This window comes from Prinia subflava, chromosome 12, assembly GCF_021018805.1.
Source record: "Prinia subflava isolate CZ2003 ecotype Zambia chromosome 12, Cam_Psub_1.2, whole genome shotgun sequence".
NCBI lineage: Eukaryota > Metazoa > Chordata > Aves > Passeriformes > Cisticolidae > Prinia > Prinia subflava.
The window spans coordinates 12,458,132-12,567,546 of NC_086258.1; the positions used below are offsets into that span (position 1 = coordinate 12,458,132).

General features: G+C 62.8%; 7 protein-coding genes across 10 annotated transcripts; 4 read left to right on the forward strand and 3 right to left on the reverse strand.

The window, feature by feature from the left end:
• Positions 1-15,456: 15,456 nt before the first annotated feature.
• On the forward strand, positions 15,457-60,459 carry SDK2 (sidekick cell adhesion molecule 2). Its single transcript, XM_063409557.1, has 45 exons — positions 15,457-16,165; positions 34,227-34,386; positions 42,065-42,171; positions 43,081-43,228; positions 43,954-44,087; positions 44,976-45,087; positions 45,323-45,513; positions 45,792-45,875; positions 45,945-46,139; positions 46,266-46,382; positions 46,485-46,652; positions 46,823-46,925; positions 47,138-47,314; positions 47,394-47,530; positions 47,703-47,850; positions 47,919-48,059; positions 48,142-48,323; positions 48,540-48,655; positions 49,302-49,497; positions 49,627-49,725; positions 49,932-50,123; positions 50,215-50,336; positions 50,414-50,523; positions 50,661-50,811; positions 50,919-51,156; positions 51,232-51,347; positions 51,462-51,651; positions 51,829-51,927; positions 52,207-52,401; positions 52,479-52,680; positions 52,839-52,942; positions 53,058-53,128; positions 53,244-53,370; positions 54,031-54,087; positions 54,294-54,395; positions 54,530-54,645; positions 55,316-55,502; positions 55,857-55,994; positions 56,061-56,222; positions 56,334-56,459; positions 57,140-57,304; positions 57,572-57,712; positions 58,234-58,372; positions 58,594-58,720; positions 59,904-60,459. Exons 1-45 carry the CDS (start codon positions 16,087-16,089, stop codon positions 60,258-60,260), a joined length of 6,528 nt encoding a protein of 2,175 aa, XP_063265627.1. The 5' UTR covers positions 15,457-16,086; the 3' UTR covers positions 60,261-60,459.
• Positions 60,460-65,553: 5,094 nt separating this feature from the next.
• Positions 65,554-72,446, forward strand: CDC42EP4 (CDC42 effector protein 4). Its single transcript, XM_063409636.1, has 2 exons — positions 65,554-65,668; positions 70,614-72,446. The coding sequence occupies exon 2, from the start codon at positions 70,709-70,711 to the stop codon at positions 71,642-71,644; it is 936 nt and encodes a 311-aa protein (XP_063265706.1). The 5' UTR covers positions 65,554-65,668; positions 70,614-70,708; the 3' UTR covers positions 71,645-72,446.
• Positions 72,447-72,578: 132 nt separating this feature from the next.
• Positions 72,579-77,216, forward strand: CPSF4L (cleavage and polyadenylation specific factor 4 like). Its single transcript, XM_063409639.1, has 5 exons — positions 72,579-75,757; positions 75,877-75,970; positions 76,241-76,283; positions 76,384-76,557; positions 76,920-77,216. Exons 2-5 carry the CDS (start codon positions 75,912-75,914, stop codon positions 76,986-76,988), a joined length of 345 nt encoding a protein of 114 aa, XP_063265709.1. The 5' UTR covers positions 72,579-75,757; positions 75,877-75,911; the 3' UTR covers positions 76,989-77,216.
• Positions 77,217-77,349: 133 nt separating this feature from the next.
• Positions 77,350-80,674, reverse strand: MTNAP1 (mitochondrial nucleoid associated protein 1). Its single transcript, XM_063409635.1, has 4 exons — positions 79,580-80,674; positions 79,164-79,271; positions 78,634-78,750; positions 77,350-78,188 (listed from the first exon to the last, which is right to left on the reverse strand). The coding sequence occupies exons 1-4, from the start codon at positions 80,664-80,666 to the stop codon at positions 78,160-78,162; spliced, it is 1,341 nt and encodes a 446-aa protein (XP_063265705.1). The 5' UTR covers positions 80,667-80,674; the 3' UTR covers positions 77,350-78,159.
• Positions 80,675-80,835: 161 nt separating this feature from the next.
• VCF1 (VCP nuclear cofactor family member 1) lies at positions 80,836-88,540 on the forward strand. Of its 2 annotated transcripts, XM_063409637.1 has the most exons (4): positions 80,836-80,967; positions 82,592-82,688; positions 86,285-86,347; positions 87,893-88,540. In XM_063409637.1, exons 1-4 carry the CDS (start codon positions 80,921-80,923, stop codon positions 88,127-88,129), a joined length of 444 nt encoding a protein of 147 aa, XP_063265707.1. In that variant the 5' UTR covers positions 80,836-80,920; the 3' UTR covers positions 88,130-88,540. The 2 variants fall into 2 exon arrangements, with proteins under 2 accessions (XP_063265707.1, XP_063265708.1); XM_063409638.1 differs by lacking the exon at positions 86,285-86,347.
• A 473-nt stretch (positions 88,541-89,013) lies between these two features.
• On the reverse strand, positions 89,014-97,607 carry COG1 (component of oligomeric golgi complex 1). Of its 2 annotated transcripts, none has more exons than XM_063409634.1 (14): positions 97,306-97,607; positions 96,867-97,111; positions 95,841-96,022; positions 95,404-95,574; positions 95,177-95,330; positions 94,784-94,994; positions 93,888-94,658; positions 93,249-93,395; positions 92,273-92,434; positions 92,008-92,135; positions 91,468-91,576; positions 90,634-90,743; positions 90,466-90,541; positions 89,014-89,192 (listed from the first exon to the last, which is right to left on the reverse strand). In XM_063409634.1, the coding sequence occupies exons 1-14, from the start codon at positions 97,570-97,572 to the stop codon at positions 89,052-89,054; spliced, it is 2,874 nt and encodes a 957-aa protein (XP_063265704.1). In that variant the 5' UTR covers positions 97,573-97,607; the 3' UTR covers positions 89,014-89,051. The 2 variants fall into 2 exon arrangements, with proteins under 2 accessions (XP_063265704.1, XP_063265703.1); XM_063409633.1 differs by having other exon boundaries at positions 95,404-95,568; positions 97,306-97,563.
• Positions 97,608-101,981: 4,374 nt separating this feature from the next.
• On the reverse strand, positions 101,982-105,134 carry SSTR2 (somatostatin receptor 2). Of its 2 annotated transcripts, none has more exons than XM_063409591.1 (2): positions 104,933-105,134; positions 101,982-104,477 (listed from the first exon to the last, which is right to left on the reverse strand). In XM_063409591.1, exon 2 carries the CDS (start codon positions 104,414-104,416, stop codon positions 103,301-103,303), a length of 1,116 nt encoding a protein of 371 aa, XP_063265661.1. In that variant the 5' UTR covers positions 104,417-104,477; positions 104,933-105,134; the 3' UTR covers positions 101,982-103,300. The 2 variants fall into 2 exon arrangements, with proteins under 2 accessions (XP_063265661.1, XP_063265662.1); XM_063409592.1 differs by lacking the exon at positions 104,933-105,134 and adding an exon at positions 104,610-104,925.
• Positions 105,135-109,415: the final 4,281 nt, after the last annotated feature.

The window sequence follows — 109,415 nt, forward strand, 5'->3', positions numbered from 1 at the left end:
TGCCAAAAATCCAATAAAGAGCTCAGGCCTCCTCCATAGGCAGATAAAGCCCAGATTAACGGGGCTGCCGAGATTAAAAAAAAAAAAAAAGAAAAAAGAAAGAAACAAGGAGGAAACTCTGGGAAAATGAGCGCGGGATGGAGAGGAGACTCCTGCCACCTTCTCCTTTTCCAAGGCTGCTGCAGCTCAGGGTTTTATTACAAAAAGCCACCTAAGTATTACAGACTAATCCCTAAATCCCAGCCTAGTAAAATATGGAATGGATTTTGTAAATTGTGCCCTTTACAAAGCTGATTGAACTTTTTTTTTCCCCTTTTCTTCTCCTTCCCCCTCCTCTCCCAGGGGATCTTTTTTCTTCTTGGGGACCATGATGGCTTTAGGTGTCCATGTCCTGGCTCTGCTCCTTCTGCAGCCTGAGCCACCTGGTCCCAGTTTGGAGCTGCTGGGTGGTGGCAGCAATGTGGCAGTGAGCCTGGATTGTGGTGAGGGTGATCCCATGGGATGGGGTGGGATGGGGTGGGAAAAGAGGAATGGGAAGGGATGGGGAAGGGAAAAGGGAAGGGGAAAGGGGATAGGGAATGGGCACAAGGGAAAAAATGGGGATAGGAATGGGAAAGGAGAAGGGAAATGGGATGGAGATGGGGATGGGAATGAAGATAAGGATGGGAAAGGGAAAAGGGGTGGGGATTTGGAATGTGCCAATGGCCCTGTGGCCAGAGCTGATTGTCTGTATTGTAACTTCCTCCTTTCTTCATTCAGTTCCCTCTGCTTGCTGGAACCCGGCTGCACCGAGGCAGGAATGCAGCCTGGGGGAACACCAAGCCCTGTGGAAAAGCCCCTCCTCCTCCCTTGGTCTGATTTTGGGGCTTTCTGCCCTCCCTGGAGTTCCCTGAGGTGATGTGGGGCTGGTGGGGGACACAGAGGTCCCCGTGGGGATTGGTGTTCCCTGGGGGCTGCCGAGTGCTGCATGGGACAAGGACACCCCTGTTTTGGGGCTGAGCCAGGGCCCGGGGGAGGCTCTGTGGTCACACAGGGACCGTGTTGTCCTTGGCTCCCCTTCGGAGGCTGCGCAGGGCCTTGGCTGCCTGTCCGGGCCATCAATCCGAGTGTCAGCCGTGGTGGGTCAGTCTGTCACCCCTGCGTGGCTGTGGCTGCAGTGTCACCAGCCCACACAGCGCCTGGCCAAGCACCCTCGGGCTCCTCAGGATGCTGGGATGGTCCTTGGAACTGGGATTCCCTCTGGGATGAGCCCAGCATCACAGACCCTGTTTGTGCATGGGACGGGGATAAACTTGGGCACCGTTTTCCTCCCTCCAACATTATTTCCGTTCATTTGGGGTTTTTTTTTGGTTTTAATATTAAACCAAGATGTTGCTGGAAGAACGTTCTCCCTTCCCTGTTTTCCCATCAAATTATTTTGCAGAGGAACATCTGGCAGCAGCTCACGAACGGGCTGCTCCCGCCTGTCGTGGCAGCGGTGCCGGCTCCCCGCAGCAGCCGGGGCAGCTGGCAAATGCCACCTGCCACCACGGTGCCCACTGTCCCCTGCCACCGGGCAACACAGGGGGCAGCAGGGACAGGGACCCGTCAGCATCACATCCCACGTAGCAAACGGGGAGCTGGGGAGAGGAGAAACATCTGCCACGTCTTTGGTTTGACTCCGCTCCACCCCGAGCTGCTGCTTCCTTTGGTTTAGGGTAACGCGGAGGCTGACGGAGACCCGGGATCAGATCCCAGCTCTGAGCCGAGTCCAGCCCCCGCAGCTGGAGCCAAGGCCGGATCCCTGCGTGGGCTCGGAGCCTGAGCAGGATTTGGGAGCGTTTGGGGAGTGATTGTGCATCAAAGCTCCCCCCAGCCGAGCCTGGGCTGAGCTCTCGCTGCCTCTTGCTTAGGGGCAGCCTCAGTTTTCCCCAAAATGGAATGGCACCACCGGGAGCCATCCATCCCTTCCTTCCCTGCCACAACCCATCCCAGCGATGCAACACCGGAATTACTGCTCGGAGCCCGTGCTGGAGGATGTTAGGTGGTAACCATGGCAACGGCCAGGTTTCTCTTTCCTTGCCCTTGCCAATCACCTTGAGATGCCACCACGTCCTGGCCACCAGCTGGGCACTTTTTGTCCCCCCACACAGAGGTCCCCAAGCTGTCCTGGTGGATGTGGCAGCAGGACAGCGCTGGGGATCCCTGCTGTGGCCCAAGGGCTGCATCCAGGCATCCAGCAGCACCCAGGGACCCCCTCACTGCGGGGGTGGCAGGAGGAGGGACCCCTACCCCGTCCCGCCGCCGTGTCCCCGCGCTGGCAGCGTCCCTTCCCCGCAGCCCCGGCGGAAGGAGCGCTCCAAGCAACATCTGCAAGTGCTTATCCCTGCAGCCGGCCTGGCCCTTCCCGAAATAGCTCTCCGGGATGGCTGCCCATGCCAGCACTGATGTAATTTGCTTTTATTTCCCTCCCGTCTGCTCCTTCCCCGCCGAGCCGCGGTTCCTGTCAGGCACGCTCCGCTCCCGGGGCTGCAAGCCCGGCACAGCCGGGGCACTCCTGGAGGACACTCCCGATGCCTCGGAGGGGCTGGAGGGGTCCCGGTTCTCTGGTGGGTGTGATGCCATTGAGGGCTCCTCATTCCCTCACCAGAGCTGGGACGAGCCTGATTTCTCCAGTGTGTGGGTGAAAATAGGGAAATCCAGGTTGTCAGGAGGGGTTGGTGTAAGTGGGGATGGGTTGGGGGACCCCAAGGAGAATCCTGATGTTCCCACACCTCCAGCTGTGCCTGCACGGCTCCAGGAGCCCCGCAGAGGGGCGATTCCCTGGTTCATGTCTTTGGGACTGCAGGGTGTCACTGGGATGGGCACCCCGGCCGTGGGTGGCATCCCAGGGCTGGAGATGCCTTTGCTCCTCAGCTCCCGGCCCCTCTCCATGCGCAGGGGGTTAACTTGGCCACTTCCATGCAGGCAGAGACAGGCGGGCGCTGCTCCAGCGTGGGGCTGGCCAGCTGGAGCCTCCCCTCGCCTGGCTCCGGCACTCCCTGGCTGCGGCTCCGGCACAGACCTCGGCAACGACGTGTCCGTGCAGCTCCCGCCAGCGCAGCTCTGTCCACCCCATCCCTCCCCGCCGCCACTGCGGGGTCCCACCCTGGGGTCCTGCCTCTCCCTTTCATGGAGGAACAGGAAAATCCATGGACAAAATGCTGTGCCCCCAATGTCCCCTCGGGCATGTGCGGTGTCCTTGTCCCCTCTGCTCACATGGCCTGTGCCCGCTGCCAACGCGCCGCTCCGAGACTGCGTCCCCCCGTGCTCCCCCCCTGCAGGAACACATGGAACCACGTCCTCAAATAATTGCTTCATTACGGGCTAATTACTGCAATTAGCTGAGCAGAGCTCCTGCAAGGCAAGGCCTGTCCCTCCAGCCCCCAGCCCGTGGCGGTGGCATCACCCACGGCACGGATGGACCTGTGGGTGCTCCACCTGCATCAGGGGGTGCCAGCTTGGCAGCCTCAGGGTGCTCGGTCCCTTGGGGACTCCGACAGGAGCCCAGGGCTGGGTGGATGGATCTGTGGCCATCCAGAGCTGCCTTGGTCACCCCTGTCCTGGCAGGAGCATCAGTTTGCCACGGGATGGGCACTGCTCATGTCCTGTGGCAACCCATGGTGCTGGGCCCTGGCTGCACGTGAGGTTGGTGACACCCAGCACCAAGGGATTGCTGTTCCCTCACGGCCTCCAATGGCTTTTCCCATCTGCCTGGCTCCTGGCGCTGGTGTAGGAGCGCATGGTGGCTCTGTGGCTCTGCCGAGCAGGAGCAAGGCCAGGTTCATTTTAATCCCTCCCTTGGACCTTCTGGACACACCAGAGATGCTGAGCAGAGGCAGCTCCAGCTCTGGGCACCCCTGGGGTGGTTCTTGCACCACTCAGCTCTGCCACCACCCAGTCACTGCAGCAGATGGGGTGCAGGGGGCACAGGGCTGATTGTCCCCATCTGTGCCCCAAAGTGTGGGAGCTGTGGCAAGCAGGATGCACAGAGCCCTCATCCTCCAGTGTGACCCTGGTGTTGTCACTGTTCTGGTGCCACTGTGAGACCTGGCAGTGCCAGGACAGCCGTGTCCCGTGCCAGCAGTTGTGCTCAGCTTCGCTGTCATTGTCACGGCTGCGCTCATGAATAAATGAAGTGCGAGCAAAGCGTCTGCCTAATGGCACGGTGACAAATGTGTACCAAAACCAGAGGGAAAAGGGAGCGATTTGAGGAATTCAATTATTTAACAGAAGCTTGTTACTGCCATTGCACCGGGGACCCTCCTCCAGCACGGCCCTGGCTCTGGCAGGGGTTGGCACGGAGGGTCCTGGGGTGCTGTGGGGGGTGTTGGGGGTCACAGCTCCCTGGGCTTGGGGACACACAGGATGGGGGGTCTGCAGGAGCTGGTGGCAGTGGGAGGGATTCATCGGCACCTCGGGAGATGCAGATGGACTCAGGCTCTTTTATGCTCAGCCTGATTCCTGAGGCTGGACATGGCACAGGGTTTCATCCTGCTGGATCCAGCCCTGGTGATGCCACAGTCTAATGTCACATGAGATGGGGACTCACAGAGAGGGACTGGCCCTTAAAATGGATTTAAATCAGTCCCACTCTCCCCAGTGCCCGGGATGTGTGTCCCCACAGCCTGGCCATGGTCACGTCAGCGTGGCACAGGGGACAAGGGGCACCAGCTGCCTGTCCCTGCTGCCTGGAGCTGGAGGCTGGGAAGGTCCATTCCTCCCTTTTGAGGTCATGGAGACCTCGAGCTCCATCCTGCACCACAGCCAGTGCTCCCTCCCCGGGGCTGTGGGGCTGTGCTGTGTCCTTGTCCAGGGGTGCCAGGAGCCGAGGCCAGCACGGATCAGTGCCCACGTCCCTCCCTGGGCAGCTGGCAGTGACAGATCCTGGCAGGGGACAGGAGCGTGTGGATGTGGGCAGGCTCTGGCAGGGGGCTCAGCGGGCAGCTCCCCGTGCACGCCCCGCCGCTGCCTGGGGACAGCTCGCTCCGAGCTCCATATGCTGGAGGAGATGAGCTTCATCCACCCCCAGCCTCCTCTGGCTGCAGCCCAGGCTCAGGCTGGAGCAGGGACACCGGCGTCTGGCACAGCATCCCTCCATCTCTGCTTTCCTCCCCGCAGCTCCGTGGGGCGGCAGCAGAGCCCCCCCGTGGGACACTGGCGTCCCCTCCTTGATCGCTCAATCACAAAACCCAACAGGAGCGTGGCACGGAGCACCATCCACCGCCAAATCCGCCAAATCCGCCAAATCCGCCAAATCCGTGCCCGGCCGCTGGCGGTGACAGCCACGGCCCAGCGCAGCTCCCGGGGGACACCGATGGATGCGAGTGAGCGTTTGGGGCCCTGCTGCCAGAGGAGCTCCCGGCGCCGCTGCCCAGCCCTGCCAGCAGCCCCGACGCTCTCTGGAATGCTCAGCCCTGCCAGCAGCCAGAAGGAAGCTGCTGCTTGCCAGGGAGGCAGAGCCTGGCAGCGGCCGGGCTGCAGGCTGTGCCAGGACGCGGAGCTGTGCCGGGGAACGAGCCCCGGCTCATCCGCAGGGCCGGGAGAGCCGCGGGTTTGGATGCCGACCCTGCTGAGCACCAACCCGCTGGGGGAGCAGGATTGGTGCTGGGATGCGAGTGCCTGGGCACCCCCTTTTCCAGCACGAAAATCCCTGTTTCTTCCATGGATTAGGGGCCAGCTCGGAGCCCCTCTGTCCCACCCGTCCCTCCCTGGGGTCCCTGCGGAGCCGCAGGCAGCGGGTGGCTGTTTGGAGAGGAGAAAAATCGCGGCATCAATCCCAGCGGGAGCGGGAGCGGGAGCAGGGGCGGTGATTTAGGGGACCGGTCACCGCCGGAGCTGATGATGAGCTGCGAATCGAGGGGAGAGAAATCAGGCTGTGACACAAAGTGGCATCTGCTCGCACGGAGTCGCCCGCCCCGGGGAGGGGATAAATCCCTGTCGGCACGTTCCTGCTCTCCGGAGAGATGGATTTGGAAGGGAGGCTTGGGTGTGAGTTATCGGCAGAGGAGAGCTCCTGCCGGCTGGCAGGGGACCTCGAGGATGATGGCACTCCAGTCTGGGACAGCAGGGACAGCAGGACCCTAGGGATGACAGGATTCCAGGACCCAGGGGATTCTCCAGCGTGGAACCCCAGAGATTCCAGGTGTCCAGTGTGGGATCTTTGTGCCACTCAGCCCCTCCCCTTCCTCCCAGCCCTTCCAGCTTCTTTAACTCTCATTTCTAAGCAGGCCAAGATGAGGAAGGAGGAGGAAAAGGAGACTCCGGAGCCTGTGGTTTCATTCCTGCACATCTCTTCTCCGCGTGCCAGATGGGCAGAAGGAAATTATCCATAATTCTTTATCTGGAAGTGCTACAGTGGGGCAGAGCCACCTCATCCCAGAGATTCCAGCTGCAGGGTTGGGGGCTGAGGATGGAGGGTACCCCCACTCCCAGGCCCCCCATGTCCAATCCTGTACCTCAGAAATGGGGTCCCAGCCAGGCACCCTCTTCCCTCCCCTCTCTCCCAAGCCACCCCCATCCCCGTGCCCTGTCGCTCACCTCCCTGAGCCCGACAAATGATTTACAGGGAGATGATGTACGGCTCGCTTGCTCATCTAAGTTTTCCTTTAAATGAGGTTTTTTTTGGAACAGCCTCACAAATCGATCCCCTGTCACCGTTCCTGTGCTCCTGCTGTGGGTAACGGCAGGGAAATGGATCCCTGGGTCCTTGGGAGGAGCAGGGGCTCTTCCAGGCGTGTGTCCAGAGCCTCTCCGTGCACGTGTGCCGGGGGCTGTGGCACACGTGGCTGCACATCAGGATTTCGGAGTGTGCACCCTGGCTCGGGCTGTATATCTGGGTGTGCAGAGCTTTATGACAACTGAAATGGAAAAGACAATTGGATGTCAAAACCTATCCCAGGAACCCATTTATACCCACTGACTTTTATGGGATTCCCACTGATTGATTCAAGCACCATAAAACTTCCCACAGCAGCTCCCAGCCCTCCCAGCCTCGGTTCTTAGGGGTGGGATTGACTCCTCTGCCTCTGTCCGGCATTCCTGGGGGTGCAGCTTCTTCCCAGCTCCTTGTGGGAGAAATTCCAGATCAGGGATGCAGCTGCCTTGCTGTCCATCCCTCTGCTGGAGCATCAGGCAGGATGGGGCTGGAGGCCATGGCTGAATCCTGCAAATTTTCCTTGGGAAAATCCCTCCTGAGTCTCAGTTTTCTATTCCCAGTTGATTTTTCTCCTCACAGAGGTGAACTTCACACTCCACTGACGATCTCCAAGTGACAGCCCTCAGTGTCACCAAGGCAGGAGCTGGGATGTCCCACACTGTCCCCAGCGGGGCAATCCATCACCCTGCTCCGGTGCCACGTGGCACTGGCACTGCCCTCGCATGCCATGGGCAGTTGGTGGCTCCAGGAAGACAAAATTCCATGTGTGGACACAATTCATCACCTCCAAAGCCCAGAGAGGCTCTGGAATCCTCCAGAGAATGGCACAGGGACAAGGGGGCTCTGCTCACCCAAATCCTAATCAGAATTCCCCAAACCCTGATTTTGCCCTTGATTTCCACAGATCCTAAGCAGACCTGCTGAACTCCCCATTTTTCCCTTTATTCCCCCAAATCCTAAGCAGGCTGCAGAAATGAAGCACTTCTGGATGGAAAGGAATGGAATATTTCCAGCTGGAAGGGACCTACACGGATCACCTCCCCACAGCCCCCAAAACCGGCCTGAGCAGAGGATGTCTAGGGAACCTGTGCCAAGCGAGGCCTTCCCTGAACTCCCAAAAATAAAATATTTCCATGTCAGAAAGCTTTAAAAAAGGAAATGGGAACCACAATGGAAAAGATGAGGAATAAGGAGAAGAAATTTGAATGTCAAATAGAGGAAAAGCAGTGAAAGGAAGGCTCTGGTGGGGGAAGGAATGGGAAGGGTGGGGGGATTCCTCAAGGAGGGCACGGCAGGGGGCCAGAGCAGGTCACCAGTGTCACCAGGAGCCACCAGTGAGCTCGGCAGGGCTCCAGCTGCCCCGCGTGTCCCAGAGGAAGGTGAGGGGAGCCCTTCCCCAGCACCCCCGGAGCTGCTGGCACGGGTGGGAGCGGCTCAGCCGCCCTCCAGCGCTCTCCTTCCCATGGCTGAGCACGCTGACCTTTCCCGGCGCTTCCCGGCTTTCCTGCCGGCTGCTGGATGCGCTGGGGGCTGGGGGGAGGCGGCAGCCCCGGCCCCTCCCCAGCCCCCCTCCCCAGCACTCATCCAGCACCTCCTCACATGGATACCCCCGGGTGTGCACGGAGAGCTTGGACACAATCAGGGCACGGCAATTGCAGCACAGGGACAGGCAGTGGGCGGCCGGCAGAGTGTCCCCAGTGTGTGCCCGTGACAGCACGGAGTGATGGTGGCAGCTGAGGGTGACAGGCAGAGTCTGGTCCCCCAAATCCCTGGGGAGGACAGGGGCACTGCCAAGACTTCCAAGGTTTGGGCTGGGAGGGTTCGGTGCAGGTTCCTGCCACAGTTCCGGGGAGGGGGTGAGGCAGCGCTGGGCGTGGGCGCAGCTCTGGCATTACCTGGGCACTGCCACTGTGACACTGCTGCGTTTTGTGTCACCGTTGCGTTTTGTGTCACCACTGCATCGTTGTGGTGTCACGGTTGCAGTCCTGTTTTGTCACCGTTGCACTGCTGTGTTGCCATCGTTGTGCCACTGTTGTGTCACCATCACACTGCCATTGTGCCACCGCTGTGCCACAGTGTCACCATTGCCACTGTGTCACCATGGCATTACCATGACATTGTCATTGTGTCACCACTGCACTGCCATTGTGTCACTGTTGTGTCACCATTTCATTGTCATTGTGTCACCATTGCATTGCCATTGTGTCACCATTCTGTCATTGTTGCATTTTTGTGACATTGTCCTTGTGTCACCATTTCACTGCCATTGTGTCACCGTTGTGTCACTGTTGTGTCACTGTTTTGTCACCACTGCACTGCTACACCATTCCTGGAGCACCATCACCCCCAATCCTTTCTCTCCCATCCCTCTCCCATCCCACCACCCTTCCCACATCCCGCCCTCCCCAGAGCACCCCAGTTTGCCCCAGTGTCCCCACTCCGCTGTCACCTCCTGCTGGCTTTTCCTGGCGCCCCAAATCCCGGTGCCTGTGGGGCTGCTCCCCCCGATCCCGAGCTCGGGAAGCCGAGGGCAGCCCGGAGCGTGGCTGAGCTCCCGGTACAGCGCGTCCCGGTGTCCCGGGAAGGGCAGGCACACACAGCCCTGCTCCCGCCCCTTCCCACCCCTCGGATAAAAGAGCTGCTCCTGGAAGAAAGGATTTCAGAACCCGCTGTGCCTGTGTGGATAGAAACTCATTTGTTTAATAGGCAGCAGTTTGGCTTTGTCATGTTCATTTAGTTTTTAATGACGCACAGTTGTGCCAATATTGATTTTAGCTTATAGGGACTCAAAAAATTTACTATCTGGAATTATCTGAAATGTAGCTCTTTCATCCAGCGGGCAGCAAGATGGATCTTTCCCAGCCTCACTCCCAGCGAGGTGGTGGCACGAACCAGCTGGGAAGGGCTCCGTGTCATCCCTGTCCCTGTCTCACCCATGGTATAGCCAGGCTGGACCTCACCCAGGGAAACTGAGGCACCAGCGTGGTCCCCCCAAGTCTTGCCTGGGGGCTGTGCTGGGGATGTGCTCCAGCAGTCGGGTTTTTCTCCCTGTCATCCCACAGGGATGTTTGCAGTGGGAAGGAATGTGCTGGGAGAGCGGTGCCAGGGCCCAGACCTGCCCCTGCGCCCCCCACCCAACAGCCTCGTCCTCCGCCAGTGGTTAACGAGTCAACAGCTCTCAGGGGTGACAAGAGACAGCAGATCCCATCCATGGCCCCTTGGAAGCAGAATTCCTCAGTGGGAGCCAGCCAGAATCCATTTCCTGAGCGTCCCTGCGCTCCCTGAGGTAACACAGGGCGATGTTTGGGGTGTGGGGACCCCTGGAACAGCTGGGCCCTGGGGGGAGCAGAGCTGAGCTGGCCAGGACAGCAAATCCTGCAGGATGGGTGGGCTCGGTGTGGGGAGGGGCTGGGACCCTCCCCTCCTGCCTGGATACCCCACAGCCCGGTCCCAACCCAATTATGGGATAATTCACTTCGAGGTTTGGCTGCTGCTGAAGGGATTGATTGAGGAGTTGGTAATTACATCTCCCTAAAAGGCCCCTGGGGCTTTGTGGGAACACAAGTGGGGAAGGGAAAGGCTGATTTTTATGAGGGGACAGGTTTGGGGAGCCTGCCAGAGCCACATGTCCTCACTCGTGCCCACTCCCCTGCCAGGCAGGGATCTCTCGCCGCAGCCTGAGCTCGGTGTCATCCATTATGCAGGTCTGTAAATATATTATTTACCATTTCCCCGATTTTCACTCATTATTTATCACCTGCAGGCAGGGCTGGAGCCCCCAGCCAGGATCCTCTCCTGCTTTCAGGGACAGGGCTCCCCCTTTCCCTCGGTGGCAGAGAAGGGAGCTGGGGACCCGTGGGCTGGGGGCTCCAGGGACCCCCAGAGCACACCTGGAGGAGTCTCAGCTGCAGGTGGGTCAAAGCTCCCTCCTCAATGCAGAGCAGAGTTGGGATGCTGGCTCTCCACAGCTGCTCTGGGGTGCCCACCCTGTGCCAGGCGAGGAAATGCTGGAGCTGGAGCTCACCCCAGCAGGGATGAGCCACGGGTGATGCCCTTTGGGACTGGTGAGGTGGGTTTTGGGGCCTTTAAAGCCTTTGTAGGGTTCTGCTGGCAAGAACGCCAAATGATCGAGTTTGAAAACTGCTGCTGTGGGCACCCAGAGATCTGTGGGTGCTTCAGGTGGTGATGGCAAGGTCAGGGGTGCAGGGAGAGTGACAGCGCACGTGACATCTCCTAAAAACTGATCTGGTGTCCCCCCCAAGCCTTTTTGGGCTGGATTGTCCAACAAAACCCCAATTTCTCTGAGCTTTGTGTGTGGGAATCAGGGCTGGGGTTACCACAGATGCTCTGGCTAAGAGTTAGCAGTTTTGGGGGGGCTCTGGCACCCCCAGCCTGGCCCTGGCTGCTGGGGGGAGTGAGTGCCTCGAAAACCTCAGTGTGTGATTAAGTGAGAGGCTTGGATGCAGCCCCCAGCAAACCTGGCTGGTCCCCAGCCGCTGTTCCCGAGGAACGCTTGGAAGGTGGCCTTTAAATGTTAAGAAATGATGTTAAAATGAGCCAGAGCCTTAGTTTAAATTTTTAATCTCCTGATTTAAAAACTCAGCCTTGAGGTCTGGGCTCTTGGTGGGGGCTGGTGCTGCTGGGTGGGTGTCTCTGTGCTGGTGGTCCCGGGGTGTGGGGTCAGCTCTGAGGGTGGGGGCTGCCCCTTTGCCCTCCTGCTGCTGAGCAGAGCCAGCTTCTCCCATGGCTCATCCTGGGGCTCCTCTCGACTCTTTCCAGCCTGTAGGAAAAGGGAAAACTTGGCTTTGCAGGGCAGTGGAGGAGCAGTTTGTGTGTCTGGGGCTGGGGGGTCCTGGTTCCAAGGTTCCAGCATTGGAAATGCTTTTTCTCCCCAAAGCCTGCAGCCTCAGAGATGCTCTGGAGGGGGATTCACCAATGTGAGCCCCCAGCTGAGGAAGGGAGGGTGTGGAGCAGCAGGAATGGCGTTTTCCCCCCCCTCAGCCCCTCTCACACGGGGATCCAGGTGGGAACCCCCACATCCTGCTTGGTATGGGGGCGAGAGGCCCCCCCTGTGTGTGGAGCTCACGCTGCCCTGAGCTCCTCGAGAGCTGCCCGCACTGTGGGGAGGAGGAGAAAAGGTCTGGATGGAGCGAAGGCTCCTGCTCTGCCCGCCTCCCTGGCTGCTGGCATCAGTGCTGGGGGAGGTGAGGAGCTGTCCCAGGGTGCTCAATTAGAGGGGCTTCAGAGCAGGAGGAGGAACTTTAATGCCAGCACCGGGGTGGGTTTGGGACCCACTGTGGTGCTGCGTGTGCCAAACCCTCATGTTTGAAGGGGAACCAGGGGTGGTTTGGCTGGGTAGGGGTCCCATGGTCCCCACACCCACCTTAACCCCCTGTTCTGATGCTTTGGGGATTACCTGGGCCCCTCTGCTGGGTGCAGAGGTGGAGCAGAGGGGTGGCAGCCATGGGCAGGTCTCCCTGCAGTCTCTGGCCCTTGGCTTGTTCCCAAAGTGAGAGGGACAGATCCTGCTCAGACATGGGAGTCCCACCCGCAGGGCTGCCGATGCTGCCCTGCTCTCTGCCAGCCCAGAGCCCCTCAGCACTGAGCAGGGGCTTGAAGGAAGGTCTTAATTGGGCTGAGATGCCCCAAACAGCGGATGCTGGGAGACAGCCCCAGGGCTGGGAAGAGGAGCAGCCCTGGCAGGAAGGAGAGGGCGCGCTCCTGGTGTTGTTCTTATCCTCGGTATTTTTTTAACTCATAAAAGATTTACGATGTTTCTGTTCCCAGCCAGTTTGGAGGCTCCTTGCACAGCACCCGAGGGCAGCATGGAGCCCTGTTTGATGCCCTTCAAGGAGAGGCAGCTTCAACCCTGCCAAAAATGGGGAGTTTGCTTTCCTGTGGCCTTCCAGGGCCCTCAGGGCCCTCAGGGAATGAGGTGGCTGTGACTCATCCCCAGCTGCAGCTCTGGGGAGAGGGGACCTGTCCTAAGCCCAGGTTTGAAGAGAGCAGTTAAATGATTGCAGAGGCTGCTCTGGCCTGCAGCGCTACCCCAGATTGACTCTTCCAGCAGAGCTGATGCTTCTGGAGAAAAAAGCCTCTTTCAATCTTAATTACAAAAAAAAAAAAAAAAAAAGAGAAAAGAAAAGGTGCTGGGGAGCCTTGCTGCAGCCAGAGGTATCCTCCCTGTTAGGAACGTGCAGGTTATTGCTGGTGTGGATCGTTCTGGCTTCTCCTCCTGCCTGTGGGAGCTTGTTACCCTGCTGTCCGTGAGGCTGCCGCGCCTCCCGGATCCAATTTCTCTTCCCTGCGCCGGTGCTGACAGCCTGTGGTTACATCCACCTCCTCTCCCCTTTGATAGCGGAGAAGGACTGAGCTCCTGGAGTCTCTCACTCACAGGCAGCGCTTTCAACCTCTCCTTGCACTTCCCAGCCCTTTCCCAGAGCAGGGAGCGTGGATGCTGCTGTCCTGCTCAAGGAACAGGGAGCTGCTGCGAGTCAGTGCCTCCTCTGGAAACCTGAGGGATGCTGAGGACAGCTGAAGCTCTTGGCTGTTGTCCTGCAGCCTCTGGATAATGCTGATGGTCCCCAAAGCTCCTGACAACCCAGCAAAGACTTTTACATTTCAAACAAAGCCTTGATCTTTTTTTGGAACTTGCCTTGGTTTCAGACAAGAGTTTTTAATTCAAGCCCAGCGCCGTATTTTGGGTTTGACTTTGATGCGCCCTCTTCAAGCAGGAGGCAAAATAACAGCGTTCACATCCGCAAATAGCCCCGGGGCGGGCTCCTGCTGCCCGCGGCTCCGCGGGGCCGGCCCCTCCTCGGCCGGGGCTCCGGCCACAGCTCGGGGATGCGTGGCTGCCGGGGGGGCTGGAGACCCTCGTACAGGGCTCAGCGATTGAGAGAGGAGCTCTCAAAACCCCCTTTTAGAGAAGCCTTGGGGAGGCGGGAGTCGTGGGATGTGGCTCACGGTGGTCTGTCACCACTCCTGGTGGAATTAGAAGCCCCAAATTGCAGGCCAAGTTGGGACTCTCAGTAATGTTGGTGGGGGAGGGAGACAAAACTCGTGGGAGATGGAGAAATGCCCTGTGTGGGGCGGGGGTGACCCAGCAGCATGGGGAGGGCACAGCCTCCTGCCCTGGCATCACCTGGAATGTCCTCAGGGACACGGGGTGAGTGACACTGCGGGGCCTCCGAGCCTCTCTGACCACTGGGATGTGCCAGCCTTGTACGGGCTCCTCCACGCGCTCTTGGAGAGAGGTGTGGTGCTACCTGCTGGAACTTGCTCCTGCTTGGAGGGGTTTGGGCAGAGGAGGGCTGGCACAGAGCGGGCAGGACTGCCAGGGGATGTGCTCTGGTGGGAACACTGATGTGACATCCGGACTCGATCAGTCTGGGTGACCGTGGGGAAGCAGGTACCTGTGCAAGTGGGTAATAAACTACTCACAGCTTGGCAAGATTAATGGTAATAACCATAAATCAGTGCCGGCACCAGGGTCAGACCTGGATTTATGGCCCTGGAGACAGGAATTCCTGTTCTTCATGGAACAAAGCCCTGATCCTGCAGGGGCCTGGAGCGTGCTGAGTGTTATTGTGGCTGCAGCGTGTGTGTAGGTGCCTGGGGAACAGGTCTGAACCCCTGATGGGGGCTGAGCTCACCCCTGGCAGGGCAGCCTCTCCCTTTGCTTGTTCCAGCCGGCAGCGGGAAACACCTCCCTGAGGGGTGAGCCAGGATTGCTGCCTCCCACAGCACATTGATCCCGTCATCTCGGTTGAGAATGCCAGCCACGGAGCTGATTAATGCCGGGGTGGGCAAGAGCTGGGTTATTGTTCAGTCTCTCTTCAAGAGGTCGATGGGAAATTTGGCAGTAGCTCTCCAAATACGCAATGTGAGCACAGGCGTTGTTCCTCCAAGGACTGTGCAGGATTTACACGTGAGTGTTACATTGCAGTGGAAATGCACACCGGGGCCCGGCCACCGCCACACGCTCTTGTATCAGTGCCTGTGGGAGAGTGTTCCCTCCATCCCTGCCCTGGTGTGACCCGGCAGTGCCGGGGCTGGCTCCAGGCTAATCTGCTCATGCTTTCGTTTCACCCTGATCCTTGCAGGTCCCTTGGCTCAGAGGTGCCGTGTGTGCTCAGGAGGCTGATCCAGAATTCCGGATGGCTTTTCCTCCTGTGCAGATGGTGCAGGTCCTTGGGTGTTAATGCTTGGTAGCAGCCGTGACTGAGCTGCTTTCCCCCACCTAATGCAAGGCACTGTGCTAGCAGAAAGCACAGACATCTTTGAAGGATGTGTGATCCTGTTGGGAGCTCTGGGCTTGAGGAATTGTGGGATCAGACCTGATGAGGTGGCGTGCTGCCAGGGAGGTGCTGCTGGGTCATCTCTGGGGTTAAAGGTTTTGTTGGGTTTCTTTTGGTTTGTTTTTGAGAACCATAAAACGTTTGCTTTGGTAATCCTGTGTCATTGAGCTCTGCCTTAGAGCTACCTGGGGGATGTGCTGTGTCCCCTCCGCAGGGGTCGAGTGCTGATGCTCTGAGTGCTGTCGGAGGGGCTGGGGCAGCGAGGGGTGGGTTAGGGTGGGATCTGCAGACAGGAGCCGCTGTTTCCCCAGCGGGGGCACCGGGAGCGGGGTGGGGGGACCCGCCCGCTCCGCACCAACCGGGGGCGGCCGGTGGGGACGCGCCCGCTCCCTCCGCGGCCGCTGGGTAGCGCTCGGGGCCGCGCCGTCTCCCCGCCTCCCCGGCTCGGGCTGCCCCCGGCTCCGCCGAGCCCCGCCGCCGCCGCTCACTCCGCCGCCGCACAGCGCAGGAGGAGCAGCAGCGGCCGGAGCGCCGAGAGGGGTCGGCGCGGCGCCGCCAGCCCGCCCGCCGTGCAGGGCCGGCGGCTCCGAGCGGGACCCCGCGCCGCCGCCCGCCGCTGCCGCACTTTCCCCCTTTCCCCGCTGGGGACGAACCCGGTCTCTGTCGCCCGGAGCCGCCTGGGAGGGGATGTCCCTAGGCAAGAGCTGAGCGCCGGGGAGGGGCCGCCCCCCGCCCCCAAACTTTTCGCTCGGCCCAGGAGCGGCGGGGACCCGGCCCCCATGGAACCCGGGCGGGCAGGAGGGGCCGGGGGCGCGGCGCCCTGCGCTTCCCGTCCCCTTCCCTGACGCGGGGCGCAGCGCTCGGGGAGGGGCTCGGCTGCCGGCTCCGCTCCGGATTTGGTGGTCCCGTCTCCGCACGTCCCTGGGGAAGCTGCCGATGGTGGGGAGCTGCCTGCGGACCGTCTCCAGCCCCACGAGGAGCCCTTCACCCCGGCGCCTTCGCCTCCCCTTGAGCAGCGCTGCTGCGGGGATCCCTGCGCCGGAGCCGCCCGGATTATAAAGTCGGGGAAGTTCTCCCCCCGCAACCCCCCCAGCTTGTCTCGGCAGAGCCATGGCCCGGCTCCGGAGCTGGGGGCTGCTCTGCTTCGCCGTGCTCGCCCTGCCCGGCCCCCCGGGAGCCGGCGCCCAAGGTAAGGGGATGCAGGGGGCGGCTGGAGATGGACCACGGAGAGATGGGGGGGTCCCCGCGCTGCGCTCCTCAACCGAGCCCATTGCTACCCCGGGCTGGGAGATCCGTGTGCCAGTCGGGGTGTGGGAGCGAGGAGGCTCCGGAGCTCCTACCGGGGGAAGAGCAGCATCCGTGATATTCGCAAAGCGTCTCCGGAGCCAGGAGTCGGGGCCCGCCGGCGCTGGGAGCAGCGCGGTGTCCGCGGTGGTTCAGCGGGAAGAGCAGCACGGCTCTGCTCTGCCTCCCCCTTCCCCATAACTGCCCTCAGGCTGGGGATGGGGAGAACGTGTTGCTCTGAGCATGAGGCAGAGTCTGTGCTGGACCACCTTCCGGAGGGCGAGCAACCCCGAGGGGTGAGGGTCGCCCATTCCCCCCTCCCCGCTCCTCCACGCGTACCCCGTTGTACCCCAAAACCCGGGGTGCAAGTTTAGGGGATTCCCAGGGAGCAGCCCATACCCTGATGTTGGTCCTGTTGACTTCCAGCCCCTGGTAGGAACGGGCGGGGGGCTGGGGGGGTCTGCACCCCCGAGCCCCTGTGGGTGCCTGGGGCTCCCACTGCACCCCAACAACCCTGGGGGGCTGCAGGGCTGCCGGGCAGGGGGAGCCCCTCTCTGCTCAGCCTCTGGGCTCGGGCACAGCACAGGCTGCTTTTTGCTGCTCCGCTACCCCACGGGGATATAAAAATTGTTTGTGGCCCTTTGGGGTGCAGCTGGGGTTCAGAGGGGCCGGGGGGATCCTCTGGTCCCCTTCCTGGCCGTGAGGGTCCCTGCGGGCCCAGAGAGGAGGCTCCCGGCTGGCAGGGCTGCAGCGTGTCTGCCTCTGTCCCTGTGCTTGGACTGAGCAGATCCAGACTGGAGAAGGGGGGGCACAGCTGAGCGCAGCGCCGGGGGTCCTCACCCACGACATTTCTTGCCCTTGTTTGTGGCAGCAAGCGGAGCCAGAAGTCCCTGTGCGCTCCCGTGCTCCCGCTCCCCCTGAGCCTCCCCCAGCACTGCTATAATTTCTCAGTAATTAAGTTCAGAACATAACATCTAAAGCGGCAGTATATTATCCGGGCAGGCCCTGTGTGGGGAGCTCTGAAGGTCTCTTTGATTGATTCACTCCCTTGCCGAGTTTCTCTTCTCCTGGCTGGCGTCTCCGGCTGGCGGGTCCCCTGTGATCCGCTCGTTCCCTGCCTGCGGGACGGGCTCCTGGGGTGACCCGATCTCCTTCCATTAATGTGTGGGGCTCCAGGGTCTTGCTGAGGGGTGGAAGATGTGTGTCTGCCTGTGCCCCGGCGCTCTGGAGCGGTGGGGATGGGGTTTTGCTCCGCTGTCCTGGCACTGGAGCCCAGCTTTGCAGCCCTGGCTCTCTGCGGCGCGTGTCACGTCCTCGCGGGCGCTGTGACATTGCTCGGTGCCCGGCCCCGGCGTGACAGCGGCCACAAGCGAGCTGGACGTGCTGGAGGGATCATTCCCAAAGCCCGGCACGTGCCCGCCTCCCCTGCCCGCGGGTGGCACTGGGGGCGTGCCAGCAGGGTCACCTCCCGGCTGCCATGCCCGAGGGGTGCCGGCGCTCTCCCTGCATCCCGCTGGGATGGACACGGAGCGGGTGATGGAGCTGGGGACGTTCCCAGCCTGGCACAGGGCTCCAGGCTCCGGTTGGTCCCACTGCGGTGGGGCAGGCAGAGCTGGCAGTGAGGGGCAGCAGCGCTTTGTGCCAGGGCTATTGATTCTGGCAGCAGAGGAAAATGGGATCAATCAGGAAGGGAAGGAAAGGAGGAGGCGATGGCGCGAGACCTCCCCGGCCGGGGCACAGGGGCTGCCTGGGGCATGGGGTGAGGCACTTTCATACCTGTGGTTGGTAAAAAAAAAGGCCCCTTGCTGCCCATGAGAGAGAGGATGGAAGTTTAATTACAACCCGTCTGTGCTGTGTAATTATTAATTACCCGTGGCAAAAAATAACTTATTGATTAGGGGCCTCGCGCTAATTACCCGGAGCCCAATGCGGAGCCGGGGGAAGGCTCAGCCGGCAGCGCTGCCCGGGCGGGAGCTGTCGCAGTGCGACCTGCGCCGGGCCCGGGGGCTGTGCCAGGGCTGGGGGCACGGGCAGCCCACCCCACAGCAAAGGCCCCTTCGGCTGATGAACAAGGCAATAAAGGGCTCCCCAGGAGCTGGGGGGAGTCTGAGGGTCCCCAGCCCCCTCCTGCTCACTCTTTGCAGATTTTCTGCCACCCAGAGATGTGATTTCCCCACATCCAGTGCTGGGGGTGCAGCCCGGGACCCCCCGTGCTGGCACAGCCCCTCTAATGGGATTGAGGAGGCTGCAGCCAGTCCCAGGAGGGATTTGGGCAGCTTAAGGTTCCAGACGGGATTTGGGGCAGGGGCCTGCCATGGGCAGCTTCCACCAAAGAGGCTTATTAGAGGTGGCAGCACGGGAGTTCCAGCATCTTCTGTGCCCGTGCGTGGGGCCTGGGCACGTCTGCACACACGGTGCCCTGTGGGGCTGGGCGGGAGGGGGACAAGAACGAGCCCTGCCCTTCCTGGGGACGTGATGCTGGTGCCAGGCTCACGCCAGGACTTTGGTGATGGGAGCTGCTGGTTCCTCTGTGCTGGTGGAATCAGGGCAGGAGGGGATGGCTGAGCACAAGGTCTCCTGCCCTGGCTCCCCTGCCCAGCGCTGTCACATTCGCTGGTGGCCTCGTGCAAGGCTTGGGCTCGGGAAGGAGAGTGGCTTTTAGGGGAGAGGAAGGGAAGATTAAAATTTGATGCTGCTTGGGAAGCCATTAGTGCCTGGGCACGGTGATGATGAAATTTTGATGACCTGATAACAGTAAGGGAGGGGGGTACGGTCTGGTCCCAGGCAGGCTGTGCCACTGTGCCTGTCACTGCTCTGGTCCCCAAAGGTTTGGGGTGCCAGCTGAGGAGGAGAACAGGCAGGAGCAGAGCTGCCAGTGGGATGGAAATGGGAGCTCGTACCCACCAGCTGCTGGCACTGGTGGGCAGGGAGAGCCGGTGGTGGCTGAGCAGCTCCTGCCCTGGTGCCATCCGGGGACCGGGGTGAGTGACAACGTCAAGCGCTGCTTGTCCCTTGGTGACGGTGATGGGGACGGGGCTGCGGTGGCATTTCCGCTCAGCGGGAGCACACGCAGGAGCTCCAGGAGAGCGGGAAGGAGGGAGCAGGCGGCTGCTCGGCTGCTTGAGAACCTGGGAAAACGCCGATAATTAAACCGGGAGGAGGGAGGCTGGCGGGCGCTGTGACGAGGAGTGACCCTGCCTCCGCCACTCCACCAGCCGTGTCCTTGTCCCCAGCCTGTGTCTGTGGCTGGTTCCTGCCTGGGGATGAGCTCCAGCCACACACACATTGCTGTAGGCCCTACACAAACTGGTTTGGGGCTGTGTTGGTTGCAGCAGCAGCAGCAGAGGCAGTGCCCGGGGTGAAATGGCCCCGTGGGGCAGCGCCGTGTGGGAGCAGAACCCGCTGGGTGCTGGGTGGGTGGGTGAGCGGAGGGTGCCCTCCCCTCTGAGCCCTCCTCACTGCCCCAAGCTCGTTAACGAGTGGCTGGCATGTGGCTGGGTGAGAAACGGCCGGGGAGAAATATGCTGCTGTCAGTGGTGATGTGATTGTGCTAACGAAGGGCGAGCTGAGCCCCCGCCGTGCCCACGGCTGTGCCAGGGCTGGTGGCTCTGGTGCTCCACCGGTGCCTCCTGGCACTGGGCCTTGGACTTCCAAAGCAGCCGAGGGGATCCAGCGGCCCTGGGGGGATCCAGCAGCCCTGGGGGGATCCAGCAGCCCCGGGGGGATCCAGCAGCCCTGGGGAGCTGCGATGGCTCAGGGTGGTGGGCACCGGGGCACTGGGGTGTCCTGGGAGCTTGTCTGCCAGTGCAGTGGAGCGTGGCATGGAGCTGCTGAAAGGGTCAGGATCCCTCAGATGTGTTGGTGATGCCCGGGACCACCCTCATCCCCACGGCTGCTGCTCTGAGCTGGGGTTCCCCCATCCATGGAGGTGGAGCCAGGACGTGTTCCTATAACTCTGCCCAGCCAGCAGGCAGGAATGCGCTGGCAGCAGGTCCCAGCCGTGCTGGCCATGCTTGGCATCTCTCACAGCCCCCTTGGCATCTCTCACAGCCCCCTTGGCATCCGGCACACCCCGAGCATGCTGGCGATGCCCCTGGCGTGGGCACTGCCCTCAGCACCCTCCGTGGGTTTGGGTACCAGCTCTTGGGGGAGCATTTCCCACCGCTGCTCCCAGCTTTGGGGTACGTCCTGCACCCCTCTCCCAGTGCTGCCTCACCTTCCAGCCCCTCTCCCCAGCACCTGCCTGTGCCCCGGGCAGGCTGTGGCCCCCTTGGCGGCCCCAGCCCCACCCTCCCCTCGCCCCCAGCCCCGGGGGTGCAGGAATGCCTGCCTGGAAAGCCATGCCGGGCTCGGGTTGCCTGGGAACTGGGAAATCTGATCCCTGGGAACGGGGGCCGAGGGCAGGGGACATTCCCGGGCTGCAGCTGGTCCCCGGCCCCCTTTGTCTCTCTTCTCTGATGGGGCCCCCAGGAATGGAGATTTGGGGAGTGGGGGCTTGAGCAGGGCCATCCCTGGGGACACTGACCGGATGCTCTGGGGTGTCACCTTCCCATGTGGATCAGTGTCACCACCAAGGGCCGGAGAAGGGGACCAAGGCCAGGTTGGATAGGCGTTGGAGGAACCTGGTCTAGTGGAAGGTGTCCCTGCCCATGGCAGGGGTGGGACAAGATGAACTTTAAGCCCCTTCCAACCCAACCCATTCCAGGACTCTCTGAAGGCCCTGGGATTAGCTGCTGCGTGCCAGCAGCTGGGCATCCCGGCTGGCCACGGGGATGGCACGGTGGCGATTCCAGGAATGCTGGGGTCCCCTGTGCTGAAGCCACTCTCCCTCCTGCCAGCCGGCATTGTCCCCACCACCCACCCTGACACATGGCAGCTCCCGAGCATGCCTGGAGCTTCCCTCCAGCCTGGGCAGCATGAGAAACTGAGGCACGGGGCAGGGGTGGTGGTGGGGATAGTGGGAAGGGGACTCAGGCACAGGGGAGCTGCTCCTTTGGCTCCCATCCCTCTCCCCTGTCCGTGCCGAAGCCCCGGGTGTAGGGAAGCCTTGATGAGTTTGACCATTAGCAGAAGAAGCTGCTGAGCTAATTTTAGCCCTGTTAGCTAATTGCTTTCTGCACTGCTGGGTGAGCCCACAACCTGTGAGTCCTCGGCTGTAACCTTGAGCCCTCCCGGCTCTGTGCACGGGGGTCCTGCCAGGGCAGGGAGCAGGATGGGGATTCTCCTGTGGGATCGCTGGGCCCTGCAGGGCTTTCTCTGGGACTTTGGGGTGTACAAAGCTGTGAGGGGTTGCAGTGCCTGGCAGGGTCCTGCTGCCCATAGCTTGGAGCAGTGTCCCTTGTGCCTTGTGTGGAATGGGGACATGTAATGTGGGAGGACTCTGGCTGTCAAGGGTGGCCGTGGGATGTGGACCCCCAGTGGTGGCTCTCCTTCAGCTTGATGAAGGGAAATGCTGGGTTTGGACCCCCTTAACTGGGAATTGCTGGATCCAGAGGGCATTTCCCCAGGGCAAGGGTGAGGCTGGGGACACTCGTGCTCTCTGTTCCTGGCTGCAGGGACAGAGCTCTTCCCAGGTGCCTGTCCCTCTGTCCCCATCCTGCAGGGCCACCCCGCAGCACATCCCAGCTCATTGACTGGAATCTGGGGCACGTGCTGTGGCTTTCTGGGGACATTTTTGTCCCCCTGCAGGAAGCAATGGAGCACTGGGTGCCTCGAGGGGCTGCCCCCATGGGTCTCTGCAGGGTGGGATATCGGTGTTTCCCCCCCTCCTCCTCCACGTCCTTGCCTGGGCTTATCAGGGGTCAGGAGGGAGGTGACGGGGTCCTGCATGGGCATTCCCAGCTCCTGGCAGTCCGTGAAGGGCTGGCTGGGGATGGAGCGGGATGCAGAGACGATGCCGGCTCCCGAGCCAGTGTGGGGCCAGGATGGATGGACGGACGGACGGACGGACGGACGGACGGATGGATGGATGGATGGATGGATGGATGGATGGATGGATGGATGGATGGATGGCGGGCTGGCTGGAGGGGGCTGGGACCGGTGGACACAATAGCTCTGGTTTCAGCACCCCGCCTCCTGCATGCCTGAAAAACAGCTGATGGCCGTGACGGGGGATGAAATGGGATTAGCTGCTGCTTCCAAAGGCAGCGCGTCCTGCCGAGCCGGACAATGCGCCCGCTGTGCCCCGCGTCCCCCCACAGCCCTGCCCAGAGGGGCTCGGCGCTGTCCCCTGCCCTGGCTGTCCCCGGGGAGACCTGCCACCCTCCTGAGCTCCAGCACTGGGTGCTGCACAGACTCCCGGCGGTGCTGGCGACCCCGGGGTGCCGTGGGCGCCTCTCGCTGCTGCTCCCAGCTCCCAGAGGAGCTGTGGGGGCGGCAGGAGCTCGGAGCTGTCCCACCCCCGCCAGCAGTGGGTGCCCAGCCTGGAGCCCCGCAGTGAAGGGGAGAATGAACCTCGTGGCACGAAGGGGCTCGGCAGGGTGGGCACCTCTGCCCCGGCCCCGCCGGTGGGTGCCGGGGCCCGGGGGGGACCCGCGGGGTGTCCCGGGGCGGGAGCAGAGCGGCCGCAGCTGCGGCGCTGCCGGGGCGTGCGGTGCCGTGCTCGGTGGAGTGAACTGATGTTTATTTTGATAATGAGTTCTCAATGCATTCGCGAACTAATAAAATCAACTCATTAGGGTGGGATGTCTCATTCCGAGCTCTGCCGCCGTTGGGAGAGCCCTCCCCAACGGGAAGCGCTCGGCACCGGCCCCGGCGGGGAGGGAGAGGATGGGTGCCTTGGTCGCCTCCTTGTGTCCCTTTTCCTGGCTGGCAGGGCGGGCAGAGGGGCTGTGCAGGGCGGTGGAAGCAGGACGCGTGCGGGGAGCGGGGCACGGAGCTGCCGGAGCCCTTCCCCTGGGGCGCCGGGAGAGTCTCGCTCGCTTGGCTTCTCCCCATAAGCTTCACGTCAGGCTGGAATCGCTGGCGCGGCGTTGGCTGGAAAAGCCCCTCTGGCTGGGAGAGCCACAAGTGTGTGAATAAATGCGGTGACCAGAGTTTGCTGCGCTGCCCTGGAAATTCAGGGCTGCCTGCGGGGGAATGCCAGGCTGCCTGTTCTTCCCCCACCCGCAAACAGGGGCTGTCTGGGAAGGAAAAGCTTTGGAAAAAAAAAAGCTTTTCCAAGGAAAACTCATGTTCGCTGTCATGCTACAGCTATTTCTGTTTCAAATGAGCAATGCGATGACTAATTAATACTTAGGGGAAAGGATTTCTGGGCAACACCCCAGCAGATGGGCGAGTGCCCGGTGCCCTCTGGCCCGGGGCCGTGCCGCGGGGAGGGGGACTCCGGCCACCAGCGCCTCCATCCCGCCTGGCACGGGCAGGGCGGGAGCTGGCAGAGCGCTTTCCACCCCGCGGAGCTGGCGACTCGATTGCGTCAGTGCCCTGGGAAGGGCTGAGTGGGGTTTTTCTTGTGGTTTCTCTCTTCTGTTTTCCTTTGCCAGCCTCGTTGGGATTCTCGGGGCGGGTCTGGGAAGCGGCTGCTGTGTGTTTGTCTGCTGTGTGTTTGTCTGTCCGTCTGCTGAGCATCCTGCGGGGCCGGGGGCGGTGGGACACGCGTGCCCCTGACAGGAGGGACACCTCAGGTGCCGTGGTGGCTCCGGCAGGGCAGGCCTGTGGTGGCTTTGCTTTCCCATCCCTTTACGGCCTCTGTGACCCCTGGAGTTTCCGCAGCGCAGGGCTGTGGTGTCCTTCCAGGAATTCCTCGAGGATGCACTCAGCGTGTTCCATGGGGCCAAACCCAGCCCTGAGCTGCGTGGCACTGCCCCACAGCAGCGTGTGTGTCACTCGGTGGGGTGGGTGGCAGGGGATGACCCCTGGGGACGGGGTCCGGCCTCTTGGGACCTCCACCTCTCCTGGCAGCTGGGTGTGAATCCTGCTCCTGCCAAATGCAGGTGGGGAAGCTCCGGGCTCGGCTGGGAAGGGCTGGGAAGGGCTGAAGTGCAGGACTGGGGATGCACTTTGATCCCCTCTCCTGCCCGGGGAGTGTCCGGCTGCCGGCCGGTGGGAGATCTGCAGGTGATGTCTGTCGATCCTTCCCTTCCTCAGTGTTTTGGAGCCTCTCCCGGGAAATTCAGCGGCGGGATCCAGCCCCTCTGATAGCGTTGAGTCACTCTCCGGGTGTCCGTGACTCACAGCAGTGACCCAGATACGGCGGAGCTGCGTAATCGCGGGCTTCAGAGGATTTCTGCCGTCGGAAGGAGTTTGCTGGGGAAGGAGTTTTGTCCAGAGCCTGGAGCTCGTTAAACATCCCCAGCCTGGGACGGGCTGTGTCCTGCGGGGGGACAGGCTCAGCAGGACAATGTCTGCCCATGCCACCCGCAGCAGGGCAGCTCCGGGGATGTCCCCTGGGCTGGGGGGCTCCTGTCCCTTGTCCCCCCAGGACCATCCCTTTGCTGCAGGTCCCTTCCAGCTCCTGGCAGCTCCACGCATTTGGGTTTGGAGCTCTGTGCCCTGGGGCCAGGACTGGGATCAGACCCATGGTCCTGTGCTCGGAGCAGGGTGTGGGGGTCTGTGGGGGCTGCTCCGTGCACAAAGCTCTTCTTGTGGGCCGCGGGCTCGGGGCTGGGCACACACAACGCGGCCGTGTGTGTGTGTGTGTGACTGTTTGGGGTTTCCCGGGGGGGAATGTTGGTTTTTCCAGCCACAGGGACGGGCAGGCACACAGCCCCGCTCTGTTCCCAGCCATGGGGCTGAATAAATCCCTGTTTCCCGGCCAGGGCTGATGTTTCTCCGTTGGCTCTGGGAGCGTTTCTAGCCTTACCTTACCCACGTTGTCCCCAGGGTGCACCTGGCTGTGTCCCCACTGCCACAGGGATGGGGACTGGGGGCTGTCCCGGGCTGTCATCCATGGGAATCCTGAGGGGATAATGCTGGCATGGCCCTGGCTCTGCTGCAGAGGGCAGAGGAGGGTCTGTCACCAGGTTTGGGACCCCTGGTGGCTGGGGGGAGCTGCTGGGGTGTTGGGGAAGGGATTGCCAGGGTGAGACTGTAGGGGAAGGTGGCTCCATCTCTAACGCTGCTGCTGGGAAAAGGGAGATCCTGAGCCTTTTTCCAGCCCCCCTTGTCCTGGGGGAGCCGTGCTCCCCCCTCCCCACATCCCCCATCCCTGGAGGGGGTCACCCAGGCATGGTGAGGCTGCCCATGGCCCGCTGAGCCCGCCAAGAGCCCCGGCTGTGGAAGAGGAGCTTGTTATGGAGCCATCCTGCTTTTAATTAACAAATTAAAATCCTAGTTAACAATCCAGCCCCAGGGCTGTTGGAGGCTGGGAGAAGCTGGAGCGTTTGTTATGGAAACAGCAGTTAATTAACAAATAAATAAATAAGTATGGGCCTGGAGACAGATGTGGGAGGAGGAAGGGGAGATGGAAGTGTGGTTGGGGTGTCCCACCGGCCTGGCCCGGTGGGATGCAGCGAGGGAGGAGAATATCCATCCATCCATCCATCCATCCATCCATCCATCCATCCATCCATCCATCCATCCATCCATCCATCCATCTGTCCGTCCGTCCATTTGTCCTGGAGGCTGCCATGGCCTGGGTGGGCATTGCCAGCTCCATTCAGAGCCACTGAGTGCAGGGGGCCCGTGCTGGCAGTGCCAGGACAGATCTGGCCACGTTCCATGCCAGGGCCACCTTGGCAGGGCTCGGGGCTCCCAGTCTCTGCCTGGGCTTTTCCTGAGAGCTGCTGGCTCCAGGAATCTCCCCCCACAGCCTCCACCCCCACCCTGGGACCAGGACACACCACGACACATCTCCAGCAGAGATGGATGAGGTGTGACACCGGCAAAACTGCTGTGCAGCCTTGCAGGTGACACCAGAGCCGTGTTGGGGACCGCAGGAGGAGGGGGCAGTGCTCGGGGGCATCGCTGGGGGGCTGCTCCTGCATCCCAGGGACTGCCATGGTCCCCACTGGTGTCACCTGTGCCCCGGGACAGGGCTGTGTGGAGGATCTGGGGAGTGCTGGGTGCTGCCAGGGAGGGGGCGCTGAGGCTGTGGCCTCCCTGGCCGTGCCCTGCAGTGGTCAGCTTGGATTAGCCACAGGGATGTCACCGAGAGCCCCGAGCGGTGTCTGCTGCCAGCAGGGATCATCACCGTGGGTGGCTGGTGGGTGCTGAAGGGGCCCTGCGGGGGTTTGGGGTCACTGTGCTGCTCCCCGAGGCGCTGTGGGGTCACCTGGAGGTGTCACTGCCAGTGCCACGGGCAGGGGTGGCTGTGGGGTGTGACCCAGTGCCACGGGCAGGGGTGGCAGTGGGGTGTGACACAGTGCCACAGGCAGGGGTGGCAGTGGGGTGTGACACAGTGCCACAGGCAGGGGTGGCAGTGGGGTGTGACCCAGTGCCACGGGCAGGGGTGGCAGTGGGGTGTGACCCAGTGCCTGTGTGAGGACGTGGGTGGCTCAGGGGGTCACTGTGGGGACACGACCCCTCTGCCAGCCCACACCCAGGCCCTGCAGGGTTTTTGTGGGGTGAGGAGGGGGCAGAGCCCACGCCCCTCCTGCAGCTTCACCTTTCCAAAGGCTTAAGGGAAGGGAATCAGTTTAAGCTGCAGCTCTGCAAATCCTGCCGTGTCACACGGGCGGGAGCCGTGCTCTGCTGAGCAGCTCCTCCAGGTTTGCATCTCCCTCAGCCTCCCCCCTAATCCTGTTACCACACCTCTGCAATCGGCTTAGGGCATGTAGGGAACCCCAAATCCCCTCCCAGGGAGGCGCAGGGAGCGGGCCAGCGGTGCCGGAGCCCTGGGCTCTGCCAGGGCCAGCCCTGCTCCTCACTGGGGTGGTAATTCCAGCTCCAGCCCCTCTCCTTTGCCAGCCCTCCTGGGGTCACAGGCACCTTGCACCCTTTAGGGGAGGTGTCCCCACATCCCGAGAGCTGCCCATGACCCCCAAATCCTTTTTTCCCGTGTCAGGGAGTTGCTAAAGCAGCTGCACAAATAATCAGGGGGTTGGATGGAGATGAGCTGCCCATCCATGTCCCTCCAGCTGGGCAGGAGCTGTGAGCTGAGCCCTGGGGACAGCAGGCCCATGGCCAGCAGCCGCCTCGTGCTGCCCGTGCCCCTTCCCCAGGGCACAGCAGCAGCTCCCAGTGCTGTGGGCAGCCCGGCAGCTCGGTGAGGCATCGGAGCAGGGACAGATGTGTTCCAGCAGCAAGGTCATGGCAGGGCCCGTGCTGGTGGCAGGCGGCTGGAGGGCACTGGGTGCCAGCCCTTGGAGCCTCCCAGCTCTTCCCTAGCCATGGGCAGGATGGGCACAGCACCTGGCACGGCTCCAGGAGGGCTGTGGCTGCTGTGAAAGGCTCCTGCATCCCCTGCAGTGCCTCCCCGCCCCACGAGTGGTTTTATTTTTATCCCTGTGATCCCAGTGGGATTGGAGCTGTGTGAGAGGGGCTGTCCAGGCTGCTCTGCCTCGGCTGCAAACCCCCTCTGGCTCCTTTTTGGTGGGGCTGCCCCACTGCAGGCCCCGGTGTCTCCCAGGTTGTGGTGCTGGGGGAGTCCCCCTGAGTCCCCCTGAGCCCCCTGAGCCCCCCTGAGCCCACCCGGGGGGCAGAGCCGCCTGTGCCAAGAAGGAAAATCGTGCCCAGCCCTGTTTTCCACACGGCAAAGGAGAGGGTTGGAAATAGCACCCTCAGAAGCTGCAGGGCACCATGTCCACATCTCCCTCTGTCGCTGCTGTCTGGAATTCTACGGGATTGGGGAACCTCAGTGGAGTGTGGGGAGAAGGCAAACCTGGCGGGGCAGGGATGGGGGCCGAGGCTGGGGGACTGCAGGGATGCTGTTCTCCGGCGTTCTGTGAAACTGCAGCACCCTGAGCTCACCGGTCCAGGAACTGACCCCCCAAAATCTGCGCCGTGGCCCCGCTGCCTTCCCACACCCCCAGCCCCGGCAGGAGCCCTTCCCAGCACGGCTCTCGCCGCCTCGGAGCACCGAACCCCTCCTAAATAATTCAGGAAGGCGAGTGCCGTCCGCAGGGGCTGCGGATAAACGCGGTAAATGGCTGAGAAATGGAGCGTGTCCTCCGGGAGCCACCTCCGCGCAGGGTGGCCGGGCCCCTCCGCTCCCTCCCGGCCCAGGTGGGGACTCCGGGCCCGCACAGGTACGGGCGCCGGGGAGGAGGGGACGGAGCTGAGCTGCCGGGGCCACTGGAGCATCGGGAATTGCATTTCACGGCTGGGCAGGCTGGGATACCAACCCGGCCCCATGCGCCGGGTGCTTGGAGAGGAGATAAGATTTGATTAAGAAGGCTGCTATTAATTTATTGCAAGTACACTCACGGCAGTGGAGAGGTTGCTTTTAATTAATAGCCAGAAGGAGAGTTTTAAAGCTCTTGGTCTCAGTGGGGGGGAGAAGGGAGGGAGGGAAAAGCGGGGAAGGAAGGGAACAAAGTAAGTTGGGAGGATTAATGGTCACATCTGCAATTATAAGTCTTTTTCTTAGTAAAAAGGGCAAAAAACCCCACATCAAAAGACCCGCCGTGGGTGAGGGTGTGCGGGGCAGCCGGGCTGATCCCTGGGGAGGAGATGGGTGGGACTGTGCCTCGTGCCTTTGGCACTGCTCCATGTGGCACCAGCCCAGGCTGGGGGGACAGCAAGGGACAGCTGGGTGTCCCTGTGGCTGCTCCAGGGCCAGCTCTGCTGGGATCAGGACCAAGGGCCAATGCTGGGATGGATTTCATGGCAGAAATTATTTATTGTGAGGGTGGGCAGGCCCTGGCACAGAGCAGCTGTGGCTGCCCCTGGATCCCTGGCAGTGCCCAAGGCCAGGCTGGACACTGGGGCTGGAGCAGCCTGGGACAGTGGCAGGTGTCCCTGCCGTGGCAGGGGTGGCACTGGATGGATCCTAAGGACTTCCCCAACCCAAACCACTCCGGCATTTGGTGACTCTGTGATTTTGGCTGTGGTGGTGATGGGATGAGGAGTTTGGAGCCCTCCTGCCCTGCTGCCAACCCCATGGGACCCCCTCAGAGGCTGCAGGGTGTGGCTCAGTCTGCTCTGCACCTGCCCAGGTGTAGGGAGGAGGGCGAGCAGGGCTCAGCCAAAACTCCCAAACCACACTGGCTCATTCCTGGCTTCATCCTTGGCACCCCCAGGCAGAGCCTTGTCCCCTGGGTCCCCGCCTGGCAGCACGGTCGCGCTCTGTGGCTCCCCAGGTGCCGGCAGCGCTCGGCATTTCAATTCCGTGTTTGCTTTTTATTAAGGGGATGGAGCCGTGTCTCAGGAATACTAATGGCCCTGGCAGTGGCAGAGAGAGCCCCTAATCCTGCACCTGCCACCTGCCACCGGGGACCCCAGGAGGGCCCCGCCTGGGGACACCGGGAGCACCGGGGCTGTGCCCGGCTGTGGCGGTGGCTCCGTGCCCTCGGGGACACGCGGGCCATCGGATCGACCTGGTGGCTTTAGCAGCACCCACTGATGCTTCCTGGCCCCACCTGGCATCCGACAGGCTGGGAATGGGGCTTAGCCAAGGGGTGGCTGCTTGGACAGGGATTCACTTGTCCCCAGGGCCACCGTGTCCCCATCACCCCTTGGATGGCCACGATGGATCCCCTGGGGCCACCTCTCCTTGCACCCAGCTGAGGCTGTGACCCCACTGGGGTGCTCGGGGACATTCAGCTCCCCCATGGGTGCTGTTTTTGGGGGCCATGGGTGACACTCCCCCTCCCCAGCCTCCCCCAGATGTGGCGCGGCTGCGGCGGCGCCGGGGAACCGCGCCGCGAATATGTTCCACAAATGAATAATAAAAACAAAGGAAAATTACCCTCTTATTGAAACTCGTTTTATGAATAAAACAATTATTCTGGTAATTGAAAAAATGTGTCGTTAAATTAAATGCAGTGGTTCCTATTAAAATTTTAGTGGATTTCTTCTTCTCCTCTGTTTCTTTTTCCCCCTTTTTCCTTGCCTCCCTCCCTCCTGCCTCCGCTGGCGGCTAAAGGCTGGTAATTATAGCGGAGGGTTTCGCTTTCTCTTTATTGTTTTTTAATCTCTTCGTGCTGCGGAGCCAGCGAGAGTCTGATGCCGAAGAGATTTAGCTCCATCTCCCCGTGCTGGGGGGGCCGGGGTGGGAGCTGCTCTGTGGCAGTGCCAGGTGGCCGTGCCACCGCTCCTGGAGGGGTGGCATCTTCCCTGCTGGGCTGGCATCCTCCTTTTTGGGCTGGCATCCTCCTTTCTGGGCTGGCATCCTCCTTTTTGGGCTGGCATCCTCCTTTTTGGGTGGTGATGCCCCAGGAAGGATGGGGGCGCCCTGGGAAGGTGTGGGGGGAGCAGGACACGGCTCTGTCCCCTCGCTGTGGTCCAGGTGGGGTGTGGGCAGTGCAGTGGGCACTTCCCAGGGCTGCACTGGCCACATCCCAGTGGGGCTGGAGAAGGGTTGTTGGCAAGGAGGGGGAGGATGGAGTTGTTTTCCCTGAGGCAGGTGCTGGTCCCTGGTGTTGTTTGGATTCTGTTGGATACCTGGAGCCTGCAGGTAAAGCTTGGCTGGGTTCAGGACATCCCCCAGGTGCCCGTGGGCATCAGCTCCGTTGGGATTCCTGGTGCATCCTGAATGGTGGCGACTAGCAGGACCATGCTGGGCACCTCCCAGTAGGTGAGTGGGCAGGGCATGGATGTCACTCCTGTCCCCAGGGGGCAGCGGGGGTCACTCTGTGCTGAACACAAGCAGAGGTGGGGACTGTGTTGTCCCCTGGATGGGGGTGCCAGGCAGGAGGGGACCCGGGTGTCCCACGAGCTGCCGGTCCTTCAGGCCGGGGGGCCCTGTGGATCTCCTGCCCCCATCCCCATCTCTGAGAGGGAAGGGAAAAGGAGGGGCTGCACCCTCCGTCCCCACCACCCCCCTGCCAGCAGCTGCCAGGCAGAGCCGTGCCCTTGGCAGCCATTCCGGGATTCCTCCAGGCTTAAAACTCGTGGTCCCTGCCCATCAGGAGGGATTTGAAGCCGGGGAGAGGGGAGCTTAGTTCCCAGCTCGCCCATTAGGGCCGGGAATTAGGATCCATTACGGCTCTTTGGGGAGCCCTGCCCTACATCCGCGCCGGCCCTGATGTAACTAAAGTGCAGGGGCCGAGATTGGGATCCCATTAGGGGGGATTAGTGCCGTGCCAGGGCCTGGCATTAGATTGTCATCAGCAGGGGAGGGACAGAGCTGGGACTGTCCCTGGCCCTGTCCCCCTTCCCTGTTGCCAGCCCTTGGAATCCCATCCGTCAGCCCTGGGGTCAGCCGTGAGGGCAGGATGGGGACAGAGGGGTTTGGTGGCACCTTTCTCTGTGGAGGGGACACTGCTGGCATGGCCTGGCGTGGCAGGGGGTGGCACAGAGCCCCGCAGTGTCCCGTGCCGCTGGCAGATGTGCAGATGTTCCCGGAGACGCCCCTCGCTGCCGCCTGTGTTTGGAAAGTGATGAATTTCTGCACCAACTAATTAGCCTCTAATTAGCAAGTGGAGTGTAAACAGTCACAACAGATGGGGGAGAGGCGGAATGAGCAGTAATGACCCTTCGTTTGGGGGGGACGTGGCTGTCACCCACCGGGAGCCCTCCCCCTGGGCCCAGGGTGGGGGAATGGCTGCTCCCATCCCTGCCGGCTCCGTGGTGCCAGGAGAGCTCCATGAACCCGGGTTTGGTGGTGCCAGAGCCTGTCAGGGATGGCGGGAGAGTGCAGCTGTCCCCAGGGAGCAGAGCTGGGATGGCTGGTGCAGCTGGAGAGGGAAACTGAGGCCAGGGGGCTGCAGAAGGGACTGGGGACCAGGGGGACAGCGCTGCTCAGCATTGGGGCCCCCCTCTCTTCTCCCCTCCAAGAGCTGGGGTGGGCATCCCCTGGGAACACCAGGAACGCCTGCTCCTGTCCCTGGAGGCCTCTCTGGAGATGTTGGAATTCATGAGGCACACTCCCCTCCCCGGATCCCTCCTCTCCTCCAGCCACCCCTGGCGCTGGGTTGGGCTCCTTGGAGGGGCACGGGGCTCCCACGAGGATGAGGAGGATTCCACTCGAGCTCAGTGCCACCTTCACCCTCCCAGGGGGCCCCCAGGACCCCCATCCCTGCCGCGTTTGGGGTGGGTTCGCCTTTCCGGGGGCAGGGGAGGCTCCGGGCGGGGGCGGCCGCCGTGACCTCCGCGGGCGGATCACCTCGGAACGATCCGTGCGGAATTAGGAGCCGCCTCTCCTCCTCTGCGCCGTTTTTCACCCCTTAATGCAGAACAGATGGCTCGGGCGCTTCAAAGCGTGATGAGCCTTAGCTGCTTAAAATCAAATTAGGATGGATGCAAACGGCGGGCGGGCCCAGGGGAAGGTGCGCCGGCAGCACCCCGCTTCCCAAACGCTTCCCAAACGCTTCCCAGACAATTCCCAAACGCTTCCCAAACACCTCCAGGGCACGTCCCAGGTGCTGCCCAGGCACTGGGCACTGGCTGGGTGCAGGGGATGCATTGGGCATGCCAGGTCTCAGTCCCACTGTGCCATGGAGTGCCAGGCTGGCCCCGGCAGTGCAGCCTGGTGCTCCTGAGGGATCAGCACTCCCTGGGATCAGCCCCTCGGGCAGTGCCTGCGTCCTCCCTGCAGCTGCATCGCGCCCAGTGGGCCCCAGGCAGGTTCATGGCTCATTTCCCGGTGTCATGCAGGAGGTGTTGGATCCAGAGCTGCCATCTGGCTGTGCCACGGCCCCATCTGGGCACTGCCGTAATCCCAGAGGCCCCGGCGTGGCGTGGGCGAAGTCCCGGCCTTGCGGGTCACGCTCTGCCACGCCGTGGTGGGGACACGTGGGGCCACCGCCGTGCACAGGTGACACAGGTCCTGCACTGGGATGTCCCTGCGAGCCCTGTGGCTCCTGTGTCCCCACTCCTGGGGCACCCTGAGGGCTGCAGGGCTGCCGTGAGCTCCCCAGGCCGTGGGTTGGGCTGGCAGCAGTGGTGCCAAACCCCACAGCCAGGGCACCGAGCTGCCGGTGGGCACCGCTGTGCCCCTGTGCCACCCGGGACACGCTGGGCTGCCCTGCCCTGATGCTCCAATGTCCGGATCCATCCCGGATCTGAGGCAGGGAGGAGTGAGGGCTGCCCCTTCCAGCCGGCGCTGCTGAAGGTCAGAGAGGAAGATTAAATTAACAAGCCACAAGCTGCTCCTTCCCTTCCTAATGACTCACCTGGCATCCAGCACCACCGTGCCCACCCCTGTGCCAGGCGGGAGGGTGTAAATCCACTGGGCATTTCCATGTGGGTGTGCAGGAGCCAGGACTGAGGAGAGGGACCCCCAGTGCAGCTCTGGGGGTGTCCTTGGGTGCCTCTGAGCTCCCACAAACTCCTGTCACAGCCCCAGGGTGGTGGGCACTGCCTCGGCGCCGCTCACGGCACGGGGATCCACGGCAGGAATGCAGCTCCAGCAGACAAGAAAGCAAAGCCCTACCCCAAAGAAAAAACCCAGAGCTGTGATTGAACGTGCACTTGAAAGCTGCTGGGGAATATGAATGTGCCTTTGAAGTAAAAGGGCTTCCATTTGTTAAGCAGAAAATGGAGCTGTGTGGTTCGATTTATAGTTTTACTTAGCAAATAAAACAGGAGAGGAGTAAGTGGTTCTGCCTCGCTCCGCTCGCAGCCCCTCCGCCCCTTCACCCCCCGAGTTAAAAGCTCGGAGATGCTACAAAGGGAGCCGGGAATAAAGCAAAGAAGCAGCTTAGATAAACCTGCAGCGGGCTGAGCCCTGGTGGATGGGCTGCTGGAATGGCTCAGGGAGGGACAAGGGACAGGGAAGGGGGCTGGGGGGCCCGGCTGGGGCACGGAGGGGGAGGTGGCTGCGGGGTGGTGGCGATGCCAAGGGAATCATGGAATGGTTTGTGTTGGAAGGGGGCCTTAAGGACTGTTTTGTTCCATGCCCTGCCGAGGGCAGGGCAGCAGTGCTGAGTGGTCCATGGGGCCGGCAGGATGTGGGGCCCTGATCCCTCTCCCCCCTCTCTCCACAGACGATGTCTCCCCGTACTTCAAGACGGAGCCGGTGCGGAGCCAGGTGCACCTGGAGGGGAACAGGCTGGTGCTCACCTGCATGGCCGAGGGCAGCTGGCCCCTGGAGTTCAAGTGGCTGCACAACAGCCGGGAGCTCACCAAGTTCTCCCTGGAGTACCGGTGAGTCTGGATCGGCAGGGGCTGCCCAGGGACAGCAGGGGCTGCCCAGGGATGGTTTGGAGTCCCCATCCCCGCAGGTGTCCAAGGAAAACCGGAGGTGGCACTCAGAGCTCAGGGCTAGGGACAATGTGGGGATTGGGCACGGCTCAGATGCGATGACCTTGGAGGTCTCTCTTCTCCAGCCTCAGTGACTCTGGGATTCTGAGCCTTCCTGAGCATCCGTGGCAAATCCCGCCCGTCCTGCTGGTCCCTGGCGGGTGCCCGTGCCAGGGCTGCCATCCTGGGAGGCGGCACGGAGGCAGCCCTTGGCAGCCCGGGAGCTGCCGGCTCTGTTTGCAGAGCAAACGGGAGCTTAAGCAGGTCAACACCGGGGACGAGGTGTTTGCACAAGCGGATTAACACCTCAACACCGGGCTGCGGATCACAGCCCGCCCGTGGCTCCCTGGGAGCAGCCAGGCCAGGAAGGGGCAGGGCAGGCTGGTGTGAGAGGGTGCCCAGGTCCCGCCCCATGTGCCAACCGAGCCTGGCACACAGCTACTGCAGCCCCTTGGGGACAGCCTGTAAATCAAGGCGGGCACCTCTTGCCATCTCCTCTGAGTGTGTGTGTGTCATCCTCTCTGTTTTAATCAATAATTCAGGTCGAGACAAGCCGTTCCCCTTTTCCAGGCATCGAATCCAAAGGCTTCGTGTTGCTGTAGCAACGCGGGGCTGCTCCGGGATGCCGGGAACGCAGAGAGAGCGGCTGGGGGACGTTGTGTGCCCTGCTGGGATCCTGGAGCCCCGGCCCTCCCTGGGGACCCTGGGGACTGTCCCCTCCTGAGCCGTGGTGGCTGCAGCTCTGCAATGCCCTGAGTCCCTGGCTGAGGGCTGGGGGCCCTGTGGGACACCCTTGTCCCTTGCCATGGTGTGGAAGTTCAGGGACCTGTTGAGCCCCACGATTCCCACAGGTCCCTCCTGTCAGGAGTGCAGCTCTTTCCCAGGCAGGAGAAAGGAGCCAGGACCCTGATCCCGGGTCCACCTCTGCTCTGAGAGTGGGCTGGAGTGCCTGGGGTCACCTCAAACCCAGAATAGGGATTCTGACTCCTTTTCCTGAATTTCTCCTGGGTTTGGTCCGTGCCTCAGTTGACCCTTGAGTAGGAAAGAACCCAGCAGTGGTGTCTGTGCTCTGGGATGACTGGCAGCTCCACACCCCTGCATCTCTGCATCCCTCCATCCCTGCATCCCTGCATCCCTGCATCCCTGCATCCCTGCATCCCTGCATCCTTGCATGCCTGCTCCAAGGTGACTCCCCTCCATTGGAGCCCTCAGCCCCCAGCTCCAGCACCCAGGCAGAAAGGATAAAAGGGAGGAAGTGAGAAACCAACCAAACCAACACGTGGGGAAAGCCCAAACAAACCCAGCGCAGCCAATGGAGCAGGGGAGCCACCGTGCAAATCCCTGCTGGGCTCCCCTGGAGCCTGCCAGCATCCCTTGGCTCTGCCCGCGGCTCCGTGGGGATTTAGAGAGTGGAGATGAGGCTTTGGCTGTCTTGCCTGGCACTGGAGGCTGCTGGTGAGAAGGCGAAGGACCAAAATTAGTTATGATGGGCAGAAATTGAATTTTAATAGAGCTGTCGGTGGCGCGGAGCCAGCCCGCTCAGGCAGTGGGAAGGTTGTAATTAAAAGTTAACGAGTTTAGAAACAGAGTAATCCTTGGAGAGAGGAGGGCTGGTGCTGATGGCCGGGGAGGCTCAGGGATGTTCTTGGCCATGTGGGGCCGGGGATGGCTCTGGGTGCATCGGTGCCGTGGGCGAGGGCTTTGGGGTGCACCAGTCCCTCCCAGCTCAGTGCTGCCGAGTGTCCCCCGGTGCAGGGACAGGAGGACACTCCCCAGAGCCTGGCTGTGCCCATGAGGAGGCTTTGGAGAGGACAATGTTCTGCCGGGGGCTGTGCCCAGGGACTGGCTGGGCTTGGTGGCATCTCCTCGTGATCCCAACAAGGCTTGGTGGCTTCACCTCGCGGTTCCCAGCCTGGCTGTGTCTCCGAGCATTCCATCCTCCTCATCCTCACCACTCTCCCGAGCAGGGCATCCCCCGGGCACTGCCGGCTGCGGTGAAATGCTCGTGAGCATTTCCCCCGTTTTGGGGGGCTGTGGGCAGGGGCTCGCTGTCCCCCGCCCCCTCGGTGCTCGCCGGTGGTCGGAGGAGCTCACGCCGCGTTTCCAGGGAAGGAGCCGCTCTCCCAGTTTGGCAGCGTTTCCATGGCGACCTCCCTTTCCTTTCCTTCCCGCAGCGGTTCCGCAGCCACCGGAGCGGCTCCGAGGGCCGGGCGGGCAGCGGGCTCGGCCCGAGGCGGGCAGGGCACGGCGGGGCCTCTGCTGGAGCTGATCCCCGGGAGCATCCCTGGGCAGCGCGGAGGGATCACTCGGCTCCAAGAGCACTCGGAGCCGACCTCCCCGAGGAGCGCCCCTGGGGATTGGGTGTGATGAGGGGCTCCAGGAGGAGCGGGGACCCGCCTGGGGCTGTGTGGTGGAGTCAGCCCCTCGGGAGCCATCCCTGGGGAATGTGAGAGATCGGGCAGCAGCAGCCTGGCTCGTGTGTGATCATGGAGCCATCCCCCGGAGCATCCCTGGGGAGGGGAGCAGCCCAGCTTGGTTCCACACGCATGCAGAGCTGTCTTCCCTCAGGAGGATCCCAGGGGATGGAGCAGGATGAGGGACCCCCGAGGGACTGAGCAGCAGCGTGGCTCTGTGTGTGTGTGTGTGTGTAGAGACATCCCTTGGGAGCATCCCTGGGGACTGTGGGGGTCCGGGATCAGCCTGGCTCTGGTGCCCACAGAGCTGTGACCCCAGGAACGTCCCTGGTGGCTGGAATGGGTCAGGGACCCCCTGCCTCCCCCTCCCCTTGCTCCTTCCATTCCCTGCTGCTGCCAGGGGGTGCAGGAGGCACCATGGGACCCCTGCTGCCTCCCGCTCTGGGGACATTGCAGTGGCACCCCTCCGATGCCACTGAGGTGACAGCAGGCTGGGTGGCAGAGCACACCTGGCTGCCCTGGCCCTGCTGGGCCCTGTTTTTCCCTGCAGGGTGTCTCCAGTGCCGGGCTCTGGGCGCGCTCTCCGGAGCTGCTCGTATGAGGAATCATAACATGCAAATCAGGCAGCTTGATGTCTTTAATGAAATCCTCGCAAGGAAAGCGCTTCTCTGGTGAATTGAGGATATTTATTTCTCATACAAGAAATTTAACATGCAGATTAGTTGGGTCTGGTAATTTATCACATGAGATTGTCCTATTAAAGGCTGCATCGAGTCCTGCTGCCTTCGGAAATTACCTTACACATAGATTACCTCTGGACAGACTCCCATCCGTACGGATGCATCTTCCTGCTCCTAAATCAGCCCTCGTGCCTCTCCTCATGGCCTCCACAGCTGGTGCAGCAGTCCAGCAGCTACTGAAGGATTCCCTGCCTCCTCTCAAGAGCCCAAATCCCCTTTGCTGGAGCTTGGAAAAGTCTAATTCCATCTCCGACTCCGGCTGGCTGTGCCCCAGCTCCTGCCAGCCAAGCAGGGCTGGCACAGCTGAGCCTCCCCGTGCCACCCCATGCCAGCCCTGGGGTGGTTTTCCAGCACGTGGTGTCTCTGATCCATCTCCATCTCCTTCCAGGAGCCTTTCTGCGTGGGCTCACTGAGATTTGGGGCAGATTTGGGGCAGATTTGGGGCTCTTTCAACCCCTGCTCCTTGCTGGGCTGTTTTGGGGTGCAGAGACACAACTGGCTGCAGACACAGGACTCTGCCGTGCCCTTATGGCCTGGTGAGGATCCCAAATGTTTGATGCCCAGAGTTTGTCCCCAAATTATGTAAAATATGGAGCCAGGAGCCTCTGAAAATCCCAGACCTGGGGCAAGCGGGGTGGATCATCCCCGGATTCCTGCTGGAATCTCAGCCTGGGCTGCTGCTCACATCCCTGCTCTGGTGGGCCCAACCCTTTGCCAGCCCAGGTGTGAAGCCCATCCCTCTGCCTTGGGGAGCTAATTACCATGCAATGAGTTAATTAGTGGGAGCTGCAGGGTTGCATCCAGGCTGGGTGGGAGCCCAGCAGGGCGTTCCTGGTTCTTGTGGCTCCAGCCTGGCCTGTTGGCACTTTTGGCATCACCACAAGTGGCAAAGCCCCAGAAGTGCTGGTGAGGAGGGTGGGCAGCATGGGGGGAGGTTTTCCTGGGAATGCTCCTGCTTGGAAGGCTCCTGCCTGTCTCTGTGCCTTGTTGGGAACTGGGGGGACCCTTGAATGTTGGCATGAGGAGCTGTGGGCACAGGGCAGCGGTGCCAGTGAATCACAGCAGGGTCGGGGCTGGCAGGAGGCACTGCTAGGCTGGCAGAGGAGAAATCTCCTTGCTGGGATCTTAGAGGGGCTCGGGAGCCGCGCTGGAGAGGACGGGGAAGTTTGGGAGCAGGAGATGCCAGCGGAGCTGGGAGGTGGCCAAGCTGGTGGTTTGCAATGCACCAAAGCCCTCCGGATGCCGCAGCACGGAGCGAGGCTCGCTCCGTCCCCGCTCTGCAGGAAGGAGGCTGATTAATACACGGGCATTAATTATTAAATGGCTCATTGTTCTGGCAGGGCCAATTGAGGCAGCGATTTACGGGGCTGCCGGCGCCCGCACAATTCCCGCGGCCGAGGGAAAAAACTCCGGGCAGGAGGAGAGGCAGCTGCCACGTGGATGCAGAGAGTCCCTTCCAACCGGGAGCTAATTGAGATCTCACCTCCCGTTAAGCGGGGCTGATGGAGCTCCAGGGGGGCGCTCACAGCCTCATCGAGCGCTGGCCCGGCGCAGGGGCCGGGACACCCGCTCGGATGCTTCGAGTCGTTAAACCTCTGCTAAGTGTGTTTTAATGCTCACTTGACATTCCATTATCCCACAGTAACTGTTCAAACACACGTCCCCTCCAGAATTAATTAGTCATTATACAGGATATTAATCAAAGGGGACTGTGCCAGTGTGTTTCCATCCCAAATCCGATCCAGCTGTTGCTGTTACTGGGGCGGCATTGGAAGAACCTCACAGATTCCTGCGCTCTTCTGGCTTTCAATTTGATGGATCAAATCCTTTGGCTGCTGCTTTTCCCGGCCCTTCTCCACCCCCTCAATCTAAGAATAATTCGGCAGCGTCAGCCCCACGCTCCTCAGCAACCCTACAATAACAGAGCGGCGGCAGCAGCCGGGGCTGGGGCACGGCGATGGGGACAGCCCTGCGGGACGCGGGGGCGGCACGGGGAGGGCTGGGCACGCTGCTGCGCCCTGCCCTGCCCTGCCCTGCCCTGCCGATGGGATCAGGGAGGGATGGACGGATGGACAGACAGGTTGTCATTCCCAACATCCCATCTGTCAGACAGATCCGGTGCCAAAGCTGCTGCTGCAAACCCGCGGTCCCCTGGCACGGGGCTCCTGCCCGCGGAGCCGCTCCTGACCCCGGGGCCGAGTGGGATGCAGCCGCTTCCTGCCGGAGCAGTGTGGGTCAGCGCTCGCTCTGGAAGGGCTTTTCCCCACGGACGATGCCCTGTCAACCTCTGTCTTCACGGAGAAGCCAAACAAACCCCTGGAACGGCAGAGTCAGCAGCGAGGGCTGTGCCAGGAGCTGGGCCAGCTTCACCTCTGTCCCGGCAGGAGTGGGGGTGGATGGACAGAGGCTCCCGGCCGGGGCACTGGGATCGGTCCCGGCTGCAGGCGCTGCTGCCTGGCACGGAACAACGGGCCTGGAACCCCTGGCCATGAAGCTGTGGCACAGACGGGGGGGATGAGTGGGGTGACATCCACCCCTCCTGCCTGCAGCACGTGTCCCGTGAGGGCGTGACAGGAGGGTGACATTGGGGTGAAATCAATTCCCCTTCCAGCCAGGTGCGGTGGGGGAAGGAAATCGAATCTGAGCGGTCTTGGATAAAAGCCTCGGTGGAAGGCGAGCGGGAGAGAACAAAGTCTGTGCTGGTTTGTTGATGACTGCGGGCTGGGCTGCGCCGGGAATTGATTTCCTTTCTCCGGGCTATTTTCAGCTGCTGAGGTGTGTGTGGAAGCGCTGCTGCTTCAATCACTCCTCCAGCTCCCGAGTGTGGGGCCCAGGCCCCCTTAGCTGGGTCTGCTGGAGCGTCCTGGGCTGGGGGACAAGGCCCCCTGTGCCACCGAGCTGTCCTGCTCGCGGGGACACGGCGCTGCCAGGACAAGGCTCCCTGTGCCACCCAGCTGTCCTGCCCGCGGGGACACGGCGCTGCCAGGACAAGGCTCCCTGTGCCACCGAGCTGTCCTGCCCGCGGGGACACGGCGCTGCCAGGGCTGTGCACGGAAGGTGCTCCCTGTGACCCGCTTTGGGTCCCTCGGGCTGTGCCAGCGCTGGTGGCTTTGCATTGTCCCCTGGAATGAGGGTCTGGAGGGGACACGGCAGCGAGGACACGGATCTGGTTGGGGACACACGTGTCTCCCTGGATGCTGTGTGTCCGTCCACCCGTCCATCCGTGGGCGTGCGTGTGTTCGGGAGTCACGGTGTGATTTATTAACGAGGACACCGCAAGGAGAGCGGGCCCATTATTCCTGGCGTCTGCAGCCGTTCCTGACAGCTCCGTGGAATTGAAATATCTTATTTAAAGCCTCTGGGGAGCATTTTTAAATATCAGCCGTGACACTCAAGGACTCGTTCCCAAAGGGCACCCTCCCTCCTCCCGCGGGGACGGGTGACCCCGGCACGCCGCCTGGGTGGGCGGCTGGGCGGGTGTCACCGCGGGTTTGGTGTCCCTCCCTGCCCGCCCCATCCCCGCCGGGCGAGGGGGGAGCTCTGTGTCCCCTGTCCCCTCTCCCGTGCGGGGAGGTGGGCGCGGGGCCCCACTGCACTCCCGGCACGGCGAACGCGCTCCTCAGGTCTTATGAAAGTTTAATTTACGCTCAGTTCTCAGAAGAACAAACAAAGCTCTGCTGAAAGAGCCCGCGGCGGGTTTTAACGCAAGATTAGATTTTGGGCTAGGAGGGCTGAGCTTGCTTTATTTATTCCCTCTCTGCGTTATCTCGCAGCGCTCCCCGTCGGGGACGGCGATGCTGCAGCCCCCGGAGGCTCCCCCGTCTGTTCTGAGGGGACAGAACAGGAGCTCCGGGGCTGGGGACTGCCCGGGGAGCTCTGGTGGCAGCAGGTCCGGCTTGGGGATCTTGGCGATGCTCGGGGGTGGCCGAGTGGAGATGTGGTGATTTCCTTTATCTCCTCACCGGCTGCTGGCGCTGGCTGCTGATAAGAGCAGGCGTGGGGGTGATAAGGGGGCTCAGCCGGGGTTCATGGGAGCAGTGCCGCTCTCAGCTCCGGGCCTGGTGACACCAGCAGCCCGCAGTGTCACTGTGGGGCTGGGACAGGGCTCAGGGTCCCCGGGCCCAGCTCGTGCACCGGGACGGTGACAGTCACTGGCCTGGGCACGGTGGAAGCACCTCCAGTGTGGGTGGCCACGGGTCCCAGTGTGGCAGTGAGGGACACTGGGGTGTCCCCCCAGCCTGCACACACGTCACGCCTGCGTGGCCACGCACATCCATGCAGTGCACGCACCTCCAGCAGCAGCTCCTCGGGGAGAAGGAGCTCCTGGCATGGGTGCAGTAAATCAGGAGAGTGTGCAGGGCCTGCAGCCTCTCTGGGGGCTGTGACAGGGACAGGGATGTCCCCTCACTGCTGATACCCCTCCCTCAGGTACATGATCACCTCGCTGGACCGCACCCACGCCGGCTTCTACCGCTGCATCGTCCGCAACCGCATGGGAGCCCTGCTGCAGCGCCAGACTGAGGTGCAGGTGGCCTGTAAGTGACGTCCTGCTCCGTGGGGACCGCACGGGGACACTCAGCTCCCGGTGCTGTGGGACAGCTCTGGTGCTGGTGCCACTCGTGGCCAGCACATGCAAGCCTGCAGCATCTCTGGGGTGACACTGGCAGGGACATTGGAGCATCCCTGGGGTGATGTTGGTGGGGAAATCCTGAGATTTAAGGAGGACATGAGAGTGCTGAGGCCTGAGATGGTGGCTCTGTCCCCCGAAGGGCCCTGTCCCTCTCTGTCACCCCTTGCCTCCGGGATACCCCCAATCCCATCCCCTTAAACACCTCCAGAGGAGCAGTGACAAATCAGAAGGATAATGAGAAATTAATAAGGCAGCTGCGCTAACAACTAATGATAATGGCGAAGTCGTTAAAAAAGGATTCTTTACATGTTTTTAATTACAGCAATTAAGGAAGTCAATAAAAATCCCCTGTCCCACTTCCCTCCTCCATGGCCCCCACTTCCCTCAGTCTCCCACAACTGCTGTGGGAATGGCAGGGGGGGATGGAGGCGGCTGTGCCTCGCTCTGTCCCTGGAGTCGGGGTCATGCTGGGATGCTCCTGGCACTGGGAAATGGGATGGGGAACGGAGAGAAGCTGGGGAGCCCCGGGCCTGGGCCCTTCCTGATGTGGCTGCAGCCTCTCTGTGGTGGGGGACAGCTGGACAGGGGTCCCTGACCCAGCACAAGGGTGATGAGGCAGGGATGGATCAGCAGGAGCAGCCGGTGGGATCTGAGCCACCCCCACACCCTGAGCCAGCCAAGCCACCACCGCCAAGGAGGGGACCAGGAGCAGCCCCCCTGCACCATCCCCGGGGGAGCCCACCCCTCAAACCCCACCCTGCTGGGCCCCGGGGCGCACCCCCAGCCCCGTCACGGTTCTCCCCCCGTTGTGCAGACATGGGGAGCTTCGAGGACAGCGAGGCGCAGCAGAGCGTGTCCCACGGGGAGGCGGCCGTCATCCGCGCGCCGCGCATCGCCAGCTTCCCGCAGCCCCAGGTCACCTGGTTCCGCGACGGGAGGAAGATCTCCCCCAGCAGCCGCATGTGAGCACCCCCGGGAGCCCCCTGGGATCCCCCTGGAGCCCCCCAGCATCCCGGGGGGTGCATTTCCCCCTTGTCCCCCACACTGAGGGTGTTTAACCAACATCCCGAGCGCATCGAGCTGAAAGCCAGGGACGCGCTCGGTGACTAATGGCTGTGTTTGTCACCAGAGAGAGGGATTTCTTAACAAAAAATGAAAACAGGAGGGAGGAGGGTGGGGGAGAGGGTGGGATAGAGCCAAGCACGGCACACACCCGTGTGCCAGGTGTCCCCACGGAGCTGTGGCAGGTCCAGGTGCTGCCGGAGCCCTGGCAGCCACAGCCTGCAGGAATTGAATTTGTAACCCCCATTATGCAGGAATTGAACTGGTCTCCTTTCGATTTGCAAAGCGGGATTGAGGAGATAAAACTCCTTTATCTCATATTTAATAGTAAAAAAACATACTCCCCACAGCATTTTATGTTTCCATCAGATTAGATTGTTCCATTAAGTAAAAAATGAAAAAAGAAAAAAAAAAAGGGAGAAATCCTAGGAATATGCATCTACCTGTGGGCTCTGCTTGGACAGAGGGGTGCAGGGCTTGGTCCCCCCATCATGGGCTTGGCGCCTGGGGCAGGTGTGGGGGAGCCTGGGGGTCCCATGGGGGTGCCCCCAGGCAGGTGAGGGTGCTGGGTGGGGGGCGAGGGTCCCAGCTCGATGTGTTCACTCCCACCACTCTCCTCCCGCAGAGCCATCACGCTGGAGAACACCCTGGTCATCCTGTCCACGGTGGCCCCGGACGCGGGGCGTTACTACGTGCAGGCGGTGAATGACAAGAATGGTGACAACAAGACCAGCCAGCCCATCACCCTGACCGTGGCCAGTGAGTGTGGGGGCCCTGCCTCTCCCCCAAATTTCATTTGCAGTAAATCTCTTCGGAGGCTCCGGCTTCTGCTGACTTAACAGTTCGGCTGCCTCAGGATTTATTTAGGTGCCCGTGGCGGTGCTGCAGGCGCTGGTGTGTCACAGGCAGAGCTCCTGCTCCAGCTGCACCCGGCTGTGCCCTGGGATGGGCAGTGTCACTCTGTGGACAGCCTCTTCCACCCTGTCCATGTCCCCCTGTCAGCTTCTGGTGCTCTGGAGCAGCCCCTGCCTGGGGCCTGTCCCTGTGGCTTCATCCCTCCAGTTCCTTTGGGTCCTCCAGGACTTTCAAAGGTCCTCAAACCGTTTGGGTGGTGACAGCCCATCCCGTGGGACATGCCCTGGAGTGACATCAGTCCTGTCACACTCTCCCCATCTCCCCTCGTGCTGCTGCACAGGGCTAGGATGGGCTATCCCTGCCTGTGGCGGGCTCTGTGTCCAATCCCCATTAATCTGTTTTCCCTCTCTGGTGTCCTGGAGCGCCATAAACATCCCGGAGCCCCTGTTTATGGATTCAGCTCTATCAGCAGCTTTCGAGCCGATCGCGTTTTTACAGCGCCTACATGAGGGTTTTTTATTGTTGCCATCATTTTGCTTTATGGACTCGCTGCTCCCTCCTCCCTGCTGCCACCAGCCTGGCAGCCCTGCCCGGGCGTGCCGGGGCTCCCACAGGAGGACACAGCATAGGGACACCTAGGAAGGCACCCTGATGCCACCAGCATGGCATCGGGTCCTTGTCACCTTTGTCTCCTCCTAGCTGAGCAACCGGGGATTTGGGTGCCCTCTCTGGGGACACCCCAGGGTGGGCAGGGGGTGCTCATGGCTGTCCCTCTGGCCTCCTTCTCCCCAGACGTGGGTGGCCCGGCTGATCCCATCGCACCCACCATCATTGTCCCACCCAGGAACACCAGCGTGGTGGCCGGGACCTCGGAGGTGACCATGGAGTGTGTGGCCAATGCCAGGTGAGCCGTGGGGTGAGGACTGGGATGGGGAATCTCCCTGTTGGCATTGCCCAGCCTCAGGGCTGGGTTTCCCTAGATCTGTTCCCACCACACTCCTGGAACCTGTGCAATGGAGTGAGTTCCTTTCCCACCTAAGTCCTGTGGGACGGAGGGAGCTGGGATCCTCCAGGGCAGCTGGAGCTGGGATCCTCCAGGGCAGCTGGAGCTGGCTCTTGACACAGCCCTGGCCCCCCAGGCCGCTGATCAAGCTGCACATCATCTGGAAGAAGGACGGGACGCCCGTGTCCAGCGGGATCAGCGACTACAGCCGCCGGCTGACCATCCTGCACCCCACTCTGAGCGACAGCGGCTTCTACGAGTGCGAGGCTGTGCTGCGCAGCAGCAGCGTCCCCGCCGTGACTGCCGGCGCCTACCTGTCTGTGCTGGGTGAGCTCCTGCCCGTGGACACTTCCCTGCCCGTGCTGGGTGAGCTCCTGGCCGTGCTGGGTGAGCTCCTGGCCGTGCTGGGTGAGCTCCTGGCCATGCTGGGTGAGCTCCTGGCCGTGCTGGGTGAGCTCCTGCCCGAGCCCAGACCACGCCTGCCATGAGCTGGGGCAGGCTCAGCCCCGGGGCTGGGATGGGAGGTGACAGGAGGGGCACTGGCCAGCCCAAGGACCCTGGGGAGAGGCTCTGTCCCTGTTCCTATTTCCCGGTTCCCTTGGCAGAGCCCCCACAGTTCGTCAGGGAGCCGGAGAGGCACATCACGGCCGAGATGGAGAAGGTGGTGGCCATCCCCTGCCAAGCCAAGGGTGAGCTGCTCCCCGGCACCCTCCTCGTGCCGCCGCCACGCCGTGCCTGACGTGGCTGTGTCCCTGCAGGTGTCCCCCCTCCCGAGATGGCCTGGTACAAGGATGCTGCCCTCCTGCACCTGGAGAAGCTGTCCCGCTTCCAGCTGCTGGAGGACGGCAGCCTGCAGATCAGCGCGCTGGCCCCCGATGACACCGGAATGTTCCAGTGCTTCGCCCGCAACGCGGCCGGCGAGGTGCAGACCACCACGTACCTGGCCGTGACCAGTAGGTGCCAGCCCCCCTCTGCCCTGGATGGGTCCCGCAGGGGGCTCAGGGACCCCAGGAAATCCTGGGTCAGGTCCAGGCTGGGCACAGGGAGGGAATTCACGGGGGGCTCTCTGTGCCCCACAGGCATCGCCCCCAACATCACGCGGGGTCCCCAGGACAGCACGGTGATCGATGGCATGTCCGTCATCCTCAACTGCGAGACCTCAGGGGCGCCGCGCCCGGCCATCACCTGGCAGAAAGGTGAAGGGCCGGGGACCAGCCTGCCCTCCGAGCCCTGCCGTGGGGCTCGGTGACCGCCACAGCGGTGGCCGTGGCACTGACGGGGCTGCGCTGTGTCCCCAGGGGAGCGGGTCCTGGCCAGCGGCTCGGTGCAGCTGCCGCGCTTCACCCTGCTGGAGTCGGGCAGTCTCCTGGTGAGCCCCGCGCACCTGCCCGACGCCGGCACCTACACCTGCCTGGCCACCAACTCCCGCGGCGTGGACGAGGCCTCCGCAGACCTGGTGGTGTGGGGTAAGGGACGCATGGCGGGCCCGTGTCACCCGCAGCTGGCAGGGAGGGACCCTGGGTGGTGGGGGATGGAGCTCTCCGGGGACGGGCGCTGGGTTTTGGGGGTGCAAACGGGGGCTGTCCCTGCCGGTGCCACCCCCGCAGTGCTGGTGGTTCATTGTGTCCCCCCACAGCAAGGACACGGATCACGGACCCCCCACAGGACCAGAGCGTCATCAAGGGCACCAAGGCTGTCATGAGCTGCGGGGTCACCCATGACCCCAGCGTGGACGTCAGGTGAGGGAGAGGGTTGGGGACCCCAGGCACACCTGAGCTGCCGACCTGGCTGCTGTCACCTCTGTCCTGGGGAGGGAGATGGGGGGTCCTCCTGCTCAGCCCCGCGCTGGTGGTCCTGCAGTGCCACCTGGTGCCCTGCGGCCGGGAGCCCCCGGTCCCCTCTGCTCACTGGGGCTGCAGAGCACCAGCACACCTGGGTCCCCCCGGCACAGGTACGTCTGGGAGAAGGACGGGGCACCGCTGGGCCCCGAGAGCGGCCCCCGCGTGCGCCTGGACGAGGTGGGCACCCTGCACATCTCCCAGACCTGGTCTGGTGACATCGGCACCTACACCTGCAAGGTGATCTCGGCTGGGGGCAACGACTCTCGCAGCGCCCACCTCCGTGTCCGGTGAGACCCCCCCTCATCCCGCCGGCAACCCCTGCCTGGGGCTGTGCCCCCCACTTCCCTCCCTAACCCCCCTGTCCAGGCAGCTCCCCCACGCCCCCGAGAGCCCCGTGGCCGCCCTGAGCCCGCAGGAGAAACGGGCCATCAACCTCACCTGGGCCAAGCCCTTCGACGGCAACAGCCCCCTGCTCCGCTACGTCGTGGAGGTCTCCGAGAACAGTAAGGGGCTGCCCCCACCCCCAGCACCGCTGGCACTGGGAGAAGTCCCCAGCGTCACCCTGGTGCAGGGAATGCCACAAGGAGCTTGGGGACCCCAGGACTCGTCAGCTGGGCAGGGGACCTCAGTGCCCTGCAGGTCAGGTCCCCACCCTGCTGTCCCCTCTTCCCCCAGACGCGCCCTGGACTGTGCTGCTGGCCAGCGTGGACCCTGAGGTGACATCGGTGACAGTGCGGGGCTTGGTCCCCGCTCGCTCCTACCAGTTCCGCCTGTGTGCTGTGAATGACGTGGGCAGGGGACAGTTCAGCAAGGACACGGAGAGGTGAGTCCCGGCTGGGGGTCCTGGGGGGGCTGCTGGCCCTGGGTGCTGACCCTGCCCTGTCCCTGCAGGGTGTCTCTGCCCGAGGAGCCGCCCTCTGCACCCCCCCAGAACGTCATCGCCAGCGGCCGCACCAACCAGTCCATCATGATCCAGTGGCAGCCGCCCCCTGAGAGCCACCAGAACGGGGTCCTCAAGGGCTACATCATCCGGTGGGTGCCAGGGGGGTGCCCAAGGGTCCCAAACCTGGTGTTGGAGGGGACAGTGGCAGCTCTGATGGCTCCCGGTCCCCAGGTACTGCCTGGCCGGGCTGCCCGTGGGCTACCAGTTCAAGAACATCACCAACGCCGAGGTCAACAACCTCCTCCTGGAGGACCTCATCATCTGGACCAACTACGAGATCGAGGTGGCCGCCTACAACAGCGCCGGCCTGGGGGTCTACAGCATGAAGGTGACAGAGTGGACCCTGCAGGGAGGTAGGCAGGGACAGGCAGGGGTGGGCAGGGGCTTGGTGGGCACCCCAACAGCAGCAGAAGGTGCCATTGGGGTGGTGGGGTGGGAGGCAGGAGGATGTGTGTGGAGGCTCCAGGGGAACCGGGATGTGCTGGGCAGGGGTGATCTGGGGTTGGCACCCAGCTGATGGAGGGGACCTCCTGGAGCTGTCCCTGTGAGCTGTCCCTTCATCCTGGCAGTGCCCACGGTGCCTCCAGGGAATGTGCAGGCTGAGGCCACCAACTCCACCACCATCCGCTTCACCTGGAACCCGCCCAGCCCGCAGTTCATCAACGGCATCAACCAGGGCTACAAGGTGAGGGTGGTCCCCAAAACCAGAACAGCTTGTGGGGAAAACTTGGTCAACCTTCACAAACTGTCTTGGCTCCTCCTCTCCGAGATCCTGGGTTTTAATTGGATCTCTCCTGACTGTTAAAATAATATTTACTGTTATTTAACACTTGCATGGGCTCGGAGTCTCACATGCTCTGTAATTAATTCCAAATTGCAATTAATTCAAATTTACATTAATGAAATTGAATTAAAACATTAAACTTGTGTCTTAATCCACTCGAAAGAAGTTCGGGAATTTAATTGCCGCTGGATGAGATAACCAGCGTGAGTAGGATATTTAACATTCTTATTAAATGCCACTTAGTATTTTTGATTAGTATTTTTAGGGCCTAATTAGTGTTTAATTAAGTTGCTGGAGGCTATCTTGCACAATACCAATTAAATGCCCAGCCATCCCTCCTGGATGCGGGCGAGGGGGATCCCGCGCGTTATTGATGGAGTTAATCACAGCTCCATAAACAGCGCTGGCACAGGCATCGGCTGCTCCCCTCGCCATTAATTGATCGTTAATCAACGCTGAATTAACAAGAGGAGGGCAGCGTTTGTGGCACGGGTGTGGCGTGGCCGCAGCGCCGGGAATCTTCATCCTGGTCCCCCTTTTCCCGCAGCTCATCGCGTGGGAGCCGGAGCACGAGGACGAGGCCACGGTGGTGACAGTGCGCCCCAACTTCCAGGACAGCGTCCACGTGGGCTATGTGGCGGGGCTGCGCAAGTTCGCCGAGTACTTCACGTCGGTGCTGTGCTTCACCACGCCCGGGGACGGCCCGCGCAGCCCCCCGCAGCTGGTGCGCACCCACGAGGACGGTACGGGGAGGCTCCGACCCCCGCGGGATGGGCCCTGCCCGAGCCCCCTCCCCGCCTGCTCCTCGCGGGGGTCCCGTGGGTGCTGAGAGCTCCTGGGCTGGGGCGCTGAGTCTGGGTGTCTTTGGGCAGTGCCTGGCCCCGTGGGACACCTCAGCTTCAGTGACATCCTGGACACATCCCTGAAGGTCAGCTGGCAGGAGCCGCTGGAGAAGAACGGAATCCTGACGGGTAAGGGAGCACCAGCAGGTACTGGCTCCATCATCGGTCCCTTTCCCACCCCACAGCATCTCCCCCTTTTCCTGTCCCATTCCCACCCCACAGCGTCTCCCCCTTTTCCTGTCCCATTCCCACCCCGCAGTGTCTCCCCCTGTCCTGTCCCCCACACATCCCCTGGGGTTGGGCCGTGCAGGGGTGACACGGGGGGTGCGTTCCAGGCTACCGGATCTCGTGGGAGGAGTACAACCGCACCAACACGCGGGTGACACATTACCTGCCCAACGTCACCCTGGAGTACCGCGTCACCGGCCTCACCGCCCTCACCACCTACACCATCGAGGTGGCCGCCATGACCTCCAAGGGACAGGGACAGCTCTCCTCCTCCACCATCTCCTCGGGGGTCCCCCCAGGTGAGCATGGTGGGGTTGGGGTGCTGGAGGGCTGTGCAGGGTGCTGGGGGGAAGCAGCGGGTGCCACCCACCCTGCCCTCTGTCCCCACAGAGCTCCCCGGTGCCCCCACCAACCTGGGCATCTCCAACATCGGCCCCCGCTCCGTCACCATCCAGTTCCGCCCGGGTTACGACGGCAAAACCTCCATCTCCCGCTGGCAGGTGGAGGCACAGGTACAGGGTGGCTCGGGAAGGGGGGTCAGGGGGCTTTTGGGGGCAGCTCACCCCGCTCACCCCCTGCCATCCCACAGGTGGGCCAGAACGGCGAGGCTGGGCAGTGGGGGCTCGTGCACCAGCTGGCCAACGAGCCCGACACCCGCTCCATGGAGGTGCCCAACCTGAAGCCCTACACCTACTACAGGCGAGTGCCAGGGCAGTGCCATGGTGCCATCCCCAGGGAATGGAGCCCTTTTGTCCCCCACTGTGACCCCCCTCATTGTCCTCCCCGAGAGACCGGAGCCCTCCTGCCCCACACCGTGACCCCCTCTCCTCTCCCAGTTTCCGCATGCGGCAGGTGAACATCGTGGGCACCAGCCCCCCCAGCCTGCCCTCCCGGAGGATCCAGACCCTCCAAGCCCCCCCGGACATGGCCCCTGCCAATGTCACCCTGAGGACGGCCAGCGAGACCAGCCTGTGGCTGCGCTGGATGGTGAGGGAGGGCCGGGGGTCAGGGGGGTCTGTGCCTGCACGGGCTGAAGGGGGATGGGGCTGGGGGGGCCGTGGGACATCAGGAGTGACAGTGCCCATCCCTGCCAGCCCCTCCTGGAGCAGGAGTACAACGGGAACCCCGACTCGGTGGGGTACAGGATCCGGTACGCGCGGGCGGACGGGCGGGGGCAGCCGGCGCTGCAGGTGATCCGTGACCGCGTGGAGCGGGAATTCACCATCGAGGACCTGGAGGAGTGGACCGAGTACCGGGTTCAGGTCCAGGCCTTCAACGCCATCGGCTCCGGGCCCTGGAGCCCTGCGGTGCTGGGACGCACCCGGGAGTCAGGTACCGCTGCCCACCTGGGCACTGGGCACCCCCTCGGCCAGGCCAGCCCCTGAGCCTCTCTGTTGTCCCCTCCAGTCCCCTCCTCTGGCCCCGGCAATGTGTCAGCAGTGGCCACCTCCTCCAGCAGCCTGATGGTCCGATGGAGTGACATTCCCGAGGCTGACTGCAACGGGCTCATCCTGGGCTACAAGGTGAGCTCCTGCCCACGGGCAGCACGACTTTCCCTGGTGGGATCACCCTGCGGGGTCCCCAGCTGTGCCACCCCCGGGAGCTGTGCCCTGTGTGTCACACGGGCCGTGTTGCAGGTGCTGTACAAGGAGAAGGGCTCGGAGGCCCGTGCCCAGTTCTGGCTGGCGGAGGGCAATGCCTCCCGCAGTGCCCAGCTCACCGGGCTGGCCAAGTACACCCTGTACGAGATCCGGGTGCTGGCCTTCACCAGGATCGGCGATGGTGTCCCCAGCCGGCCTCCTGTCCTCGAGAGGACGCTGGATGACGGTGGGTGACAGCACCTGGGTGGGCTGGGGTCCCCCCTGGGTGCCTAATCCCACCCTATCCCTGTTCTCTGGGGCGACCCCTCTCCCCCAGCCCAGGACACCCAGGGCTCCCATTCCCAGGGGTTGGGATCTGGCACTTTTCCCCACTCCCCAGCCACTCCAATCTCTCTCCCCGCAGTGCCCGGGCCCCCCGTGGGGCTCCTCTTTCCCGAAGTGAGGACCACCCTGGTGCGGCTCATCTGGCAGCCGCCGGCAGCTCCCAACGGCGTCATCCTGGGTATGTGGGGAGCATCCCGGGCGAGCCGCACTGGGATGCTCTGCAGAGGGATGCAGAGGTCCCACGGGAGCAGGGGCTGGCGTGAGGAGGCAGGGAGCAGCTCCCTGGGATGCCCAGAGCATCTCGGAGCTCTCAGGGGTGAAGTTCCCAGCTCGGATGCTGGTCCCGGGCTGGGTGTGAGCTCCCCCTTGAGCAGGTTTGGGACGGAGGGGGCGGCACGGGGAGGGGCCCAGGCTGGTGTCCCCTCCCCAGTGCCACCACCGCGCTCCCTCCCCGCAGCCTACCAGGTCAGCCACCGCCTCAACACCTCGGCCGTGACCGCGGCCGCCGTGGAGGTGCTGGAAGCCAGCGCCCGGCAGTTCACGGCCACCGGCCTCCAGCCCGAGGCCACCTACCTGTTCCGTGTCACCGCGCAGACCCGCAAGGGCTGGGGCGAGGCGGCCGAAGCCCTGGTGGTCACCACCGAGAAGAGAGGTAACGATGGGGGGCCCGGGCGGCGGCGGGGGGCTGGCGGTGCCCCCGCAGTGCTCGCAGCCCCTCGCCTTCCCCAGCCCGGCCGCAGCCCCCCGGGAAGCCGCTGGCGCAGCAGGAGGAGGTGCGGGCCCGGAGCGTGCTGCTGTCCTGGGAGCCGGGCAGCGACGGCCTCTCCCCCGTGCGCTACTACACCGTGCAGAGCCGGGAGCTGCCCGACGGCGAGTGGGCTCTGCACTCCGCCCCCGCCAGCCACAACGCCACCGCCTTCGTCGTGGACAGGTGAGGGGCTGGGGACGCGGCGGGTGATGATGCTTCGGGTGGTGCCTCAGTTTCCCCAGCTCATGGTACGAGGCTCGGAGCGATGCCTGGCAGGAGGGAGGGCGGCTCGGGGGCGGCCCGCTGGCTGCCCCGTCCCCATCCCGCTCTGCTCCCTGCAGGCTGAAACCCTTCACCTCCTACAAGTTCCGTGTGAAGGCGACAAATGACATCGGGGACAGCGAGTACAGCGAGGAGTCGGAGTCGCTCACCACCCTGCAGGCGGGTCAGCACCCCTGGGGCAGGGACAGCGGGCACCCAGCGGGCACCCCCGTGCCCAAGGGAGTCCCTCCTTTGCCCTGGGCACCCCCGGAGCCTCACCGCCCTCTTCTGCCCCACAGCCCCTGAGGAGGCTCCCACCATCCTCTCCATCACTCCCCACACCACCACGTCGGTGCTCATCCGCTGGCAGGTACCGCCCCCTCTGCCCCGCCTTGGGCACCGAGGAGCACCGGGTGGCACCTCAGGGTGCTGGGGAGCCCTGGATCAGAGCAGCCTCTGACTGCCTTCCCTCCCTGCCCTTGCAGCCCCCGGCTGAGGACAAGATCAACGGGATCCTGCTGGGGTTCCGGCTGCGGTACCGGGAGCTGGTGTACGACAGCCTGCGGGGCTTTGCCCTGCGCCACCCCGGCGCCAGCTGGGCCGAGCTCACCCGTGAGTGCCCACGGCCCCTCCGGCCCTGGGGACGGGGCTGGGGGGACCTGGGGGTGGAAGGTGGGGATCTGGGCACTGCAGCATCCTGTGCTCCCCAGCATCTGCCGGGTACCAGGGTCAGGCTGTGCCCCCTGGAGCTGTAACCAGCTCGCTTGTGCCACCAGCTCTGTGCCCCCTCCCATCCTTTTGTGTTGTCACTGCCTCTGTCCCACTGTGTCCCCGTGGCTGAGGTGTCCACAAACCTGAACTGAACACAGGTGTTTGCACCCAGCACAGGCTGTGTGACATCCTGCTGTGTGTCCAGGTGTGCTGCTGTCCTGTAGGGACAGGGTCACATCCACTCTGGGGGCAGCAGGGACACGAGTGACAAGGGCAGAGCACAAGACAGGACGTGGCCTTGTCCTCTGTGGAGACTCCAGTGTGCAAACCTGGCTCGTTTGAGCCCCAAACTCAGGGGATGGGGCTGGAGGATGGAAAGGCTTCTCCATGCTGTGGCAGCCCCGTTGGCACCTGGGGGTGCCAGGGCCCTTGCAGGGGGTGCCAGGGCCCTTGCAGGGGGTGCCAGGGTCCCTGCTGGGGTGGGGGCTGTGTCGGGGTGGGGACTCAGAGGCCGGAGCCCACCCCTGCCCTGCACTAACCCCCGCCTGCTCTCCTGCCCAGCCGTCTATGCCGTGCACAACCTCAGCGAGGTGTCCCTCACCCAGTACGAGCTGGACAGTAAGTGACCACCCCCTGTGTCCCCCACTGCCACCCCCGTGTGTCCCTGCACTGCAGGGTGAGCTGGGACCCCTCTGCCCATCCCCTCCAGCTGGTCCTTGGGGACCTCCCCTCCTTCCCAACAAAGGGGGGGCTCTGCCAGGCCCCCCGGGGGTAGCGGGGCTGCCCCATCACGGGGAGGGTCCCGCTCACCCTTTGCCCCCCAGACCTGAGCAAGCACCGGCGCTACGAGATCCGGATGAGCGTCTACAACGCCGTGGGCGAGGGGCCCCCCAGCCCCCCCCAGGAGGTGTTCGTGGGGGAAGCGGGTGAGTCCCGGCGGGGCTGCCTGTGCTGGGGGCTGCAGGAAGGGGGCTCGGCTGTCCTGGAGCCCCACACGGCCCAGCCAAGGCAGTGCAGCCCCGGGATCAGCGCGGTGACGCTGTCCCCTCCCTTGGCACAGTGCCCACCGGAGCGCCCCTGAACGTGGCCGTGCAGGCGGCCACCGCCACCCAGCTGGATGTCACCTGGGAGCCGCCCCCCGTCGAGAGCCAGAACGGGGACATTCAGGGCTACAAGGTACCTCCTGTCACCCGGGGCTGGGCGGGCTCCGGGAGGTGCTGAACCCGCGGGGGGCACAGGGTGGGTGGCACTGGGGGAGCTGTGAGAGCTTTCGGGGAAGGTGTTCTGGGAATGTTCTGGGAACGTGCTGGGAGGGGGCCCGAAAGATCCCTGATGTCCCATCCCGGTGCCGAGCGGCGCCGGGGCAGCAGATGGCGCCGTCGGCCCTGGAATGAGGGATGCAGCCGGGATGTGGCCGGGATGCACTGAGATAGAGCTGGGATGTGTCGGGATGCACCGGGATGTGGCCGGGATGTGGCCGGGGTACACTAAGATAAAGCTGGGATGCACCGGGATGTGTCCAGGGTGATGTTGGGATGCATTAGGTGCAGCTGGGGTACCCAGCTCCAGACACCTCCTGGTCCCCATCCACTGGGATTCCTCCCATCCCTCGGGAATCAGGCACGGTGATCTCGGCACACCCTGGGGATGTGAGCCGTGTCTGATGCCCAGCACAGCCCGGAGCCCTCCTGGAGGAGAGGCTGCTCCTCTGGCGTGCTTTGAGCCACCAGGCGGGGACAGGGGCTCAGGAGCCCGGGCAGGGACATTTGAGCACAGCCAGGGGCTCGGGGAAGGCGAGCTGGGCCGGATCCGTGCCTCCCCCAGCGCCCCACGCCCCCTCCCGCAGATCCACTTCTGGGAGGAGCAGCGGCAGAACGAGAGCGCGCGGGTCAAGACCCTTTTCCTGCCCGAGACCGGGGTGAAGCTGAAGAACCTGACGGGCTACACCTCGTACTGGGTCAGCGTGGCCGCCTTCAACGCGGCGGGGGACGGGCCCCGCAGCCCCCCGGTGCAGGCACGGACGCAGCAGGCAGGTGGGGCCCGTGGCACGGCTCCCCCAGAGCCCTCCTGCCCTGGGCTCCGTGGGGAGGTGTCTCCGTGGGTCCAGGGATTCCCCCTCATCCTGCAGTCCCGAGCAGAACACCCCTGGGTTCACCCCAGGTTTGTGGGGTGGGGGCACACGGGGATGAATGTTTAGGCTGAGGCTTGAGAAGGGTGAAGGTCTTGGGAGGAGAGACAAGGACTCATCCTGCCCTGGAGCCTTTGCCGCGGCAGGGACGGGGCGCAGGGGCTGTGAGCTGATGATCAGCGTTAGGGTGAGGCAGGGAGCGGGGCTGGCTCCTGCTGGGGTGTCCCCTGAGCGCTGAGCTGGCCCTGTCCCCTCGCAGCCCCCAGCGCCCCCGGCTCCATCCGCTTCAGCGAGCTGACCACCACGTCCGTGAACGTGTCCTGGGAGCCGCCGCCGCTGCCCAACGGGGTCCTGGAGGGCTACAGGCTGGTCTACGAGCCCTGCACGCCTGTGGATGGTGAGGGCACGGCCAGGGGCAGCGGGCACGGCCCGGGGGGACCCGGCTCAGCCTCTGTCCCCGCAGGCGTGAGCAAGATCGTTACGGTGGACGTGAAGGGGAGCAGCCCGCTGTGGATGAAGGTCAAGGACCTGGCCGAGGGCGTCACGTACCGCTTCAGGATCCGGGCCAAAACCTTCGCCTATGGGCCGGACGTTGAGGCCAACATCACCACGGGGCCCGGGGAAGGTACGGGGGACACATGGGGGGCACGAGGGGTGAGGGAGGGGATGCGAGATGGGGGCTGGCACAGCTCTGTGCCGGTTTGTGCCCCCTGCCCCAGCTGTGCTCTGTCCCCAGGTGCCCCCGGTCCCCCCGGAGAGCCCTTCATCTCCCGCTACGGCTCGGCCATCACCATCCACTGGTCCAGTGGGGACCCCGGCCAAGGGCCCATCACCAGATACGTCATCGAGGCGCGGCCCTCAGGTACCACAGCTGCCTCTGTGGGGGTCAGGAGAGGGGAAACTGAGGCAGGGAGTGCTGGCCTGGCTCAGCCCAGTGTCTGGGGGCTGTCCCTGTGTCTGGGGGGCTGTCCCTGTGTCTGGGGGGCTGTCCCTGTGCTGATCCATGAGGAAATCGCTGCTGAGTGTGATGCCTTGAGACACTACCCAGAAGAGAGGCTAGACAGAGTTAAAGGAATAAAATAGATATTTATTAAAAGGCCTTCAAAGGATGCACCTTGGGCAGTACAAGAGCCCAGCCATGGCTCCACACAAGATGGATGCTGGGTCAAGAGTTTTCACACTTTTGGTTCATTTACATAATGGGGTTAATTGTCCAATTACAGCTTCAGGTTGTGCAGTCCCATCCTCCCAGATTGCTCTCCTCAGTTCCCTGTTTTTTATACTTTTTGGGCCTGAAGCTGCAGTGTTGTCCTTGGTTCTGGGCTGGAAAAGGATGGGTTTGTGTGACTGAGCTGTGAGGAGAGCTTGCTCACACTCTGTATGAAGTTCAGAGTTATACACCAATGTGGGAAATATGAAAGCTGAAACTTAAGGCATCAAGTGGGGCTGATGGGAGGGACAGTGGATGGAGGGACATCACCCCTTGCCCTGGGGTGTCCTGCAGAGCCAGCCCTCCCCTCCCAGCCCCGTTGTCTCTTCCAGATGAGGGGCTCTGGGACATCCTCATCAAAGACATCCCCAAGGAGGTGACCTCCTACACCTTCAGCATGGACATCCTCAAGCAGGGGGTCAGCTATGACTTCCGTGTCATTGCCGTGAACGACTACGGCTACGGGACCCCCAGCACGCCCTCCCCCTCCGTGTCAGGTGTGTTCCCGGGGGATTCTGCCCCCTGTGCCAGAGGGAGGGTCCTGGTGTTGCTCTGTTCTCGTGGCCGTCACTGAACCCCACTCCTGGCTCCTACAGAGTCCCAAATCCCACTGCCAGCACCCCCTTTCCAAATCCAGTCCTCTCCCTTTCCTGTGGATCCAGGCCTCACAAAGCTCCCCAGGTGCCCCTGTGCTCTGCAGAGGGCTGTCCCCACCCAGACTGGCTGTCCCCTGTCCCTCTCTGATCCTCCCTGCTGTGCCCCAGCCCAGAAAACCAACCCGTTCTACGAGGAGTGGTGGTTCCTGGTGGTCATTGCCCTGGTGGGGCTCATCTTCATCCTCCTCCTCGTTTTCGTGCTCATCATCCGCGGGCAGAGCAAGAAGTACTCCAAGAAGTCAGACTCGGGTGAGTGAGGGGGTGTGGTGGGTGGGGACGGGACCCTCCTGCTCCCACGGGAACCTCCTGGGGGTCTCTCCCTGCCTTTGGGGTCTGGGGGGAGTGGTGGGAGCCTCCCTTCCTGCCCGCCTCGGGAACGGCTCCTCCAGAGCCCCGGTGCCACCCCATGGCGATGCTGTGGCTTCCCGGAGAGCGCCGGGAGCTCAGGATGAAATGAAGGACTTGTCCCACAGACAGCTGCGGAGGCAGGGCAGCCCCGGGGGCTCACAGGGGTCACCGGGATCAGCCAAACACGGCTCTGTTTTCTTAGCTCTGTCAAGGGCTCAAATTGTGGGGAAAATCCAGCCCTCCTCGTTAAGCAAACAGCCCCGAGTGGGGAGCTGGAGCAGGGCAGGGCTGGCGCCTCCTGGCTGTCCCCAGGGTCCCCAGGCCGTGGTGACTCTGGAAGCAGCACAATCCCCCCCAGCCCCCCTGGCTGGGCTGTGCTGCCCGCGGAGGGGCTGGGGGAGGCTGAGCATCCCATCCCCCAGGGAACAGCTCCAAGGCGGCTGGCCTGAGCCACGGGGAGATGGTGAGCCTGGATGAGGGCAGCTTCCCCGCCCTGGAGCTCAACAACCGCCGCCTCTCCGTCAAGAATTCCTTCTGCCGGAAGAATGGCATCTACACCCGGTAGGGACCCCCTGCCACAGCCCCCTCCCCGGGCAGGGGAGGGTTTTTGGTCACCCTGCTCTGTCACAGGGCAGGGAGGGCTTGGATCCCGAGGGGGTGACCCAGATCTGCCCAGTGTCCCCCCAAAAGTCCCTGGGGAGGGGTGGCACGGCTGGGGGGCGTTCCCTGAGCAGCCCGGAGCAGAGGGGACACACGCTGACACCCTGCTGCCTGTCCCCAAGGTCCCCACCGCGGCCCAGCCCCGGCAGCCTGCACTACTCGGACGAGGACGTGACCAAATACAACGACCTGATCCCCGCCGAGAGCAGCAGCCTGACCGAGAAACCCTCCGAGGTCTCCGACTCCCAGGTGAGGCCCTGGGGACAGGGGACAGGACCTGGGGAGGGCTGGAGGGTGCCGGGAGCCCTCCCTGGGCATCAGCCCTTCCTCTGCCCGCCGCGAGTGCCCTGGGGCAGCAGCATCCCCGAGGCTCGGTGGCACAGAGCCGCACGGAGCTGGCACAGCCCCTGGCCCGTGTGCCGGGGATGTGACACTGCGGGGGCTCCCGGGACACAAGGGACGGGAGGTCAGCGGGGCTGGGGGCTGTCCCGCTGCCCGGTCGCTGCTGGCAACGCCCGCGGCTCTGCCAACTCCACAAAATGCCACCTTTGTCTTGTCCCGGGGCCGCGGGCAGCTGTGGCCGGGCAGGAGCGTGGAGCCCCGGGGAGGCTGTGGCACCGTCACCCCCGGGATGGCTCCTGGGAGCTGACACCCAGGGAAAGGTCCCGTGTGTCCCCCGAGCAGGAGGGGGCCGTGCTCAGGGCCGCACCGGCTGTTTCCTTGGCAGATGCCGGCTCCTCTCGCTGCGGCCCGAGCGGGGCTCGAGTGGCTTTTGAGGAGCTGTGAAGAGCTGCGGGAGCTGGCGCTGGCGCGGGGCAGTTCCCACCGCCCTCAATGGGCCCTTTGTGCGCCGCCGGAGAGGCTGAATCCAATTACCGGCAGAGCCCAAAAACCCTCCCCGCCAGCGCGGGGCAGCGCGGCCCCGGCAGCGCTCGGGAACCTTTTGTATGAGGCTTTATTTTGTGTTAGCAAGAGGCAGAAAACCCCCAGCGATGCTGCAGCCGTCCCAGCCTTTAAATACTTTTGGGATGCGCTGGCCTGCATTCCCAAAAGAGCACTGGGAAAGGACCAGGAAAGCACCAGGAAAGCACTGGAAATCACAGAAACGTTTAGGCTGGAAAAGATCTCTGAGATCACCGAGTCCCTGCTGTGCCCCAGCCCCACTCTGTCCCCAGCCCAGAGCTCTGGGTGCCACATCCAGGCCTTCCCTGGACACCTCCGGGGATGGGGACCCCAAACCCCCCTGGGCAGCCCCTGCCGATGTCTGAGCCCCCTTCCCATGGGGAAATTCCTGCTGCTTTCTGAACTGCCCTGGTACAGCCCAGGGCCGTTCCCTCTCCTCCCACTGCTGGGAGCAGAGCCCGACCCTGTTGGATTTTGGGGTGTCGGGTGCTGTCCCCACCTCCCCACGTTTCCCCACGCTGTTTTTCAGGGCAGCGACAGCGAGTACGAGGTGGAGCCCGGGCACCAGAAGGCGCATTCCTTTGTCAACCACTACATCAGCGACCCCACCTACTACAACTCGTGGCGGCGGCAGCAGAAGGGCATCTCCCGGGCAGGAGCCTACAGCTACACCGAGAGCGACTCTGGCGAGCCCGACCACACCCCCCTGTCCAACAGCACCTCCACGCAGCAGGGCAGCCTGTTCCGCCCCAAAGCCAGCAGGACTCCCACCCCCCAGACCCCTGGCAACGCCCCCAGCAGCCAGCCCGGGACCCTGTACCGCCCGCCCAGCAGCCTGGCCCCCGGCTCCAGAGCCCCCATCGCTGGGTTTTCCTCTTTCGTTTGATATTTAAACAGAAGAGAAGCGACAGGAGAGGGGAGGGAAACGAATAGGAAATAAAAAAAAGAAAGAAAAAAAAAAAGAAGCAAAAGAAAAGCGTCAAGAAATTAAGAGAAGAGGAAAAAGCAGTGACGAGGAGAAGAGGAGGAGGAAGGGGAGCAGCCCCGGGCTCCAGGGGTTTTTCTGCTTTCTCGGCAGCACTGCAGCTGGATGCCAAGCACCGTCCCTGGGGCTGGGGAGCAAACCCAGGTCCTCTCCTCAGTCAAAGCTTCTGTGCCACGGACTCCTCGGGCCAGGTGGGGCGGGGGCTTGGGGTGCACCCACATCGCCCTTGGCACCCATCGGGGCTGCCCCGGACCTGCTGCTGGACTCCCGTGGGTGCTGGGGGCTGGGTGAGGGCTCCTGCCGTGCCAAACCCCGGCCCCGTGGCTCCCCCAGGACATGGGGACAAGCGGTGACACGGAGACCCCCAAGTGCAGAGGGCGAGAGAAGCTCTGCTGATCTTAAAATCCTCTGGACTTGAACCCCCCACTCTGGACCCCCCCAGCCTTTGGGAGAAGGGGGAAGGATCCCAGGGGACAATTCATTCCTCCCTCCTTTGTGCCTGGCCCAGCACAGCCCCCCAGGAGGACCCAGGACAGAAACCCCAGGAGAGCCCTGGTGGGGTGCACGTGGTGCTCAACCCCCCCTGATTTTGCACCTCGGGGGCTCTGGTGAGGACTCGGATGAGGCGATTGGAGCCTCCCCTTGGCATTTCTGGTGGTTTGGGGCTTTTTAATGGGGTTTTGTGCAGAGGCCTGAGGGCATTTGGGGGTGTTGATGCCCGGGGACTCCATGGCCGTGGCCGTTTCGGGGGTGCCTGCACAGCACAGCCCCCGCAGTGCCTATGGGTGAGCCAGCACCAGCCCGGCACGGCCGCGGCACCCGGGCTGAGCCAAGGGAGATGCCAATAAACAGCCTGAGGACAAACGTGTCCCCTCTCTGTCACCTTGCTCTGCCAGAGACAGCACCAGTGCCATGTGTCCGTGTGTCCTGCTGCCCCACCGGGCTTGTGGCAGCCCTTCCTCCAGGGAAGGACCTGGGCAAGGGGTGCCAGAGGTGCTGGATGGAGCCCAGGAGGGTGCAGGGAGCTCTGGTGGCCGTGTCCTGCATGTTCCCATCGCGGTGGGGTCTGGAGCTGCTGGGAAATGGGGTGATGGGACAGGAGACCCCAGTGCAGTGCCCCTGGCACTGGGGCTGTGTCCTGGGCTGGTTCACAGCCACCCTCTCTTGCTCTGCCCTTCAGGCCTGGCAGGAAAATCCAGGTGAGGCGTTCAGGTTTCATCACCTGTCACCGGCAGGGCTGGGGGTGGGGAGGGTTTGGCTACCAACGATGCTGGCAAAACTCCGGGTCCGTGCCAGGGGCTGCCAGGCCTGTGGGGTCTGCACAGTCCCTGTCACAGCACGTGGGGGCCCTGGAAGCCACATCCCAGGACCCTCACCCTGGCAAGGGGCTGTCAGGGGAGCGCTGTGCAGGTGCTGCATTTGGGGACCAGTGCTGCAGCTCCCCTTGGACTGGGAGAACTGGTGGGTGACTCCTCTGACCTGCCTGGAGCCAGTGCCCAAGGCAGCACCCAGGGGTGCCCGCCCCCACCCGGGGAGCCCTAAGCCCCACTTGTGGGGACAGTGACGTGGGACAGAGGGGATTCTGCGCTTGGCTGGACAAATCCTGCTCCTCATGTGCAGCCCAACTCCAGCCAGGAGTCCAGGCTTGTGCAAGAGGAACGTTCCTCCCACCGGGGCTGGGACACGGAGCCACCAGAGACAGGGCAGAGCAGGTCTGGGAGTGGAGCAGCACGGGTGAGTTCCAGTGCAAGGAAAGCCCCTTGTGCAAGGGCTGCCACCCGTCCAAGGGACATTCCCTGTGCCAGAGCTGCTCCTGGCATCGGGGCTGATCCCTGCTCCCCGCTGTGCCAGCCGTGCCAGGGCTGAGGGATGCAGTGCCTGAGGAAGCAGAGGAGATCCCACATCCCAGCCCGGCTCTGGTTGGGCTCCCAGGGATGCTGTGCAGGGCACAGGGCTCACTTCGGGCACAGCTGAGTGCCAGTGGCACTGGTGAGAGCTCTTGCCCAGCTGTGCTGCCTCAGTTTCCCTGCGGAACACAGGGAACCAGCCGGGCTCGCAGGGGAAGACACCGAGCCCGGCTGCCTCTCTCCCACCTCCGCTTTCAACCAGTTCTTTCTCAGATTCCCTCCCCACCATCCCGGCCCCCCCAGGCAGGTGCGGGCTGCCCGCCCCCGGCCCCGGTGCTCTCCAGGCTGCTCCGTGCCGCAGCCAGGCAGGGTGAGCTGTCAGCCCCAATCACTCCCCAGGGACCAAACCGGCCTTGACGTTTCTCCCGCGCTGCTCCCGCGGTTTTCCCAAGGGCAGAGCAGCGCTCGCTGTCGGGACTGGGAGAGCCAAAGGGGGCACAGGGCAGACGGGGCACCCCCAGATGGTGATGGGTGGATGGGGCAGCTGCAGGAGCTGCTCCCTGCTCCAGGTGTTGATGTGCCAAAAAATGAGGGTTGTGACTGATAAAGCTGGGCTGAAATCCATGATTTGTTTTAATTTATTTATTTGAGAAGCAGCCCTGCAGCCTGGGCTCTCCCTGTCCTCCAGATATCTCCGGTTCCCTGCCAGCTCCTGGGGCAGAGAGCCAAGTGTGTCATGTCCCCACCTTTCCCTTGCCTTGGGGACAGGGACAGCTCCTCCTGCCACGCCGGGGGCCAGACGGGACTCGGCGCATCCTCAGAGCCCCGGAGCCTGGGGCACTGCTGCGTGCTGGGGGTGGCAGGAGAGGAGAGCAGCACAGAGGACAGAGCCAGGTCTGTGTCCCCTGTCCCACGCTGTCCCCAGGGCACCCCCCAGAGGGGTCCCTGTGCCAGGGCAGGGGCTTTCCATGGGCGCTGCAGAAGCCACACTCCAGGTGGGACCACGGAATGGTTTGGTTTGGAAGGGGCTTTAAACAAGATCCAGTTCCAGGCTGGAGAGCCAGCTGTCCTGGGAGAGGCCAGGGAGGCTGCAGCCCGTCCAGGTGAGGGTTTTCTGGGGAGCTGTGGGTTGGGGGAGCCCATTCCTGCTGGCCAGGACAGGGTTCCAGCTGGGAAGGGTGAGAGGCTGCACGGAGAACCTGCCCGTGGCACCCAGCTTGTCCCAGTGCCCACCTGGCCCAGGTGCCAGCAGGGACAATCCTGCCAGGATCCTCTGGGTACCTGCTCACCCCTGCTGAGCGCTGTGGGGAGGGGGCTGAGCCCCCTGGCTGTGGGGGGTGTCTGTGGGGTCGCTGGGGGGGTTTCTGGCAGCAGCCAGCGCTGGGCCCTGGGGCTGGAGGGACTCGTGGGGGGGCTGTGAGGACAGTGCATTGTTCTGGCACCCTGGGGTGTCCGGACAGTGATCCCCAGCACCGGGGCTCGGGGAGAGCTCCCCGCTGGCTCGGCACAGTCGGCAGACAAAGCTGGCAGGAGCTGGCAGCAGGAGGAGGGGATGGGGCTGCCGGGAACTCGGCCGCTTCTCCCTGCCCTGTTTTACAAAGTGCTTTTCAAGCCTTTTCTTTTCTTCTCCTCTGCTTTCAAAAGCTGCTGAGGAGCGGCAAAAGGCGCCGGCGATGGCTGAGGAAGGGCGGGAGCGGTGGAGAGCCGGCCCAGCACCCCGAGCTCGCCCGCCCGGGGCCGGCTGCAGCCGCGGGGCTCTGCGAGGCAGGAGAGGGGAGGGGGGCCCGTCTCTCCCAGGCAGTTTTTCAAGTTGAGTGGGTGCCTGCTCTTCCCAGCCGGAGCCAGGCCAGCCCGCGGGAGCCTTCCCGGAGGCTCCCACCAGCCGGGTGATGTTAATCCCTCCCGACTGCGCTGTCTCAGCCATCTCCACGCTCCCGTGACGGCGTCAGGTGAGGCGAGCAGGCGATGTCCCACCAGCCTTCCAGGACATCTCCACGTGAGTGGGTCGAGATGCCGCTGGGGGCTGGGGCAAACCCTCCTCCTCTTCCTCGCCCACCAGAACCCACTGTTGCATCCCCTGCTCAACTGCGGGCCCGGGGTTTTGCCTCTGGCCTCAGTTTCTCTGTATGGAGAGCAAAGAAAATAAAAATTCCCAATAAAACGGGCTCTGAGAACAGCACTGGGAGAAGCAGCACAGCCCAGGATGGAGACACAGGTATGAGCAGGATGGTGCTGGACACCTGGGCTGGGGGCACAGGCTGTGCCCTGGGTGCCAACCCCAGCATGTCCGCAGTGCCTCTCCGGCCCTCGCTGCCCGCCGGAGCGCCAGCTCCGTGTGACACCACGTCCCTTCCGGAGGGAAGTGTCAGCCCCAGCTGAGCCACCCCCGTGCCCGGTGCTGCCACCCCGGTGCTGGAGCTGATCGGGGGCTGGAGCTCCTTGCACCGGTGACCTGAGGAACCTCCGGACCTCGCAGCGCCCTGTCCCCGCACCCGAGACCCCGAGAGTGGAGTGGCCAGAGCATCCCAGCGCCCCCCTGCCGCCCCCTGCCTCCCTCCACAGAGACGCCAGATTCTCCGGAGTGGCCAAGAAACGCTGCATTAGGCAGGTTGGGGATAATCCCGGCTCTCCCGCCCCTTTTCTCCCACAAAGGTTTTCTCTTAATCCGAGCGAGCAGCAGCTGTGCAGCCCAGCACTCTCCCTTCCCTGCGGTGTCCGTGGGGCTGGGATGATCGTGGGATTCACCGCCAGTGCCGAGGGGGCTGCGCTGGCTGCGGAATCCATCCCTGGGGCCGTGAGCCCCTCAGCAGCGCTGGACACGCGGGGCCATGCACCCCCTGCCATCGTGTCCCGGCCACCGCCCGCCCGCGGCCCCCGAAAGGGATCGAGCAGTGGGGCTGGCTGGGGACAGGGAGATGGGGGCAGCGGAGGGGTGTGGGCGCAGCCTCGTGGGTGTCACGAGTGGAACAGGGGCATCGCTGCCGCCCTGGGCCGGGGGCCCTCCCGGCATCTCAGTTCTTAATTTCCCTTAATTAATTAGAGTCGGTCACCCACCACCACCGCAACCCCGCCGCTCTGCCAGGGGTACTGCCAGCTCCCGGCTCTGCCTCCGGGGATCGCACCCACCCGTGACCCCCGGCGGGCAGGGCCCTGCGAACCCCCGCCCCGGCCGAGCCCTTCACCCCCCGGGAGGTGCCGAGCCCCTCTCTGACCCCTCTCCTGCCCCTCTCTGACCCCTCCTGCCCCTCTCCCGCCCCCCTCCCGCGGGACGCCCCGGGCGGGGCCGGGGGTTCCACCCCCCCACGCGGGTTTGAATGGAGGGCGTGGGACCGCCCCGTGACGTGGCGCGCTGCCATTGGCCCGGGCGGGGCGATGATGTCACCCCCGCGGGTGGGGGGGCGCGCTCCGTTCCGGCGCGGCGCGGCCATGGACCGGCGGCAGCGGCGGGGCCCGGGCGAGCAGGTACGGGGGGGGACACCGGGGGCTCCGGGGGCCGCGGCGGCCCGGCGGGACTCGGCCCTGCTCGGCCAGGTCCGGCCCCGCTCGTCCCGGTTTGGAGAGAGCCCGCTGCGCTCGGCTCGGCTATTGTCCGGCGGGCGGGCGGGGTCCCCGGCGCTGCCGCGCTCCGGTACCGGGCACAGGGGCGGCCGGGACTCCTCGCCTCATTCCCCGCCGGGCCGTGGGGCCGGTGCGCGGCGCGGGTGGGCGAAGGGGTTAACAGGATACGGAGCGCTGCTTGCCCGGCTCGGGGCACCGGCCCGGCTCACCCCACCCCGCCCCACCGGCGATCGGCGCCCGTTCGCCCGCGGCTCCGCCGAGCCCCGCGCGGGGGTGGCGGCGGCCGGAGCTGGCGGTGGTCGCGGCCGGGGCCGTGGCTGCCCGCGGCCCGTGTCGGGAAGGTGGATCCTCGCCGCGCTGGAGCCGGTCCAGCGGCACCCCGGGGCTGGGCGCCGGCGGCTGCTGAGTCAGAACCGCCCGAAATCCCCGTCCCGCTCAGCCCCCGGTGGCTCCGGACAGGGGGCCCGGCTGATCGCAGCCCGCCCTCCGCCCCGCTGCCCGTCCCTGGGCGGCACACACCGCTGCCACCGGTGCCCCGGAGAGAAAGGACCGCCCGGCCGTGCCAGCGCTGGGCACGGGACTGGCTCCCGGACCCGCTCCGGTGCCCGCAGAACCGCGGCTCGGGGGGCAGCGGCCGCTGGCGGGGCGCTGGACTCGTTCCACGCCCGCCCTGGTTTGACCCCGGCGGCAGCAGCGTGGAGTATGGATGTTTCCGAGCGCCGAATCTATGGATCAGGAAGGCTGTTCCAAAGGGAGCTGGGATCTATAGAGCAGGAGAGCTGTTCTAAAGGGATCGTTAATGGGCTGTGGGGGGAAACTGAGGCACAGCGTGCGATCTCTGCAGCCAGCACAGGGCTCGCTCCCAGCCGGGCACGCAGTAAACAAATCTGTTTTGGACGCAGCTCCCTCGGAAACCGTGGAGCGGCTCCAGCCGAGGTTTAGCACCGCGGGGGCTCAGTGCGTTCGGGTCTGGGGCTGCAGAACGAGCCTGGCCCGGACCCCGATCCCCGGGGCAGCCCCCCGGCTCCCCCCCGGCCCCAGCGCCAGCCCCGCGCCGCCGGCGTTGTGCTGACCGTGCCGGTCGCTGCCTTTGTTCGCGGGGTTTTGTCCCGAGCACAAACAGCCGCCCAGGGCCCCCAGCAGGTAGGGAACCGTGGGCGCGCTGTGGGAACTCTGCCTGCTTTACTTCCCGTCCAGCCCAGCGAAACCGCAGGAATTCGGAGCCCGGCGCAGGTCGGGAGGTCTGTTCAGCCCCGGTATCCTGTCGAAGCCCGGCCAGCCCCTGTTGCGAGGGGCCAGGGCCAGCGAGGAGATAACCTTTCCCCCCGGAAAAGTCCCCTCCCGGCCCTGCAGAGCCGCGGGCTGGTTCGTGGCCGCGGAGCTGGAGGATTTATGGCCCTGTGCGTGTTCTGGCGCGTCCTGCCAGTGGTTCCTCGCTGAACTCTGGCTACCTCCCGGCTCTTGGCAGTCCCTCGGGGAGCTCTTCTCTGCCTTTGGCACTGGCGGTGAGTTCCCAGCCTGGTGCTGCTCCGTGTGCCGAGAGCCCTGGTGAGAGCCAAGCTTCTCCTCCCTCCCTGTGTGCCATCTCTCCGTGCCCGGCTCCGATGCTCCCTGGCAGTGGCTTTTGCATTTCCAGAGGCCGCTCCGTGCACCCAGGGCTGCGCTGCAGCGGCGTCCCTGTGCCAGGGACAGGACCAGACCTGTCACCCGCCGGGGCGGGGGCGGTCACTGCGGCGCCGGGGCTGCCCGCACGGACGGGACCGTCTGCCCCCAGGCCCCAGGAGGACTCGCTGGGGAGCCCGACCGAGGGTGTGACAGCGGCTGGGTCCCCTCCTGACGGCGGTGGCAGGGTGTGACCCGTGCCCTGTCTCCAGCTTCTGTCTGCCAGGCTCCAACATCAAAGGATCAAAGGATCCCCGAGGGGCAGCGCGCCCCAAAGTGGGGCTGAGAGCAGGCGGGGTGGCCTCCCTGTCCCGTGTGTGACTTCTCCCTGGCCCTGGGCAGCGTGGGGGACCCGACCGGTCCGGCACAGCCGCTGCCCCAGCGCCCGGCAGGGCGGGGAGAGCATCCTCTGATGTCGGGGTGCTGCCTGGGGGGCTCTGCAGGGTGAGGCTGGGGAGCTCGTTTGGAGCCGGCTGGGCAGGCCAGGATGCTTTCCCAGTTTGGCTTTCCCAGCCTGTGAGCGGGAAGAGCTGGGGGCAGGATGCATGGGAATGTGGCTGGCCTTGGCATTTCTCCTGCGTGCATTCACTCACTGGCCTCCTTCTGTGAGCCACTTTCGCTCTGGTCCCCATGGGTGCCTGATGCTGAGTGGGATGGGGTGGAGGGGATGGAGGGGGGGTCCCGTGGGAAGCCTGCACCACCAGGGCACGTGGGCCTGGCCAGGGCTGTCCCAGTTCTGTGCTGGCTGCAGTGTCCTACAAGCAGGCAGTCATTTACAGGGACAATTGTGTCCCTGGGCACCTCAGGCTGTCACTCCTCAGAGCCCACCATCCCACAGGGCTCGGAGGGCAGGTGGGGAGCAGCACAGGGCTGTCAGTGCAAGTTATCCCTCTTGTCCTTGACCCCTGTGTGCAGGTCCTGTCCCCTCCCCTTGCCCCAAAGCCCTGCTGGGCTTGGCTCTGCTCTGGGCTCGCTGCCCCGGGATGGGCAGCGCTGCCAGGTGCCTGCGAAGTCTCTCGGGTTACCAGAGGCTTCCCCTGGTAGGTGGCTGGAAAGGCAGAGCCAGCGATGCCTCCCTGGCCTGGTTTCCTTTGTGAGAGCGCCGGCAGCGGGAATGTCACAGGATCTGCTCTCCCCGAGAGAGAGGAGCAGAAAAGGGCTCTGTGTCCAGCGCCCCGGGGCCGGGCTGTGTGGGCAGCAGAGTCCATCTGTGCTGCCATCGCCTCTCGGCGAGAGCTGAGACCGAAACATCGAGGAATGGGGGGAGACTCCGGCGCTGGGGAGAGGCTCTGCAGGCTGGAGAGTTTAGGGGAGGGGGCCGTGGGGTTGCCCTGGAGGCTGTGACGGTGATGGAGCACTGCTGGCCCGGCCGGGACCGCTCCAACCTCCCGGTGGCCCCTTTGCTGCGCCTTGCAAAGTATCTCACAAATGCTGAACTTGGCCCCGAAATCTAAATACAAGGGAGGGACAGTCCCCAGATGGCCTAAATCAGCAGCACGGTTGCCTGGCCCAGCTGGGGAGCTCACCGGGAGTGTTTGTTTTATGGAAAACCAAAGGCTGGAGGAATGCTGGCCTGGAAGGAGACTTTGGAGGGGAAAGCGTTCGTGCCATGCACATGCGCCCGGCCGGGTGTGCGGGAGATCCCAGGCAGGGAGCGGGGTCCAGCGAGCTGCTCCTCTCGGTTGGGATGGGCTGAGGGGGGAAGGAATTCCCCCACTCCTGCTCTGAGGTGCAGGGAAGGGCTTGTGGCTCCTTGGTAGCTCCCCTCTGATCCTGGGATGAATTTGGGCTCCCCAGCTGGTCCCCCATGTGCCAGCACCCCCCTGTGTGGCCCTGGGGGCGCAGGCTGTGCCTCCCTGGGGTGGTGGGACCCTGGACAGGGAGCGTGGCCGTGTGGCACCGTGCCATGCCAGGGGCACTCCTGCCCTGGCCGGGCCCATCCGGGAGCCGTTCCCAGGAGGGTTGGGCAACGGGACTTTGCCCCAGCGTGGGGCCAGAGTCCATCCTGCCTGACACAGCCTGCTCCTGTGGGGGACAGCGGGGTGTCACAGCGTGGGTGTGGGGCAGGAAGGGGGCTGGAGGTGTCCCCTCACCGTGCTGGCAGCTGTGGGGTGGCTCCTGGCGGTGTCCGGCCGGGCAGGACTGGGCTGTGCTGGGGCCATCGCTGCCCGTGGGCTGTGGGGCAGCTTCCTGAGGCCGGGGTGGCTCTGGGGGGACGTTGTCCCCACCCCACGGCTCGCTCCGGGGACACACGTCCGTCCCTTCCCGTGCGTGTCACGGGCGCGGTGTCGCCGGCGGTGCCCGCAGGGAGGAAGAGGGCGGCCACGAGCCCTTCCTCCCCTGCAGCCTCTCCCGGGACCACCTGGGGCTGCCTGGCGCCACGGGATGCAGCGACACCGCCGCTGGCCTTGTCCCCTCCTGCGTGGCTGCGGGCGCTGGGCTGGACGGGTCGGCTGGTGGCCCCGAGGTGGCCGAGGGAAGGAGAACCGTGCTGGTTTCCATTGTGGTCAGCCAGAGCCCTTGTCATTTCTGTCACCCCTGAGTCACAGCGCTGACAATGAGGTGGCCGGGGGGTGATCACACATGGACTCAGCTCCGAGGAGCAGCACGGAGGGTTTGGGGGCTCCAGGGCAGCAGCAAAGCTGTGTCCCCCACGTCCCCGTCCTGCCAAGCACGAAGGGGTCCCCATCCTGGTCCCCCCGTCCCCCTGCTCGGCTGGCGGTGCCTCCCGGGGGCTCTACGCCCTCCTCACACACTTCCTGCCGTCTGTTTCCAATTCCTCCTGGCGTCTGCTCCTCCCTGCTTTCTTCCAATTAGGAAAAAAAAAAATCCCAGGCATCTCCTCAGCGTGCAGCTCGCAGAGGCTGGAGCTGCCATGCCTGCGCGGGAGGGCTGGGGCTGCACCACCAGGAGGGGACGGAGGGTGCCCGTGGTGCCCTGTATCTCTTTTGGTGCCCGTTCATGCGGGGCACAGAGTCAGGGATCATCCTGAGGGATTTCTGGGCCTGGGTCTTTCTCCTGAGGTTCCCTCTGCTCCGGGGATGGGTGTGGGGAGCTCAGGGGGGTCTGAGGATGTGTCCTATGAGGAATGATGCCCTGCATGGAGCCACTTCCCGGGAGAGTGGTGGGCACAGGGTCGCATTTTGCAGCTCCAAGCCTGACCATGTCCCTCCCTCCTGTCCCCTAGGAGTGACCCGTCCGTGACGCCGGTGCGACCCCGGCTGTGGAGCCCCGGCTGTGAGCAGCAGCCCCAGCGTGGCACAGCCTGTCCTGGCCGCCACCATGCCGATCCTCAAGCAGCTCGTGTCCAACTCGGCGCACTCCAAGCGCCGCTCGCGGGCCGACCTGACGGCCGAGATGATCAGCGCTCCCCTGGGGGACTTCCGCCACACCATGCACGTGGGGCGCGCCGGGGACGCCTTCGGGGACACCTCCTTCCTCACCAGCAAGGCCGGGGAGCCGGTGCCCGAGGCGGGAGAGGAGCTGGGAGCCTCCAAGCCCGGCCTGCTGTCCCGCCGCTTCCGCAGCAGCAAGCGCTCGCAGTCGGTGACGCGCGGGGACCGGCGCGACATGCTGGGCTCGCTGCGGGACTCGGCGCTCTTCGTCAAGAACGCCGTGTCCCTGCCCCAGCTCAACGAGAAGGACGTGGACAGGAGCGCGGGGCAGCTGCCCAAGAGCCTCTCCTCCAGCCCTGTGAAGAAGCTGCCCGAGGAGACGAGCCCTGAAGAGCAGCAGCGCCCGAACGGGGCGGCCGCGGGGCCGCTGAGCCCGGCCTTGGATGAGCGCGACTTCGGGGACATCACGGACCTGCCCGTGGTGGTGGCCAAGGGCGGGGCGGGCTTGAAGCACGCCGAGTCCATCATGTCCTTCCACATCGACCTGGGGCCCTCCATGCTGGGGGACGTGCTGAGCATCATGGATAAGGATCAGTGGGAGCAGGACGAAGATCCCGAGGCGGAGGAGAGCCGCGAGGAGGAGGAGGAGGAGGAGGGGCAGCCTGTCCCGCCTGGATCCCCGCTGGTGGCCGTGGCCCAGAGCCCGGCCCGCGGCGCCGGTGGCCGCAGCCCCAGGGACAGCAGTCCAGCGTCCAGCTGCACCTCGGGGCCCGAGGAGCGCAGCCCCGTCCCCAGGCCACCGAGCCAGCGAGGGGGGACCCCGAAACGCCCCGACAAGGAGTTCTCGTTTGCTGACGAAGACGATGACGAGATCCGGGTATAAAGGCGGCGGCCGAGCCGAGGGTCTGGCTCTCCCTGTGTGGGACACAGGGCTGAACGCCCCAGCGGTGGCACTGGGGAAGACTGGACTCCTGCCTCGTTCCCTGTCTGTGCTGCAGCAGGACAGCGCTCTGCTCCCGGCGCCGGGGCCCTTCCTGACCGCTGCCAGCCCCCAGAGAGCTCCAGCACTTCCTGGGAGGGGGAAGCAGACTCGATTTTGGTTCTTTCTGTTGGACTTTGGATATTAGCTCCTTTCTCCTGCCCCCCTGCCCGTGTAAAGCGATTTAGGATCCAACAAGACGAGCCTTTGGAGTTTTAGCCCCTTTAGTAATATATATATTTTTTCCACCGTACAGTTTTTACTGTTTTCTGATTTGTACTTACCTTTCTCTACTCTCTTTTGGTTTTAACTGAGGGAAGATTTCCTGTGAGGAAGAACTTGGCTCTGGAGTTTCGAGGTGGCCTGGGACTATGGGCATCTCCAGCTTCCTAGGTTTCTTGGGGACTTTCTGCAGACCAAGAGCTTCCCAGTGCCGTGGCAGGAGCTCGTTGCCCATCCCTCGGATGGATGGATGGATGGTTCCATCCCAGATGTTTCACCCTCCAACCAGCCTGGGGGTCGCAGGGATGCTCCCAGCCAGCTCCAGGGGTGCTGATGGCACTGTGGGTCTGTCCCCTGTGGGAGGAGCACGTGGGAGCCTCCGGAGCCAGGGAGGGGCCGGGCAGTGCCGGGAGCAGGCAGCTGGAGCAGGAGGTTTTATACCGTGTATGTACAAATGCAAAGAATAAAAGGAAATGGTAGTGACCGCAGTGGCCTGAGTTCCTGAGGGGTCACACGCACGGGGGGGACCCGCTGCCCCAGCAGGACCAGTGTCCCTGTGCTGCCACCAAGCCCAGCCCTGTCCTGCTGCCCCCACCCTCCCTGCCCGTCCCAGGCTGTGCTCCTGGCCGCGGTTTGGGCACCTGCCGTGGCCGAGGAAGCGGCAGAGCTCCTGCTGGCCGGATCTGGCTCGGGGCTGGGACCCTCGGGCCAGGCGCCTCCTGCCAAGGGACGGCTCTGCCAACGCTCCCCTCTCCTCCCCCAGCCCTGCTCACTCCAGGCGGGGAGGAGGGGACCGTGCTGGGGGACAGGACTGGCTGTCCCTGCTCCCACGGGCCGGGGGCCAAGGGGTGCCCTGGGGGTTCCCGGCCCCGTGGGGCTGCCCTGGCCCGGGATGATCCCGGCACAGCGAGCGGGGCAGGTCAGTCCCATCCCACAGCCAGCTTCCCACAGCTCAGCCCCTGGGGAATGGGGCTCTGCCAGTGCTGGGAATGACTTCCTGCTCCAGCCCCTTGGATGGGGCTGGGCTGAGATGGGGCAAAGTGCCAGGAATGGCCCCGCAGCCTTTCCCTGGGCACTGGCCAGGCTCTCTGCACTGCAGAGAGGGAATGATTTATCCCCCTAAACATCTCCCAGCCCTGGGAAGGGCTGGATGCCCCTGTCCACCCAAATGCATCTCCCTGGAGAAGCCATGGGAGCGGGCAAATGCTGTGCCACAGTGGGGACACAATGGGGTCCTGTGCTGTCACCCTGGCCAGGGGACATTGGGCCATTGTCTGGGACAGGGAGAACAACAGCAGCTGCAGCTGGAGGCTCTGATCTCACCAGGCTGCCTCTGCCCCGGTCACCGTGCCCCCCTGCCCTCTGCCAGGTCCCATGTCCCACCCCCTGAGCCAATGATCCTGGTCACTGTCACCTGGGATGTCACCAGGCTGCTGGGGGACAGCTGGCTCCTCTTGTCCCTCACTGGGGCACAAATTAGTGAGGTTTGGTCCCTGGGGTTTGGCCCCTCTGCTCCCCGGGGCTGTGGGGCGGGGAGGAGCCCTGGGGTGACACTTCACGGGCCGCCTGCCACTGTCACTTGGCCGCCCTGATCTTTGTGACGCCTGTCGGCTCCAGGCTCGGGCTCGTCCTGCCGCGGTGCCGCGAGCTGATGGGGCAGAAAGCCGTGCGGGGCTGCGGAGCACAGCGGGACACGGCCCCGGAACACCAGCAGGGACAGAGACAGGGACAGTGCCACCTGTCCTGGGCCAGTGGGGAGTGACCCCAGCACCGCCAGTGTCCGGCCAGTGCCGGCCGCAGGGAGCGAGGCTGCACCCGCAGCCTCCCAAAGCCCTCGGTGGGCACAGTGACATCTGTCACATCCCCGGGGTGGCACCTGGGCTGTCCCACGGGGCTGCCGGGTGGGTGGTGGGTGCCCAGCACCCTGCAGCACCCACGGGCAGCGCTGGGGCAGTGCTGGTCCAGTGGTTTGATGGCAAGTGACAGAATGGGAGCAGGGCTCCATCGGCCGTGGCAGCCCACGGCGCCCCAGGCGCTGAGCGTGGCCGCGGGAGCCGCGTGACGGGGCAGGGATGGAGCTTTGGGATGAATCCAGGGGCTCTGGGGCTGCTGCACCCATGTGGGCACGGCCACAGGGTGCCACTGGAGCCTGGCACCCAGGAAAGCCCCAAAGCAGGGGATGGAAGGGGCTTCTGGGCAGCCCGGTGGAAGTGCCCCTGCCTGTGGATGGAACGAGGAGGGCTTTAAGGAAACTATTCCATGGTTCTGTGATTTGCTGAGATGCAAGGTGTGACCCCTTCCAGGAGCCTGGGGATGCGGGTCAGTCCTGCCAGGTGGTGCTGGTGCTCACAGCACTCAGAGCAGGGCAAAACACCCCCAGTGTCCATCCCGTGCCACTGGAATGCTCAATCCCAGCACTGTCTCCATTTACAGCCTCCAAGTGAGGGGTTAACCCAGCCCATTGCCAGCCCCAGCCGCGTTTCTGGAGGAGAAGCAGATGTGGGAGGGGGAGCTGAGAGGGGCCTGGGGCTGAGCTCCCCAGCTGCGGCACCGGCAATCAGGGCTGCAAATTGGGATCAGATGTGGGCAGCTTCCCCTCTAAATGCAGCTCCAGGGCTGCTTGGACTGGTTCTGCTCTGCCTGGGGAGGAGGAGGAGAGTTTTGGAGGATTGCTGGGGCCCTCCAGAGTGTGGTGCTCCCTTTGGAGAGCTGTTTGTTCCCTGGGGAGTGCCCCTGCCAGCCCCGGGAGCTCTGCTGCCCTGCCTCTTTCCTTGCCTCTTCCCCTGCCTGTGCCGGGCTGGAGCGGGCTCTTCCCGGAGCAGGGATGATGCAGGAGCTGGTGGCTGGCATGGAGAAGATCAGGTTTGACTCAGAGGCTGATGTGGAAAAGCTCAGAGCTCGGCCCCTGCCCTTCCCGGGGGTGGACAGTAAGTTGGGGACAGGGCTGTGGCATTTTTGGGGTGTGACAGGGCTGTGGGAGCTTTGGGGCTTTTCCTTTTCCTTCCCTCCAACAGCACCTGGGTGGGTTTTGTCCTGGCTCCAGGCATTGCTCCCTCAGGGAGCTGGCAAAGCTCTCGGGGGGCCTGCCAGGGTCCTCAGTGTCCCCGTGGTCCCAGCATTGGGGGTGGCAGGTGAAGCCCTCTGCACCCCGGGGCTGTGGGTGCAGGTGAGGCTGGGGCAGTGGGGACAGGCTGGCTGTGACATGGGTGTCCCAGGTGAGCAGGGCCACCCCGGGGCAGTGGGGACAGGCTGGCTGTGACCCGGGTGTCCCGGCTGTGACCCGGGTGTCCCAGGTATGCAGGGCCACCCCCGGCACGGCGGGGCCAAGCCCGCGGTGTGCGAGCCTTGGCTGCGAGGGCTCTGCAAGAGGGGCGACGGCTGCGATTTCCTGCACGACCGCGACGCCAGCGGGATGCCCGAGTGCTGCTTCCACTCCCAGCTCGGTAGGAGCGGGGCTGGGCAGCCCGAGAAGCCCCTTCCCACCCCTGCCCCGGGCCTGGCCCGCAGCGAGCGGCTGATGCCACCTCCTGACTGCGGGAAGAAGTGCCACTGTCACGCAGTCAGTGTCGCTGTCCCTCTCCCCCAGCCAAACCTGGCTGTACCCAGGGCGGTTCCCAATTCCTTCCATCCCTGAGCCATTCCCGCTGCGTTCGGCTCGAGTGAGCGTTGTCCCCAATGTCCCTCGCCTTGCTCCCGCAGGACAGTGCAGCGACAAGGACTGTCCCTTCCTGCACGTCGATGCCACCGCCAGCCCCGCGGGCTGTCCCTGGTACGACCGTGGCTTCTGCAGGCTCGGTGAGCTGGCAGGGGATGCTGGAGCCCCGCGGGGATTTGGGCCGGGGCTGCAGGGACAGCAGAGCTCCCACAGCCCCGGGGCCACGGCGTGTCCCTGTGAGTGTCCCCTCTGCTGGCAGGGCCCCTGTGCAAGTACAAGCACACGAGGAGGGTGATGTGTGCCAACTACCTGGTGGGATTCTGCCCGGAGGGACCCAAGTGCAAATTCGTGCAGTAGGTACCGGGCAGCCTGGGGGGGCTGGGAGCGTGGTCTGGGGGGGAAAATCCTCTCTGGGGTGGCTCTGGCCCCTGCAGGCTCAGGGACAAGGACACAAAGGGTCTGGATTAACCAAACCCAGAGCCAAGCTGTGCTGCTGACAGCAGGGGCAGCGGTGGGTGGGCAGGGACAGCCCTGTGCCCACGGAGGTGGCAGCTCCAGGACATCCCTGAGGGGCTGTGGGGGCACCACAGGGAGTGACTGCCTGTCCTCTGTGTCCCCTGCAGCCTCAAGGCCGGGCTGATGACGAGCACCACAGACCCATCCAAGGTGAGGCTGTTTCCCTGTGCCCACGGGGGTGATGCCCCAGCTGCCCCCCAGCTCCTGTGGGGCAGCAGCTGCCGACTCCTGACCCCTTTTTTCCCCCCAGGAATGTGGATGTCCATGGGGGCTGGTACAGCGGGATCTGGCTGCTGCAGAGGACAGGGGAGGTGAGGACGTGCCACCCAAGGAGCCACCTCCACGTGGCACCCAGCGCCTGTGGGACACCGGTGGCTGTCCCCTGGGCCCACAGAGCCTGCTGGAAGGAGGCACCTGCTCCAAGGTGAGAGGTTTTGGGGAATGGGAAGGCTGGGAGCAGCAGTCTCACCTTGGAGGGAGGGAGGGAGGCAGAAGGTGCTGTGGGGATTCCCAGAGCGCTCCCAAAGCAGCCTCTTGGACTGGAAATATTTCTTTTCCTTGTGTTATTTGGAGCTGGGGTGGGAACCAGCAGGGGAAGGGATTTCAGTGGTAATACCACTGGGAGAACCCTGGGAACAACAAATCCCTCTGTGTCAGAGGTTTGTGTAGTTGGAGGTTTTGGGGTGCTGTTTCCACGATCCCATTCCACTGGAAACGGGGTCAAAACGAGCGTGTGGGAAGGTGGCAGTGGCTGCTGCAGCACAAACCCCTCCCCTGTACCCCCAGGGAGGATCAGCCGGACCCTGTGCCAGCGAGAGCGGGAGGACTGCGCTGGAAATGCTGCTGGGAAAGTGATCCAGAGCTTCCACACGGACACAGAGCTCCCACAGGGCAACAGGAGGGCACGGGACATGACGGGCACGGGACACGACAGGCACAGCCCCGGGGCAGCTGCTGGGCTGGAAGGGCCAGCAGGGCCTGCCCAGCACCAGCTCACAGCTGGCACAGCTGGCACAGGAATCACTTCACACTGTGAAAATCGGGAGTTTCCACTGCTGGCTGCTCCCCCTGGCACTGCTGGCTGCGGGCAGGCCGGGGCAGCAGCAGCATTCCCAAGGTTTGGAGCAGGGCAGGACTGGCTGGTGCCAGGGTCCTGGGCACAGGGGTGAGGAGGCACAGAGCACCACGTTTTCAGAGCACAACCCAAGCAGGAAAGGAAAATCCACACAGGTTTTTATTGCTGGTGAGAGTTCTTGGTGCCACACCTCTGTCACGACACTACTGCACTCTATAGAATAAAGAGCTCAGACTTTTTAATTCTTGGCTTTTCTTTTTGCCCTTCGTGCCTGCAACATGACCAGCCCTTTCCCAGACATGTCTGGGAATGGCAGGCTGCAACTAGCACTCCTGACTGTCCTGGTTTGTCTGCTGCAGCACAGGTTTGCCCCTTGGGCACAACAGCTCCTCCCAGGGATTTTTCTTCCCCAGAATTAGGGTGCTGTGGTCTGAGCTGCTGCTCACACAGCTCCTGGCCAGTCTCACCAGTACAAGGGGTGAGTACAAACTGGGCTGGGCCAGCTGTGTGACTTAGAGAATGGGTGTTGGGGTTGAAGCCCACCTTGCTACAACACTCAGCTACAGCAGAATTGTCAAATAATCTCTAGTGCCAGCTCAGGACAAGGTGTTGTCCCCTGTCCCAGACAAGGGATGTGGGATTCTGCAGCTCTAGGAGCTCTCCTGCCCACACAGATCTCTCAGGGTGCCTCTAATGCTTTCTCATTTCACTACTGAAAGCTGCCTGACCCACGGAGGGGTGACCACAGGCTGGCCCTGTCACCTCTCTGCTACACAAGCCGACCTGCAGAGCGGCCCCTGCTCAGCTCCAGGGCTCTGCTGCTGGGAATTCCTGCTGGGATCCCAGTCCTCGGTGCTCTGATGTTGGGAATTCCTGCTGGGATCCCAGTCCTGGCTGCTCTGCTGCCTCCCAAGGAGCTGTGCCTGCTCCTTGGCTGCTGCTCCAGCTCCTTCAGTGGTATTTTCGCCAGCGGTGCTGCTCTGGAAAAACAGAGAAAACCACTGCAGTGTCAGCAGAGGGATCTGTTTGGGGGCTGCAGTGGGGATGAGGGGCCCGACTGCAGCTTCTCTGTTTATGCTGCAAGGGGGAACCACCCAAACACCAGCACATCCCTGTCAGTGTCAGGAAATGCAGGCAACAGGAGCTCCTGGTGGAACATCTCCTCCCCCTGCCCTGTGGAGGCTTTTCCAAGTGCTCCTGACAGTCCTGCTGCTCTCAGCAACTGCCATCAGCACTTTTATTAACCAAATTCCCCTGCCCACCTAGAGAATCCTGCTCTCTGAGCTCTGGTATTAGTCTAAAATGGGGAGTATTTAAATAATTTAATTTTAATTGCTCCAGAGGTTTAACTGACAGGAATGCTCAACTTTCCAAGAGCTGCAAAAGGAAGGATTCCTGAAATAGGAAACCCCAAGGAAGTCTTACTGAGGTGCTGATAGTTCCAGCCATAGCTGAGCAGGCAGTACCCAGCCAGGAGCATGGAGATTCCAGGAGCTCCCCCCTGCTTCACGTGGATGTATTTGGCACAGTAACTGCTCCAGGCTGTTGGAAGAGAAAGGGAAGGGATAAATCATGGGCTGGTCTTGGGGAATTCACTGTTGCCACGCAGCTGTACAAAGCTAAAGTGTTGGGGATGTTTGTTTATTCCCACTGCCAGGGGGCAGGGATGGATGGGATGATAGAGGGGAAGGAATTGTTCCCTGGGATGGGAGTGAGCCCAGAGGAGCTGTGGCTGCCCCTGGATCCCTGGAATGTCCAAAGCCAGCCTGGGTGGAGTTTGGAGCCACCTGGGACAGTGGGAGGTGTCCCTGCCCATGGCAGGGCTGGCACTGGATCATCTTTATTGTTCCTCCCAAACCATTCCATGATTTGTAAAGATCCAGCCTGGCTACTTGGATCAATAAAGCAAATGAGGGAAGCGGGCTGGATGTGCCCCCAAAACCAGGAATTCTCACCTCTGTGCACTGCCCCCAGCAGCCCCTGGGGAGAGAAGTCACAGGTGCTGATCCAGGTGTGCAGCTCGCCCAGCCTCACCTCCAGCAGGGGCCTCTCCCGGAGGGGACCTGCAGGTGACAAGGCACAGCGGTCACAGGGGGTGTCTGTGCTGCCAGGGGAGCACGGGGCTGGGCTGTGATGCAGAATTCGGGCTGGGAAAAGGAGGGGGAATCGCCTCTCCCACAAAAGTTTGCAAGAGCCTTACTCCAGCTCCCATAAGAACATCGACCATTGGCTCTGCAGGCTGGAGGAGCCCCAGTTAAACCTCCTCGGATTCTCCTGGATCCTTCCCTGGGCAGGCTCAGCATTTCCTACCCCTCCTCTTCCCATTCCCAACTGCCATTCCAGCAAATCCCAGCAGGGAGACTTCTGTTACCTTGTTGCCCCTGTGCGAAACCACCCCTGGGTGTCTGGGCCGTGATCCTCATATCCTCGTGGAAACGCTTCCCTGGAAAAATCCTCAGCCCTTCATAGTCAGGATACAAATCTGGGAACCACTCCAAGCCCGAGGCGCTCCTGCTGGGGGCTCGGGGTGGACAGGGGGGTTGGATTTTGGCTGTGGGGAGCAGAGCCAGCCCCGGGTCCAGGGCCTGCGGCCCCTGCAGGCTGCTGAGCTCATTTTGGGATGTTCCCTGGCCTCCCAACGCCTCCGTCAGCGACAGATGGAGGTTTTTGGGATGCAAAGCAGACACGGGGGGTTTAGATCCCCCCCCAAACTCCAGGAGCACCTGCTCCTCTCCTGCCGTGAATTTGTCTCTTCCCTCCAGCCGGACGAGCTCACCGGGGCTATTTCTGCTCTCAGGCGGCTCTTGAAGCGCCTTTGTTGCCTTTAAGCGGCTTTTTCCTCCCTTGGAGCTCCCAGGCCCGCTCCCCACGGCTCCCTGGCTCCGAGCCTCCTTGCCCTCGGATTTCTGGGCAGCTTTGCGGGGGCCGGGCCCCGCCGCTGCCGCGCTGCCCCGGGGCTCCTTCTCCCGGACCACCCTGGCGCGGTGCTTCTCGATCACCACCTTCACCCCCTGCTTCAGCTTCCCGGGGACATCCTCCACCTCCTCGGGGTGCAGGTCCAGGCTCCGGGCCACGTCCCGCACCGCGCGGGACCGGCTCCGGGGGGCGGCGGGGCCGGGGCTGGTACCGGGGCCGGTACCGGAGCCCGGGCCGGGATCTGGCGCTGCGCTCGGCCCCGCGGCGCCGCCGGTGGCGGGGCAGGGCTGTGCGCTCGCTCCCGGCGCCGGTCCCGGTGCGCTGGCGGGGCTGGGGCGAGCGCCCGAGGCGCGGCCGCCGCCGGGGCCTGTGCGGGGTGCGGGCGGCGCGGCGCCGGCGGGGCCGGGCCGGGGCTCGGTGCCGGGCTCGGTGCCCGGTGCGGGCGGCGCTGGCGGCGCGGCCTTGCAGTGCGGGAGGTGAGCGCGGAGCCGCTTGAAGGGGCGCCGGCAGTGCGGGCACAGCTCCGGGCCCGCCGCCGCCATCGCCGCGACGGTGACGTCACAACGGCACCGCCCACGCGGCGCGCTGTGACGTCACAATGGCGCAGCCCCGCCCGCGCGGGCGCGCTCTGTGACGTCACGGGGGCGAGGCGGCGGCGGCGGAAGCGGCGCTCGGGGCCGGGCAGGGCCGCGCTGCCGCCCCTCACCGCGGCCTGCGCCCCGCACCGCGGCCTCACCGCGGCCTCCCCGCGGCCTCACCGCGGCCTCCCGCCCGCCCCGCCGCGCTCACACCCGCCATGAGCTGCCGGCAGCCGCTGCCGAGCGAGCGGGGAGCGAGACAGAGGTGGGTGAGGGCGGCGCGGCCTGAGGGAGGGGAGGAGGGGCCGCGCTGAGGGGGCCCGGCCGCTCGGAACGGGGAGCGCTTGGCGTGAGGGGTGGGAAAGGGGAGAGCGGGCCCCGAGCGCTGGGGGGGTTAAAGGGGGCTGCGGGGTTAAAGGTGCTGGGCGGGAGGGCGAAGGGACGCGGGGGATTGGCGGGGGAGGAAGCAGAGGGATGGAGGAGCGGGTGGCAGTGCGGGATCGTGGGGTCAGGGAGTGGCGTGGAGGGACCTTAAAGCCCTCCCCATCCCACCCGTGCCGGGGGCAGGGACACCTCCCACAGCCCAGGGCGCCCCAAGCCCCGGCCGAGCTGCTGAGGGCACTGCGGGTGTTGAGGAAAGGAAGGAGCCAGAGGCAGACTGGGGTGAAGGGAGGAATATCCCATCCCCAGAGGGTGTTGGACAGACGGACAGTGCCTGTGATCGCAGGACGGGGAGCAGGGAGGCAGCTCCGGGCTGTAGGCGTGGGCCACATCCCGGCAGTGAGGCTGCCGCACAGCCTGGCTGTAAGAAAGGAGCAGGTTATAAATACCTCCCTGAGTCTGTTTTGACTCATTCGAGCACGGATTAATTTTAGGCACACCAAAACAGCTCCATCCGGTGTTTTTTCGGAGGCTGCTGAGCTCCTGGCTGACTTGTCGTGTTCGTGGGGTGGGGAGGAATCGTTTGATGTTTGTGTAGGAATTCTGGGATGCTGCTGTGGATCAGCTCCTCTTTTGGTGTCACAGAATCACACAATTCTTTGGGTTGGAAGTGACCTCCAGTCTCACCCAGTGCCACCCCTGCCATGGGCAGGGACACCTTCCACTGGCCCGGGGTGTTCCAAGCCCTGTCCAACCTGGGCTTTGAGGTCTTCCCTTTATCTCCTCTAATCTGGGAATATTAGCACTGCCCCCACCCCAGTATCCTCCTCCAAACTCTGCCTCGATGCCTGCAAAGATTTGGATAAAAATTGGGTTAACACTTGCACCTGCCAGGCCACACAGCACAAGGTGTCACGAGAGGGTGGCAGATACGTCAGGAACAGGGAAGAGTTTGTTTTCCACGAGGTGTTTCCTGGCAAAACCTTATTTCCACATGGGAAATGTGATTATTTTGGAATATGACTGGGCTGCAAACGCTGTCAGAATCAGCAGAGGCTGAGGAGTCGTGGGGTGGTGTGAGCAGGTGAATGAGTGGAAATGTGGCCAGTGCCACTTGTCCCAGTGCTGTCCCCAGCCTGTCAGGTGTCCCTCTGAGCCCAGGGGTTATTTTCAGACGTGCAAGGGTGACAATTGTTAAATGAGTTTATTTAGAGGGATGAGTTTAATGTGAGCCCAGGGATTATTTTCAGATGTGCAAGGGTGACAATTGCAAAATGAGTTTATTTAGAGGGATGGGTTTAATGTGAGTCCCCTAAACTGGTAGGAAACATCTCGTGAGGAACAGGATCCTCTCTGTGCCCCCAGGCAGGAGCTGAAAGGGAGTGTGAGAGTCCCCAGCCCTCAGGCATCCTACAGGAATTTCTCAGGTGCTCCTGCATTTTCTGGGTGCCCTCAGAGGACAAAGCAGAGGGCAGATCTCTGAGCTGATCATTTATTTCCTCCCGCAGGAAGAGGAGAAGGAATGGCACTGAAGATGATGGTCACATTCCCCAGACCAAACGTAGCACCAGGAATTCTGTCCTCCAGGACTCGTGGGACACTGAGGTGAGAGCCCTCCCAGGCAAACCCAGCCTCCCTCCTTGCTGCGTTTCAGCAGCAGTTGGAATATCCTGTACATTTGTTTTTTTTCATTTTTATTTCATAGCTTTGTGTTTGAGGTCATGAGGTTTGACTTGGTGGCATCAGAGATTGAAATCAGCATTGAGCCAGGTTGGAAATCAGCATTTCCAGCGAGCCTGGTTATCCCTGGCCCGAATATTTCTGGCAGGAAATTTCAGCTCCTGCTTTGCAGCACCCAGGGAATAATTTCCTGCCGTTTCTGGTTTCCTGGGATGGGCTGTGGCCAGAGCTGAGGAGAGGCTGAGGGTGGATGTGTCCCTGTGCTGCTCTGCCTGGCCATCAACTTTGCCTCTCCTTACAGAGGGTGATTATTTGTGGGAGAAAGACAAAACACATTCCAGGCAGGCCTTATCTGATGTGAAAAAATGCTCTAACAGAGCTGCTGGTTTAAGCAAGGCTTGTTCACAGATTAAACACTCAAAACTCTTTGGTTTTTTTCTCATATTTTCCACGATTTTTTTGCTGGATGTGGGATAAACTCTCTTTTTTGCTTACCCCTCACCAAACAAGTGTATTCTTGGTGCAATTTGAGATTTTTTTCCTTAAAAAAAAAGGCTGGTTTCCCAATTCCTGCCAATTTCCTGAGGTGTCACCTGGGTGAATCACCTGAAAATTCACTGGGAGCAACGTCCTTGTGTTGCAAAACTTCTATGGAAAAAAAGGTGCAGAGCAGAGGCTCCCTCTCTGAAGTTAATGAAATGAATGAAATTAATTTCTTTGAAGGTTTAGAAAAATCCTTGGTTTCTTTAGAGCCTCCTCACTTTGAAGGTGGATTGTAATGAGCAATTACAGTCTGAATTATTCCTGAAGTAACTCAGCTATCCAGCTATTAATCATACTTCGTGGAAGATATTTAGCTGCAGTGTAACTCTGAGCTCTGTTACAATCTGGAGATGGTTTCAGAAGGATATTTGCACATTCCTGCTGTGAGGGAGGCTCTCTGCTCACCTGCACAAGCGGATTATTGGCAGGACCCTGCTGGAAATGCTTTAGGGAATTCTCTGGGATGGAAGCTGCTGTGTTTCCAGGAGGGCACTCTGTGCTTTGGGGTGTGAGGGGGAGCAGCAGCCTGGTTTGTTGCTGTCTGACACTGAATCACTCCTCCAACAGGTCAAACCCTCCGTGTGTGTAGGGTAGTTCAGGCTAAAGCAGCTTTGTGGCGGGAGGAGCGCGAATTTAGTGTGGAACAAGGGATTGCAGTGGGAGGAATGAAATTAAGGATATCGGGAAAAGCCCCCCGATGGTGAGTGGCAGCAGCACCTTTGCTTGTGGTGTGAACAGCTGGGGTTTGGGCAGAGCCACTGAAAGCAGGGCTGGCACTGGCTTTGTCACACGAGGGGTGAGCTCAGCCTGCGGGGGAGCAGCGCGGGCACGGCTGACCCAGGGCAAGGTCACTGCTCAGCCTAACACAGGCTCTGCTGCTTGCATGCACCTGCTTGGTGGAAGTCTGGTTTTAACACCTTAAACCCTGCTGTGAGGCAGGGAGGAGGAACGTGGACACAGCTTCTAAAACACCACGGCCCTGTTCTCCAGGGAACAGAATTCCCAATGTTTTCTCTTGATGAATAAAGCCTTTTCTTTTTCTTTTCTTTTCTTTTTTTTTCTTTTTTTTGGCTTGTTTTCTTCTCGGATCCCTGAACTGAGCATGCCCAGAAATTCAAGCCACGAGATTAAATCTGTATTATTCCAACATTTGGTTAAGGACTTCCTGTGCCGAAGGGAGAAATCCTTGTGCTCATTGTGCACGAGTGCTTCCGATTGGTGTCGCTTGGAAAGGCTCAGCCAGTTTGGAACACTTGTATTTCGTTTCCTGATACTTTGCTGTGTGCAGACACCTCTTGCTGGTTAAAAACCCCACTGCTTTGGGGGTATTGCCTGGAAAGGGGGACTGGGAGCAATTTGTCACTTCCAAGAGCACATGAGAGTCGCTTCTCATTGCACGCCTGCTTTTTGTGAAACATTTCCCAAAGCCCTGATTCCTCTGGCCTGTTTTGGTTCAAACTGACTCTTCCCTCTTGCTGAGCAAGGCCTCGGGATGGCAATCAGGCAGCTGATTTTGATACAGGACTTGGCTTTTGGCAGGATCTCTTCCCATTTTTTTAGTCTTTCACATTTTGCTCTGGAGAGTGGGGTGAAGGGAGGTTTTTCCTTGGTGGCAGCTCAAACCTGGGCTGTTCTGTGACGTTATCCCTCAGTCCCTCACTTTGAGTCTCCACTGCTCATCCAAATCACATCCAATTCCAAAGGATTTGCTGTTTTCTCCCTCTGGATTGTCCTTGCACCCAGGACAGGCCTTCACAAGATGGAGACAGATTCTCTCCAGTCTCCACCAGCGCTGATTTTTGGCCGGCTGCTGTAAGGCTGAGCCATTCCTGCTGCTCCTGGAGAAGGCACTCCCAGGTCAGAGCCACCCCAGGGGGACAGAAACCTCAGCTCTGGGCTCAGTGCATGGACAGGCACAGACACGGGGCTGGAGCTGCAGCCAGCGTTAAACATTAGTGAGGCAGAGCCTTGGCCACGAGTTTTGCTTCCTGTTCAGCCTGTCCTCCCTTTTCCAGGAGCTCAGCTGTGGTGTTTGCCCTGTGTTTAGTTACAAATCCATTGCTTGTCCCTGAATCAAGAAGGAGGAGTTGGAGTGGATCCTCCAGAGGGATCCTGCTCATGGGAATGCTGAGATTCCCAGCCGTGCTCTGCAGCCTGGGGAATCACCAGTGCAAACCCTTTGCTCTCCTTTTCCCCGGGAAGGAAGCGAGTCTGAGTGTTCTGGCTGACCCTTTCCTTCCTGAACAACTTCTGCAAACCCGAATTTCTCACAGTTCCTCTTTGTTCTGGCCAGGACTGAAACACCGCCTGGTTCTTGGCAGAGATCAGATCAAAGTTCTTGTCCCCACTGTCCAGGGAAGGGCTGCTCTTCAGTTCTAACCAAAACCAGGTCGTGGCTCTATTAAACTCATCTTGGAAGGTGTTGAGTGGCCGAGTGCCTCTCTGCAGTTCCTGTCACGAGGGATTGTCCCCGATCTGCCATCGAACAGGACATTTGTTTGTGTTCAAACCTGAAGTGTGATGTTAGGGGTTAATGAGCCCAGTAAACCCTGAAGATGCCCTTTTGATAGTTAAAGTACTCAGAAATGTCACGGGCTGCTTTCCTTTGCCCTGTAAAGCTCTGTTGATGCCTGTCTTGCTGACTTTAAGGCTTCTTTTCTTGTCTGATTGTAGTCCCAGTGCGTTTCAGAATGCTCACCACAGCCTGGGGACACGGTAGGTGTTCCATGGGACGGGGACAATGCCAGGGGGTGCCAGTGCTAGTGAACCTTTGCTTGCAGAACTGGAAATAAAGAGGGTCTGACAACCCCCTGTCACCAGCCCGAGGTGTCACAAGCACGTCCCAGGACACGCTGCCAGCCCCACAAACCTCCTGGATGCACCAAATAATCACCACTAACAGCTGGAAAATGTTTGTCGGGGTGTGAGACGCGAGCAGCGAGCGAGGTTCTCATTTGGATTTTTACCTTGATTTGCAGAAGGTGGCTGCAACGAAGCTCACTAAGGAGCGCAGACTAAAAGGAAACAAAGTGTCCTGTGCGGTGGGTTTCTCTCCGAGGCTGCCGTGACCCCTCCGGCATCGCGTGTGACTCTTTGTGCTGCTCTGCAACAGCAGCTGCGCTGCCCAGCACCACCCCCAGCTCCTCCCCGGGCTCTCTCCCTCTCTAGATGTAGGACGAGGAGCCGCTCGCTCCCGCAGTTCCCTCTGTGCTCCCTGGGGAATGACCCCGCTGTGTTTCTCTCTCCTCGCAGCCCGGGGCCCTTGGCTTGGCTTGCTGTGCTCCCACAGAGCTGAAGCATTTTTGGTGCTTAGCGGAACAAAGGAATTTGTCAGGGTTGGATGGGCAGGATCGATGGTAGCTCAGGGCCGGGGGCAGGGTTGTGTTCCAGGCCAGACACCCACAGTGCCTCCCTGGGCCTGCAGCACTGCCGGGTGCAGTTTGCACCATTCCTCATTTACTCCAAAGTGCTGGTTGCAGTTTGCACCATTCCTCATTTACTCCAAAGTGCTGGTTGCAGTTTGCACCATTCCTCATTTACTCCAGGCCCTTCTGGCAGTGGTGCTGATCCCTGAGGGTTTTGTGAAATTTGTTCTCTTCTGCTGTGGCCACAAAGCTGTGATTTCTGTGGCTTAATCCTTACAAAAATGTCGATTTTTTTTTTGTAGCTGCTGTCACTTACTCTGTCTGCTGTTATGAATCATTTGTGGGGTGGCACAGTAGCCACTTGCAGATTGACTCACCCAAATATTTGCGGGTGCTGACCAGCAGATCACACAAACTAAAATATTCCAGCTGGAACTAATGGAACCTTTCCTTAGCAGCCCTTAAAACGGTGTTTTATGCCTTTGAATCCCTTATGATGATTGCAAATGCTCTTCCAGCCATTCCCATGAAACGTGGTTATCCTAAATGCTGGCAAATGAGCCCTGGCCTCTTATTCCAGTTAAATGCTGAGTTCTTTTTGCTGCATGAGAAATTCTTTGGTGCCTGTTGCTCTTTCACTGCCATGTCGAGTAAATTGGTGAGGAATTGCTGTGGAACACTTCCAGTTGACACTGCCATGGAGAACTTAACTGGGAGAAGAGTACTTGATACTGGGGTGTTCAAAGATTTAAGTTGTGTGTATTTGTTTCTCACAGCCTCTCGCTTTGGGTGCTTCAGATCTCACTTCAGGATTACCTTGTAGGAAAATGCTTTGCATGGTGCTTCCCTCAAACCTCTGCTCGAGCAGAAGTGCCAACCCTGCCCTGCCTGCCACGTGCAGCTCCCTGGGAATGTTCTTTATTTTCCAATTCTCAGCTCACTCCAGCAAACTTCACTAGCGCAGACGTGGGGCTGGGGGCAGAGCTGAGGGGTTTAACTGGGGACGACTGAAGTCCAACGTCCTGGAGGTCACTGAACCCCCTGGATGAAGGCTTGTCCCTCCAGCTCTGTGACACTGGCGTGGGCAGCAGAACCCCCTGTGTGCCAAGGTGGATTTATTCAGTCCATCAGGCCCAAAGTGTGGAAGGGAGGGGTTTATCCTAAAGGTTTGGGGTGAGGAGGAAGTGTCTGATGTTGCTGTTCGCCCTCTGTGTGTCCCAGTCCTCCAGCAGTGACAGCGGGAGCAGCAGCAGCAGCAGCTGTAGCAGCAGCAGCATCAACAGCCCTGACAGAGCGGAGTCCAGCCTCAACCCCAGGATTGCAGGATCCAGCCCTGTCTCCTCCCAGCCCTTCCATGAGCAGTCTGCACTAAGCCAAGGTCCTTACTTCCACATCAACCAGATCCTGAAGGAAGCCCACTTCCACAGCCTACAGAGCCGGGGACGCCTCCCTACATGATGACCCAGCAGCTCCCTGCCTTCTGTGAAGGGACAGCACTGTGTAGATTTGATATTTCAACTTCAAAGTTTGTTAAAATGGAATTGCACAAAATTGCCTGTTGCCTTTTCAGTCTATATTTGAAATAACAGGTTAACAGGAGATTGTTTACTTGTGGTTTGCTGCACTATTGCAATGCAAAAGGGGCTTTGAAGCAATTTTTATAGGATTCTTTTTGGGGTGGTTCTAAAGTACGTGGCAAGAGGAGAATGAGGAGTCCACATGTGTGTTATAGGATTGCAAACTGTCCAATTCCAATCGACTGCCTAATCTGTTTGTTAGCAAGTTGTTGCTTTCTGTAAAGTTCTCTTAAGCGTTCCTCTTCAGTTTTATAAGTCTTTTTTTAATTTCAATAAACTAGTTAAAAAATGATTTGGCAACATAATTTTTTGAGCGTTTAGAGTTAGTGAGGATAGGAGCAGCGAGTGCAGGTCCTTAGGCCTGAGAGCTCCCACCCAGCTCAGGGTGCTGAGTCTCCTCTCAAGAGCTTCACTGCTGCAGGACTGGAAGGGAAATGTGAAATTAGGGCCAGGACAGGTCGGGCAGGTGCTGCAGGGGCCCCTCAGAGCAGGGTGGTGGTGCCTGGAGGACACAGGGCTCTCACCCTGCTCCAGCACCCCTTTCCAGCTGTGAAATGTTTTTTCTGCTAGTGCATAGGTTGTTTCGGCATTGTTTTGTTCTTTAATTTGATTTTAACAATGTAAGGGTAGGAGGTGAAAGAGCAGCCAGGGGACAAGGACAATCCCAGCTGTGCCCGCTGCCACGCCCTGCCCTGCCTGAGGATGGGAAGCACTGACAATCCCGGAGGTGTCACCGCTCCTGCTGAGGGGACAGACAGATCTCACTGAGGACAAACAGCCAGAGCAGTTTTATTGGTGCTGCCTCACTTGGTCATGCCCGAGAGCCAGCCCAGCTTGAAGAGGGACGGCGCTGTGTCCTCGTCGTCGGTGAGGAGCTGCCGGAACAGCGAGCCCGGCCGCGCGCCCTCGTCCTCCCTGGGCAGCACAGCAGCCGCAGCCTGGCCCTTTGGAAAGACAGAAGTGATCTGAGCACCACAGCAGCCCCGGGGCTCCCTCTGTCCCCTCAGCAGCACGAGCTGCGAGGTGGAACCGCGGCAGAACCGCTCCCGCCGGGCAGCTGCAGCCGCAGCCGGGGCGGTGCCACTGCGGGGTGGGGACAGACACACACGGGCACAGCACCTCGCTGCTGGCAGCAACAGGCACTTGGCAGATGGCACTCAGTGCTCAGAAAACCCCTGAACACCCATCAAAACCCTCTGCTGCGCTCAGAGCAAGGGGTCACAGCGTGGCAGAAGCACAGCTGGTGCCCTTGCAGGAGCTGTTCCTGGAGAAGTGCGGATTTGAACCTCTCCAGAAGAGTTTTAGCATTGAAGAGGGAGCAAGCATCTGTCAGGGATCCTGGGAAGTGTGGCTAGCACAGGACAGCAGCTCAGGGGAGTGACAGGACGAGCCAGACATCACTGCACACTTCTATGCTCTAGTCCAGCTGAGCTGTGAGAGGTAAGGAATACCTTACTGGGAAATTCTGGGCTTCTACACACCCCTTGTGCTGGGTCTGGTTGTTAATAGCTGAATAATGGAGAAGGAGAATTGCAAATTGAACATATCTCAAGTGACACTGGTAAAACCAGGCCTTGACCTCTTTGTCTTGGCTCCTGTTAAGACTCAACAACTTGTCCCAGTTGCCAAGACCACCATGGATAAATTGGGCTGGGAATAATTAAAGGAAGCATTAACTTCCCACAGCAGTGAGGTATTCCTTAGCTCTCACCCAGCACACAGAGCTCCATCTAAGCAGGTGTTTTAAACCGGGGGGAACAGAGCAACAGAAAGATTGGCTGCTAGAGCTGAGCACCAGGAGAGCAGCAGGACACTCCTCACACAGCTGGGGTACCTGGCCAGGCCTCCTCGGGGGTTACAGGGCAGCATCCCACTGGAAAGGAGTGCAAGCATTACCTACTGTCCTTCAGCCCTTCTTGCAGCCCTGTTTACTGAGTTGTCTTTGATGCATTGCCCTCATCCGTGTAAACCCTCCCTGCCTCTGCAGTGGTTATTGCCTGCTCTCCACACAGCAGTGGCCCCAAAACCACAGGGGCGAAGGGTGGAGAAATCCACCCCATCCCCTGCTGTGCTGCCGTAACGATTCATTTACTGAAAATAAAAATCAGGTGAAATAATCTTTGGCTGCTTTCTTCTTTCTCCACAAACTCGAGTGTTGGGGGGACAGTGAATACTGGGAAAATATTCCTGTTTTTACAGCTCAGTTCAAACACCAACCTGGACTCTTTCAGTGCTCCTGGCAGTGGACTTGCTCTTCCGCGAGCTCGACATGCTCAGTGGCAGAAGTCCAAACCTTAAGAAATGGAAGAAGGAAATGTGGGAAGCAGCGATCCCAGAGCAGCTTCCTAGAGGCAGGAGAATGCCTGGGAGAGCCGGGAGCCTCACCTGATCTGGCTGGACGCTAAGGGCAGGATGTTGTGCAGCTCCTGCGAGCTCAGCGCGCCGCCCCTGCTCGTGTACTGGTGCTCTGTCCCAGTCAGCAGGCCAAAGAGAACCTGGAAGGCACCAGGAGCTGCTTGGATTGGGGAAGAGAAGCTGGAAGGCACCAGGAGCTGCTTGGATTGGGGAAGAGAAGCTGGAAGGCACCAGGAGCTGCTCGGATTGGGGAAGAGAAGCTGGAAGGCACCAGGAGCTGCTCGGATTGGGGAAGAGGAGCTGGCAGGCACCAGGAGCTGCTTGGATTTGGGGAATAGAAGCTGGCAGGCATCAGGAGCTGCTTGGATTGGGAAGAGAAGCTGGAAGGCACCAGGAGCTGCTCGGATTGGGGAAGAGAAGCTGGCAGACACCAGGAGCTGCTCGGATTTGGGGTCCCTGCAGAGCTGACCCCGCCGTACGTGGTGAGTCCACTGGCACACCATCAGCACTGGGTTTGAACATTCAGTGTCTCCCTTCCCCCTCTAAACTCTTGTGTTTAATCATTCCCACAGTGGAGTCCCAGGCCTGTTTCAGCACTGCTTAACCCAATTAGTGTTGCACAGGCTGCAGTGAATCCTGTTAGATAAAGTTCAGCCAGCCCCACGCGCGGGGCGGTGCAGCCGGCTCAGCCAGCTCCTCTTATCTCCAGCTGGCACTGATCACCCTTCCCCTTTGCAGGGAAGTGCCAGCGCTTATCTGGAGGCACTAGGCAGCTTAAAGCCACCCCAGCTGCCCTGCTGAAGGCGTTTGCAGCCCTGCTGAAGGCGTTTGCAGCCCTGCTCCCTGCCCCAGCCCTCTCCCTACCGAGGTTCTCTGCACCAGGCGGTTCAGGTTGCTGTTCAGGTGTGGGGTGAACACGTCCAGGTCGAAGGGGTCGATGTGTCCCTCCAGGAAGTCGATGACCTTCTCCATCCTGCAGGCAGAGCACAGGGCTCCTGTCAGGGCTGACATCCTGGTGATGCCAGCTCCGAGGCAGCCAGGGATTTCCTGTCTGGGGTGACTGAGCAGAACGGGAATTACTCAGCAGAACAGCGGCTGCCCCAAGGGTTTCCAGCTCTTACACAACCCCAGCAGCAGGATCCTGCTCCCTGTGGTGCCCCCCAAGGCTGGAGCTGGCTCAGGGCTTTAACTCTTGGCTGGAAGCTTAACTGCCCTCTCCAGGGGCATCCTCTGGACACAGGGAGGGGGACCAGCCCTCTGCCTCAGCCCCTGGCCACAGAACCCCAGCCCTCCTCTGTTCTGAGGATGAGCTCAGTGTTTGTGCAGGGTCAGAGCGTGGAGCTGGCACTGTTTTAGGGCCCCCAAAGCACTGCTGGAGGATGTGAACCCCAAAATGTGCCATACCCGGAGTCCTGCTTGATCCTGCTGGGTTTTGTGTCCTCACTCTTGGCTGTCAGGATGATGCTGAGGTACCTCAGGTCATAGAGTAACTGCAGAGCCCTGCTCTGGGTCAGGGGGAAGCTGTCCGGCCTCTGCAAAGGGACAGGCAGCAATGGGGCTCCTCCCTGGCACAGGGGAGGCTGCCCACGGGGGAATACTGGAGAACACCAACCCCAGGGCACAACCAGGAGCTGGATGTGTCCCTGCATCCCATCCCATGCCCGGGTACCTTCTCCTGCTTCTGCTGCACCAGCTGTTGGTAGGCAGCGAGCACCTCTGCCATGCAGCTCCTCAGCAGCTCCTGCAGCGTCACCTTGGGCACGGTGTGACCACCAACCCTGTTCACCTCCTGGCACAGGCTGAACAGGAGGCACTGCACGTGCCACGAGGGCTGCGCAGGAGAACAGAGGTTATTTGCAGTTCCACATCCCTTCACGTGGGTGGTGGGAGTGTCCCCCTCCTCAGCAGCCACAAAGCTCTGCCCCACAGCTTGGCTCAGGCATCGCACAGGCTCTGCTTTACTGACACCCCAGATTTTGGGGTACAGGACCTCCCAAAGTCCTGAAAGACTTTACCAGACACTGAGTGCAGTGAGCAGAGAATTGCTGCTGCATCTTCTGTCACCCCAGACCCTGCTCTGCCCACGCACTCCCTGGGGCTGTTCCTCCCTCATCTCCTGGGCCTCCTGAATTCTCACCAGCTGCTTTTTCCCTCGGTGGATATTCACTGGATAAGGTGCACTGCATTTCCCTGTCTGGCCCCACTGTGCTGTGCACAGAACTCACTCCAGGCCCGGCCTTCCTCTCTCTGCCACCTGCTCTGTCCCTGTGAGCTCCTTCCTGTGCCACCACCACACCCTTGGGAAGCCTCAGTTCCATCAGGATTCCACAGTCCCCCTGCTGCAGCCCTGTCCTTCAATGCATCCAACTTCCACGGAATCTCTCCCCTGGGAGCTCTGTGTTTAAATCAGGCCCAAGCCCTCCTCTGGCTCAGCGTTACAGGATCTGGGCCAGCCTTACTCCCAGAGATAAACAGTGACAATGACCTATTTCCTTCCTCTGACCTCTGTCCTCACGAGGTGAGTATCTCAAAGAGCAGCAGGGAGTGTTTGTCCCCTGCTGGTGACACCAACCACCCTCCCCAGCAGCTCAGCAAGTGCCTCTGGAACGCGGTGCTGGGCTCCTCCCACAGGCTGTGCCTCACACCTGCACAGGCAGCCGGATCTTGGACGTCACGCTGCTCCCAGACTCCGTTTCCTCCTGGATTTCGATCTCATCCCAGTTGGTGGCCGTGGCCAGGACAGACCCAGCTGTGTCCAGCAGCAACGTGTGGGTGAAGCACTGAACCAGCCCCTGGAGCACAAAAATAAAAGCTGCAATCACAGGACGGTTCTAACAGGACCGAGGCCAGCCAGCCCACCCTGCCTGTGACGTGCCAAAGTGAATCCCACGGACACCACCCCACCAAAGCCACCCCTCCCTGACCGGGCAGCAGCACAGGGAGCTCTCCCATCCCTCTCTGACCGGGCAGCAGCACAGGGAGCTCTCCCAGCCCTCTGTGACCGGGCAGCAGCACGGGGAGCTCTCCCAGCCCTCTGTGACCGGGCAGCAGCACAGGGAGCTCTCCCAGCCCTCTGTGACTGGGCAGCAGCACAGGGAGCTCTCCCACCCCTCCCTGACCGGGCAGCAGCACAGGGAGCTCTCCCACCCCTCCCTGACCGGGCAGCAGCACAGGGAGCTCTCCCAGCCCTCTCTGACCGGGCAGCAGCACAGGGAGCTCTCAGCAGCCCCAGCGAGGGAACCCCTCCCCAAAAAGTGCCTCTGAGAAGGGAAACAGCTCCTTACTTTGGTGACAGCCGAGCTCCAGAGCTGATAAGCCAACAGGCTCTGCTGCAGGAGCTCTGCCTTCACCCCCTGCCACTTGGCCAGCTCGGGGGACACTTCCTGGGCTTTGCCCTTGCCCAGCTTCTTGGCGGAGCGTGGTTCCTTGGGCGCCGGCTCGGCGCCGCCCGCCTGGCCCAGCACGCAGCGCTGCAGGTGAGGGCACAGCTCGGGCAGGGCCTGGCACAGCCGCGCCATGAAGAGCACGGCGTTGAGCCTGGCGTCCCCAGGGGGGTCCTGCTGGCTCTGGGCACTCTGCAGCTGCTCCTGGATGCAGCCCAGCAGGTGCTGGATGCAGGAGATACAGTGGTCGCGGAGCAGCCCCTGCACGGTGCCGGCGTCGGCGAAGCGGTCGAAGGCAGAGCGCGGTGGCACCGCGGGCTCCTTGGGGACAGCGTCATCCCCGGGGAGGTAGGACAGGACATCCTCCAGCCTGGCCTTCAGCTTGGAGTCCAGCGTGGAGCAGAAGCTCTGCACGCACGGCGTGAGCGCCTGCGCCTTCATGGCCAGCCCGCTGCTGGCGAAGGGCCCGCGCTGCCCCACGCTGACCCACGCCGCGTCCCCGGGCAGGTCCCCGGGGCTCTCCGACCACAGGAACAGCGCCACGTTGTGCTCCAGCTGCATCTGCTTGCTCAGGGCACTGCTGCCAGCTTTCACTTCCAGCTCCTGCAAGGCCACGGCCAGCAGCTGCTTGGAGCTGCTCGAGATGGAGTCGAAGCCTTCTTTGGTCAGAGTCTGCAACAGAACCAGGAGAAAAATACAATTTCAAAGTGCACCTAAACACACCCTCAGTGCACGGTGGGCTGGGTGAGACAACACCTGGGGGTGCAGAGCAAGGCTCCCCAGAGCACAGCACCCACCTGCAGCCTGTCCAGGAAGAGCTCCTGCAGCAGCTCCTCCCACAAGGACACAGGCCTGTCCAGCAGGCGCCGGCACACGGCCTCCCAGTTGTGGCTGCTGGACTCGCTGGACAGCAGCTCCCACACGGCATCACGGATCCCTGCCAGCCCCTTCATGCTCTTCACATACACCAGCAGGGTCCTGACCCCCGTCCTGATGTCATCGCTGCACCTGCAGGCGAAGTTTCACCTCTGTGAGGGGGTGAGGCCCTGGCAGCGGTGCCCGGCTGCCTGTGGCTGCTTCAGCGAGGGTGGAGGATGAGGATGATGAGGGGATGAGGAGGATGAGGAGGATGAGGAGGAAGTCAGCCAGGCTGGCAGTGCCTTGGCCATGTGGTGCCCTGTCCCACTCACATGTTGATCCACTGCTGCAGGGTCTCCCTGAGGTACTCCTGGCTGATGGGGTGTGCCAGGGTCCGCAGGGCCGGCTGGAATTCCACCACGGACTCTGGCAGGTACTTGAACCAGCTGCTCAGCTTCAGATCCTCCTCCAGCACCCCTCCTCTCCCTGGAATCACAGCAGGGATCAGCCCGGCACAGGCACCCTCCTGCCTGCACACCTGGGCAGGTGCAGGGCTCACCTGCGGGGCTCTGGCCCGTGGTGCTCTCCAGGGTGGAGAAGAGCAATCCGCAGGGCAGGGCGGGCTCCGGGGCCATCCCCTGGGGCACGGTGTAGAAGAGAGCGTGGGCCTGGTACAGCGTGGTGGTGAGCAGCTCCATCAGGGAGCACACCTGGGCTTTGATCCCTGCACCTGCAGAGAGGAGACTGAGCCAAGGCTGCCCTCCAGCACCACCATCCAAGGCCTGTGGTCCCTTCCAGGAGGGCAAAGGACTCAGCCTCATGCCCCACTTGCTCCCCCATTACAGGAGGCTTGGCCTAAGCCCCCGAGAACTGTTAATTTCTGTGCTATTTTGCAGAGTCCCCACCACCATGAGGTTTATAAGAACGGCCTGTCCCTGCTGTGGGGACAGGAGGGGAAGGGAAGGCTCACCCCGAGGGGCTCCCCGTGGCACTGACCGTGGTGTGGCTGGTTGAGCAGCTGCTGGATGGCCATTTTCCTGGCCAGCAGGAAGTCAGCCAGGGCCTGCCGTGGGGAGCTGTCCTCCAGCAGCATGATGGCACACAGGGCTTCTGCCACCGCCTGGTCCGAGCCTGTGCGGCAGCGCAGCAGGGCCTTGCTCTCCTGCAGGATGGTGGATCTGCCACAGGAACCAGCTGGGGTCACTGCCCGAGCCACGCTCCCAGCTGGCCTCGTGTGCTGACTGCCAGAGTGTCACTTTTCCACACTCAGGGCTGGGTATTACAGCACTGGTGAGATGGTTTTTGTCCCAGGTTCATGGAATGGTTGGGGTTGGAAAGGATCTCCCTAAATCCCTGTCAGTCCTGTCCCGTTACCTGATGGATCCCCAGGCCCCTGTCAGCTGCAGCCCCAGGATATTGGATGGGATATTCCCTCCCATCCCTCTTTCCCTGCCTGCAGCTTTCCAGGGCACTCCTGGAGCACTGTGCTCCAGCTCTGACACCTGCCACCGCCCCGGGATCCTGCTGGTGGCTTTCCTGCGGGATCCAGGTGCAGCTGCCTCAGGCAGAGGTTAGGAACTCTCCCACCTTGCTGCAGCCACCCTGCCTTCCCTGAGCTGTGTCTGAGCCAGTCCCGCTGACAGGTTTGGGCTGGGAGGGAACATTAGGATCAAGCAGCTCCAAATCCCTAAACCAGGCTGCTCCGAATCTCATCCACCTTCCAGGATGGGGCACTGGGACACTTCCAGGGATGCGACAGCCAAAACTGCTCGGGGTAACCTGTACCAGGGCCTTACCTGCTGCTCACCCAGCCCTTCCCTGCTCACCCAGCCCTTCCCTGCTCACCCAGCCCTTCCCTGCTCACCCAGCCCTTCCCTGCTCACCCAGCCCTTCCCTGCTCACCCAGCCCTTCTCTGCTCACCCAGCCCTGCCCTGCTCACCCAGCCCTGCCCTGCTCACCCAGCCCTTCCCTGCTCACCCAGCCCAGCCCTGCTCACCCAGCCCTGCCCGTCCCCGGCGCACCTGAGGTGGCTGGCAGCCGCCACTTGCCGCAGCAGGATGGGGAAGCGGGCGAGGACGGGGCTGGAGCGGGCTCGGGGGGTGTCCAGCTGCAGCTGCCGGCGCAGGTGAGCCCCGAGCAGGTGCAGCCGGGCCGCGGGCAGGTAGCGGCCGCCCTCCACCGCCCCCCACACCTGCTCGGGAACCTCCAGCAGCAGCTTCAGCTGCGCCGCCGCCCCGTAGAACCCGCGCTGGGCTGCCGGGCGAACCTGCAGAGGGCACAGAGGGGTCGGGGAGAAAGAGGGGATGAGAGAATAGAGGTGACAGAGGTGACAGAGGTGACAGAGGTGACAGAGGTGACAGAGGGGGAGGATGCGGCAGGAGGGGGGAGAAGGTGGGAAAGGCGGGGAGAAGGGCCCAGGCAGGGAGATGGAGAGGGAAGGGGGAGCAAGGAGGGACTCACGGCGCCGGGCGGGCCGGGCCGGGCCGCGCCGCCGCGCTGCAGCCCCCGCACGGCGCCCAGCAGGCGCTCGGCGCTCCGCCGCATCTCCGCGATGGTGTCGGCCGCCTCGATGAGGTCGCGGTAGCGCTCGCCCACCATCTGCCGCAGCTCCTCCCGCTTCTGCTCGATGCCGGCGCGCAGCCGCCGCTCCACCGCCCGCAGCTCGGCCGCCGTGTGGGCTTCGAAGAGCGCCTCGGCCTCGGCGCCCCGCGCCGCCATCGCCGCCATCGCACCGACACCGGGCCCGGCCCGCACCGGCGGCGGCGCCGCCGCCATCGTGGCCACGGGAAGGGGACGGCACTTCCGGGCGGCACCGAGGCCACCGCCTCCATCTTTGTGCCGGGCACAGCCGCGCCCCGTGCCATTGCCATGGCAACACCGCCATCTTTGTGCCGGGCACAGCCGCGCCCCCGTGCCGTTGCCATGGCAGCGCCGCCGCCATCTTTGTGCCGGGCACAGCCGCGTTGCCATGGCGGCGCGGCTCGGGGGCGAAAACGCTGCTTTATTTATTTAGTTTGTTTATTTATTTAATTACGTTTTCTTTTCCCCCCCCCCCGTTTCCCTGGGAAACGGGTCGGGCTCCGCGGCCTGCGGGTGCCGCTGTCACTCCACACACCCCGGGAGGTTTCATCCTCAGGGCTCTTTGGGTTTGGTTCGAGCAGGGCTGGGGGTGTTTGCCCGTTCTCCCATTCCAAAAGCTCCGCTCTGAGCACCGGGATATTCCCCCCAAATCCACGCAGGGTGGGGTGGAACGGGACTGAGCTATAAGGCCCCTTGCAGCCCCGAAGGGAGAGGCGGATCCACAGCAGGAGCATCTCCACAGGAGACGCTGCTGGAGCAGAGCCCTGGGCTGGGGGTGAGGCTGTTCCATTCCAGCCCCCTGGAAATCGAGACGGGAAGAAAAAGGCTCACGGGTGTTCTGGAGTGGTCTGGTTTGTTTGCCCGGGCAGTGTCAGTGCTGCTGGGCTGCTCAGAGCCAAACTTTCATTTTACAGAAGTGGATAAACTCCGCTCCCAGGGACAGCACAAGGGGAAACTGCCTCAGACCGTGCCAGGGGAGGGTCGGCTTGGACATCCGCAGGGATTTCTTCATGGAAAAGGCACTGGAAATGCCCGGGGCAGTGGTGGAGTCCCCATTGCTGGAGGGATTCGAAGCGGTGTGGATGTGGCACTTGGGGACATGGTCAGCGGTGGCCTTGGCAGTGCCAAGGTTGGGCTCGGTGATCTTGGAGGGGTTTTCCAACCTGAACAATCCTGGGATGCTCTCCCAGGGAGGTGTCCAAGCCTGGCTCATATCCCTTTGCTCCCCCCCAGCTCCAACACACACGAACAGCCAGGAACTGTAGGAAAACTCTTTTATTTCCCTCCCGCAGTACCCACAGCCCCCTCCCCATGGCACAGACCATGGCAGTGGGGAGCCCTCGCTGCAGGAAGGCTCAGTCCCACCGGGGACACTGAGGAACAGCAGGGCTGGGAGCAGGGCCACCCCTCGGCGTGTCCTCCTCACGAGGGACCCACTGACACAGCACAGCGACGGGCACGGGGGCATGGGCGGTGCTGCTGGGGGCCCTGGATCTCTGCAGGGAACAGAGACACCTCGCTTCACCTCCCTGGCCCTGCAGGAGCCACCTGGCAGAGTGGCAGCAGCCCCCATGGTCCCTCCGGCTCGTGCCTGGTGCCACCAGCACACGGGGAGGGTGAGGGGGAGCCACGGCTGCCCTGTGGGGCTGTGTCAGGGAACAGAAACCCCCTGGGCACACCCAGTATGTACAATTTACATCTATTTACAGTCAGCATCCCGTCCCTCCTCCCAGACACAGCAAGGGGTGGGATGGAGGGATGGATGGATGGATGGATGGATGGATGGATGGATGGATGGATGGATGGATGGATGGATGGATGGATGGATGGATGGAGGGGCCAGGCTTTGCATCCCTCGGCGTCTCCTGGTCAGGACACAGCTGCAGGAGGATCCTCCCAGTCTGGCTCTCCTGCCCTGGCTTTTCTCAGTCCATTTCCTGGAGCAGGCAGGGAGTGGAGCTGAAATCCCCCCGGATCCCCAGGTGCCAGGTGGGCGTTAGAGGCTGGCAGGGAAGGGCAGAGGTGCCCGGGGCTGGAAAGCAGCAGGTCCCATTCCAGATTCGTCAGTGGGAAGGCAGCTTTGGGATCTGCTGTGTCCTTTGCTTGTGCCTCGCTGGTGATTCCCCCTGGGAGCAGCTGCAGGGAGGGGATGGAGACTCTCCCTGCGCAGTTTGGAGTTGGCTGTTCCCAGCAAGGGCTCTGAGGCTGGAGCTCTCCTGGCCTGGGGTGGAGCTGGGTGGGCAGGGAGCTCTTGGTGGAGTCTCTCACAAAGACAAGGCTCTTCCACTGTGCCAGGGTGGGGAAACCCTCCGGAGTCACGGCAGTGCAGTTCAGGAGATTATTTCAGTCCAAGGCAGTGCTGGAGCCGGCACGAGGAGATGCAGGGATGCTCCAGGAAGGCTCCAGGTCCAGCCCAGCCTCTCCTGCCCACCCCAGCAGGATTTGCTGGGAATTGGTTCCCACAGGCTTTGGGGAGGCCACGCTGGGATTTTTAGGCTGGTGCAGGAGTGACCCATTCCCCAGAGGCCGGATCCCTGCTCCAGGCATCCCCGGGAGCTTGTGGCACACCCTGCTCCGTGCTTCCCATCACCTCGGAGTTGGGAAAAGCCCTTCCCTGTCCCTCATCCCTGCTGCCCCGGGCCAGTCTGTGTGTGAGGCTCAGTCTCTCGGCTCTGCCATCACCGGCAGAGATTTCTCATCCCGCCGCCAGCAGCCCTGCGAGGCTTTGCAGAGCAGATCCAATCTGAGGTCAAGTTCCCACTAAAATCAAATGGCTGGGAAGGAAAACTTCGTTACGGGCAGCAGCAGCAGCGGTGCTGATGTTTATTAGTCAGCAATGAACAGCAGAAGGTTTTATTTTGCTGCTTTTACAGCCACTGTTGGGCCGTGCCTGCAGCTCCCTCCCAGCGCTCCAAGGCAGCACATTTTGCTTTCCTGCCCTTTTTCCTTGGTGAGCTGTGGAAAGGTGGCCAAGGAGAGCCCTGGAGGCCCCAAGGAGCCGCCTCGTGCCCCTGCCCTGTTGCATCCTGCTTTGGTGGCCTTTGGGGTGTCGGTGGCAGCGCCCCACACCCCTCATTCCTCACCTGCAGCCCCGTTATCCCCACCCCAGCAGAGCCCCTGCGTGCAAAGGAGGGACACATTTCAGATCACAGCTCTGAACACCCAGAGGTGTCACTGCAGGACAGAGCTGACCTGGGCACGGCTCCTCCCCAGGGCTAGGGATTCCCAGGATTTCTGTATTTCCACATCAAACCAGCGCAGAGGGAGGCTGCTCCCAGCTGGAGGTTCCTGCGGGGATACAGCTGGGATACATCCCCTCCCTCATCCATCGGGATTTTGGCGGCAGGGCTGGAGCCAGACCCGGCAGATCCGGGTTGGTGCTGGCTGCAGGTGAGGCTGGGGCTCCACACCTGCCCCTCCCTGCTGCACGCCCGCTCTGCACGCAGCCGCCTCCCCCGGAGTGCCCACGGCGGCACTGACGCATCGCTGCGGCTCTGCCACCCGGCCTTGTCCCCAGCTGTGCCACCTGGTCTTGTCCCACCTGTGTCACCCAGCCTCACCCCGGCTGTGCCACCCCGCCTTGTCCCAGCTGTGTCACCCAGCCTTGTCCCAGCTGTGTCACCCAGCCTTGTCCCAGCTGTGCCACCCATCCTCACCCTGGCTCTGCCACCCAGCCTGGTCCCAGCTGTGCCACCCAGCCTGGTCCCAGCTGTGCCACCCATCCTCACCCCGGCTGTGCCACCCATCCTCACCCCGGCTGTGCCACCCAGCCTTGTCCCACCTGTGTCACCCAGCCTCAGCCCTGCTGGCCCTTTTCGGGCAGCGACTCCCCCTGCCCTGCCCTGCCCTGCCCTGCCCTGCCCTGCTGCCGGTGCCTTCATCCCCGCAGCCTCAGCAGGGACCTGCTCCTCCCGGAGCCCGGCTCAGCCTCGCTCCCAGGGCTGCGCCCAGTGCCCAGCGAGGGCACAGGGAGGTGCCACATGGGCACCTGAGCGCTGGCACCGCTCCTCGGAGGAGCAGGAAAGGGTTAAAGGCAAACAATTGCTGACATGGCTCTGCTTTGTCTTGAGGTAAACGCCTGAGCCGAGCCGGGAGCAGGTACCCAGCCTGGCACTGAGCCCTTTTTGGGGAGCCGGCAGGGATGGGATGCCCCAGGCTGGGATTTGCTGCAGGAGCTGAGCAGAGCTATGGGAAAACTCCTGCCAGAGCTGCTGCTCTCGGTGGAGCACGGCCCGGGGGTGCGGGGCTGAGCAAGGGGACCCCAAAGCCGGTGGCACCCCGTGCTCAGCCTCGCCTGCCACGCTCTTTGTACTGCCAGGGGAGGGCTCGGCGGTGCTGTGACACCAGGGTGGGCTGGGACAGGGCAGGGTGACCCAGCCCCGGCTGCTTTCTCCACCTAAACCCCACATTCCCACGGCTCAGCTCTGGAACGGGGGCCTGTGAACAGATCCGGCCTCTGGCACAGCAGCTGCTCCGGGCGCTCCAGCAGGAAGCCGCCGCTTCTCCCTCTCCCCTGGGCTTTCCCTGGAGCTCCCGCCGCGCTGGCAGAGGAGGGGCAGAGGAGGGGAGCGCTGGGGGCCAGGGCTCCAGAGCCCTGCGTTTGTGCAGAGCTGGGAGGGCAGCAGGGGCAGGGACAGGGACAGGGACAGGGACAGGGACAGGGACAGGGACAGGGACAGGGACAGGGCCGAGCTCTTTGGGACAATCTTGGGAAGCCAAATAGAGTGGATGTGGGGCCAGCCCCACCGCCCCTCGCACAGTGCACGATCCAGCGGGATGGATCCGTGCTGCCCTGCCCTTCCTCATCCCCAGCCGCCGAGAGCTCCGTTGTCTGCTCTGCCCGGTCCCTTCGGCTCCTACCGAGCCCCAGCACCCCCTTCCCGTGCCCATCCTCTCCATCAGCGCTGCCTCCAGCGTGACTTGCCTGGAAGGAGCAGGGAGGTGTCACCCCAGAGATCCTCGGAGCCGCGGCCGGACAAACCCCGGTCCCAGCCGGGTGCAGGAGCCGCCGGCGGTGCCAGGTGCCCGTGCCAGGCGCTCTCCGATGTGTCACCGCTGCTCAAACACTCCCGAGGCTTTCCCAGCAGGAAAGCGCCCGTGCCGCGGGTGCCCGGAGCAGCGATCGCGGCAGATGCGGGCGGTGGGAGGGGCAGCGGCCGGCGGCGAGGGAAAAGGGGGAAATTCTCCATCCGAGGGTGAAATCTGCGGGCAGGTGACGCCGCGGCAGGGGCAGGGGAAGGGCTCTGCAGCAGCGGGACGTGGCAGGGCTGGAGGAGGCAGGGTGGGGCCAGAGGGGCTCTTCCCGTGGAGGAGTCACCTCCGTGCCGGCGTGTTCAGGGCGGCTGCGGCAGTCGCACAGCACGGGGAGGCTGCAGGGCACCCCACGGAGTCAGGAAGAACCCGGGGAAAACGCAATCCCAAACATCCTGCTCTCCTCGGCAGCGACACTCGCCGGGAGCCGCCGCCAGGTCGCTGCGTGCCCGTGTTGTCACACACCTGTGGCCTCCCGAGGTCCCCTGTGTGTCCAGGTGCACGTGGGGCACAGCCCCAAAGCCAGCCGGCCCCGAGGGTGGCACGGGGGACCCAGCAGAGCCACCCCGGCCCTACCTGCGCCCGCGGTGGCACTTTGGTGTGGAAATGCGCCGCGCTGCCGTGAGCTGTCTTTGTTTTCTGACGAGGCAGCTCCTCCTGACCCGGCTCCTCCCCAGCACCTGAAGGACAACCCAGCAGAGAGGAGCCCAGCAGAGGACCCCCGAGGCCACCGGGTGCTCGCAGCCGTCCCCTCAGGTGGCATTTCTGCCCCGACCCCGAGGTGCCACCCCCGTGCTGCAGCCGGGAGAGGCGGGGCGCGGGCGGGACGAGCCCCGCTGTCCCCTCAGATGCTCGTCTGCAGGTCGCCGTTGAGCAGGGTCCTCTGCGTCTCCGTGGTCTCGTTGAGGCGGGATTTGTCCTGCTTGCTGTCGCTGCGGTCGGCCTCGTCCATGCCGCTGACCTTCACCAGGCACAGCACGTTCTGAAAGCTCTTCTTGAAGTTGTCGGACAGGAAGGCGTAGAGGATGGGGTTGGCGCAGCTGTTGGCGTAGCTGAGCACCACCACGAAGTCGAACATGCCCTTGAGCACGGGCGTGGGCACGATCAGCACGGACACGGAGGAGACGTTGAAGATGTAGAAGGGGAGCCAGCAGAAGATGAAGACGGCCACCACGATGGACACCATCCTGGTGACTTTCTTCTCGGACTTTTTCCTCTTGGAGGAGCCCACCCTGATGCCCGAGGACTTGACTTTGATGATGATGAACAGGTAGCAGAGGCAGATGATGGTGAGAGGCACCAGGAAGCCCAGGATGAAGGCGTAGATGATGAATCCCGTGTACCAGGCGCCCGACTCTCCCGGCCAGATGATGGTGCAGCTACTCCTGCCGTGGTTGTGCTGCACCCCAGCATAAATCATGATGGGCATGATCACCAGCAGGGAGACGCCCCAAACGGCCACGTTGATCATTTTGGCTGTCCTGGGCCGCCTCCACTTGGCAGATTTGATGGGATGGACGACAGCCAGGTAGCGGTCAACGCTCATGACGGTCAGGCAGAAGATGCTGGTGAACTGGTTGATGCCATCCACCGTCATGACGATCCTGCAGAGGGCTTTGCCGAAGGGCCAGTGCACCAGGGCCACCTGCATGGCCAGGAAGGGCAGCCCGAGCATGAAGAGCTCGTCGGCGATGGCCAGGTTGAGGATGTAGATGTTGGTGATGGTTTTCATCTTGGCGTAGCGGAGGATGACGTAGATGACCAGCGTGTTGCCGCACAGCCCGATGATGCAGACCACGAAGTAGATGCAGGTGAGGATGGCATTGCTGGTCAGGTCAAAGTGCTGGCCCGTGGCGTTCTGGGAGGCGTTGGTGGGCGCCTCCAGGGAGAAGTTGTCGAAGGGGGACGGCGGGGAGAACCAGAAGGCGGTGGCGTTGGGCAGCTCGTACTCCAGCTCCATGGCTCTGCCGCTCCCTGGGCACCGCTGGCTCAGAGGAGCCGAGCTGGCATCTTCCCTGGCTCTGGGGAGAGAGGAGAAGATTCTAGAAATCAGGGGGTAAATAAAAATGAAGGGATTCCCGGGGAGGATCTGTCCATCCCGCTGCCGAGCTCGGCGGGAGAGAGGCTCCCTGCAGGGGGGGTTCCCAGCCCACCTCCCCGTGTCGCCTCCTGGCGCAGCCTGCCCGAACACGCCGCAGCTTCTCCCGGCTCTGGCGATCCCGGAGCCTTTACGACTCCACAAATCCAGCGGGTGCGCTCCGGTGGGTGCGACTGATGCCCGGGAGCACCGAGCGCCGGGGGAAATCCTCCTCCTCTCCCGGCCGCTCGGCAGGTGCAGCCCCTTCCCCCGAGCCGCCAGCGGCACACCGAGCCCGGGCGGCTCCGGTGGGCGGCGAGCTCTCCGCGGGGAGCCCCCCACGCCCGGCCCCGTTTCTCCGCTGCAGAGGGCACCGGGCGCTGCTGCCCCGCCGCTCACCTGCTCCCGCCGCCGCCCGGCCCTGCCCGGCGGGCACCGGGGAGGCGCCGGCAGAGCCGCTGCCCCGCTGGGCTCCGCTCGGTTCCGCCCGCCCGGCCCCGCACGGCTCCGCGCACCCGCTCCCGGCGCGGCTCCGCCGCTGGACCAGCGCACCGGCTGCGCCCCGCCCCGCGCGGGGCGGCTCTGCGGGGCCGGGGCGGGGACAGCCCGCAGCGCCCCGGCTGCCCACCCTGCCCTGCCCACCTTCCCCACACTGCCCACCCTGCCGTGCCCACCCTGCCGTGCCCACCCTGCCGTGCCCACCCTGCCCGCTCTGCCCTGCCCGCCCTGCCCTGCCCCCCTTCCCCACACTGCCCACCCTGCCCTGCCCACCCTGCCGTGCCCACCCTGCCCTGCCCACCCTGCCGTGCCCACCCTGCCCTGCCCACCCTGCCCTGCCCACCCTGCCGTGCCCACCCTGCCCTGCCCACCCTGCCGTGCCCACCCTGCCCTGCCCACCCTGCCCTGCCCACCCTGTCGTGCCCACCCTGCCCGCTCTGCCCTGCCCTGCCCGCCCTGCCCTGCTCTCCCTGCCTGCCCTGCCTGCGTTCCCTCTCCTGCCGTGCCCACCCTTCCTCCAGCCCTCCCACCCCACTGTCCAGCAGCGTTTTGGTTCCAGCCACAGCCTCAGCTGCTCCCGAGCCAGCAGCAGGGAGGTGGCAGCGTGGTGGCCACACTGTGACCCCAGTGCAGGGTGGCCCAAGAGGCCTCTGAGAGCCCTAAAGTCTCCCTGGAGCGCTGGAGATGCCTTGGCCCCAGGAGTTTGCATCTTGCCTCACAGCCAAGCCAAGGCAGGTCCTTGCTGGTCCTCCCATCTGGGAGGGGTCGGGAGGTGATCCTGAAATATTTGGGGTCTCTGGGGACTTGTGCAGTGCAGGTGGCTCCTGCCACAGCCTCTCCCTGGAGGAGGAATAGGAGAGGTTTGGGGCAGATAACCTCCGCCCCGGTTTGTTTGGGATCTCGAGAGCAATTAAATTATCTCTATTCCTGCCCCTCTTTCCATCGCTTGTCCAGGAGACAATAGAGAGCAGGAAATTAAGAGTGACTGTGAACAAAGAGCCCCGCGCTGACGCTGCTGAGTGCGGCCGGGAGCTCCTCGCTTTCACTTCGCCATCCACTTCCCAAGGCGGCTCTAAAGACATCAGGTCCTGGAGCACCGGCAGAGCAGTTATCAGCCTCATTAATCTTTAGGAGGCAGGAAAAAGCTGCTTCTGCTGAAGATGATGTGGGAATTAATGTCCCGGTAATAGCGGGAGAGGAGGGAAGCTGTGGAGGAGAGGCTCGGGGTGGGGATGGGATCTCGGGGGTGCTGCCCTCGGGGTGTCCCGAGGAGTGCAGGGGAGGAGGAAGGACAGCCCAGGAGAGGGCTTTGGTGCCTTGTGACCCTTCCAGAGCTGTTTTATCCTCTCCTGGTCGCTGTGCCCAGGAGCGATGTCCCGGCCGTGCCCTTCCCCTGGCAGTGGGAAGGGAGAGCACGGAGCCGCCTCGCTGGGAGCATTCCCAGTGCTGCCTCCTGGAATTTCCCCGCGGAACGGGAGATGTTGCCACGTCCCTCCCCTGGCTGCCTCGGTCACCGAGCCCTGGCAGCCCCAGCCCGGGCTGGCAGGGGCCTCTCCCAGCTGGAGAGAGTGCAGAGGGCTGGAGCAGGGGGCAGGGGGAGCACAGGGATCCCAGCGTGCTCCCAGCCGGCCGGGGCTGCCTCTGGAGCAGCAGGGCTCCAGCCTCGCCCTGCCTTCCACCTCCTTGGGAAGCCGGGGCCAGGGAGCTGGGGGAAGGCAGCCAGTTCAGCCTGGCTGAACCCAGATCTGATCTTCATTAAAAACCCCATAAAATTAATGAAATGACGGCCCGGTGGGTATTGAGGAGCTGATTGGAGCTGATCTCCATCCAGGAGCTGGCTGAGTCAGGAAGCCATCCTTGAGCCTTTTGAAGGGATTGTTTTTATTTTATTCTGCCCAGTTTTGGGGCTGAATTAAAGCCCAGTGCAGAGTCTGCTCTGCGTCCCTGGGTGGTCCCTGGTTCAGAGGGACGCTGCACCAGCAGCTGGTTTGGTGCTGGCAGATCAACTCCTCTTTGTCCTTTTGCCTGGGAAGCATCCTCTGCGCTGAAAAGCGATTTACTGGCAGGGCTGGGGAGGGGAGGACACACAGCCCCTCCCCACACGGCCGCAGTAACCCCCGGGAGAGGGGCACGGGGGTTACGTGACCACAGAGAGGCTTTAAAAGCCCTTCCAAGCTTTGTGCCGTCCATTCCCAGCTGTTCCACGAGAGTCCCAGTGGAAATCAGCGCTCTCGACCCCTGTCCTGGAAAGGAGTGTTGTAAGGAGCTGGGGCTGGGATGCCAACGGAGGGGCAGGGTGAGCTGGCCTTTCTCCTGGATCCGGGGGATGGGGGCAGGGGAACGCTGGAGTTCTGCAGGATGAAGGAGGCCGTGCTGGGCCGGGCTGGGCTGGGCTGGGCTGGGGGGGCGCAGCTGCTGCTCCCCAGTGTCAGGAGGGGAGGGATTTGCTCCCACACGCAGCCAGCCCGAGCATCCCTGTGGATCTCTTGGAGATGACGACCTCTCTTCGCAGAGAGCAGCTCTGTGAGGCCGCAGCACTGCCCTCAGAGGGACCCCGCTGTCCCCTGCGGCCGTGGGGACAAGGCCAGCACGGGCAGACCGTGGTGTTTGTGTCCCAGGGGCACTCGGGCTGGCACTGCCCTTTCCCTGCCTCTCCCCAGCTCCAGCCCAGCAGCCCCGGGTGGCTTCGGTGGCTCTGCTGATTCCTGCCTGGAGGCGGCCTGGCTGCGGTTCAGGGATGCCCGGGCTGGGGAGAGGCTTCGCTTTCTGCTAATTAGCCAGACAAACAGCCTGGGCCGTGTCCCCGCACCCCGAGGCGCGGCAGGACCCGGCTGGTGGCTGCCAGATCTAATCGCCAGCGTCTGCAGCGCTGATGGATGGCGGGGGAGAGGCGCCGGCGCCTTCACCTGCGCCGGGGGCAGCATCCAGACACTCCCGGGATGCAGGGCAGCATCCGGACCTGCCTGTATCTAGGGCACATCCCCATGGAATCCAGGGCAGCATCCACCCCCCGCGGGATCCAGCGCTCTCAGCACTCCCGGGGCTCTCCCCTCCACTCCCCGCTCCGGCTCCCGCTGCTTCCAGACCTCCTCACAGCCGGTTCCTGCCCTCCCCTTCCCGCCCCGCCGTTCTTTGCCTCCGTAATTGGTTTATTGATCTCTGGAGGGGCCGGGGCAGGCTCGGCCAGAGCGTTCCCGGTGAATCACGTCCCGGAGCCGCTGGCACTAATGAGCCCTTGGCAGCCGGGGCCGAGATCCCGGCTCCTGCCCGCCGTCCCTGGCTCGTCGGAGGGTCCTGCGCATTAAACCGGGGCTGAACAGGCTGGCCTTGGCAGCCAGGCTTTGTTCCAGCTGGAAATGTCACGGCTGTGACAGCACGGGCTGATCCGCCCCGCCCGCGGCGGCGGCGGCTGGAACTCCGCGCTCCCCCGGCCCCGCAGAGCCCCTCGTGTCCCTCCAGCCGTGCCCGAGCCACAGGAGAGGGATTAAAGCGTCCCTTTGTGCCCTGGGACAGACAGGTGCCCTCAGCCCGTGGGACGGCACCGAGACCCGGGCTGGCCCTGCCTGCTCCCCTGCCCGCGCCTTGGGGACAGCCCTGGATGTCCCCAGTGCCTGGTCCTTGGGGACAGCCCTGGATGTCCCCACTGCCCGCTCCTTGGGGACAGCCCTGGATGTCCTCACTGCCCGGTCCTTGGGGACAGCCCTGGATGTCCTCACTGCCCGGTCCTTGGGGACAGCCCTGGATGTCCTCCCTGCCTGTCTCGCTGCCCAGGCTGGCTCCAGCGCCGCCCCAGCCTGACACAGATGGATTGGGGTTGGGAAAGAGCCCGGCCGTGAGCCCAGGCTGCACGGAGGGGACATTGCAGGGACACGCTGCCTGTTCCCAGGGACATCTCCAGCCCTGCCCAGTGCAGGATGTGCCTCTCTGCCCCAGACAGCTTCATGGCAAAAGAATCCCAAAGGATTTGGGTCTGGCTGCCCCAGAGCTCCCTGGATCTGCCCCTTGTAATGTCTCATTAACTTTGGTGGGAGATGGCACCACATTTGTCCCCTTTTGGTGTTTAAAGGGCATTTTAGGGGCTCTGAGGTGCCTCTGTCCCTGCTGGAACAAGCAGGACCCAGGTGGGAGTTGCCAGCCCCCCTGCCCAGGGCTATGACACTGGGACAGGCAGGGCTGTGACACTGGGATGGGCAGGGTTGTGACAGTGGGACAGGCAGGGCTGTGACATGGGGACAGGCAGGGCTGTGACATTGTCCCTGCCCACACAAGTGACACTGGGGAACGGGGGTGGGAACTGATTTTGCTGATGCTCCTGCACAGAGCCACCGCAGCTGTCCCCATTGCCACCCACACGTCCCCAGGCAGGGCCGTGGCTGCCAGCCGC

Coding starts and splice junctions, on each gene's coding strand:
- SDK2 (XM_063409557.1), top strand. CDS start 16,087: ATGGCCCGGCTCCGGAGCTGGGGGCTGCTCTGCTTCGCCGTGCTCGCC. Junction 46,926..47,137: donor GACCCCAGCGTGGACGTCAG/GTGAGGGAGAGG, acceptor CCCCCGGCACAG/GTACGTCTGGGAGAAGGACG. Junction 50,124..50,214: donor CTCCTCGGGGGTCCCCCCAG/GTGAGCATGGTG, acceptor CTGTCCCCACAG/AGCTCCCCGGTGCCCCCACC.
- CDC42EP4 (XM_063409636.1), top strand. CDS start 70,709: ATGCCGATCCTCAAGCAGCTCGTGTCCAACTCGGCGCACTCCAAGCGC.
- CPSF4L (XM_063409639.1), top strand. CDS start 75,912: ATGTGTGCCAACTACCTGGTGGGATTCTGCCCGGAGGGACCCAAGTGC. Junction 75,971..76,240: donor CCCAAGTGCAAATTCGTGCA/GTAGGTACCGGG, acceptor TGTCCCCTGCAG/CCTCAAGGCCGGGCTGATGA. Junction 76,558..76,919: donor AAGGAGGCACCTGCTCCAAG/GTGAGAGGTTTT, acceptor CTGTACCCCCAG/GGAGGATCAGCCGGACCCTG.
- MTNAP1 (XM_063409635.1), bottom strand. CDS start 80,666: ATGGCGGCGGCGGGCCCGGAGCTGTGCCCGCACTGCCGGCGCCCCTTC. Junction 79,272..79,579: donor TTTCGCACAGGGGCAACAAG/GTAACAGAAGTC, acceptor TGTCACCTGCAG/GTCCCCTCCGGGAGAGGCCC. Junction 78,189..78,633: donor CTGGAACTATCAGCACCTCA/GTAAGACTTCCT, acceptor CTGTTTTTCCAG/AGCAGCACCGCTGGCGAAAA.
- VCF1 (XM_063409637.1), top strand. CDS start 80,921: ATGAGCTGCCGGCAGCCGCTGCCGAGCGAGCGGGGAGCGAGACAGAG. Junction 80,968..82,591: donor GAGCGGGGAGCGAGACAGAG/GTGGGTGAGGGC, acceptor TTCCTCCCGCAG/GAAGAGGAGAAGGAATGGCA. Junction 86,348..87,892: donor GAAACAAAGTGTCCTGTGCG/GTGGGTTTCTCT, acceptor TGTGTGTCCCAG/TCCTCCAGCAGTGACAGCGG.
- COG1 (XM_063409634.1), bottom strand. CDS start 97,572: ATGGCGGCGATGGCGGCGCGGGGCGCCGAGGCCGAGGCGCTCTTCGAA. Junction 94,995..95,176: donor CTGCAGCAGTGGATCAACAT/GTGAGTGGGACA, acceptor CTTCGCCTGCAG/GTGCAGCGATGACATCAGGA. Junction 94,659..94,783: donor TCTTCCTGGACAGGCTGCAG/GTGGGTGCTGTG, acceptor GTTCTGTTGCAG/ACTCTGACCAAAGAAGGCTT.
- SSTR2 (XM_063409591.1), bottom strand. CDS start 104,416: ATGGAGCTGGAGTACGAGCTGCCCAACGCCACCGCCTTCTGGTTCTCC.